Below are 113,356 nucleotides of genomic sequence, written 5' to 3' on the forward strand. Positions count from 1 at the left end.
TCTGATTTGTTTTTAGAGCTTTTCACTTGCCTTTTCTGTCTTCTTTCTCCTTCCTTCCTTCCTTCCTTCCTTTCCTGAGAATGATAAATCATCACTTCCTTGCTGACTGCCAAGGTCTCACATGTGAAAAATTCAGGCAGCTTGTTTAATATAAACTTGCCTGAGCAGTGGTTATGCAGCAGTGTCTACTTCTCAGGGTTCAAATCATTTTTAATGTGCACTTGCAGTATACTTGTATCACATCTGGGCATTCACTCAGCTGTGATTTGAAAACCTAATCATTTATATTATTTCATCCAAAAGAAACTGGAACAGAGAACAGACTGTTTGATGGCCATGACTTTATTTTCTGCACACTGTAAAGTAACAGCTTAATCTGTTGGATGAGGCATTCCACTAGCAAGTCAGAGTTGTGTACACGGTGATCGTGAACACCCCATGTTCTCAGGGAAAGAACTTCTGCACCCAAACCAGAAAAACCTCTTCTCTCCAACGCTTCCCCAATTCAGTTTTACAAAAGGAACCAGTGAGGGAAATTCATTGTTATCCAATCCAGTGGATATTAATTTAGCTGAACGGCCTGACCTTCTCTAACCAGGATGTCTAACAGAAGTGTAGGTATCTCAGAGAGCAGCTCGAAAATGGGACAAGTTGTTGTTATGGGGTGCAGAAAGAGGATCAGGACTCTCACAATAAGCAAGGAAAGTAGCTTCTCAGGCTCCCACACCTTCACCACTGCTTTGTTTGTACAAAGCTTACAGGATCCTTTCCCTTCTCATCCGGTATATCCATACAGTCCATACCCACAGAAAATACTAGAGGCATAAACCAGAAACTGTTTAGAAAAGTCAGGGTTGCCTTGCACCTCAACCTAAGGCCTCCTCACTTTCCTTCCCTACCTGAAGGATTAATGTGATTACCAAAGATCATTTAGTTCACCTGGGTGTTCCTCCTGCCTCTGAAAGAAAGGAGAAATGGAGCCCAAAGAGACTATGGGTGCTACCAGGTCCCAAAGGAAGGGGCAGGGTGACCTGAATACTGAAGCCTGACTTGTCTGAGGTGCATTTCTGCATAACAAACCTAATTGCAGGAAGTTATCAATACTTAGCCAAAGAAGTGAAAGGACAGGGAGGATTCAGCAAGGTCTCAATGAACAGTCCAGGATTTTTGCTCCCTCTCCATCATGGATGTGAAAAATAAGGGAAAAATTCCTCTCCTCTTCAAAGGGTTCCCTTTCATACCAACATTTCAAAAGATCAGTTGCCAATAAATTAAGACAAAACCAAAACCACCATATGTCCTGGGGGCAAGGGAAGATGCACTCCCCTCTTTGTCCCTGTCACGTCAGAAGAGCAGCTCCAACATGGGCCTCTTGGGGCATACTGTGCCCTCACAGGTGCACTGGTGTGACATAGTTGGCAGGGAAGAGACCCAGTTCCCCACGCAGACGTCCTTTCCACCATGATGGGTTGGAGCTGTCCAGAACCTCTAGGATGTCTCCACTGCGGAAGCCCAGCTCATCATGCTCCATAGCATCAAAGTCGTACAAGGCACGGACCCACAGTGTTCGCTGGAAAGGAGATAGAGACAGGGAATAATGAGCCAGAACTCTTAACAATCATCCTCCTGTCACCCTTCTTATGCCTCAATACATTTGTTCACTAAGAGAAAACAAGCATGCTGAAACTGAGACCGTCTTGCTATTTTAACCAGGAAGTGGCCAAGATGCCAGGAAGGAAGGACCAATTTACAGGGACACCCAAGGGGTAGTGTTTGGGGTCTCAGCAGCCTCAGTATATTTATGGGTATTCGCACCACAAGGTGAAAAGTCAGTTGAGAGTAGGTCCTCAGGAAATAGTGTTTACGTGGCTCTGTCTCCTCTGCTGTGGTAGCCATGTTTGAAGCCAGTTATAGGAGCACGGAGAACAGCTCCTGCCTGAGTCCTGCTGTGCTGTACACTGTAAGTGAATGGCTCCAGGGAGGTGAGCTGCTGCTTGCATGGATATAGGAACGTGTCCTTGGCCAGCAGACTGTGAGGGGTACACCAAGAGAGCCAACATGCAGGAGAGTCTAGTGAACGTTGTAAAGGATGATACTTGCTGTTTCAGGCACTTCTGTGGCATAGTGGATGCTACCCAAGTTCAGTCCCCTGAGATCAAAGGGATTTAGGAACCATTTGGGTGTACCACTTTATTTTGGGTTTGCACTTCAATGAGCACTATGGTCAGTTTTTTTTCATATGAGAAACTGATCGTAAGAGACATTGCAGTCAATCTCCCATTTGGACAGGAAATCAGATTTTAAAGGACATAGTATGGACTTATTTTCTGGGAAAATTTTAACACCCACACAATTGGGAGGCATATTTTGCGGGCACAGATGAAGAGATCTGTTTGAAGACCGACTAATTTTTGCTAAATCTTCCATTTAGGGCTCAGCTTAGATGTGGCTCCTAGTTATTTGGCTGGACAAATAGACCTTCCTATAACTGGATTTATGGTTCTAGATCACTGATTTGGTGTGGCAGGCAAGGGCATGTTTTTATTCATTGCCACAGCCTCTGAGGGATACAACCCACTGTATTTTGAGCTAGATTATAATAAAGTTTTGGGGCTTTTGCCAAAAGAGGACATGTCCCTGTTTCCTGGTTTATTCCAAATTTCCTAATCCAATCTGTCCTCTTTCTCTCACACTTGAGAAATGTCTGCTGTCTTTCCCTTCTCTGCTTGGATCTACGTTCTCTGATTGCTCTTGGCTAAACTGTACATTTCCTCAGGGAAGAGGAACATGGCTCAGATCACACTCCTAAAAACTGATGGAGAAATATTTTGGAGTTGGCACTGGAATCATGGGCTGAAGCAGAGAAAGACACCATGCCCTGTGCAAGCATTCACAAAGTGGGAATTTGGAGAGCAGGTGGTTACTTAAGGTAAACTGCCAGGTATGGATCCAGGTAGGGGAACAGTCCGAGATGTCTGCAGAGACATAACTGGATCACGCCCACATCCACTGTGATAAGAGGCACTGACAGATAAGAGTGACAGAGAGGTGAGTTCCACTTTGATGGCATAGCAGGTCTGAGAGGATGTGCCAGGTGCAGACAAGTAGAACTGAGTGATGACAGGTCTTCTCAGGACTGAAGCAAAAAGTACTGGAAGAGACAGTGTGACAATGAGTGTACTGAAAGACAGAAGGAGCGCTGCAGCATGGCACAGTATCATGAAGCAACTCTCTATAGGACTTAGAAAGAGTATTGTACATCTAGCTTCTGTGCTTAGGAGGGCCTGGCTGTGGTGACAAAAATACTTGATAGTCCCTTGCACCAGTGAACATGAAGCCCTTCTAGGAAAGATCAATACATTTTTAGAAATGTCTTCTGCTGGACAGGACCCATGCTTGATTGAAACCCACGGGTGAGCTTAGGCTCATTTACAGATGCCCATTTTGTTGAGCTCATGCTATGTTCCTTCTTCTACTAAGTCTGCATGTTAACTAAGACTGGGCCTAGAACTATGCTCATATAACTCCATAGTCCTACCCTCAGAGTGCCCCAGAAGCAGATTCAAATGGCTGAGATAGAGCCTTGAGACTCAGAAACATCTTCTAAGATATATCCTGGCAGGCTTAATGCATTATTACTCATGCAACCTCTGTGCAAGGTGACATTGCCCAGACTGCTTGGCCACTGCTAAGGGACCCACTGATTTGGGCAGATGGGGCCCTCCAGGTACATCACACCTACCGGTGTCTGCTGGTACACTGGGTCTGTGTGTCTCCGTTGCATGGCTACTGCACTTCCTTGGCCATGATCCCTTAGTCCATGTAGCCCACCTCTCCTGTCCAGACTCCCACCATACCTGTCCTAGAAAGAAAACAGCAAGAGAAAACTCATGTATATGTTGCAATGTATAAACGAGGGGCTTTAAGAATCAATGGTGGCCAGGGAGTCAGGGTCCAACTCTCAGTAAATATCTTGGATGTCTGTTTCCGATACAGGCCTTGTGCTACAGTCCTGCAAGCATTGTCATGGAAGAAGTCAACTTAGACTGCTGTGGTTTGGATTTTTCTTCTTAGAAGCTGGAAGTTGAGTGTCCTCAGCTGTGTTCCACAGCTCCTGGAAAAAGTGGTAAGAGAGGGGCTTTTTTTGGCCTCTGGGACTTTTGGAGAGTGAAAAACCATGCTTGCCAAGGGGACTTTTACCAGTTTGGAGCGATTACGCCCTGTCCTGCTCACTCCTTCCTCTTTCTCTGTTCCATACGCTGGTGGAATGGCAGCGATGCTGATGCAACTGACTGCATATCTGAGGACTCACTACTTAACTTTTCTCGGCTGCTCAATGCTATAAAGTACAGCGAGCAAGCCTGAGAATCCAGTAGCCCAATTAACCAAAGAAGAAAGAGACAAAATCAGGTTCAAAGAAAAGAAGCTGTAACACCACACATCTGAAGTCATATCAATGCAGATCAGCCCAGGCAGATGGAGAGAGGAGGCAGGCAACATCTAGGGAGCAAGTTCTCTTTTGTCTGCACAGCTGAGAGTCGCTAAGTGTCTTCATCCCTCCAGGCCCTTAGTGCATGCACTAAGCCTTTTTTTTTATGATAACGGTGTAACAGAATCTGTTATCGTGTTAGCTCAGGTTGGAGCAGTGCTTCAGTGACACGGGGTCTGATCAGCTGTGTCAATAGAGGGGATGAAGAACAACAGCTTGCGCTTGCTGTTGCTTGTAAACAGCTTTTGTCCTCTCCTTCTTGCTGCTTCCTTTCTTGCACCCACTCTTCCAAAAACTCCCTTGGCCTCATTTGTTCCCTTGTCAGCCTAAAAGTCTGCTGAGGCTGCCTGAGACTGGAGCACAACTTGCATGTCACCTGTCTCTGCCAGAAAGCAACTGAACTCACTCTGACTTTGCAGCTGCAAGACTTACTACATGGATACTTCACTCCTGTGAGTGTTTCTGCTACATATCAAATGTGACTCATGCACAGACTATACTCCAAAGATCCCAGGCCCTCAGCTTTGTCAGAAGCTATATTATCCCATCAGAAGTCCCCTGACAGGCAACACTGCTTGTCTGATGAGAGACCAGACATTTCACGATAGCCACTGGCCTTGCTATGTGGGAGCTCTCATGCCTTAAGGGACGTGGTTTTGTATTTCTTTCCTTCAGTAGGACAAGTCCTCTCCTTGGATAATGCTACAATGTCTCTGCCTACAGATATGAGTCAACCTCAGGAAAACTTTTTCCTCCAAAATTAATCAGGAAGAACTTTGAAGACAGCACCAGATACTGCTGTTGTCCTCTCCATTCCTATGCAAGCAAAAGAGTAAAGAAACCTCACACACACCAGGGATGCAGCATGGTGAAAGAGTGCAGAGAGGGACCAGAACAGGGAAGAGGACAAGGAATGTTATAAGGAAACCAAACTCTCACAGGGCTACCATAGTAATTTCTCATCCCTGTGATGTGTTTTGTGGTGCTGAATGTCAGTAGCGTAACTCAGAAAAAAGAAACATACAGCAAGGGTTCATTTGTCCTGCCAACTAGAGAATAGTTCCCGAAACCACATATGTGTGTTTGTGAAAGATCTGGAGTGTTTTTCTGCACCCTCACTGGATGATACTTTGTGTCCCTTCCTAAACAAAGCAAGAACATGACACCATTCCTTGTTTTCCAGTTTTTGGGAAGGAGTCCCCAAAACTCCATAGGAGTACTCCCACGTTCCTAGTGAAAGGACCACTGTACACTGACATCTATTTTTTGCCAGTTTGTCAATCAGTTACGGATCACAGAACTAAATAAAAGCCCAAATATTTATTACATATTGGAAGAGCTCTGCCGGCCAACGCCATCATCACAGCTACTCCCATATGAAGATCTAACCGATTCTGCTTCCTAAAGCAGGTTCAGGGTGGCAGATTTTTGACAGAGTGACTGTTCACTTGCTACTGAGAAATTAAGGCCAATGTTTCATGTGCCTGGGATTGACGTCCCAGTCTCTCATTCCTGGTAGTACCTGCTGCTGCTGCAGTATGGGGATAGGATGCTCTACATATCTCTTGGATAGATAAGGGTGATCTTCTCCAGCTGCTCCACCCAGGCGGAATCCTTCCTGGCCCATCCGTTCCAGGCTGCCACCGCGCCTCTCCTGGTGGAAGAAAGATCACAAAAGTGAGGTCAGGTTTTGTTTCCCACCACATCCTTGACTGAACCTTGGCAATCATTGCACAGTGATCACTACCACTACCTTCTACCTTGAAGGCTCTTCCAAAGGAAAGATTCTGGCCCTCTGAACAGAAGGACAAATCAGGAATCCCATATTTTAGATCTTTGTCATAGCCATTCCCCACCTGAAGAGTGATGGGAGGTGTCGAGCTGAAAAGGTGGCCACTGATGTAAGGACCGGCACAGGAGCCAAGCTGTTTTTGGAAATACTGCCCTTAGATTTCATTTGTCTCTGCACTGGTATCTGTATATTACTACCATTTTATCCTATGGCTGTAGCATCTAGAAATCTGAATTGTGAACAGAAACCCCACTGTGATGAGCGCTAAACATACCCTGCTGAGCCCATCACCATAACAAATGTACAGAGTGTTTGCCAAAGCAAACTTGACTCCTGTTCTTTCATTTGCCTGTCTGCATCTTGGAGCAAAAGCTGTTCTCTTTCCTTTCCTGCTCACAGTCAGCCCAAACAGGTTTGTTTTTTTTTACTGATATACATGCATACAGTCTTCCTTTCTCCTTCCCCTGACAGTTCTTCACTGTGATCTCTCTCTCATGGGTCCCATAGTCCCTACTTTATACCTTACTAATGTATTTTTAAAGCTCTGTGTAAGTGGTCTAGAAGGAGACAACAACAAAAGCCCCTTCTTCAGACTGAAAAATACATAATCTCTCCTTTGGAGTCAGCAAGAACGACCCACATGCAGCCTATAAAACTTTACTGCTGCAGTGAGCAAGTCATGTACTTTCTGCCTTGCCTCTACCTGCACATCCTGGTAATTTAATACCAGAATCCGCTTCCCAATAAAGCAGGACTTTGGTTACTGGGGTGACCAGGCATGTTCACTCCCAGTACTGTGTATGCAATGCATAGCAGTCTTTACTACGTCATTTGCTTGTTCCCCTGGCACAAAACCAGGCACTCATTGGACTGGGATTTCCCTGCCTTCTCAAACATCCACTACATCTTCCCTGAACGCACAGCTTGTTCCCATATCAGCTATGTTCTTAGCAGTACTTTTCAGTTTCTGCCAGCCACTGCTCCAGGTTCTGCCCTCAGTTCCTCCACACTCCTTACTGTGTTCACTCAGTAACAGAAGATGAACGAGCAGACAAACTTTCAACTGCAATAACAGCTGCACTCTGGATACTAGGAAACCAGACTCAAATTCTTCTCAGACCTATCAGTCAGCTGTGTACCTGCCCTTATGAAATCTAGGCACTTCAATAAGGTAAATCCTGCTCCCCTGGGGTATGTAAGGCATAATTTCAGCTCTGGGGCCTTAGCACATCTTTAGCAAAGCACCTCTATGCAGATTTGCAGCACTGCCTAATGCTATCCAAAACAGAATCAGAAAATTCTGCTCATTTATTTAACTGTACATACCACTGAATCCACTAAAAACCTATGTTGCAGGTCCCAGCAGTGTGGTGGTGTGATTTGGTTTCCAAGGACAGACTTTACCCCCACTACACTGAGACATTATTATGGGCTGAATTCCTTGCTCAGAAAGGTTTCTTACTGGGAAACTCCTAAGGATAGTTAATGTTTACCTTATCTTCTTGGCTGTTGTCCCTCAGGAAGATCTGCTTCTGCCTGGAGATGGAAGTTGTCTTGTAGTAATCCACCAGCTTGTTTAGCGAGTGGAATTTCTCTGTCCACAAGTAATAGTTACCCTTTGAATCCCTCATCACTTTAAAGTGTTGCACATCATCTTCATGCCTGGATCCAATTGAAAAAGTAAGAAATCATCAACCAGTTTGCACTTTTATCTGTTTTTGAAAAAGTCTTTTCCAGAAGGGTACCAAAGTTTCTTGCTTGGCCAAATCTAGATTTCTGGAAAGTAAAACAGTGGCAGTCCTGGTGTGTAGTGGACCTAGATGTGGCTCTGTATTTCAAACTTGCTCATCAACTTACAAACACGGAGTGCTGCAGGGCTGCCCAGTCATAAAGCACTATCAGAACAAAGCACAGGGTTTTAAAGCCTTTCCTTTGAAGTAAAAGGCCAGAGAAGCTTTCAGAGCCACAAACGGCTAATAGCTTTATTCCGTACTTTGTACAGGAGACAAAGGTGCAGTTGTAGTCTCCCTACTAGCCTCTTCAGGTTCCTGTTAACACCCAGTCTGCATTAACTATATGCGATGTATTATACCTTTTCAAACCATGTGCATCACTACATGCAGACATAGTCACATGAAACTACACGCTGAGTTTTATTATTGCATAACATCCAGTGTAATACCATTACTACTGGTCACCCACCCTACCCAAAAGAAAAAGAAAAGAAGGAATTATTAGTTGCTGTTCCAAGCCAAATTAACAGTTTCAACCTTCTGCCCCTGCTTTCCCCCCACAACTCTCCTCTTCTTACCGCCTGTCTGATTTGGGCAATTCCTCTTTGCACCAGATGTGATCTGGTTTTGGTACCCACCTCCTTGCTCTGTGCAACTCTAGAAGCTCGAACTACTCATCTCAGTGGCTGCATCTGCAGAAATGAGCTAAGAGAGGACCGGGCAGGGACTGAGTGCTATCCTGGAGTCCTACAGTCACATAAGCTGTTGAAGTGTTAGCATGGTTTTGGTCTAAACCAAAAAGCCCTTCACTAGGTAGTGCTGGGCCATGGTTTGGGGGACAGAGTGGACCAGGAACTGTTTGCAGTGAGGTGCTTGAATACAGCTGTTCTGTGGGGTGAAGAGGATCTGAACTCTGCCACATCACTTGATCTCAGGGCCAGAGAAAGAGCCTGATTGTACTTAGTTTATTGGTGTTTGTTGGTGTAGATGTAACAGAATGTTTTCCTGAATTCCTGCCAGATGCTTTTTGAGCTCCATGAATCAGAAAGCACACACATGTCTTTTCATTGCTACCCACGACTCTAATTTGAAACTGGTTATCAATTGTTCGACTGAAAATTGGGAAACCAACCATCATTTAAGACCTCTGCTTGAAAGCAAACACTCTGAGAAGAGTTGGGCTACAGTAAGTTGCTGAAATGCAGCGGGGCTGCAATGAACTAAAAGCCATTCCTGTCCAATGGCTGTTTAGTGACCTGTGGGAAGTAAGTTAATAATGTCATAGTCATCTCTTAATGGGTGGTAGTGGAATTCTTGGATTCAGTAATCAGAGCTGTCAGGGAATTAAAACAAATGCAAGACACATGTTTTGTGCTGTGGGAGATGTCCCATGTATCACTCTGGTTTGCTGCAGCTCTTTCAGAGAAGCAGGTCACCAGGGGATGCAGTTTGGGAATGGGACATTCACTGTGTCACTTGAAAGGTGGTGGAAACATTTGAGAATCAGATGCCTAATTTGTTCTCATTCACAATACAGCAGCATTGCCAGTGACTGGCAGCATGAAAACTTCCCAAGAAGCTTCATCACATTAGGAATCCTGCCAAGAGAAGACTAGGGACACCACTAAACAGGAAGAGAAGCAGGAAAATGTCATCATCAGCAGATACCTGACAGAGATGGAGAAGTCACCATGAGAGTTCTGACTGGCTCGAACGATGAAGGAGCCAACTCCTTTGCTCATGAGGGTGTTCTCTGCTTCGTGGCGGGATATTCTTTCATCAAACCAGCTGCCAAATGGGAAAAATCATGGAGACATGAATAAGGAACATGAATTAAGGTGAGGAACAAAAAAGCTGAAGGTAGGGAGACCGTGAATAAGCAGGGTGGAGAAAAGAGAAAACGAAAGGATCACAAGAGCCCACATGACTACTCCCAGTGGCCATGTACACGCTAAGATACAGGGTTTTGATGGGTGCAGACCATTTTCTTTGAGTAGTAAAAACACGTAGATGCAAAGAGAACAATGTAAGCTTTGGCCTGTTAAGAAGCAACACTCAGCTGAAACTGTAATTACAAGCACAGTACAGTAAGGTGTAAATCAAAGAAATTTTGAATTACAAATGTGTATGTATATGTATACACACATAATTCTCAGACATATATATATAAAATTGCTTTTGTTAAACTGATTGAAAATTACTGGGCTTTGATGGATATATAGCAAAGGACACACATAAATTTTTAGCAGAAGCAAGCCATGAAAGTTTTAGTACTAATAAATTGGTTCCTGCAAGAGTTATAATACCACAAAATCCCAGAAACACAGAATACATAAGCACACTTATGTAAATTTAGTCAAGCATAACAAATGATAGTATAAAGCACTGGACAAATAATGAGAAAGTTACCATAAATAGTAAAATAATACAGTGTCAATAGGAATTTTTCAGTAGAGAAAAAAAAATCATGACACTTATATATGTCAACTCTACAGCTAATAAGATCTATAATCTGCAGTGTTCTGCTTTTATGTAATGCTTAATTGCCTGCATTGCATTAAAACTAAGGACTGATAGTTTCACAAGCTCTGTACTTTCCACTTTTGAGTTTCATTATGCTTCTCCTTACTATCATCACAGTTTACCTATGTATTATTAACAAAGGGAAATCAGACTTTAATCAGCATTGATAACCAGTCTCAATGATTACTTGACAAGACAGAGACGGGAAAAAAACTAGCCCATCAAAAATAGGGGACAGCTTTCTTCCTTATGTCTGGTTCTAGCATCTGGCCTGAACTCTTCAAAGTCCAGACCTGCTACTCGTCGAAAAGCATCAAAGTGGAAATATTTCTTCACAGCTCTTGCACAGAGAAAGCATAATGAGAAAAACATGTGTGAAAAAAGAAGTCGCTAGTGTACCTGTGAGATGCCACCACCCTGTGAAAGAGCAAACAAGAACAACTGACTGGGAGACTGCATCCCCCTGAGGCCTGAAAGCACAAGCCCATATTTGCACAGCAAACTAATAGTGTCCTTTAGCTCGAACAAGCAGGCTGGCTTATGTCCAAAAAGGCAGGAAAGTGCCACTGCCAAAGAGGACAGTGGCACTTATTTGCACCCTCAAAATCCGTGTACACTCTCAGTTTGCCTGCTCAGGGCACCAGTGTGTTACAGCCTGCAGTACTGGACTTGGTGCCTGCTCTGCCTGTGTGCTCCTGAAGTGCTGCAGCACGTTTTCAAAAGGGGACAATCAGAGGGGCTTCAGGGAGCATTTCTGCCATCTGAAAGGAAAAGGGTGTAAAAATGTCACGCATTGTCATATTTATAGCACAGGGCTGGAGAGCACATTTAACATGTATTGAAACACCTACCAGTCCTTTCTGGAAGCGCAATGTCACCTACTAAAAGGTAAGAGAGGAATGAAGTGACGTACACGTGTCCTCTCACAGATCTGTGTTTGGCTGTGCAGTCACGAAACGTGGAGAAGGGTGCGTGTATGTGGCGGGGGTGTGTGCGTCTGCATGTGTGTGGGGGCAGAGTGGCGTGTCTGGTCTATCGTCTCTGTCAACCCACGAGTAACAGCAGCTGTCACGTTTCTCGTAGCATCGCACTGACCTCTAGTGTATCGAGGGAAACTCACACCCACTTCTCTGGGGGGAGGGAATAGGGATGGGAGGGAATGCGGATGGCAGGGTGGGGAAAACGGAGTTTTTGCCGTCAAGAGTCAAGCAGGGTGGTGGTGGGGGACATTACATTTTTTGTAATTAAGTTTCAGAGAGATGTCTTGCTCTTCCTCTTGTGCTCAGTCTCTGTTGCCAAGACTTCACATCATGCCTATTCTCCTTCTGTCCTAGGAGAGCTAAATGCAGTTCCTGCCACATCCCAGTGACATCCCTCTGAGCAGCAATAACAAAGACACTTGGGAGTGATAGAGAGAACTGAGAACAATTCAGCTCTGAGAGAACAGAGGATGCTTCAGGCTAGAAATAAGGTGCTCTGGCAGAACTGCATATAGCGTTACGGCAATCCTCGCTGGCCTTAAATCATAGTATGTTATAACCAGTGCTTCCTCTGTTGTGCTGTCTTAACAGCACTCTGTGAAAACGTGCAACGGTGGTGCACGCAATTTCCGTGACACTTACGGGGGAACGTGAAAATCAATGAAGTTCTTAGGAACGTAGCCCTCTTGACTCCGGAGCTCAGCCTTGTACCAATCTTCCTGGGAGCTCAAAACCTGCAGTGGAAAGATAAACAGAATGAATGTGTCTCCTGAGAAAGGCAAAAGTAACCAAGATTCTGGCAAAACCCTCAAATTTCTTGTAAGAAGAGAGCTACACGCATGCTCTACTTCCCACCCATCGTGCAGCAAGGTTAGTGGCCGATGACCACTTCAGAGCAAAGCCATAAAGAAGGCCAAGTAGAATTGGGAGGACTGATTGTTAACTTTATCCCTTCATCTGAATGCCTGTCCAGGTGGCTGGGGATGCAATCTGCATGTCTCTGATGTCTGTGAAATGAAGAAATTTAGCTCTGACGGTCTTAATAAGGATTTAAGGAGTTTTCTGTGCTGTTTTTAATAGCTGGTACTGGAGCACCTCAGTTTCACAAGGGAAGAAAAAAATCTGTGAAAACTCCTCTGACAGGTATGGGTACTGAGGAATATACAGCTATATCTCTGTGTGTGTACACTGTAACTGCACAGATGTTACCATTTGCTCTCACATGTCATTTTGCAAGAGATTATATAGTGGGTTAAGTGTTCCACTACCCTGAGATTTGCCAAGGTACATAAAAGGAAGAGGCAAAAAGTATTTTAAAGCCACTATTACACTTAAGAGATGATAGGATAACAGGACTCCAGCCCACAGCACACACTGGAGAAGCTTCAAGCGTGCTAACATTAATATTGACTGAAATGGTCTTTAGGGACTGTGCTGCTGACCAAGGACTGCTCAAATTCACTGCTCCGTAACCGATGGTCCCTGGTATAGCCCTAAGCTAGAGGAAAGAGGACAGGGATACAACCACATTGTGAATTTACTGCAAATGTTGTGGTCTTCGGTGTTTTGTTTGACATTCCAGTTCCCGGGACAGAATTCCACTTTATAAAGTAGAACATGTTGCTCTCCTCCCTGGTTTTGGAGAGGAGCCTGAAAGCATGAGCCATGACAGTTTTAAAAGAAGAAAGCATGTGGACAAGGCTTAATTTAAAATCTATTGTTAACAATAATAATACTTGTTTTGTAAGCCAATCTCGTGTTTTGGGGAGCCTAACGCACATTCTATCTGCTTGGTGTTGGCAACAGGATGTTACTGTCTCTGGAGCGGATTCTCCATTGCCTTGCCTGCCATGTAGGCCTGTTTTATGCATTTGGATGAAGAAAGGTTGGGGAATAGAAAGCTGTGGAGTTCCCTGCCTGTATAGTCACTGCTTCCCCCATCCCTCAGTGCCAGATTAATCTCTCTTTTGCTGCTGTGGCCAACCAAAGGGTGTGATAGGTACTCCGTGCTTGCATTCAGGCCCTGCTCTGTTGGCAGCAAGGTTTCCAGAAAGACCCACCTGCTGGTTCTCAGTGCAAGGCTGGTAGGTTTCTCTCAGTGCGTCATCCTCTCAAAAAAGGATGTGGGGTGGGTGAGAGGGTGGATTTCCTCCTGTCACTGTTGGTTGAGGGCCTCAGGTTTCCTGTTTTCTAATCTCTACATCAATACTGTTCATCTTATCTCCTTTAAAAATCAGAAAAGACAGCCAGCAGGTTGTACAGGCAGCAGGAGGGGGCTCATGATGGGGTATGAATGTATGTGTGCATATGCCAGAAGGAGAGATGTTACTCAGGCTAATTTACTGTTACTATTGCCTGAGCGGCTAAGGTGTTGTTTTATTTACCTCCAGGACGTTAAACCAAGAGGCAATCTGACTTTTCTGGCAGTGATGCTTCTGTGACAACTAGTAATTATATCGACGTGTATTGTTATTTCACACTTCTCATCAGTAGCTTCCAATATACTTCAAAAGGAAGCTCTATCTTATAATGATTTTACAGGAAGGAAAACTGAGGAACAGAAGGAAAAGTGATCTGGCTAACACCATCACCCCAGCCAGGGACTTGATGAAACCACAGTCTCCTGAGGAAGAAAATACCAGGTGAAGATCATGAGATAGTAGGTACATGGGGACTACTCTTGACCTAAGGAGGAATTAGGAATGAAATTGTTTGTCTGCACTGAAGAGAGGCAGTGATTTCTCCTGAACATTTCTTACAGCTGTCTGGAAAAACTTGGTCTTTGATCTTAATGAGTTCTGGATGCCATCAACTTTTCTAAGCTTCGAGAATTAAAAGGGCAATAACATAAAAAATGGTGGTGATGGAAGAGACTAGGCTGAGACCCAATATCTGGTTCTTAACTGGAACAGCTGAGACTGTACAGGGAGGTAGTGAAGACTCCCTGGCTGAACAAGGGTTTAGATCCTATTGTTACACAACATCCCTTTGGACAATGGAAGAGTTAAGGCCTTAGAGAGGAGTTATACTCAGGCATTTTCAACTGAAATAGAACAGCTACAATGGGGGCTGAGAAGTGGATAAATAATTAGGGTGGAGAAGTGTGTGACTTCGTTTGTGGGAGAATGAGAACTGTTCCACCATAACACATGCAAATCAACTTTAAAGAGACTCTCACATCATCTGTATTGTATATGATCAACTCTACTTCTGCCACTCCCCCTCTGCTAAATTCCTGCAAGGGTGTATATAACATTATTAGCCCAGGACTGCTTAAACTCTTTCATTATGGCTGTAACAGACTGTTTCATGGACTTTTCCTCTTCTATTTGCAATTGCCTGAATCCCTTGCGGCAACTAAGGGTAATTACTTACAGTGAAAAGTTAGATATAAGTTCTATAAGGCATGATAACTATTTTTAGACAGTTTAAAAGTTGGAAGTAAGGAAGACACCAATCTCTCTGGACCACACTCATCCTGCCTGCCTTTAGACATAGTCATCCTAAATGTAGTCACACGAGACTACCTATATAGTAAATGAAAACAAACAGGACCCTCAAAATCTGTCTACCAAGGAACTGGGATCTGCCCCAGCAAAGATACTCACCCTTCCCTGCTGACTACTGGAGGACTGTAGGGCAACTAAATTCATAGTTTAGGGACTGAAAATCAAGTGGAGTGGACACAGACTCAAGCGACCCAGTAATTGTTGTTTGACCTATAGCAAGCCCTATGGGAGACAAGTATGCTGCTTTTATATCCCATTTTATAGACATCTGTGTTTATCTGTTTTGTCAAGGCAAATAGAAGCATAGAAAGATCTGGCAACACTCTCAGAAATGCTGTTTAGTCAAGCCTGGGGCTGTACTTACCTTCAGCATATCCCCAGCCTGGAAGCTCAACTCATCCTCTCCAGAAGCATTGAAATCAAACTTGGCAATGGCTTCCATACTGTGTCTTGGTGGCAGAGCAAAGCTGGAAGGAAATATAAACTTGTCAACATATATGAGCTGCTGAGACTGCTGAGTCTAGCCCCTAGAAAGCTTATAGGCAATGCTGTGATTTGTACGTGGACAAGCATGCACCAACCATTGCTAGACATTACTTACTAGACATCAAAAGACAGCAGGTACATGAGATGAAATGGCCAAGAGGTTATAATAGCTCATGGTCAATGGTTCAAACAACCCATTGTGTATGCTCATTCCAACACATCTGCAGCGATCTCATGGAGAAGCTCACACACATTACCCAAATAAACCGGTAGCAGGGAAAAACATTCTGTATAGACCAACCACCACTCTGTCACAGCGCCCAATAAAGCCAGTCATGCAACAGAAGAATGCATTTACGCTCTGGAGTGACTTACTCTTGAGATACACAGTGAGACACATTGCGGACAAAATGAACAGCCTGCAATAAATATAATTTGTTCTTGGACAGGGGCCACAACACTGAAGGTTGAAAGAGACTTTTCTCTGTGATGGCTTAGCATGGGTGCCTGCAACTTTCAGCCAGGAAAATCTGCAGCAAGTCTGTATTCCCTATTTCAGAGCAGGCAGAGAGTGAAACTATAGCAAAGCAAGGCCTGCTTTTCATCAGCAGAGCAGATGTGGCAGGGGAAGCAGCAACATGAGCGTCGCTTCTTCACCACTTCCTGCTCACGTTAAGTCAGATGTAACCCAGCAGGACCACTTCTATACTCAAGAGTTACTCATTTCCCATGGCTGGCTTATGGAACCTGCAGCCCAACAGTGAGGCTGCCAGTGACAAGACAAGAAGTATAATAGCTAGGCAGTGCCACATTAGCAAGTGTATTGCTGGTAGTTCCACCAGCCAGCTCCAATGTAGAGGCAATTTTTATGGTTACTAAGGTAGGTTCATCTGGAAACATTGACCCTGAAGCCAAAGGCTTCATTACCTTACTTCACCTCTTGTAAAACAACCCAGACTTTACAGCTTGAGAAGTGTCAACTTGCCTGATCCAAAATATTAACCAGAAAGCCCTAAAGAGAAACTGTATGAACAACCCTAGTTAGGCAGGCTATTTCTTGTCTCCTGTTAGGACTGAGACAAGATCCCCAAAATATAAGGTGCTGATACTGAGAGAGCTCCAAAATGATACCACTTTAAAATCAACAAGCTACTGTAACCCTCCTTCTCTGCAGTGCCTGCTGTAAGCTTCCTCCTTTGACAAACAACCCAGGGATTTAGCTGCCTGTGTACCAAGGATCCAGGGCTCAGCTCTGAGACAGTGCAACTTGGCTTAAACTGCTGAGAATGAGCTGGGAGAATGTCTGCAGGGCAAAAATTATAGACAGAGGTAGGGCTGTTGAGAGAGCACCAGCAGTAACTCAGGGATTCAAGAGGAAAAACACCAACATGGAGAGATATAAAATCTCAGAGAAAAAAGAAAACCACAGGAGGTTTAGTTGGGAAGGTCAGTCTGGCTGAAGGCCACTCACAAATCATTGGGATCACTGAGTTGAGTTCTCAGTGCCATTGATCCCGGCAGATGCCAACCATGGAGGCCAACTCTTTCCTCCCAGTTGATGCCTGCCTCACCAGCCAAGACCCTTCAGCTGCCTTCACATAGGTGAGGAGTATGGTAATGCTTAGCCTAATATTTAATTAAATCCTAGTTAGCTTCTGTGTGTGGCATGTAAAGCAGTTTTTTATTGGGTAAGTTGTGTCACTAGACTGAAGATGCCTGAATAAAGCGGTCCACAAGAAGGGCCATAACATCACTGGAGATTAGTTCTGAAGTTTATCACATCTCATTTCTAACTATAAAAAGATCTTCACGTGCTTCCTATTGGATATTGTTAGCACCCTCTTTTTTGCTGCTTACAGGTGATTTTGTATTCATGCGACTGACGTGAGCTCTGCAGAACCAAGGCAAATTTTTTAGCACTCCACAGGTAGCTTTGCTCGTTCAGCATGAACTCGCCCTACAGCAGCTGGGGTTGTTTCAATGTTGGGGTCTCCCAGGTAGGTTTGAGTACATAGCTCAGTTGTGATCTGCTACACACCTGCTATTCCAGCCCTCTGCCTTAGGGTTTTGTCAACATACATCAATACTGAACTATAACACCCTGTTTTATGAATGCACTTTCTTCTTGGTCTTCAGCTTTCCAGCTATTTCAGATATTTTCACGCCCTTTTCTCTCTGTCGACTTACTGATGCTCTTTCATTCTTCCTTTAGGTACCCTTTGTGGGTTTGCAAATATAGCTCAGGTTTGCTCACTGATTGCCCCACTCTTATTCTAGGCATTGGTGTAACTCTGCAGATGGAACTCAGACCTGATCTAAGACCTGTCCTCTGTTCTTGCACTGACATTTTTTGAGCTTCAGTCTATCACCTCCCACAGCCAGTGTGAGCCCCTTGTGTGGTAACAGAGCATATGGGTATTAAATTGGAGGGGAATTAACCATTGAGGGAACTAGTTAAATAATCATACTCTTTCATTGAAGAAAACTGAAGGAAAAGACTAAAGGAGTGTTACTTTAATACGGGATGTTTTATCTTGCAGCGGTGGGCTGCCGCAGAGGGATCAGAGCCAACAGTGCAGATGAATCCTGGAATTCCTAAGTGCAGAGCATTAATCCCAGCTTGAGGAAGAAAAACACACTTAAAAACAATAAACTGTTTAAATACAAATCCTGTCTTTGATTTTTGCCCTTTAGTCACAGAAGAGACAGTGGGGGTACTCTCTGCAGGGGGCAACAGGGGAGAGAGTCTTTCATTTTTCAGTAACCCAAACTTTAAAGATGTTATGGGAGATATGACTGCCTCAAAAGGGGAAGGGTATATGAAACAGTTAAAATCTCCTCTCTCATCTCCTTTTCAATTTTGGCAATCCCAACCTCGGGGAGAGACCAGGAGACAGATACCTCTTCAAACAATCTAACACATGGATTAAATGTGCTTTTCATTGCCCGCGGCTGGATTTAGAAGTGACTCAAATACCATACACAGTGTTGGCTGTGTTGATAAATCAGCAATGCAGTAATGCTGTGGCCTTAAGCTCTTCCCCCCACCAACTACTAAAGCAACACTAGCCAATAATCCTGTCTTTGAACTCCAGCCTACCACTTTTCATCACCTGAACTTCAAACCAGTTCTGTTTTTCTGATCCTGTTCCTCTCTCCATCTGTAACTCAAGAATCCTCACTCCGTATGGGTCAGAGCTGGGGCCTCAGGAAAACTCCCCTGCCAGGGGCCCATTCTTTCCCTCTCTGCATGTGCGTGACTTCGAGCACCACCCCATGACACAGAAAGACAGGAATTTTTTCATTATTGTCATAACTTACATTTCTCAAGCACCTTTTATCCCAAAGGACAGCACTGCAGTTTGCAGAGAGACAGATTATGCTTTTAACTGCCTGGGGCAACTCCTTTAAGCTTTCGAGTAACCAAGGACAAATTTAGACTGTGCATAATGTTCTGTGTGAAAACCACCTTTGTACAGAGCTTAGCATGAAGCCTATACAATGTTGAAAGGAGGATCTTTCGGTTCCGAGTGTGAGTTGACCAGTACCCTCCATTTTGTGCTGGCTCTCTGCATGGAGGTAAAATTTTCTCTCTGGTTCCTCATTGTAACAAGGCAGATCCAAGGGACATAAGGCTACTGCAGTTCTGTGGGACTGGTGTAGCAGAAGGTTCATAAAAGGAGAAGCTAAAAGCAATATGGCTTTGAGAGCACTAGGCAGGTATTTTAGTCTGGCAGAATGCCATTCCCTGACCAAGAACATCAGCATCTCTCTGCTGACGAAAAGAGCCAAGGCCTAAATCATGTCAGCAAAGAACACAGTCTGACAACAGCATCCCAAAGAGTTTAACACCATCACCCTACACCAAGTTGGGTCAGTTATTCAGTAATAACAATGTCAGGAATGGTCACCACCTATGAAGAGTTCAGCACTCGGGGACCGCTCAGGCTTAGCCCTTCTCGGTCTCACATACATCACAGAAAGAGGGTATAGTTGCAACAACATGCCCACTTAAAGGGGCCATATGAACAAAAATTTTAATTTTGCAGCTCTATCCAGCGAGGCTTTGCTCTGAGATACACAGCACAAGCTACTGTGTCTTTCTTTGGCTCTGCAAGAACAACCTATTGGACTGGTGAGCAACCAGGGACAGAAGTGAACTCTGAACATCTGTACAGAAAATTCAGATGACATTTCAGCAGAAACAATGGAGAAGGGACCTGTTATCTATTAGAGCTGTGATAGATAAAAGGCAGCTAAGTTGCATACAAGTGGCACGAGAATATTTCATTCCAAAAACACAAACCTCTTGCTATGGAGTTAACGTGTAGCTTCACTGACTGCCAGTGATAAGAGGGTAAAATTTGTAAGGGAGACCAAGTCACTAAAACACTCAGCCCAGTCACATTTGAGTCTTGGCTATCCTGCCATCCAGAGCAACGTGTAGCACTTGGGCTCAATCTCTGTGCGCAGACAAAATAAGCCTCCGAGAAACCGGATTCACAGAACAAACTTTCAGGACTCTATAACCACCAGCAGTTGGTATGAAAGGCCCCAGAGGTGCTTAATCTCCCTGGGGAACCTGGGTTTTCTGTGCTACTTCCAGTCATGACAACATAGACCTGTGCAGCACCATGGGAAACCTCTGCAACAGCAGCCCTAAAGAGAGTAGCACAATACCACACAATATCGTGAGAGTATAAACTAATGAGTCTCTGCTGTGCTGGAAGGGTTGGTGTGGAGGATTCAGGTGGGGGGAAGCACCTCTCTCTGTTTGCCCACCTCCTCCCTCAGTTTCCAGCTTGTCAGATTTGACTGACACACAGGGCTTTAACCTGCAAAAGCACTGCCCTGTTGTGGAAGCTGATGAACAGTGGGATCCTATGCTCTTCCCTTACTACACAGTACTTTACCTCTCCTTCCAAAACCCTCCTTTCCTCCTTAGTCCCTTCGGCACACAGCTCCACCCCATCAAGTCTCAGAGCCACGTTCGCGCCATACCTTGTGCAGCCGTCCTCTCCTCTGGCACTTTGCTAGAAAGCAGGAGGCGCATTATCATCTAAGGGAAGGAAGAGGAGAGCTCAGCCTATATCAGGCTCCTCCCTGCAGCGACAGTGTGCCACATCAGTAACGGGTCCACGTGTGTGGACGAGGATAGTCAGGAGCGGGCATGGGCGACAGAGGCAGAGAATAGTGTCTGCCACAGGACGGAGTGGAGCATGGGTAATTGTCAGTCTCTAATTTGGAAATATTTGGTACACTGCGTATTTAAAATGGTGGTGTCAGTTCAAAGGACCCGTGCAGGCTGGTTTAACAGCTGAAAAAAGGAGAGTACTGTCCCTCAACACGTACAAATAAGGAAAACAGAAAAGAGCACGGATCTGGTAAGTTGAATAAGAAACCATAAGTCTGTTGAAAAGCATATCTTGAGGAACAAGTAGCTGAAGACATAAAAACATGTAATAAAATTATTTTCAAAGACAACAGAAGCAGGAAGCCTGCCAGAGTGTCTGTAAGGCTGACAGATGATTGAGATGTAAAAAGAGTGCTCAAAGAAGATAAGGATGAAGCACAAAAGCTAAATTAATTCTCTGCATCCATGCATCTTCTGTGGGGATGTAAGGAGGTCCCCACACTGGGGTTTTCTTTGGAGAGAAGAGCCAGGGGAACTGTCTCAAGCTGAAGAACTGGAATAAAAGGTTTTAGGAAAAAAAATCAGTAAATGAACAAGAATAAATGATGCAATATTTTAGAAATCTTGACTGAAATCTAAACTGAACATGAAATAGTAAAGGCTGAGCAATTAAACTGTGGTATCCAATGCAAGACCTAACACAGCCTCGGTACTAGGAGAAAAAGCAGCAAAGACAACGCCAATGTTTGAGAAGTGTTTTGAGAGGTTGCAAGGGACATGGGGTCTAACTTGAGTATGGCTGAAACTGGTAGAAACAATAATGAAGAAAATAATTGCTGGGCATAAGAGAGAAAGGACATAGCAATTGCCCCTCACATTGCTTTTGTAGAAGGAAGTAATACTGCAAAAATCTGATTGAGTTCTTTGAAGGAGCTGATGAACATGTGGATATGGGTGATGGCTTGATACAAAACTTGCACTTCTAAATCCTTTTTGATGAAGTTTCTCAATGAAGACTTTTAAAAAACCTCCCAAGCTCTCAAAAAATAAGAGGGAAGGTCCTATAGAGGATTAACAACCGATTAAAAGTTCAGAAACAACTTGGAAGAGCTATTCAATATATCCATAAATGATCTGGAAAAGACAAAGTACCAAAGCTTAATGATGAGAAAAAAACCCACAAGGTAATACAAATTAAATCTAATCACAAAGACTTGCAGATGGTTTTCAAAATACTGAGATGAATCTCAGTGTTGGTGACTGCAAAGTAATGGACATGGGAATAAACAACCATAACTATATGAACACAGCAATGAACTTAAAATTAGCAATTACCACTAATGAAAGATATCTTTGAGTTGCTGCGGATAGTTCTATGAAAGTGTCAGCTCGGTGGAAGTGAAAAAGGCAGGTTAGGAAATGTCAGGAAGGCGACAGAGAAGAAAACAGAAAGCAACGTCATGTCACTGTATAAATCCCTTGGCCACCTGTTTGAATATTTGTAATTTGAATACGGCAGCTAATTCTCATCCCTCCATCTTGAAAATGAAGACAGTAGCATTAGAAATAGCAAAGAGAAAGTAATCAAGGATGACCAAAGGAATGGAAAGTTTCTGAACAAGGAAGGACCAAGTTAAACAGACTAGGATCCTTCACCCTAGAAAAAAAAGTTGACAGAGGGATAAATGCAAAAGCAATGTAGAAAATAATTAGGAGCTCTAGGAGCACATTCTCCAGAGTGCTGGGATCTGGGAGGCCATAGCGAAAGCAGTTTTGCCATGTACTTGTCCCATTCTTACCCTCCTTCCCCAAACTGCTGTTGCTGGGTGACCTGACCTGATTCGTTGTTTTTTTTTATGAGCCATGGTACTTCACAAAAAACACCACAATGTGCTAGGCTAAGACAATCAGCCCAGCAGCAGGCAGTGGTAGTTCCCCCCCACACCACCCTTTGGGGAGGCAATAATCTGCCTGGAATACCTGTTAGTTAACATAGATGTAGACTGTCAATTATGAAGCACTCAAACCAGTGAGGAGCAGCAACAATGAGAATTCACTCTGAAGAGGATAATTCCCAATATATTTTGCTGAAAAAAGTACAGGTGCAGAAAGCAGGGGGCCATAAGAAGAGTACAGCAGCTAGCTCTTGTCATGTAGTGAAAAGTTTACTTGTGGCTATCACTGTGCACATCAGGAATATAAACTACTGTACAGGCAGGTGGGACACCAATCCTCACAGTCTTCATTTTAAACAATGTTCATTCTCCTGGTCTGTAAATGGCCTGACAGATTACATTATGTTACACACTAGAATGACCTATTTTCTCTCCTACCATGGTGTGATCTAATGGGCCCCCCAGCAAGAATGCTGCTGTGAGCTGTCACTCATCTTCACTGCCTGACAACTGTCTGGATTCCGGCTAGGTATCCAGAACTATTCCATGATAATATTACATCTATTTAATGCCAAGCCAGAAAAGACCTAGATCTCTGTACCATAAACAAAACAGTCAATAGTGGCAAGCCCCTGATAGAAAATAACTCCATTTTTTTTCCTTCTCCATTTCTGTATACTCCTTCCCTGTCACAGTTATGGTAGCATGTTAACCTCTTCACCATGTGAAGGGTGTTAGACTCCATGTTTCCATATTTTAGCCCATCTCTATTAGATAACTGGATAAAACTCAACCCAGGCAGACAGGTTATTCCACAACGACCTGCTGCGGACTTATGTCATCATCTAATACTGGCACAATCTAGATGAGATAGCTCAACCATGGCTATGATACAATCTGGGAAGACCTGGGTTTAAAAAGCTTGATGCAGATAAACTTACACCTGCTTTTACACTTAGGTGAATGACTGCAAGACACATCTACACTTACATGTGTCTGAAAACCTGTCTGAAAGCTGCCTAAGCACACATTGTCTCTCAAAAATGTTAGTAATTTCTTGCTGGCTTGGAGTTTTCAAGAGAAAACAGTTTCTACCCAGGAATCATGGGAGCAGCCAGAAATAAAACAAAAGGAAAAGAAAAAAAGGTTATTTCCAATAAAGCACATAAATCGAATATTTTGCCTACTCTGAATTGTTTGGGTTTATAATATATAAAAGATTAAGTGGCTAGATTTTGTTTGCCCTCAACGTAAACTAGTTCCCCATGTTCTTAATTAGTTTGCCTCAGGAAAGTAACGTTGCCAGTAAGGGAAACAGAAGTCCAAGTGCGGAAATGAGGGAGATTTCAATTGCTATATTTTGTTGTAAGTAATAACTCAGCATCTGTGGATTCAGGAGCATCAGGGCTGTAAATCCACATAAAGCTGAATGTTATGAATGGAAGCTGTCTGGTCTTTCCCCATCTCCCATCTATTCCTGTCCCTACATTCAGATATGCTCCACACACAGTAATTCATCCTCTCTTGCTGCTTTGCTTTCTGCAAACAGCTGCTCAGGCTGCCCGCAGTGACAGGTCATTAGTGGGCAGTTATTTTTTTCAGGCCGGAGTGTGCAGGAGTGGCAGTGCTGTAAAAGCTTCTCTGCCGAGCTCCACACACTGATCTGGGCAGAGCTCTGTCCCAATTTGCTATGCTTCCTGTCAGCAAAGATTGTCCCGAAAGCTCCGCACCTTGTCGTGTACCTGCAGCGCTCCTGTTCGGTCACGTCCTAGGATTTTCAAACAGCTCAGTCAACAGCATCAGCTGCACAGCTCTTGCTGTTCTAGTGCTGGTCTTGTCACCATCACCCTCATAAACCACATTCAGTTTAGCTGGTATGACTACAGCTTACTGTGCTTGCACATGTGGTACAACCATTTCAATTAAAGGTGTGAAGCCATTTCTCTTACAGGAATAAGCTTTAACTGTAAGAGCACTGTTCTAATTCTACAGTTGTGCATGCATTAGGTGGGTATACAACTTCAGCTGCCTGGTACCATCAATATAGCACCATTTATTGCATGGAGGTGTGGCTTTAATCCTGAACAACAGTGTTAATTTGCTATTTGATTTATGCAACCCTTCCCATCATTCTGCTAATTCATCTCCAAAGATACCCCCTACCATTCCAGCCGATGAGCATTTCTGCATTTCTGAGAGATTTTTCTTTGGGAATATATTGCAATGATTGTCTAGTTTCTTATTCTAAAGAAGTACTGCCAAACTTGATGATATTAAATATTTTCTTCAAATCCCTCCAAATCTGCCAACTTTTTCTTCTGCATTCCCCACTCCATAACTTCTGATTACTGAATTATTAGTGTCTCACTAGCAGCTTTCTGTATTTAACTAGTTAGGTTCTCTATTTTCTGCATTTGCAGGGTGATTACACTGAGCCATGCTCGTGACATCCCAGATTATCATGCTGACAGCTACTACAGGGTCACAAGAACCGAACTGTCACAGAACTGACTGGATTAGCAGGGCAGGAAGAAGCAGATTAAAATGGAGAAAGGGAAGTTTTGACTTTTCCTTTAGTATCAAACAATACTCCTGGATTTCCACAGACTTCCTTTAACTGCTGCCCAAGTCCAGACAGATGCAGCTGCCTTACAGCTTCTGTGTTGTCAGCTTCTCTGAGGACATATGGCAAAAGCATGTCTGCAGTGTTGTATGGTGTCCTGTGTCAGAGGTTTTCCTCTTGGGCCCGTGGACTGCCTTTCAAGGATCGGCAGATGAGACCAAAGAAGACGCATCTCACTGTCAAGGAAGCCTCTGTTCCCCGTACAGTAGTTTGTGCCTCCACTGGGAAATCTAAATGAATCTGCAAGCCCAAAGAAGGTTAGAGACCATGGAAAAAGATGAACCTAATGTGCTCCTCATAAGAGCACTTTTTCCAAGCCTGTGCTACATTTATCTCACCTAAGAGCTAAAGAGGGCCAGTTACTCAGCGTGAGAAACCATGGATCCTGCAGCCTGATCTCTGCTCTGGAGTCTTCCCCCAGTGGGGCTAGTGTCTGACCACCCCCAGCACTGGGAGCCAATGCCACCACTTTCAGAGACCCTTAGGAGTTAATCAGTTAATCTCCACCCACCATCATCTATGGTCTACAAGACACTACACCAGCGGCAAATTTGGCACATCTGGCTTTGTAATACGTCGGGCTAATTCTTGTTTACAGTGTCAAAATTTAAAAAACACACCAGCCCTGTGAAGACAGAGAGAGAAGCACTGCTATTGATAGAAAAAGAAGCTTCTTCCTAGTCTTTACAATTTGTTTATTACCATCCTTTCTGAAAACTAACAAGTAGCAAAATAAGTCCTAGAGGCTCTTGCAAGGGTACCCTGTGCATCCCTGAAAGATACACACGACAAAAATACAGGAGTCAGACATCTAGGCCATTATGATGATAGCTAATTTTGTCATCACATTATTAGAATTTGAACTACAGATAAGCTAAGCGGGGGCTGCATGCCTATCAAGCCAAAATCAACAAGGGCTGCATGAGCTGCTGATTTTCTTTGCTGCACGCAAGCGGTAGAAGGAGAAAGGAAGCGTGAAAGAGAAAAAGAGACTCTTCTTTAGTGATTTGAATCCAGTGCTGGAGTGTTCAACAAAACATTCCTTTCCAGGATTTAAATTCTCCCTTTGATGAGCACCTAGTGACTCAGTGGGATTTGCTAAGCTTCCATTTGAAGCTAGAGAAAAGTAATCTCATTCTTTATTTCTTCCCCCTCCCTGTGCTACACCCCTCTAATCAAGATAAATATATCTAAACATGCCTGATTAAGTCAGACAGACAATGTGCCCCTAATCTCAACTGATCAGGGCTCTGGAGCTGCCAAAGTGAACCTGCTGTCACTCTATCAGACAGAGCAATAAGGGGTCGGTAATACAGCTCCATTAACTGCTTCCCACAGAATGAATTTACCCCGGCTGCTCCTAAAGAGCAGACACTTGAGGAATGCCGCCTGATGGGAGGTTGCTTCAAACCGTCTTTTGGCACAATTGTTGAGCAGCTCCTTCTCAAGCCCTCCAGACAAACAACTAAAGTAGGAAAAGTGTAGCCACTTCCTTCTATGCTACTTTTACAAAAAATCTCCTCATACCTTATCTAGCAAACTGCCTCTCAATTTTTCTTTTCTTGGTAAGCTTCAGCACTGGCTGATATGTGTTGTACTGCAAGTGTGTGGTTATCAGAATAACAATCCTGTTTCCCACTGTGCATGTGCATATCGATGCAAGAGATCTCCTTTTGTGTACAGGTGGAGCTTGCACTTTGTGGCTTCACAGAATTTGAGGCCATGACAGACCCCTGTATCAATATACCATATCAATATATCAATATACCACATCAATATATCAACATACCATGTGCGTTTAGCCTATTTGCACTAACATTGAAGGTTCATTGGAGGACAAATGGAGATAGATCAGAACAAGAATGCACACCTCGGATTTTCCTCTGGAATACAGGCACGTCTACATACATCTGCTTTCATGCAGATGTAGCACTCTCTGATCTTTATCCTCTAAAAAGATCTACTCTTAGTAAAAGACTGTGCTTGAGAGGGATCCAGGGGGTGTCAGACCATGTTTGGCTTCTGCAAAATCTTGGGACTATTTATCCTAGAACTGATGTTTGGTATAATTACAAGTACCTTCAAATTCTCTCTGAATCACGCCCTCTGTGACGAGCTCCAGGGAACCATTTTGCTAGCTGCAGGTCAGATGGAGAATTATACTCCCCAAATTGACCATACAAGAGACTGGGATGAGGAGTGATGTTATATTCCAGACATGTTTCCTGTCAGAAAAGGCTTTCCAAAAGTAACTTCCAAAGCAAAAGAGTCAAAGCAGAATCAAGAACCTGGTTCTATGAGATTTGATTAAAAACAACCAACCAACAAGTCACAGGCAATAAAACTCACCTACAATTAGATCTAGATACTTCAAGGTGCTTTCCTTGTATTTGGGTATCTAGATACAGGAAAGAATACTTAAGATTCAGTTTTGACCATCAGAAAGAGATTTCCAAAAAATGTACAGTTCTGCAAATCTGAGGTCTTGTACTGTAACTGAGAGCTGAGCAATTCTGGTGTTCATGCAGATCTGCATATGAATACCAACTGGATGCGCATGGGAATGGTAAATTCCTCTTGTCTGTGCATGATCATGCATTTCACAATGTAAAATGGAGATGTAGAAAAATCTGTAAATATTTGTGCTGAAGTAGGAGTAGGTTCACCTTATGTCTTTGGTTCATTTCGACAGCAGTTAAGAAATTCCTCTTTTCATACAGAAAGGATGAAGGGAGCAACAGAAGGCTATAATTTCTTTATTTCTGGGCATAGCATAGATGTAATGAGAATTCATTACATGAAGGCATTAATCCACCCTAGTAAAAATAGTTTCTAATCTTATATTGGACTCTACAGTATAGCAATAGATTTGAGTGGGATATATGAACAAAATAGTACTAAAATCTGCTAGCATTTACTTCTGGGTACATAATATTTTGTTTCATATCAGCTACTGCATGTTTCTTTGATCAGGCCAGCTGGTAAAATGTTGTGTAAAATGGGAGGAAGAGCAAGATCAGTGATGAAACTGCTATTTTCCTCGGTAATTTTTTGTGCAATATTAATCCTGGCAGCACAGATAATTGCGGAAAATCTGGAACTGTAGTATTAAGATCACACTGTGTGTTAACAGATGCAATTTTGCACAAGGGTAGAACTACATTTAGCTCAGTAAGAAAGGTAACATTTCTTTGTCCTTTCAACCATAAATCTTTTTTTGTACAAAGCCACGTCTGACTGCACAATATGTGTTTTTTTTACTGAAAAGTTTGTCTCACATATTTTCCCTTATATATTTTTTCCTCTTCTTTTGTGCTTTTATGAAAGAATGAAATAGAAAAGTCTGGTTCAACATACATTGAGCTATGATAATCTAAACATAAACATGGAGTATCTGATAATTAGGTTCTCAGAGCCCTCTTATCTTGGACATGTTTTACCTAATTTCAGCTCACAGCCACCTCTGTTCTGGGAAGATCTGATACACTTTATATACAAAGCTTCACATACAAGCAAGGACAGAGAAATTGAAATGCTACTAGTGGTATCTGCCATGTAGTATAATGAGCACTACTGTAGCTTCATTGCATGATGTCACCACTTGGATATTTACCTTCTGAGCCCCTGTGTTGTATTAACTGTGTTTTTTTCTGCTTAATGGATCTTCATGGCTTAACTTCCATTTAAACACAGAACCCCTTTTACAAGGCCTAAGTGCCACAAAACAGCCTTTCCATAAATTAACCTTATGTGCATCTGCATTTGGGAATGCTTCTGAAAGGGTTTTAAAAGCAATCAGTTACAATAATTCATATACCTAAAGATGCAATTCCAACACTCAATCCAACTTCTCTTCTTATTATAAGGTAAATGTGAATGCCGGCTTGTTACTATTCCTGGGATTTGTCTCTGCACAGTAATCGTACCATTTAAACTAGAAGTGTGGAACATATTTCATGTTTGTCTATGCATTTTTTAATTCACTTGGATTATGATACCTTTGAAATTAAAGTGCAGCAGCAGTTCTTGAATGATTTAACACGTAGACATTTTTACTCTGAAGTAGGAACAACTCATTCTTGTTTATCTTAATCCAAAAATGAATTACATCAAATTGGAATAGGTTCTCATCATCCGGAGTAAAAATTCCCAGATCATACCCTGATGTAGGAATATTGGTTACTGAACTAACATGCAGACTAAGACTTAATTAAACACATCAAGTTTCTGTAGGTAGACCAGGCCTGACATCCTACATTTCCCGTTCCTGCAGCGTGGGCACTTTTGTGGCAATGAGGCCAACTGGAACCTCCCTGCGTAACCCCGTACACCTTGCAAAAATAATCACAGTCCCACTGAGCAAGTGATGGATTGCTGCTCTGCAGCAGGGAACCACACAGCCTTCAGACTATTCAATAGATTGCATGTGGCAAAAAGGGAACACTGCGCAAAGGGTGTAAATGAGTCATTCGACATTTCAGGTTGACTGAAGTAATTCTGCTACGGGTATTTTGAATCTTGATGTGCTATCCACATTTGCATGTTAATCAGGATGGGAAGAAAGAGATTGAAATTATTTGCTACAATACACACGTGGAAAACAGCAGACTCTGCATGTGTGCAAGAAAGCGGGATTACATGCATGACTGGGTGAATGCAGCATCATGTGAAGGGTCTTTTCTGCCCTTATTCAGGAGCAGGCATTCTACGTGCAAGCCTGAACACATCTGAGCAAAAGGATGTTTGAAGACATGTGTCTCTAGGGATAAATGAAAGATGGTCATTTGCAGTATGCCTAAATGGAGTGACAGAGGTCCCATGAGCGTACTCAGGTGATGTGTGTGTTCTATTTTCTTTGGTAAATACAAATCTGAGCAACTGTGAATAACTTGGTCTGTGTAGACTTGGAGGGTAGGTCCATGTATTGTGTGCATGTGGGTGACAAGGAGCACCCATGAGCAGGTGTCAATTGGAGTTTATACTTAGTCAAACAGCAGCAGTGGTGAACCACCTACTTAAAGATTTCCATGGAAAGAATACAAGGCAACTTCTCAAAGTATGATCTGGCCTAACACTGTGCTCCTTCACTCCTGGTCATACCTCCAGTTTAAAGTGCAAATTTGCAGAGAGCCTGACTTCTTATAGCTCATCCTGAAGTCTGTTCGACCCATGCATATTTAGCAACTTTAAGCATTAAGCCATTTTAATACAGTACATGGTCACCTCTGAGGCTTAGGAGCCTCAGTTCAAGTGCTTGGGTTTGAAATTCTGGACAAAGACACTGACTTAGCTCTCATTTAAGAAAAAAACAGCTCAGTATGGAGTCAAAGACCCTAGTCAAATGCCTCACAGGAAATGTTTTCTGAGGGTGAAGAGGGAAACATAAAAGATACTTCATGAGATACGCATAGCTATGTTACACGGATTCAGTGCTTTTAACTGAAGGTGGAGACACAAGAACTTTTTCTTGAGGAGATGAAATATTTGGGTTGGGCAAACAGAGCTCTGGTATCTTGCCTCAAGCTAAAGCCAGTCAGGTTTAGTTTTGCAAAGAGCTAACAATGTTTTTGCACCCAGAGCATCAGACTAGCAGTGTGTCGCATTGGTAAAAGGCACTGAGTTATATTTTGGTCATGTCCAAATTATTGTGTTCTTTAAATTATTAAGATTTTCTTATTGCATAAAGTACTGCAGATCCTCCCCCTGCCTCTATTCTGCAAGTCAGTGATACCACACTCAATTAACCCTGGTGAGTGAATATAGGCTGGACATTGTCTCTTTCAGTTTCAGTCACTTTTTTCTCAGTGCCACAGTTTGCGTACAAACCACTGAATGGCGGTACTTAAATCTCCAAGTTAAATTGCTTTAATGGAAACAAAAGTGCACATTCCTGACATTTGTATTCATATTAAGTCTCCTGTGCTTCATTATCCAAAATCCTAAACATTGGGCCTAGTCTACGCAGATTCTGTTCTATTAAATAAAGAAACAAATGTAATTCTGGTTCAAAAAGTTCAGAGTAAATGTATTCTTACATTTCTTTGGGTAGCAACCACAGGCATATTATTGCAATTCCAACTTACCCACCGTGCATGTATTGGCTTTGTACAGAAGATAAAAAGGAATGAGATGGAAATCCGATTTTTATTAGTGAGTCCTCTCCAAGGCGCACTTATTGAGGTACATAAAGGTCTAGCAGCCATTGGAACTGGTGATGAAACAAGTGGAGACTCCACACAAAATCTGTATAACCCATGAGTGTCTTGAGTAGCAGTGGGAATTCTGGATGTACTGGTTACATCACAGCACAGGTAATCAGGGCAGAGGTACAACATGATCTGCAGCAGCTGCAAACCCATTCACAGATCCCCTGAGAACTGGCTTTGGTCCCACAAGCTCACTTAACCATGACAGCACAATTGTTTTACCTCAACTTTGTTCTTGGGCTGAGAAATGGGTGTGTACGCATTTAGAGAAGCCAGCTGTCGCATTCAACATCATATTATAGTTTATGAGGGGAGGACAACATGCTATTTCTTCCGTAACACAATAAAACATCCTGCACAGCTGTACCTGCAGTTATGCTCCTGAACACACTGTGCTGAAAGCAGTGTGATCATCTAGGAATCACCTCATGAAAAGGAGTTGAAAGCAAAAAAAAGAATAATTTAAAAATTTGGGGAATTTATATCATATTGACATCTGTTGGATTGGTTATTATGTTTCTATGTTACATGTTTTTTCCTTACCATTTCACTGTCTTTCCTTCCTGAAGCAAACAGTATTCTTCCATATGGTGCAACTTAACAAAAACCAACCGGTTAGAACTGTTTATAGAAACATACAATAATTAGATTAAAAGGGATCTGTGAAGATGATGCAGTTCAAGCCCCTGCTCATGTCAGGGTTAACTTTTGAAATTATACAAGTTGAGAATGTAACCTGATTTTTCTGCAGTGACTACTCTAATGGAACATCAGTCTCATTCTGGCAATGATATAAATTATGTGCATATCTAGATCAAAGACATATGGAAAATCATTTAGGTAGAAGATCTGCATTAAATGATTTGAGATTTCCTTTCAATATGCATCCTAGAGGATTGTAAAAAGAAAAAAGATGATATTGACAGTACTAGACTCCAATTATACAGCTGCATATTACCAAAACACACACTAAAATGAGGCTAGCATTACAATCATTATTTCTTGACTTCTGTATGCCTAATATCCTCATTATGTAAATTTTAAAAAATGATTATTTGTAGATAGAATTCAGAAAAAAAAAAAAAAAAGAAAAGGGAAAAAAAAGGAAGGAGGAAGAATATTCCAGAGTGGAAAAAAAATTACTTGGCTAGACACCGTGGAAAAAATTACCAGGCTAGACACTTGAAAATGCTATATGTCGTGTACTTCATAGAGCCTTTCAGAAGGTGCTCCTCTTCTGCATACCTTAGAAAGTCTGCAGAATAAAGTTTTGAGAGCTGCAAACTGTTGGAACTATGCAGCTCTTACTCTTGAAGACACATCATGAATGTGGTAAGGGCTCTGCGGTGAGAAACCTGCCAATGGCAATAATTACTTGCCACAAGACTTAAACAAGGCCCATGCACTGCTGCAAGGAGATTTAATTCCTCAAAATAGGTATTGTTCATTCTATGATGAATGGGATGATTTTTATCCAAATTGAATAGATCTAAAAACATTTTCGGTGCTGCAATTCTGCTTTCATATGAAAAAAACAAAACCCTGTGCTCACTGCACTTCTGTTTTCTATTCCATTTTCTATCTGTTTCTTCTACTTATATCTACTTTTATTTGCTATCAGATTTAAGGAACAGCAATGTTCAGTTTCATTGCCATTGCTATATTTGATTACAGTAGGCTATGTCTTTTTGTCTTGAGGATGAGCCTTGTTTTTTATTTCAGTTAAAAAAAAAAAAAAAGTTATATTTCATGAAGTGATCATCTTTGTAAAAGCAGCTAATCCCCAAAGCATTCACTGAATTTTGGGATACTATTTCCCTGGTTGCTCTGTCTGAAAGTGGTTTGACTTGACTCATCTCTGCAGCTGGTCAAGGGAAGGCGTAAATGCTCAGCCCTTCCTGAGCTGAAGTCAATTAGGCATCTCAGGCTGCATAGCGTTAATGCATTCAAAACCACCCTCTTAAAAAATGTCATGCCAGGATTGTTTAGACTGAACAGGAGAACAACATTTCAAAACAACACCCTGCTCAAAAGCTAGAAAACATTTCAAACAAAAAAGTAAAACTAAACATACCAAACTGAAACTGTTCAAAACAGCAGTAATTCATTAAGAAAATAACCACTGCTCACCTCAAGAGACGCCCAATGTGTTTCACAAATCATGTAGTAAATTCAGACTCACTTTATATTTCTGGTATCCTGAGGGGGATGCAGCAGCTCTGGGCAGTGGCCACACAGTTCTGCAGTTTCTCCTGGGAGTTTTTTAAAGGATTACAGCTGCTCCTTTGGCTTCTCTTGCTAAAACTACCCAGCACTTTAATTAAGAACACCTTTTATGAGCTCATTTTTTGCTGCAGCCTCACTGAGAATAACGCTTCTCTGGGACCCTCTGGGATGGGTTAGCTGAGCTGGTAAACCTGAATGTTAAAATATGATGACTGTGTCCTCTGACCCCAGCTTTACCCTGGAGGGTGCCTCCAGTTTGGCTGCTGCTTTCCCTTTTTTCATTAGTGAGTCCATTCCAAGGCACACTTACTGAGGTACACAAAGGTATCTATCCCTTCACCTAACAATGAAATCCATCCTCCGGTGCTTTTCAGCAGTGCACAGCAGGTTATGAGCAGAAGAACCAACTGTCCAATTAAAATCAAAATGTCAGATGTGCAGAAGGCAAACTGAAATCTGCCTGGGCTATCAGGGCAAACACCTTTAGACATATGCAATTAGCTGAAGGATAATTGATGACCGCAGGCTATCAACCTACAGTTACGGGTCTCAAGTGCAAGGAATGTGCTAGGACATATCATTCAGTATTGACTCAGAGGAAAGGGCTTGGTTCTCTCTGAGTCACTACCACCACCTCCTGAAGTACTGAGGATTTCTTTAGAAATCTCCCCTAAATTACCAGATGAAATGACAAAGCGCTTAGAAAACTCAAAGCAGTGGTTACAAGTGTGCTACCACTGCTGGTATCTGTGCAAGTTATGGTATACAAAACATGGTAAAAGCTCTTTAGCTGGCTGTGGAGAGGAAGGGAATTCTTCAGTTGAAAGTGGTAACCCTGATGATTTGTTACTGCGAGACAGTAATAATGTAGTTAAAGCAGGTGTGGGGAGCTTTGACGCACTACCAAAGAGATAGAAATCAAGCCAGAAAAAGGACCCCTTATTCTGGAGTACCAATGATTATTCAAAGAACTGTCCTGAAACAACTTCCCTGGTACAACACCACTGGGAGAGCTCCTCATTCAAACAAGCCCTTCATCTTTCCTGCCTTCTCCCTCCCACCATTCGTTTTCATTTCTCTTTAGAATGAGAACTTGCTGAGGCATGGGTTTTCTTCTGCTATGACTTTGCTTGCACCTCAAGAACTGACGTGTTCAGTTGTGTTGGGGTTTTTTGTTTTGTTTAGGGTTTTATTTTATTTAAATCAAGACAGCTACTGCATAGTAAATTCGTAATGGAATTATTAACTTGATGTAACTATTTGAGGTACCTTCCTGGCAGATGTATTGAGCACAGCTAGCCACATTGCTATAAAATCACCAATGCTTTCTGTTCCCTGAGATTCTGCACTGAGGAATATACCTGGAGAAAACCACTTGAATTTAAAGCACTGCTTGTTTTTGGCAATGAAGACATAACCTCTGTCAGTGGAGAGCATCCTGTGTCAACAGTGCCTGAAAGTCAGTTGAAGCCTTTCTGAAAAAGACTAATTAATAATAAAGCTCAGGATGCTTAAAGAGCTCACCCTCAGAAGCCCTGGAGATTTAAGAAAATAGTTCTAAACCCATTCTGCAATTGCAGTTATTAATGAATTATTAACTTCTACAGACACCATATTGTCGTTGCTTCAACCCCATTTCCTACAGTGACCTCAACAGTCAAGGGGAGCAAATCAGAACAGTGTTGAAAACTAGTTGAAAAATAAAAATAAAACTAATTAGTATATATTATGGAGATACTTGTCATGTCTATGTACTTACAATTATCTGAGTTTTGCACTTAAAATAAGGATTCGGTGGTTTTGCTATGTTTGAGAAGCACGGCGTACATTAAGAATTACAGCACTAACTGTAAGGGCACATAATGATTTTCCTGACAAGTTACAAGTAAACCTATTAACTAACTAATTAAGTAAAATGACTCTTAAATATGGGTGCTTTAAGAAACTTGACACTTTGGGTTTGATATTTTCTTTTTTTTCTATAGCCTCAATAATGGATTAGTCCAGATTTTCATTCTACTTAAAGATCACAGAACCTTGCATTGACAACATATAACGATTTTTCCAAGATTTTTTTTACCTCTATGACATTTCTTATTAAAAAAAAAATCCCTTAAAACCCCCCTGGTGTTTAATTTGTTCCTTCAGATGATGCTACAAATAGAGCTTGCAAGATACCTGAGCTGCCCACAGCTAGAATGGCCCTTTCAAAATGTTCCTCACTTCACTGTGGGAGATTTGAGGGATTTTCTTGAGGTTGTTGTGTGGATGGGTTTCTATTAGATGGAGATTTATTCCTGAACTAGCCAAAGGAATCTCAAGGCCAGCGTGAAGGCTGAAAAACACCACCTGCTTTGGGAGTGAGGCAATTCTATAATAACAGGGCCTCAACAAGATTAACAAGACCTATTAGCAGTGAGACTCGGGCTCGTGGACAGCTCGTGAACATGGACAATATCCAATCAGCTAAAGCATGCTTGGAGCGTGGACGCGTGATCAGGAAATAACTACATATATAAGGAGGCTTGTTTCTGTAATAAATGGCTTCGCTTGAATTCATATTGGATTGTGTGGAGCCCATGATTTTTTGCCCTCACACTTCACACCAGGATTCTCAGTAGTTGGCACCACCATCTTTCAGCAGGGTCGCCTGGCTTCACTTCTGTTGGAAACAGAGGGAAGCAGCTGCGGCTCTGAGTGATGAAACTCTGTGCGCAGCGGCATCAGCCCCACTGAGAACTGCCTTGTTGTGATGCCGCGGGAAACGAAAAATATTTTCTTGAACAGCATTTAAAGCTAATCTGACAACACAAACATTTAGAGGCTTTGATTATTGAATGGGCTCATTACAGCAAAAGGAGAAGATAGCATTAAAGGCATGTAATTACTTGGGATACAGGAGATAGCAACATACGCTATATCAAATCAGTAGGCAAAGGATGCAAGTGCTGTAAACGGCCTCTGCTGAAGGTAATGACATGATTATGACAATGCTTATATAATTTTCAGCAATGTAATATTGCATGTCTATTCATCCCCTCCTACTAAGAGTGTCAAAGTACTTGATGACTTCAATGAATTAAGATTCACCTTCTACTCAAGATGGGAAAGTATTTTCAGACTAGATTCAGTTCTCTTTGATGGTAGAGTAAATCAGGAGAATTTTTGTTTGCTTTGATGGATTTAATCTCAAAGATCTGTTACACTGTCAGGACTACCAAGAAAGGAGAATCCAAGCATGTAATGGCTCAACAACAGCATTATTTCTGTTAGTGTAATGATAATACAGCTTGAAACTTGATAATACAACCTGAAGCTGTAAACTAATCACCATGTTAGAGTTCTAAAGTGTTTGTTCCATCCCTGCATAGAGCACTCCACACTTGATTGATAGAGGATTTGGTCACCTTTCTCAGAACCATTATGTTTTGACCGCTGTTCGGGTAGCATACTGGATGCGACAGACTAATAGTCTGAACTGGTACAGCAGATACTGTGTACAAACACTCAGACAGTATGTCTCCAGTATCTTACCCCTATACGCTATACACTTCTGCATGCAAAACAATTACCAGGGCACATTCACACACAGAGACCACTTCAGAAGTTTGTCTACATCCTAAGATAATTGCAGGGTTCTGGATTGTTTCTCCTGTGCAAGAATTCAGCTGTAGCTTGGAGTGGCTATGACCTGGAAACATTATGTTATTTATGTAGCTAGGTTTTTTTTAAATAAAAAAGGAACCCCAGAGTTCTGAGGGTTAAAGTTTGTACTCTAAGGGTTACTGGTGGATTTACCATGACAAGATACTAAAAAAATATTGGGGAACTAAAAAAGAAAGCCTAGGGAACGCGAGGCATAAAGTGTCTCAGGGAAAAGAACGGCATGTAATTAGTACTGTACGCTTCTCCAAAAAGACAAAGCCATATGTAAAAAAGGTTATAGAGTCAGGGAGAGGGAGAAAGGGTGGATCTTGGAGCTCCAAGAGAGGGAAAACAAGAGTTTCATCATATGTTGGTGCATACTGTTAATTTAGGCGTTTCAGTCATTTTCTTTCATCTCATAGTATTTCGCAGTATTGACCTGTGATCTTAGTGCCAGGATAATGTGTCCATTCTAAGCAAGCTTATTCCTCAAACATTAGTCTCCCCTGCTTAGATGTTATTTAAATGGTCCTTTAGCATGGTTCTCTAATGAGCAGAACAATTTTTAAAATTTAAGGCTACAGGAAGAGCTTTCCACTTTTTGCATTTTCATCTATTTGAAATCTTTCTAGAACCAGTATTTACAGCAACTACACTTCAGAGACAGCATTCTGGGCTAAAGCCAAAAGAAAACTAAGATGCCCTTCCTCTCACCCAGATTACCCAGCTGGGTAAACCTGACAGCTGTGGGACAGTAGTGACCAAACATCAGAAGCATCTGAGTAAAGCATCAACCCACTAGAAATGCTATGTCAGGGGATTCGGTTTGTACCTTGAAGCATTAAGTCTACAGTACATAAACTTGTTAGCTTAGCTAATACCACTACCGATTCTACTCACGTTTGTAAATTGTTTTTTTTTTTTATTTTTAAAGTGCTGATTTGAAATAATATTTAACACTTAACTGTCACTATAGAATGCAGAAACAATGCAGCCTTGTCTAGTGATGAAGAAACAAGAATCCAGTTTCTAAGCCCAGCTCAGCTGAAGACTTGCTGTGCACCCCTGGGCAAGTCACTTCACTTCTCCGCACTGTAGGACACATCTAAAAAGTGCAGTGAAGCCATACACGGAGACATTCAAATGGAATGGGACACAGGAAAGACATAAAGCTGCACTCTCAGAAGGCTGGTTCATTTTCACAGATTGTCAAGTTAGTTAAGCTATTAAGGCTTTAGCGCTTCTGTCATCTCAGTGTAATTACATCCACTTACGTGGGCCAGATTATGGTTATAAAGTGAGAGCATTCATGCTCACCTATCTTAAGGGCAAATGGGGAAAATGCCCATCAATAGGCAAAAATGTGTGTAGACAGTAAGACAAAAAGCTTATAAAGGAAAGGCAAGGTTAACTGCCATAAAATCCTGGATGGTAATATACTTCCTTTGCTGCTGCCCAAATGTACAAAGAATGGTGGAAAAATAAGCTGAAAAGACTCAGAAATTTCCTTCCAGGGAGCTGCAAAATAAAGCTTTTTGACAGATATCAAGTGGCTTATGGATACCTTTTACACTGGCTGGAATACGGCTGTCAGCTAGCCCTGATCTTCAGATCAAGTGTGTCACAATCACTATATCGTGCATAGCAATTTGAGGAACTGAAAGCAGACAGAATAGCTACGTTCCTCTTAAACCAAAACCAGACTCTGGAGAGAAGAGAGAAAGGTAGTGGAAGACAGGACCTTATTATATTGTAAAAACTAAAGAAACTAAAATGAACCCCAAAGACATAGGCATGGCAAGCATTGATAGCAATATTTCATTACTGGCAAAACACAGGGCATTTTCTCAGCCACAGTGGGTAGCCTCTTCTGACTAATATCAGAGGCTGAACTTTGCCAGTGAGTGTATTTTATGGCATATATCTTACCGCTCCACTAAGAGGAGAATTTCAAGTGAAAATACTGCTCAGGGAGGAAACATAGTGAAGGGAATGAAGATCATTTTCATTATGTCAGGCAGTAAGAATAAACCAAAAGGGACTGCCTACAGCAGTAGCTCCACACCTGTGGCTTAATAGCAGCCTCTTGCCTGCCAAACTTTCAGATAGGCTTGTGGCCACGGAGAGCTGCTGTCACGCTGCAAATTGATGGGGAAGGCAAAGTATAACATTGTACGGAGGGCATCCTCACCGCTGTTGCCCTTGAATCAGCAAAACCAAGAGGCAGCAGCATATGATTGCAAGTGTAGAAGGTAAGTATGGGGAAAAATAAGAAATTCTGTGTCACTAGCTAAATGAAGACAAAGTTTGAAGAGAAAAGTCATGTATTCTATTAGATTAATGGCTACAACATAAAAACCAGACAAGCTTGCAGGCACGTTATACCTCCTGCAAACTAATGTAAGAGATCAGGATGGACAGCTAAAGTGAGCAGCAAATCTCTCTTTTTCTAGGAGTTGTACAAAATTACATCTTGTGAAAGACCAATTTTTGGCCAGGGTGGCGCCTCAGTATTAACAATTTTAGGAAGTGTGTTGAAGGGAGTGTTAAGAGATGAAAACAATTTAAAAGTCCAGACAATGGAACTAAGCTAAGTTTAGATGTGTACATTTCACATTGCCTATCCATCCATGTCCAGGTTATTAGCTTCCTTGATACAAACGGGAATGACACACAGTGCTATTTTGTGTTTAATCTCTTATCTGTGGGATTGTCAAGTTTGGATGCAAGAAAGAAACACAAGTAAATGTCACTAGATAAAAAAGAAAGGGGAATTGCTTCACTGGGACACCAACAGCATGTTTCCAAGCTGCTACAAAGGGAACATGTTTTCTCCGTGTCTTTTCCTCAACTCATTTCACCATCACATCATAGCCAGGGTTTATGCTTTATTCAGAAATGTGGGTGCAGAGGCTGAAGCATGGGCCTCTCTCCTTACATTTCCAAGTGGATGACTGGCATTGCTAGATGCATCAGCTACAGTCTTCTATGCCAAAATATAACTGCAGGCAACTCTTTCCCATCCCCAAACCCAGCTCTTCTGCCATGCCTGTTTACTAAAAACCCAGTCATTATAAAAACTTTCTTCTCCAGACAAATATAAATGTGACAGCTTCTCCTGCTGCTGAAGATAATTTAGATTATTATTTTTTTCTAAGGAAATTTTGTGCTGGTAGAGTGCTACTAAGTCATGTATTGGAGACTGATGCCCTTTTGCTCATAGGTTAACTGCAAGACAAATCAAGCATTATGAACTTCCTTTATGCATGCAAACACCTATGAAACACACACAAACCTTGACATATACCTCTGCAGCACTCCATTCTAAAGAAATGCCTTGTAACAATACTGCATTTTAGGCTTACAATGCATCAAAAAGCTTTACAAGAACATTAAAAAGCAAGTGAGGAGAAATTATATTTATGCCTAGCCTCTCGAGACCCCACCAGGGTCTCCACAGGAGACACCAAAAGGAGGGTCAACGATGCCAGATCTACAGCTGCCAGAAACATTTTTCTTTCTAGGTACCTTGCCCTAGTTGGTATGATCACACTGGGTGTTGTAGAGACACAATAGCCTGGCCTCTGTCAGAGCAACCTTAAAAGTTTCTGAGAAATCTGGGTATCTCTTTGCTTTGTGCCTCTGACTGAAAAAAAACTAAAAAAAAAAATCCCCACTCATTATTTTCTTTGCTTTGTTCCAGTAAATACCCTCCTTCTGAGCATAGTCCTGATCCCCCATTGACAAGGAGAAAAACTTGATGCACCTGCAGCGGAAATGAAAACATACTAAATCCTGAGCCTTGCAGCTAAAACCTTACTTGTTTAACTCTGCAGAAAATGTGATGCTAATTTAGCCAACGCATCTACCCTTGAAACTTCATAGTGAAAGAAGCAAGCAGCCAAGCAGATCCATACCTTTGAGGCAGGTGGTTGCACTCTGCTGTTTCGTGATCTGTGCTGAGACGAAGCAGCGGGGAATGGCACGAGTCTCATAACAAGATAATCAACTCACCTCCTGTCTTCAGTGCAAGTGCTTAGCAAGGGCCAAAGTCTGCAGAGCCATGTGGGACACGCGTCTTTGCCACGGCATCTTTGCCTCTCCTTTGTGAAGCGCAGCCAATCAAGCCCTCAGGGTGAAAACCGCAAACTGTGTTCAGGAACTCACAGGCATGGTAGCTTATCGAGCTGGGTGTAGGACTCAGCTTAGTGTGGTTTTATTCTCTTACTGTGAGGGTTGCAGCTGCTCTAGAGCAGTTTCTCTGAATGCTACGGGTGTTTGCTGCTCCAGCTGTATGTCATGTGCTGGAGCACCCCATAACTTGCACAACACTCAGTTTTTTAATGCACCTGTCTGGAAAGCTCTGGCCCCTTTGGACACAAGTAGTGATCCCCAGGAGCAAGCCATCAAAAGTCCACTATAATGTGCCCGCTTTTGTAATATGGGGTGACAGTGGTGCTCATAAGCCATCACCATTTAAACCTGTGGAGCCCTGCTCCTGCCGTGACAGAGTCCATGGCTCCATACACACAGCTCACCCACACACGAAGATGTATCTCTGTAACCAAACAGAGATTTTGTGCCCGTGTAGGCACAGGCCAAGAGGAGTTGATATGAGAAAGAGTCCAGGATTTCATCAGTTTCTGCAATAAGTGCGAACCAGGGTACTGTCTTCCAAGTTGTGAAGAGGTATGAAAATCTGATTCTTGTAAAAACACAGAAAAGGCACATTTGTCTATTTAGTCGTTGCATCGGTTTGTCCCTAGCAGGGGCGCATCGTGGAAGGACAGAGTGGCCAGGACAGAGTGACTTATCCAAAGCAGGGAGGATTTGTCTGGCCAACCCCTGTGTTACTGCTCTTTCAGACAGCAAAATATTTAGGGACCACATATATGCCATAAAAATAAAAAACCCCTACAACTAAGGTGTTCTCCTGAGGTGAGCAAAGGCTGAAAAGCCGCTGCTGTGTTACCACAGTAAGGTGCCCCCTCACACCTTGCAGTGCAAGTCCACCCATATGTCCTCACCTGTGTCAACCCCAGTGGTAATTAACTCCACACATTAACTACACTGTTATCCCTGCTGCATGCTCATTCTGTCCCGGCTAGGGCTTGGCCTCCCAAAAAACTGTTTTCCTCCCACCTTTTCTTGGACACTGTCAGTCTGTGAGATCCACACACCTTGATTTGTTAGAAACCACTTTTCTTGACTTTGTACCTGTTTGAAGATCTGGATGGGATTCTGTTTCCTTAATCATGGTTCAGTGTGGCCAAATGGTCTGTGATTTTTCCAGCCTGCTGCTCAAAAGCAGCAGAAAAAAAATGTTTTAACTCGCAATTATTGTTGAATTTGGAGAACAAGCAGCCAGATCGCTCAGGTTCCATCTGTGTCCCTCAAATAAGCACAGGTGTTACAAATAGAAATGGGCAAAATTTTATTGATAATAGTGAAATATCTGATATTGAAAAAAAAAGTATTTAGTAATAGATTTTGTCCAAAAAGTTACAGAGAACAATGAAGCTGTTCTGTGAATTTCTATTAAATCACTCTTTTGCCATTTAAAATTGTTTAAGTACTTTCAATACAAAATGTTCTGATTTTTCAGCTTAAACGAGCTCTTTATCTCAAAATGTACTTTGATTTGAATAAAAGGTAAAAACACCTTAAACAATAAAATATTTTTGGGCAAAACAAAACTTTCCATTTGGCCTAAGATAAAAAACTCTCAACTATCCAGCCAAAAATAATGTTTGTTTTGCATTAGAGATGTCAATCTTACAAGCAGACGAAAAATCTGTTATTTATGCAGCATTGCTGCACTAATCACATGGAGCTGGCTCAAGAACTGAAGCACAGAATGCAAGAATCAAATGTTGATGTCTTGTCTATTAACACTAAGACCTAAACAGTGTTAGCTTCATTCATATGACATGATTTGTCTGACATTAACTGAGAAACAAAAGCAAAAGACAGGAAATTAATGCATGGCTATATGCAGGCTTCAGGCCTTTATACTCTCAATGGCTCGATTTGAATATTATTTATATGCGAACATCTACCAATTTTTTTCCTCTTTTTTTGTTTGGTCAGAGAAGGATCTTTTAGGCTAATAACTTGTTTAAGTTATGATTCAACTACTTTGACATATTTTTATTCCTAGCACATCTTGCCCTTTTAGGATCTTAGGGTACTGGATAAATAACTAGATCTGAACATTAAGAGTATATTATTCGTCAATGTAGAAGTCCTGTGTGTTATTACCCCAAAAATAATTAATTTTATCATAGCGCCATGTCACTGTAGTACATCTTTTTACACCTCTGAAATACTCCTGAGCTCCTGAAGTGAGGGGGAAGTCTCTGCTGGTATTGTTCTTGTTGTTCTTTTTGTATGCATATAGAACTTCAAGCTGTCACTCTTGAACTTTTCACCATTTATTAAATACAAGGGAACCGAAGAAATCATGGCATACCCAGCAAAATCCCGGACTTACAAAAATCAAACCAAGTGGGGACCCAGCTAAAGAAAATGGAGACTAAGTTTTCTGTTAAAGTAAGTAATGACTGCAGGAGGATTATCCAAACGACTTGGAAAACAAAGCAAAGCAATGTATGCTGCCGTGTAACCAATGTCACAGTACAACTCTGACAGAGGAAGAAACACACAAAGGCAAAAGAGGAATCTCATTATTGAAGTTTTTAATAGCTTAATTGAAACTCATGATAAAATCAGTTTTTATGAGCACAAGAGAGACAGATGAAAACGGGCTCCATTTGAAGTGCAAACAACAAAGAGACAGGGGGAGTTGTAAAACATTGAGCACTCTCCTCATAAAGATCCCGCTTCCTCTCAGTTCCAAGTGTTTGCAACTGTGTCTCCCTGTGAAATCTTAATTAAACCAATATATTTCCCATCTAAGTCATTTGAAGATGTGTGTAGTTTGATAAAAAGGTTAATTAGCTCTATTCTTTAAAAAATTAAAAAGGGTGCCATTTTGATCTTTTGCTTGAAATTCATGCCTATCCTTGCATTAAAACATCCCTCAATCCGGACTGTGGCAGCTACCAGACAGGAGAAGCATGCTCCTAAGTGGGGCTGCGGGGAGGAGACGCAGATGAAAAACAAACATTTATTCTGAATTTTAGTATTTTTACCTCTCATTCTCATAAAGTGCATTACAGATCGTCACCCTTCATGAGGCTGGTTTTTTGTCAGGGCTGGGGATCAAATTGATACATGCCGAAGGCGGACCCTTCTCTGGTGAGTCAGCTGGGAACTGCAGAAATCTACCCAGCCTGACACTAACTGATAAAAGCAAGGGAGAGGAACAAGAACATTGCATAAAGCTGTGAAATGACAAATCACAAGCATCACTTAAATCATTTGAAGGCTGCATTCCCTTTTTGTGTTATTACTGCATTGACTAAAATGTACCGCCTATTGAGTATATCATCTGTGAAAGCTGACAGATCCAAGCAGATCAGTATAGAAACACTGTTTACAGATTAGCAGAGCAATTCACAGGCAAATAGAAGCTCTCGTTTTAATTCCTTCACCTCCCTGCCCTTGTTTAGACCCCTTCAGCAATTCCACAGACAGAAGGGTTGCAATAGATTGATGCAAGACATTTCCTTCCCCTACTTGCAGACATTGTCCTTTTGCTGTAATGTGGCTTTCGCTGATCTGACATTTGCATTTGGATCTTGCTATAGGTGTGATGAAAATGCTAGCGACGGTAGCACCATAAGTCAACTGAAGCTGTTCTTAATAGTTGAAGGTTATAGCTATGTTTAAACAAGCTTACTGGAAAATAAAATAAACCTTTTCTTCTTTTACTTGCTAGTGCTCTTTGTGTTCTTGGTAGAGTTTTCATTGTGAAACTCCTGAATATGGTGTTTTCAACCTATAAATGTAAAAACAATTATTATAGTGTACATTACTGAGTAGAGCGAAGCCAGTTTCCTTCTAGTTTGGTGTCAAACTGTATTCTTGCTGAAAGGAAGGCTAGGCATGTTCTGTGTATTTTCTCCTTGGGTTTGTCATGGTTGCTGTATTTTTAGTTAAGGACAGTTGAATGAGGCTGAAAAGTTACTGCAGAAAGCGGTCTTCTGCCTTCCTGTTTATTAATTTTGCTTCCACGGAATCCCAATGTTGGCTGTTTTATTCAAATGAGAAATGGAGAATGAAATTATTTATGAAATTCTTTCTCCAGAACTGCAAGTCAATGATACAATGTTTGAGCTCTTACATTTGCAGAACCATGTTGAGTTTTCTGATTCGTAGGATGGAATAAGCACCCTGAGAAAAGTCTGGCATCAATTGCTGCCTCTAGATGCAAAATAATGTATTACCTATGGCACTCAGGAGGCACATGAAAAACTTTATGCAAAATTATTCTGAGACCAAAGTAAAAGTCAGAGAAGCAACTTGTAATGATTCTTGGAGCCTCCCAAGTTCACTGATGTGAGAGGTGAGTGAATTAACACACAATGCAGTTTCTGAGATGATGCACACAATATGCAACGTGTGTATGTGCCATGTGTTTAAGTGCCTCACATGGTTGGATTATTCTGTAACTAATGAAGCAGAGAAAGTCAGACACTGTTGTCAACAGGGCTTCTCCAACATTGAGACACTGAAGAATTATCATTCTATGGATAACACTGGAAGAAATCAAGGATGACTTGAGAAGGCCTGTCAGTTAAAGTTAAGAAGTTTGACGGGGGGCTATTTAAAACAATCGCTCCAGGAAAGATAGCAAATAATTACGGCAGCACAAAGAAATCAGAAAAGGAATAAGGACAATCAACTTTTCTATGTTATTTTCAGAAATAATACTTAAAAATACCAACACCTTTATGAGTAAGAACTTAGGAAAAATGACATCATTGCTGACTTCAGGCTTACATATCAGTGGAAGTATTTTGGAATATAAAGAAAAATGAGCTGGAATGCTAAAAAATGAAAAGAAATTAGCACCCATTTGGCATATGTAAAAATTAGTGGCTTGAAAATAAGCAAGACAAACTAATATTTTCTGGCTCTAAAATACATATTAAAATAGATTGCAGTTTATATTGCTCTCTCATGGCTATATTTTCCTAGATTAATGAAGGGAATTGCACCATAGAAGACAGTTACACAGAATCTGTGTATACAAATTCCTGGTTATACGAGTACTAATATGAGAAGACGGTAATTAATGTGGCTGCTTGATGTGACGACAGCCCAGACAAGTTACTAAGCAGCACCCCAGGTGAAGATCAGTTAGGAAGCAAGTGCTGAAGCAGCTTCAGACAGCAGGTTTGCTCATTTTGTAGTTCAGACAGATGCCACTGGTAGAAACAAGCCGGTTTTGAAGCAAATGTGCTTTTGCCAAGAAATCATACTAAAGAAGCTATAACGCACATAAGTGCACTACAGTAGTGTACAGGGCCAGGCAACAGGCACATCTGGCAGAGCGTCCTCTAGCTGAGAGTGCCAATAAGATCTATTTACAGAAAATAGGCAGGAAGGAAAGAAACAAAATGAGCCTTCTCTTAACATTCCTTACAGAAACTGTTCCCCGCAATGATCTAGGGACTTGTTGAAATGGAGATTGTATTTGAACAATTATATTTAAGAGCCACTTATTTTCTGTAAATCTGTACATTTATGTTTTTGCCCTTCTCTACAATCTGTGGCAATAAATGCCACAATTTACGTGATGCACTGTATTGAATAATACTTCCCTCCTTTGGTTTAGAACTATTAATACTACCTGGTAATTTCAATAGTGTAGGTTTGCTCCTCCTGGGGAAGTTAGGTTATGCCTTTTTTTCTGGGGAAAATGAAGACTGAAGCACAAGCAGAGCACCAGAGTTTTCATTTAAAAAAAAAAAAAATCAAGGTAGCTGCTACCTATATTTCTATATGACAGACTTCTTAAAATTTAAATAAAATATCCAGGAACAATTACCAGAAAGTCAAAGCCAGAGAAACGTTCTTTTTCCTCCCCCTTCTTCACTGAAAATGCAGCACTCTCAATTAGAACTAGGGTTATTTACATAGGACACAGAATTGCTCATCAAGTCAATTTGCATTCTGGGGAACAAATAGATGGATTACAGTATTATGTAGAAAACTTATTCCTGCTGTAGTGATCCATGAAATTGCAGTTAATTTTGCTGAAATGGACCATTATATTTTTAAGTAGAAGTGAAAGAAAATGAGAAAGAGGAGGTAAACTGCTAGGAACTGAACTTCAAATACAAGATTAAATTATTAGTAGGAATGTAGCACTGCTGGGAACAGCATGAGCTTCTAGATGAAGCCACTGACCTGTTGGCTTTCAGACACTACCAAGTATCCGCCTTGCCATAGTAAATTAGATGAATTATTGGTAGTGATGGGCCTGTCACGTTGTACATTCGTGTTCCCAAGTGATGTATGTGAAAGTGAATTCCCGCTGATAGAAGCTCCATGCAGCTCCTGCTGGCTCTGAGGTGCCAACAGAATGCATCTGTTTAGTGCAACAAAATAATTCCATCATGACACTTCTATAGTACAGCTGCGCATAATGATTTTGCTTGATTTTATACTGATAGATGAGGTAAGTTCAAGACTGTTTAAGAACTGTACAAAAATCTAGGGACTGTGAGATTAGACTGAGAAAAAATGTAACTGTACCATGAGGATTTGCATTTCAATACCTTTTTTTCCTCTCTCAGCAAAAGATGGCATGTGCTTCCACCTAGTCACTGCTTAACTTGAAAGTAGTATGTGGTTAATGTGGTTTCAGCGCAAATCAGAAAAACCAACTAACATTTGGTCAGTCAGTTCTAAGAAGTGTGTCACTGTCTCAACCAGCTATTGCCCTTCACCTCAGTTTTGGTAACTGACAATACACGCAGCCTTACTCCATCCCATTAGTGAAGTAAAATATCTCAACTTCAAATGCTATTTGAAAAACCCTGTGCTCATCAATGACCAGAAGTAACTGCCTGAACTACCAGCTGCAACTGCAACTAATCTGTCCACCAGCTCCAGGCTATTGAGGACACCCCAGAAAAAGGATCCATCAGTGTGACACTACAGGGAGACTAAGGGCGTTATCAGATCCAGTGCTTGAAAAAATTATCAACAACAGAAACAAGGAATGAAAGACAGAAAATAATACACAGGGGAGGGGAGGAGATCTTAGTGCTGAATTTCCAGGTTTATAAATCTAAGAGAGGAGGAAGCCCTTTCAGGCTTTCACTGTCTGCAACCTGTCTCTTGAGGCATTCTGTAGCATATTTTAATATCTCTGCTCAGCATGCCAAAACCAGGAAAAATCTGCCTTATCTTCCCTTTCCTATGGTTCCTGACAGCATCAAAAGAAGTAATATGACAAACAAGCATCAAGATAACAAAAACGTAAATAGATGTTGTATCTCCTATATTATGTTGTCCTCTACGAGGGCTACTGTCAAAGGCTGTTCACCAACATTGTATAATATTTCTCTCAGCTCCGACCAGAATTTCCCAGTTCAAACTTCAACCTAAACAGCCCAAATTTAAATTTTAAGAAGGCATGAGCTAAAACTTTAGTTGTTTAAAAATGGAAATGTTTTCCATGCTAAGAAAGTGCTATCTATTAAAAATAAATGTTAAAAATCTGTATAATGCAAAGAGTAAAAGTTATAGGTCAGTGGTTATAGAAAAAGGGGAAAATGGAAGCATTTAGGAATAATGTAATTATTCTGTTATAGTACTCTTTTGTGCACTCACAAATAGAGGTGTACTGTGGGTGTCTAAATCTAGCAAACATTGCTCTGTGTCAGTCTGTCTAAGCCACTATTTGTTACTACTTGGTTTGACCAAAAGATTTCATGTGAAACTGGAATAGCAGGACCTATTGATGGTTGGTCTTAAAGCAGCTTAGCAGAAAGTGCATTGGGATCCCACAATCAGGAAAACAAAGGATTGCTCTACATCAGAACTGAGGTGCCTGTTGTGAACTTGAGAGAGAGCATCGGTAGGGGAATAACAAGTAATCAGTTTAATAGACTGTTGTTCAAACCATGCGATACCATTGGTACTGAAATGTACAGACACCAATATTAGGAGAACAGGCACGCTGTAGAAACTGTAGATTAAATGCTCTGAAAAGCTGGTAGAGATCAATAGAGTGGTTACAGTAGATTTGTAACAGCTTTCTTTATGCTTCATCCCAGCTACAGATGTCTTGAGTAATTTAGAGACTGTTGGTGCTCGCACAAAACATACAGGATATATAGGTAAAAGGAGAAATCAATTCTGTGGGGTTTAGGCATGATGCAAAGAAGTTCTCTATTTTCAGGTGGATCGCCAGTTTTAGAAGAGGATGTCAGATGATATTCACTGTGAAATAATATGGGAATATGGTGATTGCAGGCTAGTGTTAACTAAGTCAGTATGGCTCTGTGCCATGAAACAAGGAAAAATTACCCACTGGTAGAATATTTTCGGTTATTTTTGTGCAGCTTTTACATACATCAGATACTACAGAGGTCTAAAAACATCAAGGCTATTTATTCATGACTAAGTAATTCTACATCACATTTAAACTATAAAAAGAAAGCATGGGAAACCTGTGAATAATTAATATTGCCAGGAGTTCATTTTGTTCAGATAATCTTCTAAAATGCTGTAAATTTCATTTGAGCTGAAGTAGTAGTAGGAAACTTCACTAAAGAAGCCAGTGTTTAATATCAGAAAATATCTACTCAGAATTTTTGGCTTGTTTTTCTAAAACGTGAGTGCCAGATATTGAATGCAAAGTTACAGGATGTGACTATTCAAGTTGACACACCATCCAAACCAACCAAAGTCACTGTGAACGGCATTTAGTCTGTCGCTGCGCCTTTCACCCTGACCCATCAGTCCTAAATATTTCTGCATTTTAGATGCAGTCAGTATAACATAAAGGATACCACGTTGTCTAGTTTCACCAACAGAAAAACAGAAGTGCTGCAATTTTTGGACAGGGTGACAACCAATCTTGTGCGATGTGACAAACTCATTTCAAACAGACAGAAGATTACATCTGCTTTTATTGGTGAGGGTGTATGGTCTATTTGCTTCAGCTATTGCGGAGAGAAAGTGTCTGAAGTCCCTGCCGGGGCTTCCTCTGCAATAACATCTGAGATTTATCTGCACAGCAAATGCAGGTGCAGGTCAGCAGGAGGCAACTCCATGGTTATGTCAGCTCTAAGCGTATGGTCAACAGTTGGCAGGCGTGCTGTGTTTAGGCTTTACGAGGTCTTCAAACACAGCTTAATGTTTCCATACCATATGTACCGCAATGTCTAATCACCATGGGAGTGGAGTCTAGTGTTTCAGCACCATTTATTTGTTGGCTGATAAAAAAATCAGGTAACACTCAAAATGCTATATGTTGCTATGTTCTTTTTCCCGCCAAGGCATAAAAACCCATTATAATCTGCAGCTTTTCTGCTTTTTATCTGCCAAGCTTGCTTTCTTCTTCTCACCAGACAGGGGCCATAGCCGCCTCCCTCTTCTGGAAGACTTACACATTGTCGGACAAATAGTTTCAACTGATCTGTTTCTCAAATATTTGGAACACTGTGTAATTCCTAACAGAAGAAACTTCACAAGGGATTTTCTATGGAAGATTAAATCATTCTGATAGAAAAGAAATTCCTAGCAGCTTGTGTTCTTTTCCTTTTTCATTTCAGTACTTCCATATTGCAATTTTAGCTTCAAACAGACTTGCATGGGAGTCACCAGGATCTTTGGTATGATTATTTTTTTTCCACGCTAAATTCTGTTTACAGTTAACTGGGGAAAAATACTAATTATACCAAAACTAAGAAACTGAAGAATGAAGGCACCTCCAGTGTGTGATCCACAATGCCTTAAAGAATGTCTCTCTCTCACTCATAGCCCCGTAACTTTTTATTTTCAAAGCAAATTGATGCTGAAATGAAGATACACCAAAATAAGCTCTTCACAACACAGCAAAGGGAAGGGTTTTTTTCATTATGATTCCTATGACTGTGTGCAGTAATCTGAATATATTCAAATTTCCAAAGGGAATCATCCCTTCCTCTCAGCTCAAGCTACACACTTGGGCAGGAAGTTGTACTCATACAACCACAGTGGGGAACCTAATAACTTTTAGAAGGATTAATTTTGTTGTTGTTTTTGTTGTTTTGTGCGTGTTTGTGTTTTTGTGTGTTTCCAGTGTACCTCCCTTAATCTTATAGTTGAAGCTCTCAGGAAAAGTGGGCAGGAATCTGTGTTGGGGAAGAGGAGAGAAGAGGGGAAACTGTGAGATCGCCTGCTTCAGCAACTGCCAACCATTGGATGCATTTAGGCACAGTACAACATCACACCCTTTTACACAACTCTGGCAATGATGAGACACTTTAAAGCGTATGTAAATTTGAACTGCATTTGCATCCACTTCAAGATCATTTTACATTGCCAGGACTCTGTGAAAAACTATAGTGTAAATAAAAAGTAGACCAAATGCGTGCGCTGTTGAATTCAGTTACCTGTAGCTTCCTTTGATCAACTATCTCTGTGGAAAATGTGCTGGATAAGGGCAATTTTATTTACTGAGGAGTCCCAAAAGACAGTGAATTTAAGCTTTTTTGATCAGTGGAGCCCTAAAGTTTGTATAGTTAAGTTGCAGTCTTCTGCACAGATAAAGTAAGCATAATAACAGTAGTCTTGCTTTTCTGAGATCTCAGATCGTGCAATTGGTATAAGAGATGTAGCTTGAAAATTTGGATGAAAGCCTGAGAACCATTTATCACAAATAAGTTTATATAGCTAATAAAAGTTGCATCAGCTTTCTTGAATGTTCTACAGCAGTTATAATATGGATGTGCAAGTCTTAGCATAAAAAAGCTCACTTAATGAGATTGAATGTGGTTACAAAGACATTCTCACTGGCAATAACATAAATAACGAAATATACTGAAATTATGCATGATAACTGGCCCCTTAGGAACTAGGCAAAAAATGTGGTTAGCTCACCCGGTAATCCCTGTGGGTGAAAGTTTTAACAGAGATAGAGCTTTTAGTTAAACAATATTTGTAATGTATGGTTAAAAGCTGAAGTATAACACAAACTGTGAAAACTTTGTTTGAATAATGTGATTTTTCTTGTTCTTGGTTTTTAAATATTAGAAATTCCAGTTTAAACTCCCCTTGGAGCAATGAAGAGGACATTTTTTCCTTTTGTGTGTTAGCTATATCTGTATTTTACCAATGTAAAAGGCTTTAACATCCTGTAATGTAGGTGTTATCATCTTCACTGGCATACAAGTCTTCTAACTTCCATGAAATAACCACATGTGGAGAAAACTCAAAACACAGTCTCAGATTTTATTACAAATAAACGGTCTTGGCATTTTTAGACTGACCCACCAACAGTGATGCACAGCAAGGGTTAGCTGAAAATACTTCTATTAGACTCTATAAGCCTTTAACCAAATCCCAAGAATAAAGGTAGATTTTCTCCACCATAAAAAGAATGATGTAGCCCTCTCCATCTGTTCTAGGGGGGTCTCAGTTTCTCTCTTTTCGGCATGAAATATGCCAATAGCCCTCCATTATTTCCTCCTTTCCCTGAAAGAAGATTGGATGATTTTATGGCTGAGTCACTGCACTGGATACAGGCCTACATCATTATTTCTGTCACAGATTTCCTGTGTAGTCTTGGACAAATAATCTCCTTATTCCTCGGATGGTAAAAAGAGGCTAACACATCTCAAACTCATAAGGATATTCTGAAGATCAGTTGATTAGTCTTTGTGAGATACTCTCATGTTAGAGAACAGATGCTTCAAAAAAGCCAGTAAATATATAGCAATCTTTGATTTCTGGTCTTCCACAGTTTTCTTTAAAAAAAAGCTTTCCACTTAATAAATCCCAGCTGGATGACTGTTCTTTTTTACTCAGCAGCTCTCACATTAGTTTTCTAAGGTGGAACCAATTTTCTTCCCTTCTCCTTTTTGGAGCTCTTTACCCTTTGCTGATTTAGTACAACATATCCTTTCCAAACATATTTATTTGCTGCTTTTTATCCTCACATTCCCAAGTGCCTTATAAATGCATGTATATAAAAAACTTCAAACAAAGAAATGAGACTGCTGCAGGGATAGTACAGAGCAGACAGATAAACAAGCTATTAAATAGTTAGCTATATGGTCCCTTCATGATCACATCAGAACACCTACCATGGGAGTTATGGGGGAAATACCATCTATTCTACAGAAACTGCAAGGAGAAGCTTTTAACTGTGTGTAACGTAACAATCAGGACACTAAAATTAACCTCCTATTCTTTTAAGTGTCATTTGAGATAATTAACCTGTCCAAATAATAAGGTTATGGGGTTTATGACTCATCCGTAGTTGGTTGCAAGGTCAGCATCTTCTATAGATGTTGGTGTAACAGAAACTCAGAGAAGTATTCTGCATAATAAATTGTCATGACCTGTTTCAACAAAGTTCTGCTTGAAGACTCATGGCTGAGAACTAGCAAGGCATGGTCCTAATAGTCTAAGTGAAGCATGGAGGTAAAAATACAAAGTGGGTGCACATACAACCTATGTCAATGTAGAGAATGCTCTACACTGCTATACACCTCTCTGCCAAGACGGATTCTGCAATGAAGAAATCTATGGGGGTTTGCAAACCTTCTCTAGGAAAGACACTGTGATTCAGGACGCTGTCTATATAGAAAGAAACATTAAAAGCTTTCACAGAGCATAACTTGAAGTAGCTAGCAAATTTTTCCTTCTATATTTTCCTCTATCATTTTCCTTCTATATTTTTTCACATTTAAGAATAAATATTTCTCACAGGAAATTGCAATCTTAAAATTTAGTTTTTCAAACCCTCCCTACTCTCCTGTTTTGCTCCATGTGTTATGGGGCACATGTCTGACAAGGATGTTCCTTTTAAAGTAGTTACTAGAAGTGGAGGAGGCTATGCTGATCCTGGTTTGCTGGGTGTTCATTCATCTGTATAATTTTCATGTAAATGAGCAAAACAACCCAGATCCTCATACTCACGTCTCCCCTGTTAGAAAAGGAAGCGTGTTTCAGACACTGGGAATATACACACAGAAGGCAGCAGGTAAGAACAGGAAGGCTACATGGAACTGTGAATCTGTCTGGCTTTGTCAATTATCATAAAGAGTGATAAAATCTGTTAGTATTCAGCTCCAGCCATTGGCAGTTGGCATTGCAGTTAATGGACTGAATGATGCCTCAGAGGCGTTTTTCTACCCGATTAACTCCAGGAAATTTAACACCTGTGTAAAAAGTATCACCCCCTCCCCCCCAGTAATTAAAAAAAAAATCTCAGCAAAACATTTTTCCGAGGCAGCATCCATGTCACATAAAAATCAGCCTTCCCCAGCACCCAGGCAAGGAACAGCGGCCTAAGAAAGACAAGTTCTGGGGAGCGTTGCTGTGGAATCACCAGAGGCCTATTTTATAGATAACAGCGATGTATTTAGAGGGGAAGAGCTGATGGATACGTAACAGATTTATTTTTAATCATCATTCTATTCCACCAACTTCAAAGTAACTAACAAATAGCAAACAGATGGTGTTAGCAGTCAAATACTCCAAATGAGGATGTTATCTCAGGAGCAGAGTTGTGGGACACAAACAACAGAAATGAAGGTCGTGATTTTATCTTTCATCTGTTCCCACTGGTATAAATGCAGCAAGAACTTGGACTTAACCATGTCTTGCCAAGTCTCTACCATATTTCCAAATACAAGGGGCCATGGTAGTTTGTTGCCTGGTTTCCACTGACAGGAATCCAGCTTCTATTGCCACAGATGTACAAATTGCCACGATAGAGATGAAACTCCACAGTTTGAGCATTAAAGCTTTCTCTGGGTCTTCTCTTTCTGGGCTGCTCTGTTGGATCTTCAACGAATTATGTGCAACTTAGAATACTTCAGGATAATTTGTACTGGGACATTGTGGTATCTTGGGGTAGAGTTCATTTGATTTGATATTGTAAAACTGCACTCTGAGATCCCAGTGAGACACCCGTTTTGGTTTGTGCCATGTACTCCCATTTAATACTGCCTTACATCTGTGGCATGTCCTCACACTTAGCACTGTCTGACATCATGGGTAATCCTGTTTAAATCAATCAATATGAATAAAAATATCACAATTTGACTCAGCATCATAGACAGGGGATTAAGCTAGTTGACTAAATTGGTCTCAGATATGGCTACCAATCAGCAGAAATGAAGACCCCTAGAAAGTAAAATGCTGTGTAATTTGCAGGACTACATTTATTAATGGTGAATAAATGCATAATAATGCATATCTATAAAATTGTGTGTATATTCCGGGGGAAAAACTCTTCAGCTCCTTAGTGCTGCATTGGATGCCTGGCTGCTTATTTCTGCACAAAGATACTATTTTTAATCTAGTTAATTAGTATCTGGTTATCAATGTCTTACATCTATCAAGCGTAAGAACTGTTTCCCCTAGGGAATTAAAATGCACAGTTTGGAAGCTGTTTTATACAAAAATATACCATCTACATTACTCAGGGTATGCGCATGATGACAAAGTGCTGCAAGATTTCAGAGCATTGAAGAAGCAATAGTCTTCAAGGTGAGGCAAACGTGCTTGCACTCTTTCCTTAATATCAAAAATAAGGAAGGGCACTGGTATGACCTATATTGAAACTGGCAAACTGAAAAAAAAATCTATGAAATAATCAAGCAGCTACTCATTCCATAGAATTTACAGTAGAGAATACAAACCACGGCTTGATATGAATTCAGCCGCTGGGTAAATGAGATTTTCAGCAACTGAATTGCAGAGCAGCAGGAGAAAAGAGGAATTAAAAAAAAAAAAAAAGGAGGAAAATTCCAACTCTAAATATTTTATCTGTCCTTAGAGAAGCACTTTTAAAACAAATCGTAGTGAGTTATAGCTCTACACTGTATGACTCTGAGGACATATTCTCCAGCCAAAGCAACTAATTCTTTGTGTACTCAGGAGGGGAGGAATATGCTCCCAAATATTTTATGACATCTTATGATGAAATGGAGGGCAGACTCATGCCTGTCTTATTCCCACCTGCCCACGATGATTTTTTCAGTGGGCTCTGTGAAGACCTGCTGTAATTTGTTTGCCACCTTCTTGAATACAAACAATTTCCTGCAAATTGTGCCCTCTGCTTTCCAAAGAGGATTGGAAAGGATGCATTTTTTTTGTTTTGTTTTAAAACCGTTATTATATTATGGCAATATTCCACCGTATTCTTGCCAAGTTTCTTATTAGTATCAGCAGCATCCACCACAATCCAACTCTCCCCTCTGCTCAGCAAGCTGCCTTCTCAGTGGATGATGAAACTTGGCGTGGATAAAGAGTAAATCTTATTAGTGATGCCCACACGTGCTGTGCAAGGGCTTGTACGTGATCTATAGTCCTGGAGGAAGACATGCAAGCTGATTACAAAAAGGGATTTTCTAAAGAGTTCATCTCTATGGTTGCTCAGTCAGCACAGGCAAAGCTTGCACATCTCTTTTTTTAAACGGTTTGAGATAAAATCTGCTTCGGTCCATTCTGATTTCCATGCATAGCCCATAGGAATTTAGAAAAGCAGGGCTTTCCTTTTCCTGCTTTTTCATGCTTTGTAATACAATTATTTAGCATTCAGAAAGCACTTAGCTGTTACAACTTGCTGTCTAATTAAATATCACTGTAAGATACTAACTCCCCTAAAAAGGTAACAGTTATTCAGGCATAGTACTGCACAATGATATCTGATATTTTGTCCTTCTGTTCTAAAAATAGGGAACTGCTGTGATTTCTCACAATATAATAGCAGTGAGGAAACACTGACTTTTTAACAGTAATGCCATTAGGCAGTAATCTTCCTGATGTTAGGGGTCTAATTCATATTGATGGGAGCACTATTGTAAGGCAATGTAAAGAGGTTTTTAGGCGTCTGAACACTACTGGGTAGTTTCATTCCCAGTTTTGCATCCTGTGCTGTGCTCCCCAGTTGCCTAACCTGCTTGCTTGTTAGAAGGCTCCTGAGCTCCGGCTGGAACAAAATGCAGAAGTTCTCCTTGTAAGAAAGTCTGAGGACACTTCAGATGTGATTGCAGAACATGCCAAGAGCAGCCTGTTCTAATGCATCCTGACAGTCCTTCCTGGAATGGCTCAGCATGCGTGAAACGCTGTCTACAATGAACTATAAAAACACAATGCTGGCAAGCTAACTATCAGCCTTAACATTGTGTTGTCGTCTATCACAGAATCACAAAATGGCTGAGATTGGAAGTGGCCTCTGGAGACCATCTGGTCCAAACCTGTGCTCGAGAAGGGCCACCCAGAGCTGGTTACCCAGGATCATGTCCAGATGGCTTTTGAATATCTACAAGGTGGGAGACTCCACCACCTCTCTGAGCAACCTGGGCCAGTGCTTGCCCACCCTCACAGTAAAAAAGTGTTTTCTAATGTTCAGATGGATCCTCCTGTGTTTCAGTTTGTGCACGTCACCTCTGGTCCTGTCAGTTAAAGTGGATAGAATAGCCTGCAGTGAGTGTCATGTAGATGGAAGCTAATCCACGTATTTAATACCTGTTTCCAACTGATGTGTGTAGCACAAGACTATCCATCACAAAATCTTTGGTTCATTTCAGGGAAAGATAAAAGTCTTGCAGCTTATGGTGAAATGTCCTCAGCACTGTCATCCACTCCTGGATGCAGGGTTTGGCATTGGACATGTCTTTAATTCCAAAGGTGTAAAGTCAACTTGACAAGTATTTTTCTTCCAAAATTTAGCTTTCAAGTCCACAAATCTCAGTGGCAAGTATTACACAAATCTTTAAAATTGGGCAGTAGCTAGGATCTGCTGCTTTTAACTTTCTTTCAGTCTTTGCTGAGCTGCTGTTCTTTAAATGGCTGCTACAGATCTTTTATTGCTCTTCCCAACATTATCAATTATTGTTATTAATTTATTTGTTTCTTTCAGCTTGAATGGTGAAAGAGAACAGCCATGCCATGATGATGCAGCACTAACTCTGGGAAACAGCCCTGGAGATGGGTATAAAGAAGGCCATGCCAGGCCAGTCTGGTAGGTGAGGAGGAAGAAGTGAGCACATGGGCTGACAGGGGAGGGCAGAGAAGGAAGGGCAGGGACAGCAGGAGTTCCCTGTGGTGGTGGTGTCATGGGGCCGGGGGTGAATTAACTTTTCTTGCTTCTCCAGACACCATAAAGCATGTGACCAAACCACGGCACGCTGCTGTCCTCTTCCTCCTTGGCCATTATGCAGGAGACCTGTCCACATGCTACAGGATAGATAAGATAGCTCCTGTCTGTAATCTGTCATGTCCTCATGGGGACCTGAAAGGACCCACAGCCCTGGGCAAAGGCAGCTCCGCACTCTTTCTGCCTGGTTGGCCGAGGGCTGGGCCACACACAAGTTCCTGGCAACATCCTGCGCACTGTAACCGCCATGTCATAGCAGGCAGAGCACTGGTGGTAGCCCAAATGACCGTGGAATTCATGACATGGTGGGCCAGGGCAGGTATAAGATATCTTCTGGCTGTCAGGGGATGGACAACCTTGCTGTAAGGCTGGGAGAGCCCTGGGCAGGGAGGCAGGGGTTGCCCATGGTAGCAATAGGCAGCTGTTCTGTTTGTTGATTCACCTGTCTGTTACAGCCTCAGCCTTGGTCAGGGACACAGTGAGATTGTGGTACACTGCTGTCCTCTCCGTCCTTGGCCACTGAGCCAGAGAGCTGTCAACATTCTACAGGACAGATAAGATAGCCACTACCTACACTCTGTCATGATCTCACAGGGAGCTGGAAGGTCCTCACAGCCCTGGGTAAAGGGACATCTGCACCCTTTCTACCTGGTTGGCTAAGTGCTGGGTCCCACATGAGCTCCCAGCCCAAATCGCTGTGGGGTGGGTGACATGGTGGGCCCAGGACAGGTGTATCCTGACTGTCAGGGAGAGACAGGATGGACGGTCTTGGTATGAAGCTGGGAGAGCCCTGGGCAGGGAGGCAGGGGCTGCCCATGGCAAGGGTAGCTGGCTTTTCCAGTTGTTGATTCACCTGTCTGTTACAACCTCAGTCTTGGTCAGGGACACAATGAGATCATGGTATGCTCCTGTCATCTCCCTCTTCTGCCCTCAAGCTGGAGAGTGACATGACTTCCTGCAAGGACATCTACCTAATGACTACAGAAACACATATAGTCCCTGTTTCTGCCCTTCATTGTCCCACAAGGAGCTGGATGGTGCCTACAGCCATTGAGAAAGAGCTCCACACCACCCACCTTCTCTATCTTAAACTTATCCCAAAATAAATTTTCTGATTCATGCACCCGTTATCTGTTTTTTCCTCTCTTTTTTTGGGAAAGCTTCTGGGGCTTTTCCTTTTGCACAAGGATTGCATAAGGCTCAATTTCTTAGGAAGTTGGGCTAAAAAAACTTCATAGCATATTAAGAGTCATATCTAAAATTAGTCTGCAAATGAGGATATGCAAACCAGTTTGCTGCTGTTTTTGAGTAATGTAGCAAATGTGTATAATAAAGGAAAGACCAGATCCTTCAGTAACATAAATGAACCCAACTGGCTCCCTGTGAGCTTGTGAGAATCCCTTTCACATCTAGACTTCAAGCCTCTGATGAGCTCTCTAGGATGCAAGAATTAACACATCTTAGGCTTAGCATCAGAAGAAACAGATCCTAAGCATTGCAGAAAAGATGAGAGACTCTGATTTATAGACACCGACAGTAACACTCTATAATAATTAATTTCATTGATAGGGCTGACATCAGTTTCTCCGCACCAGAGAAGTAGAAGGAAAAGGTCCAAGTGAAACAGCAGAAGATGCTCTTATTACAAGCCTACAATACACAGACTGAAAACTTTTTTGCTACCATCCTGATAGGACTGCTACTGTCACTAGAGCAGCTGAACCACTCCACTCTAGTAAAATAAGCTTTCTTACAACATGTGCAAGTGCAATGTACTGTGGAGTTGCATGTGAGAACCTGTGCTTCTAAGGATAAGGGACATACTGCACGGCAGCCAGCTGAACTACATCTACAGCTGAAAGTGTAAAACTGATCCACAGCTAACCTACAACACAGGAGTGCTAATCAAATGGACCATGTCTTTTAAAATTATAAACTGAGCAGGAGAAGTAGCATGGGGACAGGTTTGTTTTACTTCCATAATATAAGAAGCAAACCAGTTCAATACAGCACGATGAGCCACTGCTGGCAGGGAAACACGATTCAGAGCAACTCGTGTGTCCTCAATACACTGTGTGGTAGGGACTAAAGCAAACTCTTTGTATGTGGAAGCAAACCCAGCTTGGGAGTGCTCCCAGCAGGGAGATGGAAATGTGGGCTGTGATGGACAAACCAGGGGAGTACTGGGGCCTTGGTGCGGGCAGTAAAGCTGCGGCAAGCCAGCGCTGCTGTGCCTTCGCTACCACCAAGCCCATGGTATCAGAGCTCACACAAGCAGCAACACACAGCCGAGCATGAGTAATCATCAAAAAAAGGGGATAAACAGTGCATTTGTAGGGTTGCTAGGCCGTAAAGAGGAAGAGGCAGAAGCAGAACTTTCCCAGGCATAGTAGTGATAACTGTATCAGCATCAGGAGAGAATCTCACGTGTGTGGGACCAGATTTTTAACCTCCACCAAATGAAGTAGCTCTGTTAACATCAGCACAATGCTGCTACACACTGTATGAGGATTTCCCTGTTGACACAAATCAGCTTTTAGAAAAACAGGCTTCCGTTTAGTTTGCTGAGTCCTGCACCAAATACACTGACTTTTTTAAAGCAGAGCATTCCATGGTACTCTGTGGATCTGTGTGGTCCTGTGACCACTGAATAGCACACAAGCAATTACTGCTACAGTGGAAAAAGAAAGATGTAAAAGAGGAATTAAAAGTTACTGCAAACAAAAATCCGTATCCTAAACCTGTCTATTAAAGACGAAGCACAACTGTTAATTGAACCACCTTGCCTGTAGTTAAATTACATCACTCTAAATTTTCATCCCCACAAGCAGGAGTGCCAGTTCTATATTTTGGGGTTTTATAAGATAAAACAAGAGGAAGGAAACAGCTTTGTGGTGCTCAATAAATGTATGCAAATAACCACAGCAGGAAACTATCATTAATGAAGTCCAGTTAGAAAGACGTCTTCCCAGATTACTCAGTGTTACTTCTCTTTCTATTTTATTTTTTTTTTTTTTAGAAATCTAACTATCTTTTTTCAAAACTTCACACAGACAAGACTTTTCCTGAGACCAGCAGCTCCTTCCTCCCTTGCTTAAGACCAATATGTCTGATCTGGTGAGGTGAAATACTGTCAAGGAATATGAAGTCCAAATCTCCATGAGGTAAGTCATTCAATATAGGAGTAGGTGTCTGAGGTTACTGTCAAAATGACATCCAGACCAAAGGTTCCCCTGCTTCACTGTTCTCTGTTCAGCAATAGGAAAACGTACGTACTATCTTGGGAAAGACTACAAGAAGCAGGATAAGGTTTGGGTGATCTTTTCCTTCAAGAGCCTCTAGCTTCAAGTCCTGCAATAGCTTAAAGTAACTGACATAAAGGTTGTATGTAGAGCATCATGTTCATAGCCACAAATGTATTTATCTGCTGAATTTGTTCAGGTTTGAACTTCTTTTGGGTCTTGGCACTCTCAAAACCCTGTGGTGCTGAGTATCACAATTACATGCTGTGGGGAAAGGTGTTGCTTTCAGTTTGTACTAAAGCTAATTTATTATAGCTTATAAATTCACTGAGTGCCCTTTAGTTCTTGCATTGCAAGAAATAACAAATAGTCATTTCCTATTCAACTTTCTCTGATCCACACATCTTTTATAATCTGCATATCTCCTGCTTTTTCTCCAAGCTAATAAAAGCATTTAGTACTTCCTCCTGTATAAAGCACACTATACCTTAAATCACACTTGCTCTCTGTCTCTGAAATCTTTCTAGTTCTTTGCAACAGTCAAGGTTGAAAATGCATCGTGAATTTATACAGTTGTACAGTGATGCTTCCCATCTTATTCTATTATTTTCTCAGTAACTCTTAACATTCCCTTTGCCTTTTTAATCCTGTGCAACACTGAGCTGATGTTTTCATAGATCTGCACAAGACAATTGTGAGATGTCTTTTGGAAGCACTAATAACTAATTTAGAATCCATCACAGAATGGCAAAGAACACTGAGAAGATAAAGATACTTAGAGTCTTGAAAGGAGGAGGATTGTGACAATTCTTGCAGTTTCAGTTAGAAGCATTTCTTGTGAGTCACCTTCCTATATAGTCTTAGTTGCTGTAATGTGGACATTTCCTGCATTGAGTACCTTGAAAATGCCTTTGCTTTCTTGCCGGAACCTTCATAAGGAAGTGGCTTGGGAATCTCTCTGTTGATGAGGGCCAGCCCCCAAGTTTTTCTCATATGAATCTAGCTTTCTCTTTCACCTTTGAGTTTTGTGTAAATGCTTATATAGCACGCTGGTAGCTAACTGAAGATGCCCTCCAGGCCAAACTGGAATACTAGACCTGAAGTGATGGTTATTTTGCTGAAATAGCATTTACAGGCTCATAGTTATTTTAGTAGTAGTGGGCATCTTGGAACAGACGTGTGTGCTACCTAGATTTAGGGGGAACACAGATATGTGCAGAAACAGGAGCCTGGACTTTTTTGTTTTCACACCTGAAGAGGATGAAATAAGCCATAGTAGACAAATAGGAAGGCTTCAGGCAGGAGAATAGAAATAATACAAGGAAAGTTTTGAACAAGAGAGAAATGTAAACACTGACCAGGCAACTCCAAAGAGACTTTCATCAGACACATACAAGTTTAAGCAAAACAAACTACAGTATTCAACTCAAACTGTTCAATTGCTGCCAAAAGTATCAGTCTAAATGAAGGCAAAGGTACTTAATGGACTGCCGTGCACTCCACAGCTCTTGACAAATATTTCCCTCCTTGACAAGATCTTGGAAGGGGGAGCAGAACTGCAGGAGGATGTCCTTCTGAACATAGGAGACAGTATTACTATTGATCTTCATTGTTTTCTTTCATAGCTGGCTTTGCAGCTTTACTTTTGCATACTTAAACTTTAAGAATAATTTTGCTGGCTACTAAGAATTCATCAGTTCAGAAGGAAGTGTCAGAAGTTTTGAGTTTAAGATCTAGAGAGTTAAGCAACTACAAACATTCAGCAAAGGAAAAATTTAGACACTGAGCAAAGTATCAAATAAAAATGTATACTGTCCATCACTTTGTTACTACATCAGTTCTTTTGATTGGTATAGCTACAACTACTCTGCACTAAGACATATTAAATACAATGTTATTTAGATCTCAGACATTATTAATTTACTTCCTTTAGCTGTTCATAAAAGTTGCAGTCTCCTTCAGCTTTTTTTCTTCCAGCTGATCTTGATACAATCCAGGCATAGCTATTGGAATAGCATGTCTATCAAGTGGAGCCTGATTCTCATTTAGAAACAAAAAAGCAAGCCATTGTCTCAACTTGGAATTGAACCTAAACAAATAGATTGAGGCACTCAAGAATGGTCTGTCAGTTTTTCCAGTCATTTTTTATTTCGAAGTTCTCTATTTTCTTTTCAATGTGAAAAAAACCCACACAAATGCTGAAAGGATTTTCCGCCCCCCAGTAATTCATGGATGCTTACATGAATTAAACTACCGAGACTTTAAAGTTGTGCCAGCTCTTAGCAGTGTAAAAGGATTTGGAGTTCTGTGATATGTTTGTGCTTTGTTGTGAGAAAAAGGAACAAACATGTATGTGGGCTGTGTTTTTTTTTCTGCCTGCTTTTCTTATTGTTGTTATAATTGTCTTAAAGAAAGATAAACAAAGACAAGAGAAGTATGAATGTCAGGGTCCTTCCTGAAGAGCTTTGTGTTCAAACTTTCATCCTGTGCATCATCAGGCAGCTGCCTTCAACTTCTCCATGTCTCTGTCTGTTAACCCACCCACATTGCAAACCTATAAGATCATGCACATTTATGTCACTCACAGTTACTGCTTCTAGTCATATGTCAATCACAGTTACTCGCTGTCTACCCCGGGTGGCTGTCAATCTGTTATCAGGGCAGAATCGCTTCAACCTGCTCTAAGAATGTCTGCCTTTCACCATGACTATAGTACAGAAATATCCTCTGCTAATAACAGGTGTTAGCAGTAGATGCAATTAAACTTGTTCTGACATACCCAAGTGTTACTCAGCATAGTTTTAACTGTATTTCTTCTCATCATCCCCCTTTAAGGAAGTTACTTTTAATCTAATATAGAAAAAAACCTTAGTTCCCTGTTCTACAGCTTTCAACAGCACACTGATAAACCGAGCGTATTTAAACAACTGGTGTCTGCTGTAGTTTGTGAGCCTTTTCTGTAAAGTGAGATAAGCATCTCAAATATTACATGCTTGGATACTAGTTTTGTGTGTTATCAGCCAGTATGCAAGCAGAGAAGCCTGTTATCAGTTTCTTGTTTCTGCCTAAAAATAGTCAAACCAACCTCAAAGGGAAATCAACTAGAATTTTACCTTATGAAAATAGACATGAATTGACTGACTTCACTGGGGCAAAACCAACTAATTGCACATGAAGACCTGCTCTGTCATTTGGACATGGTGAAGAGATATAAGACCTCTCTCTACATGACCTTGGATATATTTCACTGACCCATGCCCAAGTTTTCATACCTAGGAAGGCATATCAGATATGCATTTCCTAATAAGGGCTATGTCTGAACAGGCTAAATTCCGTTTCTTAAGTACTTGGGATGTTCTGAGTGTGGTTACACAGTGCCTTCTCTCTGTTCCAGATGTGTCTAGCCTTTTTATAGCCCATTACACAATAGTGCTGTGCAGCTCATTTAATTTAATCCTTAAGTGCTTCCTCACAAAGGATATGATAAAATACAAAGTATTAGAAGCACTATCAACAGAAGTAAAACTGTCAACTGGATAAAAGACAGCCCTTCTAAAAGCATATTTTTTCAATAACTGCTATGGAAATGCAGCACAAAGACTTTTTCTTTTTCAGAGTAAAGTTTGGTCTAAGCCTGAAAGTTGCCCTTTAGTAGACCAGGTCTACTAAATAGATTCTCTGCTTTGTTTTAAAGGTGATTAGAGAAGCCCGTAAGCACTCATTGAAGGGTTCTGTGTTCTTGCTTTAACGACACAAACAAAGAGCAGCTCTAGTTGCAGTAGAAGCACTGATGATATTACTACCTGCAGCAGTGGAAATATTCTACTCTTCTCTAGCCCCTGGTGCAGAGGAGAGCAATAAACATTCAATTATTTTTGTTGCTAGATATCTGCCTCTAATCACCTGAATTTATCACGGTTACATATGCAATCATCAGCTGTCTTAAGCATTTAAAAAATATCATCATTTGGGCCAACAGGTTCATTACACGCCAATAGTGGTCAAATAGGCTGCAATTTGTAACCACCTGGCCATTTTTCCTCCTCCTCCAGCTTAAAATTAATGAAAAAAAAATTGTCATAATAGTGATCAGAGTGGCTCGTATATGAACATTCACTCTAACATTTATCATTTCTGGTTTTCTTTTTTATCATGACTCGATAGCGCTCGGTGAAGATGAGCAGATCTCCTCCACTACCTCTTTATCATCATCTTGTTTTGCCAGGAGCTCTGCAGATGAATGGCCACCAGTGATTAAGAATGCTGTCAGTGATGCCTGGAGCAAAAGTATGATGTTTAAAGTGTGCACAGCTTGCACAGGGCATATATCTTGGTTAATACAGGATTTTCAGCTTCCTGAAGTATATCAAAATAAGCCTGTTTTGAAAGTTATTGCTTAGTGAAGTATTAGTACAGAAAGCAAAACTGGTCGTACTCCATATATTATGACATCTATTTAAAAGTACAGTCCAGTCTACCAGGAAGAAATAGTAGAAACAGATATTTCAGAAGAGGGTTAGTTTGATTCAGGCATCTATTTGGAAGTGCAGATGTTAGCTCCTTGTTCTTGAAGTTTTTACCCCATAGTGTTAAAGTTCCACATTGGCCCTGTTGCATACAGATAATTAGCCTTTATACTTGTTCATAGGCATCCTTTATCTCTACATCTTCCAGCTTCTCATGTTCAGAAGCATATCCTTACAAAACAGAGAACAATACAGTGGAGTACTAAGCTGAGCCCCTAAAGACATTCAGTACAGCAAGAGAGGCATTTTCACGTGATACTGAAGAGTGGCTTAGGAAGCACGTGTAGCAGGAGAACTTTTTTGGAAGCAGACAGGTGTAGGGAGAGACAAAGAAAGGGCAGAAAAATAGAGACGAGGATCAGAGCCCGTTGACGTGAAAAGGGATTTCAGGCCAGGAAGCCTGAAAAGAAAATTCTTTGGTTTATTGAGAAAAAAGTTATTGTTAATATTTTTAAGATCCATTTTGCATGCTTCTGGTGTAAGAGAAACAGTCCCTGAAACTGAATTTTCTGTATACGGATTTCTAACAGCTGACATGAGCTTAAAATATCTTTTCATGTAGGAGCAGTTCAGCTTCCCCCCAATATGTTCTCTGCTTTCCTTCTTTCTATTTCACTGAGACTAAAATCAGCTAATTTGAGGACAGTCCACCTCTTCCTCCTGCTGCCTCTTCTCCTGCCTCTCCAGTGAGAGTCCCCTCTATAACGTCACCGTTGATGTCATGAGCAGAGGTGTAAGACAGTAAATGTAAGGCTTAGGGTGAAAGAAGAGTCTGTAGTGGGAACATGTCAACTATCAAGAAACCAAGAGACTATTTTAACGGCAATGCTTTTCTCCTTAGAGATGAAAACTGAGGAGGAGTCAGATGAAGGAAATCTCAGTAATAAGAAAGTGAATTGGGTTTAAAATTTTGCGTATTCAGTGAGATTTCAGTAACTCTCTGCATTCATAATGAAGACATGAAATTGGAGACATGAAACTGAAAACTTAGTCTATCTGTAAAGTTTGGTTTAGGTGGCATATAAGAAACGTATACAGAGGAAAGAATCCAGTTGAGTTTTATTCCTCGCATTTGACTATAAAAACAAAGGAGAATGTGTTACTATTAATTGTGCATATAAAGCAGGCCATAAATTTATTTCTAAAAAGCCTGTTAAAAAAAAAACTGGAGGTGGTGTTAATGTAACGACAATAAAGTTCACATTTACTCCCGTTAATGCAATAGGTCATCACAAAAGCTGCTGCAATAAAAACCAATTAAAGAGCCAAAAGAATGGAAAAAGCTTAACTCTACATAGGACTGCATTCCCCTTGTATTTGTCCTGAAGAGAGAAATAGTCTTTATATTGTACTAGAAAGCCTCAAATAAATTTGAGAGACTTATACTCCTATGAATATGGGGTCTGTCCCACAAACCTTGGAGTAATGGACACATAAATTTTAACATGCCCTTAGCAAACATCTGAAAGTGCAGTGAATTTAATGCAGGAAATTACCACTGTTTTCTGTATTGCTGCTTATCTCAGTAATTGTCAATTTGGCAGTATCATATACACATTCATTTTTTTTAACTACATGTATGAAAAGCATAGAATAGAATTTAGCCAGAGGAAGGAATTCAGCAGAAATAATCTAACAAAATAATAAAAAAGCAAAGCGGGAACAGCATCTACATTAATTATACTTCTCCTCATATCTCTCATACATCCCAGATTCTATTTGCTGCAATCACTTGGTATTAACTGAACAACCTATCATCAATCTCATATATTGCCAGTTATATTATCAGAATTTAGAAAGCAAACAGCTCTGTATCTAACTGCTAGATACATATTCACTCAGTAATAATGTCAATTAAAGCTAGACATTATCTTCTAAACTGTTTCTTACCACTTTTTTGGAGGAGATTATGACCTGCACATTTGAACTTTGTGAAATACAACACATGAATACTTTTCATGCGCTTGAATGTGAAGCCAGCTCATTAGCTTAAGTAGATGATTGAGTTTTGAGGCAACTTAGCTGACTTATGAATATCCACACTTGGAATTGGGAAAGGTACATCTGCCTTCCTGGCAGTAGGGAGACATATATATATATATATACACACATGTGTGTATGTATATATATATATATATATATGTATATATATATATATGTATATACAAACACACACACTTTTTTATTTTTAATGTAAAGCTTACATTGCAGCAGGTTATTGTAAAGTAGGCTATTGATCTTGACTTCCTATCTGATTTTCAGCAAACCTTTTTTTCTATACATTTTGTTTACCATTACATTAGGAGGGGGAGGACTGTAGGAAAAAGGCCAGTGATGAAGAAATGCATTTATTTAAATAATTGCTTGTACTGTGGTAGCACCTAGAGACTCCTATGAGGTCTTAATTTTGCTGTGAGCTGTGATTTAAAAAACAGTGTTTGAAGAGCTTAATTTTGTTTTGTGAGAAGGCATCAGGCAAATCATGAGTGGGGGAAGGGAGTTAATGATATTATTTTGATTAGCTTAATAAGCAGGAGAATTGTCTGTGGCTGCCTGAACTGTATTTGTCTAAGTTGCAGCTTACTGGCAAGTACTTAATTTCATTTCTAGGAAGAAGAACACTATAAACTACAAGACTACTTTTCAGCCAGATTTTTCCTGCTGACAAATGGTGGAAAACTAACAGTGGTCTCAGTTAGTCATTCTAGCCTTGCAAAAGCAGCCCCCCATGCTAGTCTAATTTGTGCAGTCTAGTAAATGCCATGTGTATTTCCTACTTACAAACTCAATTTCAGAGCTGCTCAGAACCTCAGCTATATCCCTTAAGAACAGAGGAAAGGTATAGTTCAATTTTTAATAAGCAGCGGCAACCTGAAATTGGTGCAAGCTTAGCTGTAGATAAAGCTACGGCAGTTAAACCACAGTTAAAACCCCAAAGAGAGAGTGACTGAGAATCAGGAGCACATCCAAAAAACCTGCAGCATTTAATTGACTCTTGTGGTACACCCTAAGCAAGGTATGACTGCAGTCATATGAAACTTAAGAAATCTTCATTTTGTTTTCTCAGTCTTCCTTTTCTTTGAAAACAAAACTAATTTTGTTGTTCATATTTCCCGTGTTGAAGGCTTGGCTACCTGCAGTGCATTGCAGTAAAATTCAAAGCTAGACTCCTCAACAAAACAGAAGATGGGTTATAACCAACACTATCATATTTTCCCATGGTAACTCTTGAAACAGATCTAGCAGCTTACTCTTGCTTTTCTCTAGCTAAAAAGCACTCCAGAATGCAGGTTCCCTGGCCTTAATACCAGAAGAGCCATAGCAGAGCGCTTGAATTTTATTTCCTTTTAAACTGCCCTGCAAAAAAATAGACCATGGCCACCAGAGTCAGCCCATATGCACGGCACAGAGATGGTATTTTTGACTGATTATATCTAAAGAGGAGCCTTCTCTGTAATTTTTTGTTTTTAGAATCTTCAGTGATTGCTCTGTAAAAATTGCCCTCAGTTTGCCAGTAGGCATTTCTTTGAAGGGAGGATAGACTTAAAGCATGGGCCTTGGAACAGAGCTGCTCTGAGAAGCCATTCTCTCAGCTGCATTTATAGATGCAATTTTTTCGAGTACCGGTACACTAAAGAAGCAATTCTGTGGTTGACTATCAGATTTCTACCCATGGCATGTGAGAGCAAGTCAGACCTGCAGCCTTTCCTGTAATATTCTGCTCAGACTTAGCAGAGATGAATTGCGGTAGCCAGACCACTGCCCTGGTCTTCCACACTTTCTCCAAGAATCGACAAGTTTGATGCTTAAGTGTTGTTCTCTTCAAGGTAGGCAGTAAGATTTTTCTCATTTTTGAGATGTCTAGAACAACTTGACTTCTCTCTGGCTTAAATCACATTTGGCTACAGAAACTTGTAGTCTAAATAAACCTGCTGTCATACCATTCTCCTTGACCTGGTTATGCTCTGGTTTTCTATTATTTTAAAAGTTGTTAGAGATTTGTTAAAAGATTTGGTTTTATTGGGACAGTCCGTGAGACCCGAGCATGTAATTTTTACTTAATTCATTTTCCTAGCTCATGAGACATTAACGATGCAGAAGTCTCTTAAAATGGTATCAAGTTCATTGTCCCTTATCTAAGATGTACCAAAGCTTCTCACAGCTTTAGGAGCAAAAAAAAGTCTGCGACACTCAGGCCCCAACTAGCACGCCGTACTGCAGTAATGCAGCAATAACAGAACCGCATAAAGCAAAATTATATTACTTTTAGCTTCCCTATGTTCCCTCACTGGCATCCAGCCCATTTTTAAGCTATCTCAAAACAATTCCTATGGGTTACTTTGCCTTTATGTCAGAGGAGCAATTGAGCAATTAATTATTTTTTATTTCATTTCGGAAATGGAAAAAGGCAACTAACAAACCCTTCAACTACATTGCAGACAGTTTTTGCAAGTAAAGTAGTCAAATCTATTTCTGTTTAGATAAAACAGAATATATTTCTTCTGAGGTACAGCTATGAAAACAGAAAATAAGTGATATTTAAACATTAACTGCTCGACAGTGTAAGTGCAACGAGCTGCTCTGCAACTTGTACTATGAAGCATTCAGAATAATTTCCAGGTCCCTTTGAGAGACAGAACTGAGAATGACTTGTCTAAACAGCCAAACGCTTCAATCCTTAGTGTCAGGGCCAAAGATGCATTTTCAGATCAGATCCACAGTGCTGTGTTTCTCTGAGAAAGACTCTCCTCAGACAACCCTTTTGGTAACCAGAAATATTTCACAGGCAAAGACTGAGCCAAGCCTTCAGGTCTGTGTTAGCAGATCTGGTAAGTGTACAGATCTGGTCTGCAGAAAGCATTCATTTGGCTTGCTGACTTCCTGTGAGTGCTTGGGTGTCTGCATCAGAACACGATGCAGGGAGCCCTGAACTGCTGCCAGGTCAGGGCAAGTTCACTGAGCCCAATATTGCACCGTGCAGATGAGCTACTTAGGATGCAGCACCATCACATCCACAGAAAGCTGTCTCAGGGCATCGAGGGAGCTCTGCCTCTTCTGGATCTGAGCTGCTTCACACAGCATGGGGTGCGAGGAAGAAATTAGAACAGTAACTAAAACCCAAATGTAAGTACCAGTGAGATTTGTCTCTATAGTCTCTGTCCCTGCATTAATGAATTTTTGCTACCTAAATGGCAAGCCATCAAAACAGGCCTGGCTCCTAAAATGTATTTGATGCTATAGATCATGCCAAGTCACCACTTCCTAAAGATCTTAAAGTCACAGAGGTTTTAGGTCATTGAACATGGGTAAAATCTGTTCTCCCCTCTTTTCCTGGCTGCCCAAGTAGCCGTGCATTAGAGTTGTGTGATCTATTTTCCCCAGTTGTTTCAGCATGCATGCAGAACAAAAGTACTTTCCTTTGTCTGATCCAAACCAAGTTTTTTCAATTAAAAAAAAATATATATTCAATCCAAACCCAAGTATTTTTAACTTGTTTAAAACATCTTTAACCAAAAATGAAGCAGAGGAAGCGAATGACTATGAACCTTACCAAACACATGTAAAGCATCAGCTTGCCAGAAAATGTGAGACAGTAATTTTTAATCTATTGTCAAATTGTGCCTATTTTTTTGAGAGAATGCTTTAACTATCTGCTTAAAGAAGATTGCGACGTAACTCTTATCACTATGAACGTTGCTCACTTTGAATTAAATGCTTAAGTGTACAAGACTGCAGCACAGCTATCCCACTTCCTGGCAATTTGTCCCCTGTCTTGGCTCAGTGAATATTTCAATTGTCCCATGCAAAGCAGAAAAGCTACAACAGGATGCTTCCAAAATGTGTTTGTGTGCTGATCTCATAGAGCCTCTCCCTTGCATCCAGGATTTCCTTGTGGGTCTGGTAGGTAGGATAAGTAGGTTTAGATCTTGGGTAAAAAGGGATTTTTCATTTCTTGAATGACCCTGGGTGAAAATGGAAGAAACTAATTCCTTCAAATTCCCTCCCCAACAAATTCAAAGTTAATTCTCAAGTTGTTTTGAAAAAACTAAATTACTGAACAAGAAGTCACCAAACCTTTATCTCTGTACTAAGTAGACAAGAAATGTCACCAAGGAGGAAAAGTATCCAGGAACTAACATTTGCTGTATATACTGTTGGTAAGATTAATTTCATTACCTGTGGGAAAAACAGTAATTTATGCCAGCAGACATCCAGCTGTGTGTTCAAATAATATGAGCATCATAAAGAGTAAATTTTATTCCTGGTCACGGATAGGTAGGTTGTGACAGGCTTCTCTTGCCCATCACAATACCAGCCACACTTTGTGGTTGGTTTCAGCTAGGGCTAATCTTCCAGACAAAAAAAAATACGACCCTTTCTTACTCTTGTAGATCATGGTCAATTAGTTCTGCTTTATTTGAATATACAGGCATTCTGGGTTTTTTTTTAGCACCACCCATCTCCAATGTTAACCACACTATTACAAAGACTATGTTTCTGTTTGGTTCAAAGAGGTGCAAACAAATTGATTTATCACTTATTACCTCCAGACTGGAGCCTCTCTATTATGTTTTCTTCTGCCCATTAGACAGCCTCGCAAAGTCAGGTCACTGATGTGGGCCTGCAATTCAGGCAGAAAGCTTAGTTCAGCAGTCTAGAGAGCCTTGTCTTCCCTCCTTTTTATGAGTAAAGACAAATTGACAATAACTTCGGCCTTTTAGTTAACACAAAACACGTTGCTAAAGACCTTCAGCTGTATTACAGTGCAAGGTGTTTACATTTTTGTTTGTTGACATCAGGGCAGGTGACTCTGGACTCTTGAGGAGTTTCCAGGAGTCTCTGCTGAAGCCTTGAAGTGTTGGTACCTGCCAGAACTACAAAGGCTGTTTGAGGGTGGCACCTGACCTCAGGGCCCATGTGGGGAGCAATGCTGAAGCAGTAGGTGACGGCAATATAGCAGTTAGAGGGAAGGAGGCAACACTGGTGAAGTCCTTGCCCAGAGAAGGGAGGGCCCTGCATTGGCGAGATGGCAGAGTGCTATTTACAAGCACTTTCACACTCCCCGCTTGCGACAAACCAACGAACCTATGTTTCTCACAAGCTATGGATGTACTTGAAAATAGTATCTGAGGTTTCATGTGCAGCGGGAGGCCGACAGCGACTGCCTCAAAGCCTGCTGCAAGCATTCAGTGAGGCTCTGATAGCTCCCGTTCTGTTCACACTCCCGTTCGCTGCACAGCTCGCAGAGCAGCAGGTCTACCCAGCTCCTCCTGAAGCCTCCAGCTTAAGGGAAAACCTTTTCTAATGAGAGGAGCAAAAGATGCTTCTGTGGCAGGAGTTCTTGCATCCCTTTGAAACAACTTCATGTTATCCCTCAGCTATTGGCTTCTTGTTCCTGCGAGAGAATATTGCTTGCAGGACCATGTCTAAATATCTCCAGATCATTAGATTTTTTTTCCTGATACTATGAAATATGCCTCTCTCCAGCTTTGTTGTATACTTCACATTCTGTTAACAAGGGTATGCTCACTGCTATAAACACTTTTTTTTTTCTTTCACTGCCTATGGTTGTTTTCAAATGCCTGTTTTTTCTGGCTTACATGCCTGCCTGTAACTGAAAACAAAGACACTTCAATCTGATAGCCCACTAATCTTCCACTGCAGTGCTGTCCACTGAGTCCCAGAGAGAAAACAGTACTTCTCACATCTTTTGTTTATGCTGAGTACAATTTGCCAAAATTAAACTCCTGCCAAACCATGGAATTTGTAAGAACCATGGTTGTTCTTCTAAAGGCAAGGGACAGTCCTGGCTTACTTTGTGTTTTTTCACAACATAAATAGCTTTGTATGTGGAATTTTTTGTATGTGTGGACTCTGCTTTTTACATTCTCTCTGATACCTTTTCTTACAGCATTTTGAATTTTCTAGAAAAGGAATGCCCAACATTTTCTTAACAGTGAGACATTATATATGCAATGAGTAATCATGAAGCTAAAGAGTGTAACAGAACAGTTTCTGTTCCAGTGCTCCACAGATGTATGTTTAAACCTGTCTAGGTGTCTCTTTCAAACCACATAAAATCCACATCTCAAGTATATTGTCCATAAGCTGTCATATGGACTGCCAATCTTCTATTTGGCAAATTCTTTTCTTTCTAACCATTAGTTTTGGTTCTCCAGTCGCTGTCTTTTTCTTGGCCTTGAAGCTTTGTTACTGCCTGATTTTTCATGAAGGACACCTGAAGACAGCAAGAAGTAGGTGAAAACATGGTTTGCCTTTTCAAACCATTTGAAACCTACCCTAAGATCTCCCAGACTATCCATCTTTGTACAAATGTAATACCTTCCTAATTTCTGTTACAGGGTTTCATAACTGAGTTTTACTGTTTGAGTTAACAGAAAACTATTCAATACACCTAGTGCTTCAAACCCAGCTATTGTCAGAAAATAAAGTCAGTTCTGATTGCCTTCCTTTTTCTGGCATTCACTCATTGCAGCAACAAAGCTCTGCTTAAATCCTTTCCAACTGTCTTCCATAATTCCAGAAAAAAAAATCGTCTCAGATAAGCCTTTTAACTGTACTATTTTTCCATTTGAGATATTTTTAAATATCACTTAACTCCTAGTACTATTGTTGCTCAGCAATCATTTAACATCTAATATAGGTCTGCTTCCTTGAGTCTCTGATTAGAATTGAACACCCTGAGCTACTGCACAAGAAAAGCAACCTCATTGTTCCAGGTGGCTGGGCCAGAACTTCTTAACTCACTACAAAATCAGGGTCAGAGGACATCAGAAAGAATGGCAGAATGCCATACTATTCCCCCAGCTATCACCCAGATTTTTAATTACCCAAGTCAAATGCACCAAACCCTAGTGCTTCCAGCTTTGCATACTGATTAAAACACACCTTTTGCTCTTTTTGAGGCAATTTGCAGGAAAACAAAGCAAGCCGTAAACTCTTCAAAGTCCATCCCACCCAAATCCCATCCCTGGGTGCCTAAAACTAGGTGCCCATTTATATAAAACCAGAAACAAAGGGACACTGATTTTTCAAGAGGGGTCTACAGCCAGCTGCTTGCCCTGGCATGGTGTGCATGCTGCGCTCATCTCTGCAGTGCAGGTCTCAAGCTGCGTCCTGGTGGAGAGGCTGCTGCAGCTTCTACTGTCCTGCACAAAATCTGGCTCCTTGATGTCGAGATCAGAGCACACCCTGGCTCCCTCCCTGCTGGCCATACAAAGCAGCCATACACATTAGTTCCCACCCAAACACACAGCTGGCACAGGGGTCTGGGCACACATAGCAGGGTTAAAAGTTATATCATGGAGCCCACCTGCCCCAGCTTTGACAAAAGCACTGAATTCAAGCACTACCAGCACTCCTAAAAGCCATGCTCTCTATCGACAATCCACAGAAGAATTTAGGACCCCACATTTAAAGCATTTAATTTAAAAAACCTTGATATTTTCACAGCAGGCCTGCTCCCCTGTGTGTATAAGGTGACAACCCCCACCTCCTTTGAGGGACAAAGTTCAGGAGGGTCCTGCAATGAAGCTGTAGTCAGCCCTTCATACACAATCTTTTTTTCTTATGAGAAGGTTTATAGAGCTTCTGGAATGGCAGAACCTTGGCTGATGGCATATTTGCCTGCTTAACTGTCTCTGGTGTTGTCCAATATCAAAGGAAATGTGTGTTTGTGGGGAAGGAAGAGGAGGAAGATGGAAGGGGAGAGAGGAAGGATATGAGTTCAGTGAAAGCAGGTGATAAACGCAGCATTTCCTAGTATCAGATCATCTGTTGGAGAGTTTTGGGTGGGTAGGCCAGCACATACATTACGGTGATAAAGCACTAGCATGAGAACTAGAGTCCAGTGAAGACTGAAAGCCACTCAAACCACAGGAGAGGAAAAGAATCTGCACCTACAACACTTCCCAGGTGGAGCTCTGCTTTACAGAGGTTATATTCATCAGCTTCACATCAGTTTCCAATGTGAGAAAGACTGAAGGCTTCAGCTAGTGTATACGCATCATTATCTAGCTGGAAGACCTTTGGATGTGTTTTCTGCTGCAGCATGAGGGTTCCAAGTGAAAATGCCTACCCAAATATAAGATGCTTAAAGCTTTTTCAGCATGTATAGATTTTTACAGACATTTTGTGTCTTGCCATTACTGGATGGATATTACTGCCTCATCTTTGTATAAGTGGCACAAGAAAGAGGAAAACAGAGAAGAATTAAAAACTCTCAAATGGGGCATCTGGTAGGACACATGCAGTCATTGTCCAAGGACAAGGACACATGCAGTCATTGTCCAAGGACACAGAGTACCTGCCTTTAAATCAGTTCATTAAGCAATTCAAATTCCCCACTGTATCAGCTGTTTAGTACTACAAGCAATTACTACACTGGCCCTTCTATTACCTCTCAGCTCTATTTCTTTCAGCAACATAATTATTGAAGGCAATATTTTGCACTTGCACATTCTCAAATCAAGAGGGTTTGTTTGTTTGTTTTAATTCTTTGTCACGCTTGCTGACCCTGATTTGTAATTTTTAATGCAATATGGCATATTAGGCTACTGGAGAAATTGCTGATAGAGACAATCTCCAAAAAAACAAAAAAAATATAGCTTTCCCAAAAGCAGTGCATGAACAAGAGTGCACTATATTGCCTACAATGAGAAGCTAAAGTACATCATTGGTCGAGAAGGAAACAGTAGTACAGAACTGTCTAAACTGCAGGTGCAGGGACTCACAAGCTTGTGCAGCCCAGAGTTACATTGCAGCTATAAGAAGAAACTGTGCTCTGGATCACTTGGAGGACTCTCTCACATGACAAAACTCTCTCCTCATACCCCTCTTCCACATTCTACTAAGCGGGCCTGAATTCGAATGTAGCTATAAGTCACACATAAATCTGTGTTTTGTACTTCAGTAGCCAGAGCATCCCATCAACACAACCAACCGGTACCACAGAAGTTGCAGTTTTGCTGTTGCAGTTGTGCATACAACGAAAAGGCCTGCCCCCAGGCTCGGAGTTGCCAATGGAAGGTCTGGAAAACTCCTTGTATTGGGGTCTTCTACACATCAGTCATGATGAGCAGCATGTATCTGTTAGGATAGCTGTGTTGTCAGAAGTCTGCCATGGAAAATCTGATCGATAAAAACTGGTAAGGGAGGGGAGCAACGTTAACAGACTTCTCCTACCATTTAAAGAAAAGAAGGGAAAAATATTACCATATGTTATATGGCTCTTGGATTTTTGCAGATGGTACCTTCTGTTGCACAGTTGAGAGAAAAATGGATTTTACTGTTTTTACACAGGTTCTACAAAATCTGCGCCACATCCCTTGTATGCCAAGCAGGTACGTTTACTCATCTCTTCAATTTACCACACTTCCTCTGCACACCTACCAGCTGTACGTTGTGTTTTATACTCTACCACAGTGAGACAGCATGATGCTGTGGGGCAGCTTCTGGATATGTGTACAGCTCTTTTGTCTTTTTATATAAGCAGATTTCAGTGACTTTTGCTTTGGGAGAGTTTTCCATACAGGCTGAAAATCTCTGTCTACCTTTCCTTCCCCACACTGATCTGAGTTTGCTAATGATCCCATTTAAGACCATTTGGTGCCAGCAGCTAACTTTTAGGGCTGCTTAGTGAATATGCTGTATCAATGTGGGATGAGTGGGTGGAATGTTTTCTGCTGTTTTACTTTTTCTGGGAAAATAGAACTAATCTGGTGGTTTTAACAGTTGTGTTGTCACTGGTATGGCCACAGTGATAAAGAATAAATTGTTCAGTCTTGACAAGATTTTCATCAGCAACAGCAAGATTGCTCATTAGATTTCACAGCATACGCACTTCAACTACATTCCGTACATCTGTGGTACTGTCAACTGTTTAGGATATTTTATGTACATATATATACACACACACATTTTCTTTGACTTCAAGCTTTGATGCTTGTGCCTTAGTTTATAAACAAACAGGATCCTGAATTTTGGCATTTTACTTCATTGCTAACGCATAATCTTCAGTACTCTAACTGTGACCTAGCGTGTTGATGAGAGTCGCTCCATTAAGAACCACAATATCATTATCAGAATGACTTCTTTGCAAGAGTCTGCGTAAAATCAGTTTTGCTGGTTGATTTTAGCTCATTATTTGCAAAGTAAGATGGGCATTTGTTTTCATGCCAAATGTTTCTGTAAATCACCTATATTAAAGCACTTATAATTTGAGTCAGCTTTAAGAGCAGCCAGATAACCAATGAAGTGGTTGTCTGTCACTCCACAGTGCATTATATTAATTAGCAAGAAAATGTATTTTTCATTTTTCAGTCGTAATGGTTCCGTTAAGCCTACAAGAAATATTTTGTATTAATTCTGGGTGTTCTGCCTCCAGACTTCTCTGAAGTCACATACATAATAGCAGATAACATTCAGGGCTAATTGTGGATCGGCAAAGAAACATGCCATTTTACAAATGCTTTCAGTGAGGGCCTTGGAATTACCTTCTCAAAGGACAGAACAAACATGAGAGGCATGATATCTTCCTCTCATTTTCTAAGTCAGAACTTCGTATTGAAATATTTTCTCAAGAAGTTTGGAGGCTATTGTCTAGAGGAGCAGCAGAAAAGATTTTCTTCAGGAAATAATTAAAGCATATTCCTTGATCCCATGTGTGCAGACAAATCTTATAATGAATGTTTTCATGGGGGTGGGGGGGAAATCTCAATGACTTTTACCTCCTGGGATTCAATTGACCTACTGTCTTTAAGGCAGTTACCAACACATGACATAAGTGCCACCGAGCTTTAAAGTAGAGTTATTTTTCCTAAAGTTTCTGGACAGGTTCATTGCTCTCTTTCTCATATATATAAAAACAAACAAATATATATATATAATGTGTGTATATATAATATATATATTGAATCAGCTGTCATCCCTGTTGTCTGACCAAGACTAATGGACTAACTCACGTTTTTTCTCCATAAGATCACAGGATGATGAATCATGAAGAGATGCGAGGTCTGTATTTAGAAGCTTGAGATTAATTTGCAATAATTCGACCACTCCATCTCATTCCTAGAGCATCAATCATGAAGTCCCAAATAACTGGAATAATGCAAGTGCTTATTCTGACTTTTCTCATACTGAGGTCTCTGCTGATTTAGATCCTTTGGAGATACATGAGGAAATCCTTTTTTTTCAGCAATTCAGGCACTACATTAGAATACCAGAATGGTTCAACAGCTAATGAAAAGTAAGGCAGTATGATTCATAAAGAACTTTTATCATATGGATACTAGATTTTCAGCCCTGTAGAAAGCATCTATTCTATTGCTGAATTGGGTCAAAAATTCATTTTTTATTGTCAGATGTCATTGCAAGTAAAGTTTTTCATAGTTTTGGTGGTCAGGAACTTTTAGCATCAAACCATCCGCTGATTCTTTCAAAAAGATTGTCTGAGACCATCTTAATCCATTGTGAATGGATAAAGAGTTTTCCTTATCTTGACAGTGCCATACTGACACTAGGCTATAAAAATCAACTTCAACAGTTATAAAGTATTTTTAAAAGGAAACAAAATACAAACCAAACATGTTTTTCAGAAGTGATCTACCATTCATGTTTTATAGTTGTGTTTGATGTATTTATTACCATTCTTACTGAGCTACTGAGGGTTAAGACTGAATAGCTAAGAGATTCCTATCTACTAAACTATATTTACAATTTTCTCATGACAAAGAGACCCTCATTGTCCTCCTGGACATAAGCTTTGCACAGTGCTGTCCTGTCTCAAGTATAATGAAACCATCAGGGTCTTCCTGACTGTAACTCAGTTACAAGAAGAAAAGTCCCATTCTCTGTAAACACAGACCATTTAGCAGTACAATAAGACACACTAATCAATGAGAATTTAGTTACCTTAAGTACAGCTGGTTTATAATTTTTTTTAATCCAGTAATAAAAGTAATCCAGTAATAAAAAAATCTCAGGGAGTGCTAAGTCATTCTCAGCTTCATCAGAATTCCCTGAAAATAGCCTTTCTGCTGTAGTGCCTTGTTTGAGAATGAACCAAGAGTGATGGCATGATAAACTGCTCCTATTGCCTTCATGTCACCAGCACTTAATTTTGCCAAATTGATTTATCTTGAGAAACTGCAACAATTACCTGAACTCAGTGTTTCCTGTATTGTTATGGATTGCCAAGGCAGGTTGGAAAGTGATGTGTCCCGCTGCTGCGTTATTATTTTTTTTCTTTTTTTAGTTTACTCTTTCATCAATATTACTACTTGTAGGCAACTTTTTGGAAACAGGGCTCTGTTTCATGCAGCAATCTGAATACATTTCAAGCCTTCCTAGGTTTTCTGAATTGTACCGTAACTGACGAGACTTACATGATTTACCTTTATTAGGCAAGGAGATGGCCTGCGAGTAATTTATCTAGCCAAGCTAGAAGATTCAGTGCCCTAAATTACTGAACATGTGGAGGTTTATTGCAATATCCTGTTCTGATGTCAGAGGGCAATACTCATTTATCTGCATATTTTTAACAAAATTGCACAAAATTCTCTATTGATAGCACTGGAATTAGAACAAGCCCATAATATATGGTGGGATCATTATTAATTTTTTGTCTCATTTAATATATTTCACTTTTTCCCCTTGGGGCCAGTGTCTCTGGCTAGCAGTCTGCCTTGTAGTTTTATTCCAGTCACACATTTCACATCACATAAACATCTAAGTGATCTTAACACACATCAGCAGAGCGTGGGTCCACTTAGTATAAAAAAAAGAAGTGCTCAACAGACACTGTGTGTGTAGGGGAAAGGGAGTGCCATCATTATAATATAATACAATACCATATGGTTTATCAGCAGGTCAAGCTTTATCATCTGATCATCACATTCATGATTCTAAAAGTTGTTTTTTTTTTATTACAGTGTGATCATATTAGTGAGGAAATGAGACTCCTCCAAGTTTAAGATCTTAGAATTCAGAGGCCATTCTAAATATACAGAATAACAATAAAATTAAGATTATAGCCATGTAAACTCTCTATTCCTGATCAGTTAAAGTAGCTTAGCAGCTAACGTTTCCAGATGACCCTATCCTTTTTAAGTATATCAGAAGGACTGTCCTATGAATTCAAGTAACATATCTAATTCTCTTTGGCTAATCCAGCTCCATACTACCAATATCGAAACTTTCATTTTGATTGTTGGTGTTCTAGCAATAGAAAATAAACTTAGATTTAGCAAGCTATTATGTGCAATTTGCTATAGTGATTGCAATTTGACATTCATCACATTTTCCCTTAAATTATTCTAGAGAACTACTGGATAGCAGCCTGTTCTTCCCCAGTTGTGCCATGGCACAGTTGGAGCAGTCACTCTCTGTAGGAATCTCAACCCTTCCTTCTTTATAAATACGAAGGTATTCAACAAGATCTTCAGCTAAGATTCTTGAGGAAATTAACCTTCTGTGGGATAAAGGTACTCAAATAATCATGTAGCAGGTGAAAGATTTTGTAGTAGGAGGAGGTCACAAAAAAGTCCCTTAGGAATCTCCACTGGAACATGTCCTGTTCAACATATTCAGAAGTGATCTAGAAAAGGGACATGCCATGTGATGACAAACCTTGCTGAGAAGCTTGAATTCATCAGATTATTAAAGACAAAGATTGACCACACAGAATTGCCGAAACACTGAACAGAAGTTTCATAAAAGGCAGAGGGGGTACAGTGTAGGTAAAGTACCACCCATGGGGAAAAACAGAAACTTTGCATTCACTGTGATTAGTTTTGAGACAACAATCACTGCTTTGAAGCAAAGTCTGAGCATTGTAAGAGAACGGTGAAAATGCCAGTTCATTGCTCATCAGTGGCTAAAAAGCAAGGGGAGTGGCGTGGCCAATTAGGAAAGGAATAGAGACCAAAGTGGATCATCGTTATGGAAACTGCATACATTTATGGTGTGCTCACATTTTGAATATTGCATCATGTTCTGGTTCCCCTCCCTGCCCCCATCCCCAGAATTATATAACAGAACTGTGAAAGTTAGAGATGGGCATCGGACTCCTAAAACTCACAAGTAATATAGGGAGTGAGTAGGGAATTACTTGAATACAAAAGCAAAGAAACAAAGGTGACACATAAGAAATAAGCAAAATAGTAGCCCTTTAAGTAAGGCATAGTTGAACCGTGGAACTCATTGCCAAAGGATGTTATGAACACCAGAAGTTTACCCAGATGCAACAAGTGACAGAACACATTCATGAGAAATAATCTATTCAGCATCACCATGTCTAAAAACACCACCTCTAGCTGAGAAAGTCCTTAAGCAGTCACCAGGCTGGCTGGTCTCTCTGGTTTGTCAGTTCAGATGTTCTTGTGGCCCATGCCCATTTGAAGGGTGTGTTGAAATGCATTTCGGTATTTCTACCGAGCCATTTACACTCTGACCAACAAGATTACAACATCCTCGCCTATCATCTCACATATATTCCTTTACTGTGACATTATTTTCATTTGGTGCCTTGCAGGTGTTGCTTCCTGCCTTTCAGAAGCATACCAAACTACTTCACAAACAGGGGACTTAAACAGGAAAGGAGATAATGTTGCCTCAAACCCCACTTCCTGTGTCACCCTGAAACCTCCTTCCAAGAAACAGTTTGGCGTGAGGACTCCAAAAGACATAAAAACCATCTAGCTTGATCTTTCATTGCCAGTCCCAAAATATGTCACAAATTGCTGTCAAAACTCAAATTCAGGTCGTCTTACACCCTGTAGCAATGCTCTTCTGAAGACCATCTGCCTTCTACATTCAGTGCCTTTCAATCTTGAGGAAACACTGTAGCGAACAATACAACTCTGAAGCCAACACCTTCCTCTTGGGATAGCGTGCAGGCAGCAGTATCTCAATCCTTCTGCAAGGCCAGGTGAGTTTACACAGCCCATGCTATACACATTCAGATTTCTTAATTCTCTTCACTCCCAGCCTGCTTCCTGATGCTTGCTGAATGAGAATTCCCCTATACATCAGCTAAGCACTTCAACCCTTCACAGTTTAGTGTGTGTTATCAGCATCACCTTGTGTGCTGCAGGCAGTTCTAATCATCACCCCAGGTGAGTACAGGACTGAATATACCAAGCTGCTTCATCAGAGTTCAGGTTGGCCAAGGTCTATGTAATCACTGTAATTTAAATCATCATTCAACAGTAGGTCTTCTTAATAAAGGCTAAAATCTAATAACGAACTTGAGTAACAATTGTCTTTAACAGAGCATTTAGAGATCAGCAACATATTTGTGTTAATTCACTGAAATGGTTTTAACTCTGGGCAGAGACTCTGGCTTACAAATCACAAAATCAAAGCTCTCAGTTACTCATACAACATGAGCAGTCTCATCAGGGACACAGCAAGGTTTTCCTTGACCCAGTCCCCTCTGTCAGTCCCTTGGCCTTGAGGGAATTCAAACATGACAGCTATTTCTAGACATTCAACAATAATTTTTAACATTTTCTAGGCAGGTCCATAGTCAGGCATCCTTAGATCCACATAAAAACAAAGATGCATTTTTTTATTTTGTTAGCTGAGCTGAAGAAGCGATTCTTGCTTTTTCCTTGCCATACCACAACATCATTTACTACTGGGAAATGGTGGTGGCATCCAGAGCGCCCGTGATGCTGGAGGAGACGTCACTCTGCCAGATAAATTTTTGTGTCCTGCACATAGCTGTTCTGTAGCACGCAGGGAATAATTTCAGAGCATCCTAGGGGGAGTGACCACTCTGAAGATGCTTGACAATGCACTTCATTCCAATAGAGACGTTACTGACAACAAGAAAATACTAAGCATTTCCAGAACAAAAGAGAAGCCACTACTATGGAAGTACAGAGCAGAGAAGATTTTGTCTCAAATAGACTATTAATAAAAAAAGCATCCTGCATGGCTACTGGTGCTTGGAAGTATACCATCAGAAAGCCAATACTGCTTGTTGCAAAAAGCTGATACGCAACAGTTCAAATCCACACATCTCTAAACTATTTTTGGAATTAAGACATTGTTTTCTATTTAGTTAAAATATTAAGGTTATTCTCATAAGCATAATATAATTTAAAAACTATATAACATAAAAAAAGATCGCATCTTATCTGAATTATCGTGTGAGTTGGACCTGTGCCGAGTTATGCAACGGTATCTCGCATCAGCATGTTTCCATGTGACGAGTAAATGGCAGATCGTTGCCCACAAGGACTCTTTGTCACGTCTCCTAGTGAAAAGGAGCCATAAAACTTTTCTAAAAGAGACATCAGCGCATTCCTACACAGATGGGGAATTATGCCAGTTCCAGACACACTCCTGCATCCCAAAGATGGAATATACTGAATGGTAATAAATGGCTGCAGGGTTATTTCAAACCATCATAATTAATTAGCTCAGAGGCTGAACACATCCCCAGCTGGCCTTGGGAAGCAGAGGAGGAATATAAAGGTGGCATTCCCACTTGTGTAGTTAGTCCTCAGTGTAATCTTGTCATTGGGTTGCAAGGCAGAGCTCACGGAAACTGTGCAGGAAACAAAACTCGCAGGTGGAGAGGGAGGGAAAAGCAAACATAAATCTTGAAACTGGCAGCTGCTCTGCCTGTAAATTTGCACCTAGATATGCTACTATTTAGTATGCTGCGGGCTGAGTAAGTGCTTTCTGGTACATAGATCAGGCCATCATCAAGCTTGGGACCGTGCCAAGGACAGTGTGGCACTCTGTGTGACATGTAGGACTGCATTGCACTCAGAGTTTCTGAGGTTGCTTTTGTCTGTAGGTGAATGGCTGTTCTGGGAAACAGAAACCAAATGCTTATTAAAATCCATAGGCACTTTTGCTGACAGTATCTCCCATTTAACTCTCAGCCTCGTTCCCTACTCCAATGCCCTCAGGCTTCCCTTCTTAAGAGATGGATGTTTCATTGCTCTCCACTGACAGGCCCTCAATCCCACAGCTGTCACCAGTCAGTGGAGCAGCTCCACCTCTCTCAAATTGCATACTCCACCCTGCAGGTTACATAAATCTGTCTGAAGGAGCCTGTGAAGTACAGAACTAGTTCAAGCTTCATCCTTCCAGAAGAGGTGTTACATAGCTGGCTGCTATTTACTGCAGACTCTCATTTCCCCCCATTCCTTGGGATGGGGCCTGAAAGGTGCAGCAGTGGCAACTGCTGTTACCAGTTTTTGCAATATACAGTGATTGCTTTTGAAGAAAAAGCCAACTCCATACATTTATTGTTCATGTCAAAACCTTAGCTTTAGTTTAGGCAAGTTTCTAGTCAATAATTTAAACACATTTTTTCCCTTGGATAGGGGAAAACAGAAGCAGAAGCAGCACATGAAGTAAATCAAAGAAATATCTTTTCATATTTGTAAAGCTTCAATTAAAACCTCAATTTCGTTTTTAAATATTCTTGTGAAGCAATGTTTCTCAGTATTTTCTCTTTGAGAACTAAATACTATTTTCCTGCTCTTCCTTTTGACTTCTTATTTGGTCAACTGGGTCTTGCCACAGTTTTCCTCTGTATGCTTTGAGCAAGTCAAATGAGGAAATGTGTGGCTTTTTTTCCATCTTGATCTGTAGAATTGAGTGATTCCATAACAATGTTATAGATACATGAACAGCACTTAGAGGGAAAGCTTATGGCTTTTAAAATATCTTCTTAGTCTAAAATAAACACAATTATGGTCAATCCCATACTGGCCATAGTACATGACAACAGCACTACCTGGAGATTTGAAGTTTTGGTACCCACCCCAGGATATAGTTGGATATGATTCCTTGCTCATTTTAAATTAAGCTTTTACAATTACTTTTGCTACAGTATACAAAGACCTCCCAGAAAAGTATCATGCAACCTCATTATTTCCTTATTTTTATTCCTACAACTCCTGCTCCCACTGCCTTCTATTTAAACCAGTCAAACATTTAAAATTCACTCATTTAAGTAGGAATCAGGTCAACAAGTATTTGCATCAGATACATGTTAGCATACCCATTAACAAAAAAACGAGGCAAATAACTGCATTCTCATTTCAGAATTACTATTTCTAGCAGAGGTTTTGGTGGTTAAGTTTTAGATGAAGAGTTGTTTACCTTTACCTTTGTGCCATTTTCCACCACCTCTATTTGTTGGTTCTTATATCAAGCCTGTACAGAAAGGTTTCAGCATACTTTTCCAGCTACCTGGTCTTCTTTCAAATACAGCTGCATTTAAAGTGGGGCCTTGAGGAGCTATTTTAATGTGTCTAATTTATTCTATCCTCATTGCTAATGAGGACTCGCAAATTAAACTTTCATTTCATGAAAATGTGGTATAATGTTGATTTCTGTTTCTCCCTTATGTGTGTTTTAGATTCAACCATCCCCATGGCATCAACTTCTTTCTACATCTTTGTCTCATCTCCTGATTCAGTTGTCCCAACAGACAAGTCATACTTTGCTTCTGCCACAAAAGGTTTTCATGCTTGCTTTCACCTCAAGGGTTCTCCTTTTCCATTTCAAAGAGCTCAGGACAAGGTCCTAACCTCCTGTTCTTCTTGCTCCATGCCGGTAGAGGAAAACTAAGACTCCATCACCCTGAATCAACTTCCAAATAATTCAGGAGATACTGCTGAAAAATCAAACAGTTTTGATAGCAGAAATCTCCACATTTCCAGTGGGAGTTGGAGGAAATTTCCTCTGTAGAACAGTACTTTAGTGCCCTGCTCAGCCTTCTGCTGGAGGCCCGTTCTTTATGGATACTACACTGAACACCATGGTCTTGGAGATGAAAAATGTAGTTCTGTGCCTCCAAGGCAATATAGGTATTGTGGTCCAGGAGCTACAAATTATTAAAATGCAGGTGGCAATCATGGTTAATGTCATTCAGCATCTGATCAGACTCTGGACAATGTCCTCCAAGCATTAAGGATGCCTCTATTCACTTCTAATTCTCAGGATGACTACACCAGTCTACTTTCCAACTTTGTGCCTTTGTTCTGTCATAATATGTCACACAGGCCATCAGATTTCATTTAGAACGTTCAAGTAATTACAATCAGAAACACAGAGCTGTTCAGTTCTCTTCCTGAAAATAAACTTCTCACATCTTGTCCTTCGCGCTTTGTTACTACTGAAGCTATTAGCATGTCCCCATTGTTCAAGAGTTTAAGAACTCACTGTGTGTACACGGCAAATATTTGCGCAGTCATATCTGCCTGGGTGTTACTTGGCTATCTGCACATTCATCTGTATTTTTATCTGTGAGTTGTCCCTGCATTTCCCAATAATCCGATCTTCTCATAAACAGAAAAATAAAGATGTCTTACCAGATAAGCATCAGGATAGCAGTGGGTAAATACATTAAGGGATAGTATGAAGGATGCCCATGGGCAGCTATAGGAAATAGCAGGCAAGAGGTGGAAGACTGAGGATCAAAAGCTAAAAAGGACCCAAGTGAAATATCTATGAATATGTTTATTGCATCGAGAGGGAAACCACGACCATAAACTTGGAAATATTCTGTGCAATACAAAGCCTGATTTATAACAACTCTAAACAAGTCTCTGCTTCTGTAAGTGATAGACTTCTTAATGCATTATTTTACAATTTGTTTTTCATACCACAGACTAAATAGACTCTGAAGCACTGTGGTTTACAATCCACAGCCTCACCATCCTTTTACAGCAATCAGAAATTTTCCTCCTGGCAGCTTGCCAGCATATGTTCTGAATATCTTTATAAAATAACTGGCAGCTTCTTCCCTGACTACAAAACCAAAACGGAATAGATTAATTTTCCATTATCATCAGAGTGAACCTGTTGCAAGGGCAAAGGACTGATGCAGGAATGGTTGCTGACCTCTCCTAGAAATTGTACAGTATCCAGTGAACTGTGCAACCAACCCAAACAGATTTTGCTACCCTACCACAGCACTGATAAACTAAATCAACTCAACAATAACTAAAATAGATGGTTTAACTTAATTCTGCCAGCACAGTTCAGATACAGGCATGAAATTAACAATCCTGTGAACTATAGGAACAGCTCTGCCTTAAAGTTCTTGTTCTCACTCTAAGATGTTCTCACTCTTAGAATATGTTCTCACTCTTATAATAATGTCTCTCCGAAGCAGACACTGGTGACATGGTCTCTGTAGAATCTTAGCCAGAACTTAAGACATCTCCTCAGGCAGGTCCCTAAGCACACACAAATAACCTGACCTTCAGTGAAGCAGAATGCATACACTGGCACAATGATGTGCTGAACTGCCTAAAACCTTCTTCTTTCCATGACAGGGGGTTTGCAGCAGAGAAAGGAACTGAATCCTTCCAGCAAAGGGCATCACCAATATGATTCATTGAGGTTGGACAGAGCTGAATGGTTGACTCAGAGATCTCTAAAAATACCCATGCACTGAAGAAAACAGAGGTTGTAATTCATACATGACATCCTTCCTTTTAAGCTAATATTTAGCTGATCAACAATATATAGAGGAAACAAGGGCTTCTGTATACTGTCTAGCAGAGGCAGCACAGGGCAGAAAGTCTGAATGCTTGATTTTTTGTGTGTGTGTTAACCTGGTCTGTGAAAAAATCTTCACAAATAAAAAGCTCTCCCTGCATTTTAACCACAACTCCAGTATACTTCACTTAACGTAAAAGTCGTCCCTGCAATTCTACTGAAAGTACATTTCATTCCCTGTTGTGAGCTGTCATATAACATTGCTGAGAGACAAGTGAATTTAACCCCAGAAATAGCGAAGTTTCAGCTATGGCTAAGGTACAATTTGTATCGTTATTTAAGCACTTTGGGATCTATTAGGAGAAGAGGTATTGATGTGTAACAAAGAACATTACAGAAACAGAGGACCTTTATAGAGAAGACCCTGCCTCCCACCCTCTCAAAATTTTGTACCAATTTCAATCCCAAAGTGTCCTTTCAGATAAACAACTTTTGTATTACATAAAGGTACCAGCTACACTCAGCACAAAACATAACTTGTCACAATGTTTTATATTATCAGTGGACCAATTAAACATTATTCCACACCAAATGAATGACTTTCCTTGCTAAAGGGTGTTCAGTATGCCAGGGCAGCTGCAGATTTTGCTCTGCCCCTTCCAAAACAGCCAGGGATGCAGAACCGCAGTGCTTCCCTTGCACACACAGTGCCATGGCGTCTGTAGACATTTACCCACAGCAGCTCTGGGGCCGAGCCGTGCCTCCAGGCTCTTCTGCTGGACATCTTAACCTCTGTGGCTGGAGGTGTCTGCCCACACAGCACTGGCTGCTGCCTTGGAAGGCAAGACAGAGCCTTGAGGAGAAGGGGAGAGAGAGAGAACAACAAGGGGTTCGTAGATTTATATGCCAAATGAAGACAATCAGCTCATGGTGTCAAGGGCACTGAAGAATACACATGATGATAGCAGAAGTTCATCAGCTGGAGAAGCTGAGAACAGGGAATAGGAGTGGATATGCCAATAATAGACTCAATGTGGCTGATTTCAAGTGGCAGCTTAAACACTGTCTGATAAAGGACTAATGGGAGAATAAGTGACTGGTGAGATTTGTTTGGAAGGCAGCGCTCACAGAGAGAGGATGGATGGGCCCCAATCATCATGCTTCGGTGAAACAGACAACTGCTGTTAATCAGAAGCTGTCTGGCACTGATGAATATGTTAAAATCTACTGTGGGCACATTGCCTTCCTCCTTCCTTCTACCCAGAGGAGCAGCTAGAAGGTTTCTGCTCTGGCTGTTGCTAGCGTCTAAAGCTTTTTACATTTATAAGGTATGACCCCTGTGGAAGATTTGTCTGCCGAAAATTTGGCCTGGCCTCCCCCTAGCCATAAATGTGCCAGAAATAAATCTAAGTAACCCCCATCAAAAGGGAAGGACATGGGGATGTGATGATGTATAAAAGATGAAGAGCAAACAAGCATATTACTCCGATGCTGGCCTTTTCTCTCTCTGTTAAAGTAATGAGCCAGTCATGGTTGTGGGCAAACAAACAAACAAGCAAAACACACAAAAACCCAGACCAACCAACCAAGCCCCTGCCACACACACACACAAAAAAAAAACAAAACCAAAAAACCCACCCCAGACAGCCTGTTCTTCTGCAGCACAGTTTTCCCTTTCTAATCTTAAACTATGGGCAAATATTTTTGTTCAATACTCATCTTTCTCCATGACCCAATTTCCACCTCCTCCACAATTTAGGGTATTTTGGCAGATGCCTGTAATTTTTATGAATTAAAGTAAATGTCAGAAGGAAATCTGCTCCTCCCATCACTTTCAAAGAGCTAGAAATAAAACCCCATGTCTAAGGTTACAAAGCTCAATGCTCCATTTTGGAACATTGCTAGAACAAGTTCACTTAGCAGCTCCACATTAAAAAAAGGATTTCCAGAAGAGCTTCTGAATTCCTTCAAATCAAATCAAAGGACAACACAAGCTATATCCCAATGTCATTTTTACAAATGCTTTTCCCATAACAGCCTCAGCCTGCACACTCATTGTAGCACCAGTTCCTTAATGCTGTATACTTTTTCAGATAGATTTGTAACTGTAGAAGTCTTGAAACAGAATTTTTAAAGTCAAGCTGGTTGCCAGCAGAGCTAGCTGTACTGCATTGATCCCAAACCTCAAGACTGGGTAAGAAAAAAACCCTATTTGGTGGTTGGAGGTTCAAAGCTACAGAAACAGGTGCAACTTTGTACCTATTCTTAGGAGTCTGATGGGGTGGAGATGAACTCACTCTCACCAGCCCCACTTTTTTCTTTCTTTAGTTTCTCTTCCAAGCCAGTTCCTGCTCCATAAAATGCAAGGAAAATTACTTTCCCCAGCTGGACCAGAACCTTGTACTTCTTAGCCTCTTGTCCCTTTAAAGGCAGCAGTTTTGTCACTATGAATACTTTCTGGGATCCATAGCAGCTCTCTTCCAATGCCTGCAAATGATTCCTTGACTTTGGGTCCTTTTTGATATGAGGGAGGGGAAAAGACTTGGCAATAGGGAAAAGAGGAAAAGATAGAAGACAGAAATATTTCCCCAAACAGCATGATGGGATGAAAGGGCACAGATGGAAGCAAGGATTCCAGCCCTGCAATTTATTTGGAGGGTTCCCTTCCCTTCTGCCCCTTAGCATAGTGAACTTTATATGCAGCCCTTGATTTGAAGCTCCCAGAGGAGCTGACCACTTCGGGATCCCTCAAGACACTATAATGGGATAAATTGTTACAGCAATGAGATACTATATTTGTTCTACATATTTGAAAGCATATAGAAGCTACAGATAACAGAGACTATTTTTTAAAATAAAACATGTATTTTGAAATTCTTATTTAATAGTGTTGGACTACAACTTCTGAAAAAAATAAACAAACAGTGAGCCTGCAATACCGAATGAACATTTCTAGTCTCAAGATTAATTATGTTAATGATCTAAGCAAAGTTAATCTCCTCTAACTCAGACAAATTAGTGTTTCCATGTGGCTCATTAATCCTTGCCTCTTCATCTGAAGAGGCCATGCTTCATAGGACCAGTGTATGCAAAAGAATAGCATGCCAGGAATAGCTCAGAGTGGAAGTGCTGAGAACAGTAGAAATGTTGCCTGATTTTATCTAGACATCTAAGGTAGCATTTCATGCTCTGTTCACCTTTTGTTTATTTTCCCCTGCTTTAAAGTAGCCCAGGGTATAGCACCGAATACTGTGATCTGCTGCAATCCCACTGAGACTCAACTTCAAAATTTAAGAAACAGCCACATATCAAACACTTCGTTAGATGAAGTGTTCTTCTTCCACCTGGACAAAGGAGGAAGGAACCAAAGTGTCTGCAAATCTAATAACCTTGCCACTGACATTCATTCATTAATAAGACTTAAGAACCACCTTGCTGACAGACCTTTGCATATGGTTTGAGTAAAAGGGGACAACTGAAGAAACGTCTTCTGAACACTTTTAGTCTTCCTTCAGGGGCTGGGCTGTCCTGTCCCTGCCAGCTAACCCAGGTATAACTCCTTGAGAAAGGCGCAGCCCAGCACTGAGCTCAGATTCGCTTCCGAACAACCACTACCTGTGTTTTACTTGCTTACTCTGAGGATGTGCCTTGGTTATAATCCTCAGCTGTCTGTACCAATGCAAGCAATAAGCACAGACCAGTCAAGGTGCTGCTTTGCAGGGTGCCAAATTTACAGCATAATTAAGTTACACTTGTGATAATTTTCAGTACTTGTCTATGATCACACACAAAACCTGTGACAAATCAAGGAATTGACATGTTTGTTGTATTAGGCTTCAGGATCTAGGCTGGGTATCATCTCCCTTTCCTCATAATCCCTCCTGATTTAAAATGACTTTACTGCTCTCTCAAGGTGTTTGATCTCTGAGGCCTGAAACGCTCAGTGTAGGTGCCACCGTTCACAAATCAATTGTTACTGTCACATATGATATTGATTCCTGCAGTGCAGTCCCTAGGAACAACAGACACAAAAATGCCAATTTTCATTACTAAACAAAGCAGAAGATTTATTTGTGATTAGATGACAAGAGGATGTTTACCACCAGCTACCTTCTGGGGAAGGAAGAAAAAAAAAATTAAAGAAAAAAGAAGAAATCAAATGTCTTCACTTTGCAAAAGGTACAAAAAAACCTTAGAGACATCAGGTATATCCAGCTGCATTATTTCTTCCACACTGTTGAAATAATTGCTATGTAACATATAAATATATATAAACACACACTGTTGTGCCACAGCAACTTACCCCTATGAATGCAATTTAGGCTAATGAGAGGGAGAAATGTGACAGGGTGATTTTCCAGTGCATTCCCTTGAACTCCCCTGTGCTACACAAATTTTGATGAATTTTAACTGGATCCTTTTATGCCCTCAGTCATCGCTGTGTCCAGGCATCTCATTGGCATCATTGAATTTAGCCTGACAAAATACTCCCATGTGGGAAGTGTATCTTCATAGAAAACACAGGGAGATGAGTGGAGCTGAAATAATAGGACCAAGAACTGCAGGGAGGGGTGTTTGTCAGCAAAGACAAAAAACTATGTCTACATCTCCAAGCCCCTGACATCACCCCCTCTTGAAGGGCAACCCATACTAGGACAATCACATCATCTCCTGGCAAAGAACTGAAGAGCAATTTCTCTTCTTTTCCCTGTTTTGGCCACTGCTCTGACACTTTTTCAGTCCTAGCTCCACCAGCAGCAATGACCTTCCTTTCAGACCCCTGTTTCCTGATGCCCTGGCTCAAAGAACTGTGTTACGCCATGTGTTAGGGGCACTGGTGCAATAAGAGTTCAGTGATCATCTGCCTGGTGGTGACAATGCCACCCCAGATAGGGTGACAGCAGCAGCACAAAGGAGAAGAGCAAATTTTCTCTTCATCTGGTCCATCCAACGTGATTTTTGTTAACATCACCGCAGGCAGCAACAGCAGACTCTGCAGGTGGGACACAGGGCTGTTCACCTTCCCATTTCTCCAGCTCTGCCTGACCTGCAGCAGGAGATGCGACTGCAGCCCACACAGTCAGGCTTTGGTGGAGGTAACCATCGCAGGCAGGGAGGCTGTGCAGACATCAGTGCGTGTGGCTAGCTAATGGTATGACACCTGTGGAGACAGCTGCACCTCCGCGTTCTCGTCACAGATATTTCCTTTCTGTGGTTTAATCTACCTAGGGTACGTCCGTATGGGTTGCACCTTGGCTTCCTCACACTCTGTAGAGAAATCTCAGCCATGTTACTGTGGGTGAATTGACACAGCATGAAGTGGCAATGCTAGAGACACTAGTGACTTGCTGGCATCAGTGCACCAACCACTTCCACCAGCAGCAATGCGTGGGCGAGAGGCATTAAGAGCTGGCTACCACAGAAACAACCACTGGGGATGTCCTCTTGGTTCTGGATCCAGTGACATCTGTAGTCCCTGACTTGGATCACACGTCACACCAAAAGTTTTTTCCATGATCTCCTGTTTCTTGGTGAACCAGTGAGATGCATGGAGGTTGCGGGGCACTATTCAGGGAAGGAAAGCTACTCAATTTCATGTCTTCTCTTCTGCTGGAAGGGCAGGTAGAGAAAGCAAGAGGAAAACAGGTTAGATACACTTCAGCTCTTGCTAAGAGATAGAGTACTCCAGGCAGCATTCACACAGGTTCTGATTCAGCTCAGAGCATGGTTGCAGGTGTTGCGATGCAGTCCAATGCTGTGTGAATGGCAACATCTGAGTCACAAGAGATGTAAAATGCAGTCTGCACATCCAATATGGCTTCCTTTCTGAAAATAACGTTGCTTGTTTGGACTAGCAACATCAACAAGGTATGCCTGTCAATAACAATTAGGAATAGACAATATTTTCATGCAATCACAGATCCTTGTGCTGACCCTTGAGCTGCATCATGAAGCTATTTCTGAGACTGTTAAAGCACGAGGAACATTTTCCTGAACCCATTTTACTGGAAAATTATGTGCAGGACATTACTTTGGAGATCTTGAGACCCCTGCATTTAGACTTCCATTTTTCCTTTTAAGACATCACTGATATTAATTCAGACCGAATCTTATGTGCAAAAGGGATGTGATTTGCAATTGGAATAGGCCAGATGGTGTTCCCAGTGGCACCATAAAAAATATTCTCCCTACACAGCCATGGTGCAAAGGGCAGAACAAACCCTGGACTTCTTTTTAGAGTCACTACCCCAGGTCCAGGTAACTGTGTAACCGATCTTGGTTTTAGATGGGTAATTCCCACCTTTCTGTACCTTGAAGTGACTTCAGTTAGAAAAGCTAAATTGCATTTTGTTACTACGTGTTTTGCTGGCGTTTATTCTACTGTATAAGAGTGTCATGTTCCCAGGTCAGCTGGTGACATTGCACAGATGTACAGAGCAAGTTAAGAAGGGGAACACTCTTGCCAGAGGGGCCTCAGATCCACGGTTCCCAGAGTGTGGCAGACAAGCCCTCATGGACTTCAGATGGCTTTGATTCAGACCTTCTGTGTTAGGTGTGTCACAGGCTCAAGGTGGTTCCATTAAGCCCTGGGTCAGTTTTCAGCAATCTAACATCCCTGGTGGGACACCATGTCATCTTTAACACTCTTACTCTGCATCACTTTCAAACTGAAGCTTGTAACTAGCTTTAATCATCAGAAAAGGCAAGTTGTATTTGCCTTTTTGGAACCACTCATATCTCAGACCACAAAGAACATTTAAAAACAACCTCATTGACTTCAGATCAGAACATCCAAGTCAAGCAAGATAACAGAGAAGACAGTAGGCTCCTTGATTTTGCAAGAATTTGCAAGAGAAGCCCCAGCCTGAGTGAGTAGTTCTAGCCTCTGTGAGATGACAGGTGAATCCCATGAAGTGTATAAAATATGCATCAAAAGTTAAAGAAATTCCACAGCAGAAGATTCTTCAATAAGCACCTCATCTTGCCAGGACTGGTTTGGCATGCTGGAATCAGCAAGAGCACAGTCTGGGTCAGAAGGCCTTATACATTTATTGAATGTAAAATCAAACAGCTTGACTAAGGGAATTTACAAACATCACTGGTTTCTTGGGCAGAACCCACCAGTCCCCTGTCAAAGGAGAAGGGCTCAGCCAGAGCTCACCAAGTTCACAAGCAGTGCTAGGAGAGCACATAGCCAACTTGGACTCAAGTGGTTCATCTGCTGGAATATAACATTAACAATCTGCAAGAGTGCAGTCCAACTGCCAGCTCTCTTTTAACTCAAGCAGCAAGGCTTCTGCAATTTGGGAACCTCAGTCCCTCTTCCATAGCTCAGAACCACCAGCCTATGGTGCACATTTTGGACAGGATCTTTAAGAGGGCTTTGTGTTGTTCAGGCTTTGGTCTGTAGAAATACAAGCAGGTGTGCATCACAGAAGTTAGGTAAGTGCTAGATGCTCTGCAAAACTCCACCTTTACAGTCTGCAGCCAGTGAGTACTGCAAAAATTCAAAGACATCTTGCCAAATGCTTAAAAAACATTTCTTAATTTGATCTGAAGTTATACCTTATGTCAGCATAGCATCAAGGATTCCTGCAGAAACAGTTTCTAGGCCAAGCCACTTTTGAGATAGAGCCTGAGAAAGAAGGATTTGCAAAAAGCAAACAGTACAGCTGATATTAGAATTTCACTCCAACAAAACAGCTTTAAATTGCCAGAAATGTGGTTTATTGGCCACACATCACACAACCAACCAACCAAGAAAATGGACTTTGTTACCAAGGGGATTTAGAAGGCTTCAAAATTGGATGCAAAGCTAGTTAAAATCATTATCACATAGACGTTGCCAATTCTCCATGCTGTACATACGTGTACACAAGTTGTGTGGTCACAGGCGCTAACTCACTGAGGGAAATTATAAGAAAGTATTCCACTTCTGCAGAAACGTTTACTTCAGAGGCACAATGTTCTCTCAACAAAAAGGGGTTATGCTATACATGATTAAGAGTCTCTCATTATACCAAAATTCAGATATCGCAGCTCTTATAAAAATTGGTCTCTGACAACACCCGAGTTATTTAATAGTACTTGGCATATTAGTAGCACACACAATATTAGCAAAAGTGTGAAAGTCATTGCTAAATAATCTGTGTAGCTTTATCAACGAGCAAACATTGCAGATGCATGGCAGCAAAAGCTTTTCGCAACACGCTTCACATATGTGAGCGTGCATAATATTTTCAAATCTTCTTTCTCTGAGCTGTGTCATCTCCTTGTAAGATGGACCTGTCTAATATTGGTGGAAAAGCCTTTTGGCTAAGGGAAAAGGCTCCCTTTCCGATAAGCTTTAACAGGGTGAGCAATCCTCATTCGTAACACAGTCTGGGCTTGTCCCCATTTATACACGTTTTAACTGTTAGACAGAAAATAAACAGCATGTTTTAAGGAGCTCCCACTTTCAAGGTCATATGGCTTTGAGCAAAGTCCATTAAGGAGCCACTTGCAAGGCTGAGTGAATCAGTATCCTTGCCTAAAGACCTGCACATTATCTGTTTGACATATATGCATTGGTAGGTTTAAGACATACATGATATAGAGGCAAAGTAGTCCACTCTTTGCTTTCTAATGTGACTGGGAAACGCTTCATTTAGCAAGACTTGAATCTATGTCCTTTAGCCTAAGGACAGTCTGAAGCCTGTGCCTGCCCTAGAAGATTAGGATTTATTTTCTGGAACAACATAGCAAATACCCTTAGTTCAGAGTCTTCCCATTGATGACCAGACTTGCTGTAGATCATAGCACTTCATATAGACAAAACTGATATTTGCACTGGGAGCCTTGAAGAAGCACTAAGCAGCAAATCTACCCACCTGACCTAGAGCTAGCCACAAATTTTAAAAAGGTGAAGGGATGTGAAGAAGGATATCCTTCAGTGAAAGACGCAGCTTTTCAGCAAATAGGCTCATTTTCTTAGTAATAACACTTCTTGGGTGAGTGTCCTGGTTTTGTTAAAAACAAGTTTCTCTTTCAGTGAATTTTGCCTGTCAGCTAAAGCCTTCATATTAACTGCATTTTCCTGGAGAACCAGACACATGTTTTGGTAAACCTAGCAATGGAATGCGAACTTATTGATAAGCACAGATGGACATCTCGCGAGAGGGGCAACGAGAAACCGGTGACCAAGAAACTGACCAACTGTGTATAACATTCCATTCACGTGAATACTTCATATAAAAGTGGGAGATCACGAGGATCTCATTACCTTTTTCCCTTCTGCTTATTGCCGACATTAGGAGAGGACCTTGCTGGTCATCCCTGCGAACTGAGGCCTAGTGAGAGGCTGAATCCAGCTCCAATTGGCTGCAGAGTCTAATCCAGGACTTTGGTTGCCGGCTCTGCAGTTGCTGAGAGTTTCAAGATTGGTTTTGTATATTTTGTATTATTTTCTCTATTCTTATTAGTAGCATTAGTAAAACATTGTTAATTTTTCCAACTCTCTTCTCTCTGTCCTCCTTTCCCTCCCGATCACCTGTCCTGAGTGGGAAAGGGGGAGAGGGAGGGGCAAAAAGGGGGGAAGTGGGGGGGAAGAGGGGGTTAACAATACATCTGCCAGGGTTTTATTGTCACCCCGCAATCTTAACCCTCGACAGGTGAGTATTATGGGCTGGAGCTCAAACTGGATGAATATGATACATTTGGATGTGGTGTTGTTGGGCTGAAGTTTTGAGTTGTTTCTTTTGCTTTGTTTTTAAGACATTACAGGAAAGACTCAGAGCATTCTGCCATGGGTTGAGAGGTGCCCTAGACTGACTTTTGCAACCTGACAGTTGACTAAGCTACATCAAAAAATGAGTCATAATGTTTTCAAACGGAAGCTCTCAGTGGCTGTTTCATAGCACCAGCCATCTGACAGTGCGCTGCCCTTGCATCATCACAGGAGATATATTGGCCCATTATTGGCTTAGAGAATGATCCACCAGAAGTTTATACCTGATCTGTCTGGGCATGCCAGCCAATGCCCTTACACAGAAGATCAAAAGCCCTTGGAAATATTACTTTGCACATTGGAAAACACACTGATCCTATTGTGTGTGGTCAGCTGAGCTCACTCAGGGCTGGAATAAGGCAAGAAAGACTCCACCACGATGACTGTGTGTGTGTCTGAGCCCACTCCTACCAAGCCAGACTGGGAGATCCACCACTGCGATCCCTGGTGTTACCAGTGAGGGGAAGCCTTTCCAGCTCAGGCACCCAAACCATAAGAAAAGGCAGCGCCTGCTCAAGTTCAGAGAATAAAACACTTCTGCATTCATGGGAAGCATCACCCACAGAGAGAATAATCTGCCCAGAGGGTGACAGAGCCTGTGCAGTGTCACCAGAGCAAGAGCAACAGTACATTCTCCTCTGTGTCCACCAGCCAAGAAGCACTGTGGCCCTTGCATTCAGGAGCTCCAGTCCCAGGTGGGTATTGAATGCTAGACTGCAGGAAAGAGTCCTCTAAGTGAAATGAAAGATTCAGCTTCTCCTTTGCTTTGCCCTGCTGGTCTCCTCTCCCCCCTGCTCAGCAGTGTGGCAGGACACTCTGAAAGCCAGGTGCTTCTTGACAACCAGTGACATGATTTACATTTCCATGGCACATTTCACACTAATGGATGCCAAAGGACACTTCAAACTATCTTTTGTAGAGAAAGTCTTATACCCAAGTTATGATAAAACACTGCAGCACATTAATATCACACAATAGCCTCATGGCAAGTAGCAAAAATGACTATCAAAGGTAGCTATGAAGGGAATTTTGGGGGATGAATGCACTTTCTCACATTGGTCCAGCCAGAACAGCAGAACCAATATCATCCCTGTGCTTACAAAGGCACCTGTGGAGGTCTTAGTTTTGTATCTCAGAAGATAATGTGTACTGGAGCCAAAAATCATATAGAGAAACTGGAATTAGTAATAAATCAGAAAGAAATGAGTTCCACTTACTGGGTCAGCCCTTGCCATGACCTGTCATAGCCTATGTCTTCTTGTCAGCACTCTCTCATCAGGCTCATAATGACTTATGATGAGATCCCAATGCAGCTCAAGGCAGCGTGACTGGATGCAGGGGGCTAATCCTCTGCCAGCGTACACTGACGAGATGCCACTGAAGCTGATGAAGCGGTATCAATTTACAGCAGCCGAGGATATGTCACATAAGGCAATCAGACTTTAAAAGAAATGTGATGGCAAGAGTCCTAAACATTTTCAAAACACTGCTGTCAGAACAAATCTCAGAGTACAAAGCCCTTCTTTGAGAAGTCAGAGACCCAGATGGGTTGCTGGTTTATTTTATCCTGCCTGGAACACTATGCTCCATCTCTCCTCCTTTCCAGTTATTATTATTCCTGTACCCTAAAACCCTACTGACAGAAGTCTCTGGTATCATGTCAGCCCCAAAGCTTGGCTTAAAACTGGCCAAATATTTTGCTAAGCTTTCTTTCCCCTCCTGCCTTGGTTTCTAAAACTGTAGCTTAAAACATTTATTTTTCATTCTGTCTATGAAACAGGCAGTTTCAAAAGAGACAGAAAAACAACCTGTAAAAGGCAATTAATAAAAATGCCAGCACTCCCAAAACTGTTCAGAACACTTCATTCAACAAGGCTTTGAGACAGAACAACAGCAAAGTTGCAAAATAGCATGTGACAAAGCAAAACCCAAGGAAATGCCAAACAATAACCTGCATTTCTTAATATCTTTTATCCAAAGTGCTTTGCAGACATATACGCGTATTACATAGGGATCATTCATCTAAATCTGAAATATAGCTGCTTTCCCATCAGAACTGTTATATAACAGCATCTAATAAAACTACATAGCAGAGTCAGAGAGAGGAAAATGAAGAGTAACCATTCTAGTCGAATTACAGAACAAATGCCAAGTCAGCAGAATACTACTTTTCTCCAGGTGAAATTTAGTGGAACATTGAGGATTACATTCAAACTCACGTGGAAGATGTTACAGCATCACTAATGACTAAGCTTTTGGGTTTACCTCTAAATGAAAACATAATACCCCCAGCAGCAAAATGCCTCTAACACAGTGTTAGAGAGGGCCCAGGTGCTATCCAGTGAGTCATCAACATCCATTTCTGAATCACCTGCATTTCCTCAAAGATCTCCCAGCTGACTATCAATCAGTAAAGCCCACTGAAGATCAATATTTCTCATGAGCCAGCATGATCATAGCCCCAGCACAAAACCACTTCTAACACTTCTGTTAGGTCAGAAGCCCTTGGTGTGGTTTCTGAAAGAGGTCACTCAGGCCACAGGATGCACTTGGTTACTTTAAAGACTGTGGTTAACAGCACAATGGAAATGAAACCCCTCATATACCACTGTGATTGCATGGAGCAGGGAGGGATTGTATTTCTGCTTGAGGATTGCACTATCTAGTTAAGATGCACAATCCCTCAAAGCTACTGGACCTTAGAGATTTGCACAGAAGTTGCTGTCAGGCCACCACACTCATCCAGGAACTACAATCTTAGTCATTACTATTAGCATAGAAACTCACTGTTGCACTCTGCAGCACAGAGCACATGTTACAGACAGGAGCTTTGCTGTTAGGTGGCTCTTCATTTTCCTCATTGCCTGTGAGTGCACAGCTTTCACTTGTTTGCATCATAACAAATCTCACATATTCAAATGACCAGCATTTTGTGTATAAAATGCTGGTGATGGATGCCTGGGGGAGTTAGCTCTGCTCAAAAGCCTTAATTCTTGTTGTTTGCTGTTTTGAGCCTCAAAGTGCGTGAAGTCATAATTGGTTCCTGCTCCAAAGCTTTCCTTTTCAACTAAAGGCTAGAGACATTAGCGTAACACCATCTTTGTGATTGCGGAGCTTAAATCTATTCCACAGACCGAGGGCAATACCCTTTCAACAGGGATTTCCTTTATCTTACAATACACAGCGCTTCTCAATGGTCCACTGCAGCACTGGAACCAGAACTCCTCTTGTAGGTAGCACCACATGCCTCTTCATGCTTTCAGCAGGCTTGGAAGGTGTAAGAAACACAGAACAGTAGAAATGTAGAGTGTGATTCACCCTTCCTCCCAACTAGAGGATGGCTAGTCAAACCAGTTTGTGTCCTTTTCCCAGAGAAAGTTGCACAAAAAATTTTTAGAGGTGAGAAGTGAATACTCATTGCTGATAAGAAACTACTGCTGGCTCAGAGTGAGGTGCATCCCCTGCAGAATCAGTTTCACTTTCTGCCACCTTTGTCTGTCCTCGCCTCCTCCAACCTCGCAGCAGAATTACAAGAAGGCTGCAGGCATACTTGCCTCTTTTCTTTACACTGTCTGTTTCTCTTCCTCATTCACAGACATATCAATAGAGTGACTGTTTTCCATGGTTAAAATTATATCCCCAGACATTTTAGACCTGTAGCCAAAGCAGATTTGAGTAGTCGGAATTCACCTTTGAAGAATAAATAAGAACATGGAGAGGTGTTTGAATCAAAGTTTTCTCAATCAAAGGCTGGAAATCTCCAGCTACGTCTTGAGAGACTTGATCTGGAGATAAGAGAGCCCTTCCAATTTAAGGAAGAACAAGAAGAGTATTGAGCAACTACTGTGTGACTCTTTCACCTCCAAGTCCTCCTATAATTTCTCATCTCCATGTGGCTTTTTTGTTTCTAAGAGCCACCTCTTTCCAAGCCCTTTACTGTGGTATACCATCCTGAACACAGAAAATACCTCCTCAAACCAGGGAGCTTACTGAGACAGACCCAAGTAAGTCAGTCAGTCAGCACCAGCTGATAAGGAATAATTCAATACAGCCTATTCTGCAGTCTCTGGCCCTGGGACACTAATCCAGAGGCTAATAAAGCAGTAATCCCTTGCTGATCTGCAGGCTCCATTTCCCCTGCTCAGCCCCACATCATTACTCCTGGTTATATCTGCTCCCACCACCCTCAATCTCCCTTCCCTCCCTGCTCCCCCACCTCGTGCCATTCTCACCGGTGCAAGATTGTTATAGACACCTTTCAGGACCCACCAAATGGAGACATTCATACTCAGGTATTTCAGCTTTGCCTCCTGAATTATTGCTATCCCAAAGCACGGGCTATTTCATTTGCTTTTTGAGCTGGTGGGATCAAGCTTGTCTCAGAAATGCTCCTGTACCCCAGCATGGGAGCTGATTCTGATTCCCAGGGTGCTGCTGAGAGCTTCTATGGGGAACACCATCACCTCTGAAAATGGTTTGCCCCTCACCTGCCCCAAGAGGGCAGACGTACAAAGGAGCTGACAGAAGGTCTCAGTTACAACATAACCATCCCCATTTACCCTGCCAGCTGCTCATTCATCTAGGACAGGAAGCCGTAAGTCGTGCTATGGATCAGACAACTCACCAGTTCTTTAAATCTCCCTGTAAGCATCACTGGCAGCCACAAGTTAAGGAGGGAGCGGGGGAAGGAGACATGCAGCTCTCTGGCAAAGTGTGGGACTGCTGTCCCAGGCCAAGCCCCTCTCCACTTTGGTCTCCCTGTGGCAGCTACCAGATGCTACAGAGAAGGTAAATGATGCAGAAGCACTGATCTTCTGTGTTAGTCTGATCATGCTCCTAATAAACAGAAATTAACTGAGGAACTGAAGAATAAGTTTTAGCATATTATTAGTACTCATTATTATTTTTTCTGAAACCTCTGGATTTACTTATTCATCTCTCATTTTCTCACTCATGCCCAGCCTGAATAAATCTTACAGAGATTCTGGTTTTTATGCTGGGGCAGGGAGTTAGTTTTACAGGGTGCTTTCACCTAGCAATGATCTGGAGCTTAGTTCCAAGCTTTCCATCTTTTAATTTAATCAGATGTCCTTTGAATAAGGTGCTGTATTTTAGGCACCCCTGAGAGGCCGATACAGGGAGAGATGAAATAGTTTCTTTTCCACCTTTGAAAAAGCACCTTTGGCTCACCACTAGCATTCACCCAAAGACACAAGAAAAAAAGAGCCTTAAGCAGATATAGGAAAAGAGACATCAAATGCTCCCCAAACCTATCAACTTGTAAGCACAATTTTTTTGCTTTCAGCAGGTGTCTCACAATGTTAAATACTTCTACTAGCAGTGAGTGTAAGAGTTGCAGGGTATGTTACCAGGTAGGCTGTCAAACAGTTGTGAGCTCTCCCTTAATTGAGGGGATAAGAAAGGCTCCTCACCTTCCACATGGATTTAACTTCACTCCTATTTTTAAAAACAAACCAGCACTTAAAGAGATCTGTGTGGTCTAAATCACAAATAGATTCAGGAAACACAATAGAGCCACACTGGTCTCTCTGTTTGGTAAAGTGCTATTTAAAGAGAACTAAAAACCTGACTGCAGTTCTTACTTTCCACCTGTCCCTCCTGCATCCCTTTCATCCTCCCCACTCTCCAAATGCCAAAGAAAATAGATGCACTATGAAGATCAACAGGTTGGGGTGTTTATGCTACTTCTTCCCTGATGGCTAAGAAGGAATACAAACATGAAAGCACGCACACAAGCCATAAACAACAGGACTCTCTTAAAGACATGCAAGACATCTCTCATGCCACATCTGCAGTAGCTATGTATGAAAATGACTGTAACAATAAAACCCCGTGTCTACAAGGCCTCCAACCCTCAGCGAGGCTTTTCAGAACTGTCCATTAGAGGTCACTAGCATCCAGTCACAGCAGGAGCCCAGCCCCTGCCCACGAAATCCCAGGCACCAGAACCTCCAGCTGAAAAAAATGTTACCCCCAGTCAAAGACACGAACCAAACAGAAAACACACAACCTTCTTCATCCTGTTGTGCCTGAGAAGAAAACCTTAGTGGGAAAAATGGAGCTTAGGAAAGCAGGTGCATATACCTTTGCCACACGTTTGAATGAGGGAACCTGGGGAGCCCACCAGCTACAAGGGTGAGCAAATGTTGCATTGTAGTGATCCAGCGCTCTTGGCAGCAAGCTTGGAGAAGTCATGATTTCTTAGACAAAGATTTAGGAAGGCAAGCTATGCCCTTGGTATTAAAACTGCCAGGCCATTCAGCCTTTGATTTCAGCTGCCAAGAGAGAAGCTGCAGAAGAGAATGGAGCTGCCGGCCAGGGTATGGGAGCTGGACACTGCTCCCTTCAGAGAGCCACGTCCCTGCTGGGCCCATCCACTCGCCCTCCATCCCTCCCCTACAGGAGGGAGCATTCCCACCACAGCCTGTGTGTGACACCAGCAGAGAGTAACTGTGCTGTGACATTGCGACACAACCCAGCAGCGTCTGCCCATCCTCGCTGAGGACCCACTGCAGCTCTCAACCAAAGCCTGTCCCCCTGCCACCCCACACATCCCTGCTGGCCCAGAGCTGAGTCTAGGAGGAAACCTGGTGACCTGGCTCAACCTGGGAGCACAGGTATCTGATGGAAAGAAACATCACCACATCTCGTGGCTTTTGAGAAAAACAAAAATGGGAATTTCCCCCCATCCCCCTATTTGCTGTGTTCTGTGTCTGGTAACCTGCCTACAAACACTGCAGTTACATTGGATCCCAAAGCAGGTGGGCAATTCATCAGCCAGCCGCATCCCTCCCCCACACCATTTCCTTCTGTTCTGCAATGAGGAGAATTTACCACCTCTCTTATTTCCTTGCCAAACACACAGGATCCTTGCAAGTCCATCCACAGAGCTCTTGGCTACCTGTTGTCTCTCAAGATGACATGCCTGTATTTGATGGCATTCTTGTGGACAGGACACAAGGTCTGCGATGGAGCTGCACTGCTCCATCAATGTATGGAGATGTAAAAGTCAGACTGTGGTGCCTTCTGACCCCATTGCCCACTCCTCCCTCTGAGAGACCAAAGCTGGGACGGCAGCCCCTCTACATGCCCCCCTTGCATCCATCCAGCTACTCCTACTCCCTTAGTAGTTCCTGTCCTTAAGAACCTGATTAACTGAGTTGAGATTACGGTCACAGGAACAGAATAGATTTGCTGCATCCTTGTCTATATGCTCTTCATGAAGCCTCAGCAGCGCATGGAGGTGGCAGCGAGCTGGAGAGCGGGGAAGGATATTTGAGTGCTGACTGGGCTGTCCTCCTGATGAAGGACAATGACAAGCCAGGATTCATCGTCTGCAGCTGCTCCCTTTTAACTGCTTATGATTAATATTTGCAGAAGGGAAGAGTGGAGAAATCATGAAATTATCTGTTATTTTTTGCGGCAGGTTTTCTTCCAGAGAAGAGGTCAGTCTGGCCACCCAGCCTGCCTCCAGCCTTCTCTTTATACCCAGCTGACAGAGGCACTGTGAGTTTGTATATACACACACATCTCACCTGCCTCAGTACTGACCTGCAGAAGGGTAAGGGAGGGGATCAGAGAAGTCAAAGGCTGATGAGTACACTGCTCAGTGCTGTATTGATTTTTTTGACTTGGCACTAGCAGATCCAAACTGAAGCCCAAAGCTGTTAAGCAGACCACTGCTGAATCTCAGCCTGGTGTTTATGGCTTGGTGTGCTGCTGACCTGGGCTGGACCCACAGCATAACTGAGCTTGAGATGCTTAATGCCTTCCCTCTAAGGACTGCTACCATCCCACACTTCACTACTACCAGGCAATCTGCTGCATTAACCAGACTCCGTGGGGGTCGTGCAATAAATCTGCCTTTACTTTGCATTTAACTTAATCCCAGGCACTGGCTGCAAGAGAAACCATAGCTGGCAAACCTCAGATCATAGATGAGATATGTCACAGCTGAAGCAGAACTCAGCTAGAAGAGATTCTCAGGAAAAAAAAAAAACAACATTTATTTTTCCACCTTGCTTCTTTACCCAACTCAGGAAAGGGAGGCAAAAATGTGAGAGAGCTTTTTTCTGCTCCTTCTCTTCTGTCTGAGTGGCACATCCCCTTGTACATATCTTTATTCTTTCTTGCTTTTTCAGGTTTTGCACACAGAAGCATGTTCTTGATCTCCAAGCTGCATTTTGCCAACATTTTGAAACAGTCCTCAAGGGGAAAGCTGGGCAGCCTGCTCTGCTGAGCCCTGTGCTTTAACAGCTGAGTTTACTCTGTTGAGCAGTCCCATGTGGGCAGCGGGGAGCAGGCTGCAGCTTTGTTCTGCCCTCAGCACCTGCCAGGATATTTGGGGTTTGGAAGTAAGACAGACTCCTGCTGGAGGAGCAGGTGAAGAAGCTGCTCTGTTATTTCAGTGCTCCCCAGCTTCTGAGATAGAAAATCCTTAGCCCCAAGGATATCTTCTCTCCCATTAGAGGGTGGCAACAATTCTCTAACAGGCTGAAATACAGCTCCTTCAAGATCCCACCCTTACTTTACAACTGACAAGCGACTACCCCTGCTCTCTAGTCACCACTGGGCATCACCCATCAGGTTTTTCCACCTTCTCCCCCAGGTGTGGAACCCTCTGTGAGCACAGGCATTTTGTGCAGCCACGGATGGATGCTGATGTTTTGTGGCGGATACACTTGACCAGCCCCCATGGTTGTGGGTAGGAGAGTGGTGGAGCATAAAGATGACCCTTTCTCAGAGGCTCAGTGGCTCGAAAGAGTTTTCCTCAAGGGGGGAGAGAGCAGTACAAGCACAGGCTTGTCCCTGTCAGCCAGCTTGTTCATCTTACTCCTGTCCAAGTGGGTGGGAAAGTGCTGTCTGCTTGCATTAAAGTGGTTGCACTGTTGATAAGCTGCAAGCAGGCAAAGAGTTCACTTGGGGAAAAACACAAAGCATGGCAGGGCAGGAGAGACTCTTTTAAAGCACTTTTGTCTTTTGATAATCGCAGTAATAAGACCTCTAGTGGAAAATCTATACCTAATAAAAAGTTTAACAAGTCCAAGGAGATATTCAAGGCTACTGAGACCAATTGGTAAGAGCCTGAGACTTACTCACCAGCCTTCAATATGTTAATTCACAGTGCACCTGAGAGAAGAACATGGCCCAAAGCTCCACAGAGTTATACAAAAGCATTACTACTGACAAGACCAGGTGAAAATTTCTGAAGCTGGTGGTGGTAGCAGCCACTGTTCTTTCAGGAGGAAAAGGAGAAAGAAACAGTTCAGCTATTCTGGAATAGGCAACTGCAAAAAAAAAAACCAACCAACCTGCCCGAATCAGCCTTGCAATCACCAAGACTGGTTAGCCTGAGTTTCCACGGAAAGCATTTCTACCAGTGGCTTAAAGCAAATGATGAGGGCAGTTTTGATGGAAGGGTGCAGAGAAAGGCAAAGGCAGCGGGACAGAAGCCAGGGAAGCAGCTCCTGCAAAACACAGAGCAAGCTAAAGGAGAGCTTCAGTGCAGAACACAGGCTAGGAGAGACACTTGGACTTTTGGGCAGCTGTGTTCATGGGAACAGGACCTTGTGTATGTTCCTTTACAATAAAAAGTGCTGCACCAACGACAGGCTTTGCTCCGTTATCACTTATCAATTTGTGCACTCCTGAGCTAGCCACTAAGTTCCAGAGGTGGCACCAGCTGCTGGAAGGATTCTGGGAGATGCTGCCTCTTCTCCTGCATCAAGCACCATGAAACAAACACTAGCAAGGGAGAAGGCTGGCAGCATAACTCGGGGTCCAAGGGAGATAGAGCTGCCCCTCATGCTCAGCATCTCCAGCTCCAACTCTAGGTCTAGCTGAGGCCATTGGCATAGGGGTGCACGCAGGTTCCTCTCCCACACTACTAAAAAACATTCTTAGCGCAGCAACCCCTTGGTCTGGTCACACACGCGTACTGCTGTGGAAAACACCTCACTACCACTGCTTGTACACCCATGCCTGACCTGCTCAGAAAATACCATAGCCAGTGCAAGAGTGGTTTTCAGTCCCAATAACAGCAGGAGCCAGATGTAGCACCAGGAAAGGAGTCTGCCAGACCCCTCCCACCCCCCACCGCACAGGCATATGCATAAACTTACCTTTTGCTCCTTCACTAACTGTTTTATCACCATAGCAACTGTAATCCTAGGTCATGCAGCTAGAAAATAAAAAAATACAGTGTAAATGAAGATACACACTATCGCCAAACACAGCCTCAGTGGCAAAATCTAATTTTCATTAGACGTAACAGTGGTTTTGCATAATTATACATATATTAATGCCCAACATGCCCATCTTCAGTTAAAATTCATGAATTCAGTCCTAAATAAAAAGCATTGCTCACTGCAGGGTTTTTTTTTTTTTTTTAAATAAGAAAATGTTTCTAAAAGCTCAAGTCACACTTGCACAGCTTTTTCTTAATCCGAAGATTAACAGGGAAAGCAAAACATAAAGATTAAGTCAGCTCTCAAGTAGGAACATGGTATAAAACATAACAAGAAACTTTGCTACTTCTACAGTACAAGGAGTGAGAGTGAGCAATAAAAAAATTGGCCAGATCCTGGAGCATACCTGGAATTGAGACCTAAGGGAAGCATCTCACCGCTTTTCCCATTGGCATTTGTGGTGAAAGCGACTCAGCAGCATTATACTGAGAAGCAACAAACTGCTGCAAGTGACTGAGCACAGGTTTGGCTGGCACCAGAATTTACTACATAACTTGAGGTCAGTACTTACAAGAAGAGGTTTATTTACTCTGACAGCACAGATATGAGACTGCAGCACCAAAGGACAGCCCTGGCCAAAAAAGCCTTATGAAGCAAAGAAACCCATCTTCTCTGTCCTTCCTTTTTTATTTGCTCCTACCACCTTCATGTTCCTTCTTTACCCACTAAATGCAAGTGACCTGAGCCTGGTACCCTATTCCCCTCTTCATTACCAAGTTTCCAGGTGGGCCTTATCTGAGTGATGAGGAGCCCTTCCTGCTGGTCACACCTCACCTTCTCTGGTCCTGCATGTGGGACAATGCCTGGAGGGTGGTTATCGTCACTTCAGGCAGCAGGGACCTGGGTATGTAGTGGCTTTGGGACCTCACAGCAAGCTCTTGGGTTGCAAGCATGCACACAGCTTTAAGGATGTTTGCAAACCCCTGACCTGGTGCATGCTGGACTTGATATTAAAATAAATGTGGCTTCTTTAGGATGTGCCGCCTCTTTAATTGTATCAATATCTTAGCCAGGGAGTAAAGGGAAAAGCTACTACCTAGGTTTGTCTCCATGGAGTCTTATTTAATTCCTCACTATGGACAAGGCAAGGAGGATTGTGACAAAGGGGAGAGGAGGACTGGTCCTGAGGGAAAGATTTGGGGCTGGAGAAGGAGCGGAGGATGGAAAAAGAGAGAGATGGCAAAATGGATAGAAAGGAAGAAGAAGAGATGGAGAGAGGTCTGTTCTAACAACAATGGCAATCCCTACTGGCTGTCAATCTCCAGCTCCTCTCCTCTCTGTGCTGTCATTAGTACACAGCAGGATGAAAAGAGGCTGAGCACAAAGCTCAGCCAGTGGGGGGTAAAAAACTCTCTTTGCACCCTCTCTGGAGGAGGGAGAGGTAACACACCCCCTCTGTGTCTGAGCCCCTGGCCACGGTGTTGCTCATCCTCCCCTCTGTATCAGGGAGCCCTGGCTGACACGGACCTTCAGCAGGTGCACAGGGTCCAAATGTGGCCCCTCCACACCACTCTTTGAGAACCTCCTGCCCACGTGCCTCAGCCCTGGAAGTCTACTTGTTCATGAGGAAAAGAGAAATAGCAGCTCACTTCTGGTGCTGATGGCCACAAACATATATATATATATTAATGAACATAAACCTCTGGCTCACTTTGTTCTCCCTTCTCAAGTGGTGGCCCAGACAGAAAAGTTGCTTTTTAGAGATGCCAGATAGGGCCTGACAGAGGGTCCTACTGGGAAGGAGCTGGGAGGAAAGTGGGCAAAAAGCAAGCCAGCTCTTCCAGAACTGTGCTGTATAGCTGACCTATGTACAGAAAGCAAAGCAGACCTGCCCAGACTATGCACACCAGCGAGGTGCAGGGTGCTGCATGGGCTTTTTGCCCAGGATTGCCCACTGCCTGAGAATGTGACCCAGTCTTCTGCCTGAACAGAGCGCAGTGGCACTGCTAAAACCTCCAGAAAAACAGGGAAAATGTTCAAATGTCTCTGAGATAATATTTGTTGGTGGTCACAGGACAGGTATCGAGATGTGGTGGCTCCACATGGGAGGAAAGCCAGTAGTCCTAGTGTTAGATTTCCTAATCTGTAAAGAAGGTTCAAATCTTCTCTGAACTCGTAGAGGGAACAAAACCAGTTGCTCCTCTGATTTTTGTGTTCTCTGCAGTTACCACTTCTGACTGCCACAAAAAGTGAGCGGAACACAAAAAAGGGGAAATTAGACATACTTCAGATGGAGGAATGGGGAGGCCCCAAGTAAGACAGTTATGAGACGGGGCCATCAGCAGTAGAGTTGCAGCAGGTGAGGTGAAACTACCCTGGCACAGACCTATGTGGATCCCATGTCCCACATGCACTTGGGCACCTCATGCTGATGTCTTTTCCTTCTGTTCCTTCACAAATGAGTGCCCAGAGCACCTATGTTGAAGCAAGCTTGAGTTTGTGTCCACAGCCCTCTGTGGTCCACAGCTCTATGGGAGTAGTCAGAAAAGGAGTGTGAGTTTTTCTCCTGCCTTCCAGCACTTGTGATGTGGGATGGGATGTGAGGAGGCATGGGGCTCTTCCTGGGGGTGAGATGGGGTGGGACCCTGAAGTGACTGTGGAGGTCCCTGAAGGGAGTATCCATCTGTCCTCCTGCAAGAGCATGTAGCCAAAGTGATGCTGAAAGCTGGGGATGGGACTGGGGAAACTGGCTCAGCATAGACACTTGTCTCAGGCAAGGGGCATTAACATGGTGATGGTTTAAAAAAAGCAAGCCCTCACTCTGAGGGAGCTGAATGGCTCAGGGCATGTAAGGACCTGCACAAGCAGCCCCCATGTCAGACAGAAGGGACTTGTGACTGACCTCCCTCCACCATGTCCCCCATGGAGGCAAATAAATGTGCTCAGTAGAGAAAGGGACAAAAGAAGGAGAGGGGTGTGTAGGAAGGAATTAGGATGAACTCAAGGAGGAGCTGAAATTATGACTGACAAATCTTGTCTCCGCCCCAGAAATGTCATCACCCCTCCCTCCCCCCACTTCCCTCCCACTGCCTCCTGCAGTTTTGGTATGGGCTGTCTCCCCGCCTTGGTGTTTCTTGTCCTGCAGACCCAGCTACACACAGACATCCTTTGACATGAGGCACAAGGAATGGGGAGCCCTTGGCCCCCTTTCCTCACTCCATCTCTTGTGGGGGGAGTTGCCCAAGTCACCTACTGGGCTCCTACAGTGCTGGGGCAGTGGCAGGGAGAATTGTGGCTCTGCTGGGGATCCCAGCAGGATGGTCCCTTCCCTGCAAACATGGGCATTGAGCTGCACCAAGGGAAAGCAAAGCAGCAAGGACTGAAGTGACACAGCCCCTGTTCCCCTTTGGAGGGACATTTAAGCCTGCTGGAGAGGCAGAGGGGATCTGTGAGCATATCCAGCAGCACAAGCTTTATGATTTAGGCAAACAGTGTAAATGCTTAAGTACTTCCACGCTAATGTCTTTCCTAGCGCTTTCACAAATGGACTCTCCTGCCCACCTGTGCAGAACAGCCTCAGCTGCAGTCTCATAGCGGGGACCCATGTAATTACTTCCTTCTGCCTACAGGCACGCCTGGAAATTGTATCTGTGTGGTATGGCACCAGGTCCTTTCCCTCTGCCCTGTCTCCCCATCAGAGGGGACAGGCCAGTGATGCTCAGCCTGCTCTTAATCTGCTGGGAAACTCTGTGGTGCATGGGCCTTGGAGGGTGGCATGGAGGGGTAGGAACATGAAGCAGGGAGCAGGTGATTTGTTTCAATATTTTGCTGAAGTTGTACAGCAATTAATTCCTGTCCAGGACAGAGAAGCAGAAGACGCAGCAAACCTGCAGTCCCCAGTCCAGTGCTGGGTTGGAGCCAATACACCAGCATACTGGAGTATGGGCTCTTCTGCCCCTCATGGGCCCAGATTTGCTCTCACGTGTTCCCACAGCAACAATGAAGCAATCACATTCCTCCTTCTCTGCTGCGCACGCCGATTAAAATCACACTCGTCGCAAGCACCTTAACTTCAGCACCCAGCCCTTTAATTGCTGCAATGAAAGATATGAATGCAGGCGATTCTGAGGCCAGCAAAGCAGAAAATTAGCACTTAGCGTGAAAATGATACCACTGCATCATCACCAGGGCAGAGCAAAATACACAACCTGCCCGGCTGCCTCTTTCCCTCCCTACCTGCACTCTCAGACCCATTGGGTGCTGCAACAGCTTCCTGCATCCATGGGCCCTGCCCCCATGGGGCTGCCATCAGGGACCCCTGGCAGGCAGGAGGGCTGTGAGCTGACATCTGCTTTCTGCCTCTGGACTTCTGATTAAGCAGATTTATACGCTCGCTTCTGAGATAATCCTCCTTCAAATGTCAAAAGTGCCACATTAACCGCTGCATTGATTCCTGCAGTATTTACAGAGCAGAAAAATGCAGCAGCAGCGAGCATGAGGCTGGAGGGAAGAAACACACAACCTTGGGGTGTCCCCCTGGGTGCATCATCCATGTCTCAAGTCGGGAGTCAGATCTTCACCTCCTCCAGACTGTTAACTAGCTTTCTCCATTATTAATGCAAATTCCCT

At 41.9% G+C, this 113,356-nt stretch overlaps 1 protein-coding gene across 8 annotated transcripts; it reads right to left on the reverse strand.

Annotated features, from left to right (window-relative positions):
• Positions 1 to 326: 326 nt before the first annotated feature.
• Positions 327 to 108,702, reverse strand: GRAP2 (GRB2 related adaptor protein 2). 8 transcript variants are annotated; one of them, XM_065046826.1, is made up of 8 exons: positions 108,662 to 108,702; positions 15,391 to 15,493; positions 12,160 to 12,251; positions 9,683 to 9,802; positions 7,775 to 7,943; positions 6,012 to 6,143; positions 3,743 to 3,862; positions 327 to 1,570 (listed from the first exon to the last, which is right to left on the reverse strand). In XM_065046826.1, the coding sequence occupies exons 2-8, from the start codon at positions 15,466 to 15,468 to the stop codon at positions 1,391 to 1,393; spliced, it is 891 nt and encodes a 296-aa protein (XP_064902898.1). In that variant the 5' UTR covers positions 15,469 to 15,493; positions 108,662 to 108,702; the 3' UTR covers positions 327 to 1,390. The 8 variants fall into 8 exon arrangements, with proteins under 8 accessions (XP_064902898.1, XP_021153596.1, XP_005510139.1 ...); XM_021297921.2 differs by lacking the exon at positions 108,662 to 108,702 and adding an exon at positions 41,256 to 41,489; XM_005510082.4 differs by lacking the exon at positions 108,662 to 108,702 and adding an exon at positions 41,159 to 41,489.
• Between the last annotated feature and the right edge of the window lie 4,654 nt (positions 108,703 to 113,356).

The sequence above is a fragment of the Columba livia genome, chromosome 1, assembly GCF_036013475.1.
Source record: "Columba livia isolate bColLiv1 breed racing homer chromosome 1, bColLiv1.pat.W.v2, whole genome shotgun sequence".
In the NCBI taxonomy this organism is placed as follows: Eukaryota; Metazoa; Chordata; class Aves; order Columbiformes; family Columbidae; genus Columba; species Columba livia.

Excerpts from the sequence above, each read along its gene's own strand:
- GRAP2 (XM_021297916.2), bottom strand. The coding sequence starts at position 31,957 with ATGGAAGAATACTGTTTGCTTCAGGAAGGAAAGACAGTGAAATG. Across the intron at positions 12,252-15,390 it reads AGGCTGGGGATATGCTGAAG|GTTTTGAGCTCCCAGGAAGA; the intron begins GTAAGTACAGCC and ends TTTCCACTGCAG. Across the intron at positions 9,803-12,159 it reads ATTGATTTTCACGTTCCCCC|CTGGTTTGATGAAAGAATAT; the intron begins GTAAGTGTCACG and ends CCCATTTGGCAG.